The following is a 144,179-nucleotide window of genomic DNA, read 5'->3' as shown; positions in this document are numbered from 1 at the left end:
GTTTGGAGCCTGCTAAGTTTGATACCTCTGGAGTCCCAGAGTATACTTTAAAACTAGAGGAAAATTAATCACTGCATCTCACTTAAAGTTATGAATTAAAATATAAAAGACATAGCTATAATGATAACAATAAAGGTAGACTGGTTTTCCTTGATTTTCATTCTTCTCTAGGTAGCATTCTCTGTCTTTCTCTTTGTGTGTCTCTATTTGTTTCCCTCTGTGTCTGTCTGTCTTTTTCTTTTTTTAATTTACTATTGATGCACATGTTGTTTTCTTCCAATCCCTGTAAACTTCATTTACTTCATTCCAGTAGAATTTAAGCTCATCAATGGTTGGAGCTATTTTCTTATATCATAAGAACAACTCATATTTGTATAGTGTTTTCCTCATATCAACTCTGAGAGGTATGTGGTACAGATATGCTCATCCCCATTTTATAGAAATTGAGGTTCATAGCTAAGTGACTTTCCCATAATCACACAGTAAGTATCTGAGATGGTACTCTATTATGTAGTACAGTGGATAGAATACCAATCCTGAAGTCAGGAGTTCAAATTTAGCTTCAGATGCTTATTAGCTGTGTGATCATGGGAAAGTCATTTAATCATATTTGCCTCAGTTTCCACATCTGTATATGAGTTCAAGAAGAAAAGAGCAAACAATTCCAGTATTTTTGCCAAGAAAACCCCAAATGGGATAATGAAGAGTTAGACATGACTAAAAAATGATGGCACAGAAGAACAAAAGGAAAATTTGTATCTAGATCTTCAAATCTCCAGGTCTAGCACTTTATCCACTAGGCTACACTGCTTTTTACTTAAACTGGCACTTTAATCAAGTTGCAGATATAAAAGAATGCTGAATTTTCCAAAAGAGCATTTGTATCTTGCTTCTTAGAAGGAAAGGATTTGTTTCTATACTAGTGGAGATTAGTCAGAGTTGAACTGGAGTTGGCAAACCTCACACATATTCCACTCCAAGAAATTTAGCTTGGCTGCTTGCCCAGAAAATGTTTATAATTTTTGATGATCATTGGTGAGATGTATTCCTTTCAAATCCTTTAAAAAATAACTTAAGTATCTCTAGGTATACATGTTTTTTTTTTTTTACAAAGCTGGCCCAGCTTGTTCCAATGAGCCAGAATCAATTAATACAAATGAGAGCCCTGAATTTATCAAGAGAAGAGATTCATAAAGTGAATCAAACCACTTTAAGCCTTCTTTATTTTTGTATTACAGTACCTTTGAAAACAGTATTCTCTAGTCAATTTATCTCATGAGCAGGCTTTAAAGAAATCAAGGAGTTTTTAAAAGGAACAGTTTTATCTTGTGCTTTAATTTCATTGATTTTTATGATAAATACATTTTATGATAAAACATGTTTATAAGTAAATTTTGAGTTTGGTTGAAGACTGTGTTCACTTAAAGAATATATGCAATAAATGAAGGCAGCATTAATAAGTGGTCACAATGATGATAGACTCAGGGAATATTATCTATTAGATTTTTACTTTCTGCCTGTGCTGTTGAAATAGGCATTTTCTTGGTCTCACCCCAAACCTGAAATGCTCTCCTCCTTTCTGACTTCTGGCTTCTCTGACTTTCTTCAAGTTCAGTTAAAATTCTACCTTCTACAGGAAATGTTTCCCACTCCCTCTTAATTCTGGTACCTTCATTCAGTTGATTATTTTCTACTTATTCATTACATAGTCTGTTGGCAAATAGTTTTTTTGCAAATTGTCTTCCCATTAGAACCTGAACTTCTTGAGGTCAGGGACGTAATTTTCTTTCTTTGTATTTTCAAAGTACATGACACATGGTAGATGTTAAATGTTTATTGGTTGACTGAAAACCACTGTACGTCTAATTTTCCTCATCTTTTAAATAGGGATAATAATAGGCTCTACTTTCCAGAATTATTGGGAGGATAAAAAATGAGGTAATATTTGTAAAGAGCTTTTCTAATCTTAAAGCAACATATACATAAAAACTATTTTTATCTTTATGATACTAGTGGTCATTTGATTAGTCTGCTCCTTTATAATCTTCTTTGATTTTCTACTTACCATTTCAGCTAGTTTAGAGACTTCAAACTCTGGAAAATCATGTTTTCACACTTCCTCTCTCCAGGAGAATATCTTATTGATGAAGATTTTTTTCTGATGCAGTTGGGGTTAATTGACTTGCCCTGGGTCAAAAAGCTGAGACTTGGTATGAATTCAGGTCTTCCCACTTCCAGACTTAGTGGTCTATCTACTGCACTACCTAATTGCTTCCTTTTATGAGAATTATAGAATGTCCTGAGAAACTTGGAACCATGTCATATAAAATTTGAGTCCTTTTTGGTCATGAGCACCATGAATATGAACATGAAATCTTCAAAAACACTTCTGGTCTCTGGAGACAAAGTGAGAAGGGACATGAAAGATGAGTGAAGGGTAAGGAAAAGGTATGAAGAATGAATCTAGAGTTACCTTTGTTCATTTCCTCCCCTCTTAAAGCCTATATAGGAAGCTATTATTCCTTTCTAAAAGTGATACAAAGAGGAGGGTGAAAGGTCCACACATATGTTCACTCCCATCATTGTATCCTACGAAGCCTGAAACAACATAATGAAGTGACAGAACTCCAAAGTAGACAAGAGGAATCTGGATTACCTCTCTACTAAAAAATATTTCCCCTGAAATTCCCACTAATTAGGAATTGATTTATATTAATAGGTTTCTCCTTGAAAATACCCTCCAGAAAAAGTTAAATTTATTGGGTGCCATTAAGTTTATTGAGTAGGAGATACAATGAAGGTATGACTTTGATCAAAATTATCAGGAAGATTATTTTGAAAGTTGAGCAAAGGATGGTCTGGAGCAGACCAAGACTTGAATCAGGGAGAACAATTAGAGACAACTGTAATGGTCCAAGCATGAGGTGATGAAGACCTATATCAGGGTGGTAGCAGTGTCAGAGGAGGGAGGGGGAGATATATGACAGACACTGTGAGAGTAGAATTGACAGGACTTGGCAATAGATTGGATATATGGAGTGAATGAGAGTGAAGAGTTAAGGATGACACTGGTGTTATGAAATTCATGAGTGACAAGGAATTTGAGAAGATTTGTAGTTTTGAGAGCAAAGATATGAATTCATTTTTAGACATAATGGCTTTAAAAAGTATAAGGAACATCCAATTTGATATGACCAAAATGGAGGTCAAGGAAGGTTAGAACTGGATGAAAGATCTGAGATCATCTGCATTGGGCCCATGGAAAATAATGAGATTACAAAAGATCACTGATAAAATTGTATAGAGGAAAAAAGAGAAAAAGCCCAACATAGAAGCCCGAGAGACACTCAACAATTATAGATAACCTGGTTGAAGATATAGTCAAAGAGACTGAGGAGTGATTAGACAGGTAGGAAAAGATTCAAGATGCAGTAGAGACACAGAAACCTAGAAAGAAGAAAGTATTTAGGAGAAGAAGGTGATGGACAGTGTCCACCTTTTAAAAACTAGTATAATTTGCAATTAAAAGATTGTTGATGACTTTGTAAAGAACTGTTTCAGTTGTACAATGTGGTTGGAAGTCAAACTACAGAGAGTTTAAAGGAGAGTGAAAGGAGAGAAAGGAGGCACCTATTGTAGATAACTTTCTTAATTGTAAACAAACTTTTTTCTCTTTGCCTCCTCTATAACTTTTTTTTTTTGAGGAGATCTAATAAGAAAATTTAAATTAGTCTGCTACCTGTATATGAGGCGCACACTCCTATATACTTCTATAACTTTCCACATCTTCATCAAAGCCCTAACCAAGAATTCTGGCTCATACATAGGATATGAGTACTTTCGTGTATAGTTGAGTTAAAATGAAGACAGACATCATGAGAATTGAAGAGATTAAGAAGCTAGGAGGACAAGATATTCAAAAAGAGCAAAGTTGGGGAAGAACGATTGGTAGTCTATTTGGACATCTGTAGCCACTTATTGATGAGGAGGAAGAAGCCTCCAAAAGTTTTTGCATGATATGAGAATATGGATAGGATGGAGTGAACTTCAAATTCCTTGGTAGTGATGACAGAAAGAGGGAATGAACGTTGAAATAGGAAAAAATGGAATATGTTAATCTTTCCTGGCCCCATGTGTCAAAGAATGAGAGAGAGAATGCCAATAAATATGATATCTTTAGAAGTTTGATGAACACTAAATGATGGTGACAGAAGAAATCTAAGATAAAGGAGAGTTAACAACAAACTGTTGGGTTATAATGAAGGGAAGGAGGAATGAATTAATAATACTGGCATTTGGATCACAACTATGTTATTCCATGATAATTCCAGTGCTGATCTTAATCCATTTTTTTTCTTCTTTGTGTCAGAATCAGAGAGTGAGGTAATTATCCATTCCTGTCTCCTTCAATAGCTTGCTTCATTGATCATTGCCCCCTTCCTCCTCCTCCTCCTCCTCCTCCTCCTCCTCCTCCTCCTCCTCCTCCTCCTCCTCCTCCTCCTCCTCCTCCTCCTCCTCCTCCTCCTCCTCCTCCTCCTCCTCCTCCTCCTCCTCCTCCTCCTCCTCCTCCTCCTCCTCCTCCTCCTCCTCCTCCTCTTCTTCTTCTTCTTCTTCTTCTTCTTCTTCTTCTTCTTCTTCTTCTTCTTCTTCTTCTTCTTCTTCTTCTTCTTCTTCTTCTTCTTCTTCTTCTTCTTCTCTCTCTCTCTCTCTCTCTCTCTCTCTCTCTCTCTCTCTCTCTCTCTCTCTCTTCTCTCTCTGTCTCTGTCTCTGTCTCTGTCTCTCTGTCTCTCTGTCTCTCCCTCATTCCTTCCCCTCCTCCACTCTTCTTGTATGCATTTTTAATCTCTATCTACTGGGCTGGCCACTTTCCTACTACATGCTCAGCTCTCTAGCATTAAAACCTTTCCCCTTCAGCATGCCAACCTCTCAAACTATTCCACTATATTCCTCCTCCTTTTTTTTTCATTGCTCAGCTCCTAGAAAGAGAAATCTACATTTACTGCATGTACTTCTATCTATTCATATCTGAACACTGGTTTATATGTCCACCAACTATATTGAAACTGTTCTTTCAAAGATCAACAGTGATCTATTGTCAAATCTGATAATCTTTCCCCAGCTTTCATTTGCCTTCTTTTCTCTGTAGCTTTTAACACTATTAATTCATTTTTTTCTTTCTTGTTATGTTCTTCACCCTTGTCTTCCATTACACCAGTGTCCCTCTTAATTTTTCTTCCCCTTATTTAGTCACTTTTTTCTTCCAAAAATCTACATATTCTTCTCTAGTCTCAATGACTTTATATCTTGACAAGATTATCTACTTACAAAGTTTTCTTAATCATTTCTATGCAAACGAATGAATGAATAAATGAATGAACAAATGAATCTACAAACAATTGCTCTAAACCTACTTAAATGTGCCAGACAATATACTAGATGTCGGGCCTATGAAGAGAAAAATGAAACGGTTTTCTCTTCTCTAAAAGTTTACATGTACGTTCCTAAATATATCAACCCCATCTCTCTTCTAACCTCCAATTCTATATTACAATTTCTTTCGAACATCTGCATCTGCTTGTCTTGTAGGGATCTTAAGTTCAACATATCCCCAAATGAGCTCATCATTTTCTCCCTGAAACTTGCATTCTACTGATAGCCCCACTTCCTTAAATCTCCTTTCTCCCAGTTAATTCTATCTATAAAGCATCTCTAGTATGTAACCTTTCTTCTCCATTCACACTGCAACCTCCCTATTTCTCACTTGTATTATCTCTTTCCTTTACTATTGCCATTGCCTCCTAACTGGTCTCATTGTTGCTAGCTTCTTTTCTCTCAAATCCATCATCCAATTCGTCATTCTCACAGTTGCCAAATTAATCTTCATTATATACAAGTCACCACATCATTCCCTGCTCATAGACTGACAGTGACTTTTAGTTAGCAGCTAGGTGTCATAGTAGATAGAACACTAGATTTAGGGTCATAAGAGACCTGAGTTCAAGTCTTGCTGTAGGCAATTATTAGCAGTAGCATGACTTTAGGAAGGCACTTAACTCTGTCTCATCTGTGAAAGGAAGAAAATAGTACTTACATATAAGGGTTGTTATAATGATAAAATATGATGATATTTGTAAATTGCTTTTAAAAGTCTATATAAATGTTAGCTGTTATTATTCTTGCAAGAAAGTGTATATTAGGAAAAGTGTATATTAGGAAACACGGGTATAAATCAGCTACAAGGAACAAAGCAATTTGATGATCCAGAATGGAAGTACTAGAATTTGCTTAGCTTTTTTTGGGTCTCTTGAGATACCTAAAGCACTAGAAACAATTGTGAGCATTGCCTATATGATGCCTGATCATCCCAGCAGTTTCTTGTGCAGCTTTCCTTCATTCTCCAGCTATGCTTGTCTTAGATCTGTGGTAAATTGTGAGCATGACCTTATCATCTAGCTCCTTTAAAAACATTACAGTGCTACTTAGAAGTTGAATTGTGGGACCTGGCAAGAGAGCTAGAAATGAAAGCCAAACTAGCATAGCACTTAGCGGGAGACGCTTTAGATAAATCAAAGACTTAGCAGGCTTAGAACACACATTGGCCAAAAAAAAAAAAAAAAAAAAAAAAAAAAAAAAAAAAAAAAAAAAATACAGCAAAAAGAAAGAAAAAGAGAAAAATCAGAAGCATTAATATCTACAGCTGTTACGATGTTTAAATCCTATCATAAGGAAGGAATTCATTAGAGCAGTATACTTTTACTCCTTAAGGGACTCTGTTACACCAAAGCTAGCTATTATGGAAAGGAGAGAGGAAAGAAATTAGAGCAAAAAATTCAATTAGATTTTTGTTTTGTGTACATTACTCTGTCCCTCTTTTAGAAAGCTTTTTAGGAGACCAAAATTCTTTTGGAAGTAGAAATATAACTCAGAGAGTTGCATATCAGGAACTGCTATATTATAAAAACTATTCGCCTTTAAAAAGGAATTATAGGGCATCACAAGTATTTATTAAATAAATTGCTCATTCCTCTCCCTCATAACCCTTTCCTTCTACCACCTCTGGTAATGATCTAAACTAGAACTGTTTTGGAATTTCAGAGGCTAAGTATCTGTTCACTGAGAGGGAACTTCATTTATCTATGTATATTTTTATACACACATAGATATACATGCATATGTTTATATACATAAATATATGCATATGTATACAAGTATAGCCCTCCATAAGTATATGTATATATGTGAATGTATGTCTGTATAATACATGTAATATATAATATTATATTTATATTACATATCATAATAAATATAACAATAAATTTTATATAGATACATATGTAACTATACTATGCAATATATCATACACATCAGGGATGTTAGGGGTGCAGTGTCCTTACAATCTGAAAAACCTGCATAAAATGTTTTGACTCTCTCTTTGTATCAAAGAAGTCTGATTTTTTCTTTTTCTTTTTTTTTTTTTGAGGCTGGGGTTAAGTGACTTGCCCAGGGTCACACAGCTAGGAAGTGTTAAGTGTCTGAGACCAGATTTGAGCTCGGATTCTCCTGAATTCAGGCTGGTGCTCTATCCACGGTGCCACCTAGCTGCCCCTTCTTTTTCTTTTATGGGGCATATACAGTACTTTTTGTAAAATTTAAGTTACATATTTGGTCATAGGCTCTGTGTTATCTGCTGCCTTTTTTTTTTTTTTTTTCATAATTTGTTGCTTTTGCAAAATTTTCCCTAAATTTCTATCTAATTTCTTATGTTGATCTGCAACTTAACCAAGAAGGGGAAAGGCCCGATGTGGAAGGGATGATTATATAGATATAACATATTACCTCAGAAAGAACAAAATGTTTAATTTCTGCTTCTTATGTTCTCAGTCCTTCAGGTTATTCAGTTAGTATAGGAAACAACTGAATTTTCCAAGGAATTGTCACTTTGGCAGAGACTGCTGTTGCTGTATACTATTGGGCTTCAAGTCACTACATTTTAGATTTGCGGATCCTGATTTTAACATTTACTATAAGCTATGTGACTAGGGCAAGTTGTCTAAGCCCTTTCTGTGGCTCAGATAAAAGAAAGAAGTTCAAAATTTCCTTCACCCATAGATGGAGACCCCAGACTCCTCCCACTTAGACTATTGAAATCCTGCTCTCTTAACCTGAGAATAGAAGTGTCTCCATCTTGGAGTAGGTCAGGGCTTCTTAAACTTTTTCCACTTGTTATCCCTTTTTACTCAAGAAATTTTAAAGTGATCCTGTGTATGTAGATATATAAAACAAGTATAATAATCAAACCTTTACTGATAATAAATAATTCCAGAACCCCCAAATTCAGTTATGAGACCTCATATGGGATCACAAACCAGTTTAAAAAGCTAGGGTGAAGGAAATTCTCAGCACTGTTGTGAACTTCCGGCTCTTACAGAGGTTTTCCACAAAGTAATCCACTGTCACCTGTTTTCAGAGGTAAAGGTAAACTATGTGGAATTGTCATAAAGTGGCTGAAGCAGTAAATAAAATTCAATCAATAAATGGGACTGGACAATAGCAGAACTAAAATAAAGCAAATCAATTTTATAATTCTAATTTATTGTATTATACATTCTCAGATTTTAGAACAGCTGTTCTTAATTTTTATTCATGTCATGGTTCCCCTTAGCAGTTGGCTGAAACTTATAGACCCCTTATTTGAATAATGTTTTTAAAGACATAAAATAAAATAGATAGGATTACAAAGGGGAACAAAGGTTAGAGAAAATAAAGATTTCCCTTCTTCTCTCCTCCAAGCTCATAGACTGCCCCCTGAATTCTAACCATAGGCTCTGTAGGTTGAACTTTGAGAGAAAATCCACTGTCCTTCGGTTTGGATATTTCTCTGTGGAAGACAATCCTGAGATTCTAAGTGGATTACCATGGTTACTAAATGCTTCTGGACAAGTGTGATAGATTTGTACATGAAGTAAGCAATTAAGAATGTTGCTCCTGAACCAGACACACCTTTAGCAGATGCTGGTAGTAACTTTAAACTCAAAACTGACAACATGAGAAATTGTTAGCAAAAAAAAAAAATGCAGTAAATGAAGTTGACAGCATCTTCTCCCCAAAAACATACATATTCACAGTAATATTGACTATCCTGTCCAGTTAACCATGGTACTTTGTACTAGTTGAGTAATGGTTTTTCAAAGCACTTCATGTGTGTGTGGCTGCCTGCTTTGTTTAGTGGAGCCCAGTGCCATATGTGTAACTGTGGCTTGGAAGGGTTATTGTAAAGCCTATTATGGAAGGTTTCAGAGAAAAGTTTTGGTTTGAAGAGCTCCTCAAAAATAGCAATATTCTACCAACATGGGAGTCATAAGGTGATATCAGGTTTTTATTCCAATATTAATGTTTTATTCCATAGTAGATGTGTGCAAAAGACTGTATAGAAGTCTTTTGACATAGGAATGCATTCAATTAAGTGCAACAGGATAATGATGGTGTTAAAATGATGTGATTGTAGAAATGAAAATTTTAAGCTATTTTCACTTCTGCTTGCTTTGTACTTACTGTTGTTCAGCAGTTTCAGTAATGTCCAACTCTTAGGAACCCTGTTTGAAGTTTTCTTGGCAAAGCTACTGGAATGGTTTGGCATTTTCTTCTTCATCTCATTTTACAGATGAGAAAATTGAGGTAAACAGGCTTAAGTGACATGTCTAAGGTGACACAGCTAGTGTTACAACTATTGACTGGATTAAAACTCATGAAGATGATCTTCATGATTCAAAGCTTAGAGTTCTATCCACTGTGTGGTGTGGTAGAAAGAACACTGAATTTGAAATCAGGTGACCAGAGTTCCAATGAAGCTTGTCTCATCTGAGTTACCTTGTATAAGTCACTTCATTCCGTTAAGTACCAATTTCTTCATCTATAACATGAAATGGTTGGACTAGATGATCTATTAATCCCCTTTTAATAATAAATCTTGTGGTCTTAAAGTAATAGTGATTGATAACTCTTCAGGAAAAGAGGCCCTGAAAAATTTCTAAATTTAACAAAAATAAATGATGTTTAAATAAATTTTTTCATCCAGTCAATCAATAAGTATGTTTATGCCTACGTGATCTAAGCACCATGCTAATGTTGGAAGAAAACAGAAGAAAATAATCAGTCGATAATCAATAGGTACTAATTCTGTACAAGTCACTAAGCAACAATTTAGATCCTTTTTGTGATAGAACCATAGGTAGTACTTTAAAGAGCCTGATATTACAAATATGTCACATAATATTACTTTTGATTCAAGTTCTGAATTATAGAGTTGTATATTTAGAGCTAGAAAGGCCTTTAGAGCCTATCTAGTCCTACCTCATCTTTTCACAGCTAAGGAAACTTAGGCAATTAAAATTAGATGACTTTATCGAAGTCACAGGTAGTCATCAGTAAAAAGTAGAATTCAAGCCAAAATCCTCTGACTCCAAATTTATTTCTGTGTGTCATGTTGCCTTCTCATGAACAAGAACAAATTTTGAAAGAGGTCAGACACTAATCAATGAAATTACTTTTCTTTTCCTCTCTTATCTCTGTCTGTATATGTACATACATATACATATATGTATGTAAATGTATATATACACACATATAAATGTATACATACATATAAATATATATATGTAAAACTGTTGTTATGTCTAAAACAATTATTTGCTTCTTTTTCATAGGACTTATTATGAGTAACAGAGATAAGATTTTGAATTTGAACCAACTACTACTGTGTTTATTTCTACAGTTGGCTACTTCGGTCAGAAGAATTGAAATTTCGGCTCAAAAAGATAACATTTTTTCCCAAGAGAATCTTTTTTGTTGGTGGTGCAAATCTAAACCAGCTCTTTCCACAATGCTTCTCATTCCTTGCAGTAATAAATTTACTAAAACAGTATTCTCTTGTTCTAAAAGAGTTATATATCTCACAATATGCTTAAGTTACTTCGCAGTGGTGACTTAGGTACCTGGGAAAAATAGAGTTTCTAAGTGCCTGAAAAACTAGAGAAACTTCTATGAACTGTTAAGGTTTTTCTACTACCACCTTTAGGCTCCATTTGTTTTCTTTCAGAGCATCAAGGTGGTTATTAACAGTAGCAGCTAAAAGCAAGCATATGATAATGATTCATAACACAGCAGGTGTTAGTACTTAGTCCCCTGCACATCTGCAATAGCTCTAGGCCAAGAGAAATGTTCAGCCAAATCCAGAATTGGGAATCCCCAAACATTTGTAAAGAAATGATCAAGGGCAACACATTCACTAGACAACCATTCCTCAGTTTGAATAACCAGCAGTTATAAGTGGTAATGAAACAAAGAAAATCTAATCTAGATAGTCCTAAGCAGTCTGTTGACCTGGGAATATGTTATTATTACTTTTGATTCTTTTGATTGCCAACTTTGCTATTGCTAAAATAAAGATTTCTTTTTTGAGTTGAACTTCAGCTGGTAGGGTGAACTAATGACTTCACAGTGAAAGACAAATTCCATCTGCAGGAGAGTTTACTTTGTGGATAATGAATATGAAACTTGAGTAATGGTCATCTTGTATGCTTCTTCTCATATTTAGAAATAACATTGCTAACTGAAGAAAATCAAACAAAATGGATATTTATGGCATAGGGAATTTCTGTTACAGAAATGTGGCATTTAGAGAACAGGATCAACAGAAACCTAGAAACTCTATGGCTAGTGAAAAGAGTAAATGGAAGAAAATAATAGGATCATAGCATTTATAGCTACAAGACTTCTTAAAGATCATCTAGCTCAACCTCCTAATTTTACAGATGGGGAAATTGAAGTCCCAAGAAGAGTAAATTACTTTCCAATTCAATCCAATATAATTCAGTTCAATAGAAAAAGCATTCAAATCTGGCCTCAGATACTTACTGGCTGTGTGACCCTGGAAAATTACTCACCTCTGGTTGCCCCCCACCAAATGCATTATATTTGGAATCAGGAGACTTTGGTTTAGATTGACCTCTGTTAACTTACAATCTATGTGAATTCAAGTAAGTCACCTCAGCCCTGAAGGATTCAGTTTTCTCTAGACAGAACATTGGCTCTAGAATCAAAGAACAAATCTAACTTTAAGATATACTTAAAAATCAAACTCTCTAGACTCCATCTGGAAGCTACATTTTGTAGAGGAAAGAATGTTGTTAGGAATTGGAGAACTTGGGTTGGAATCCCAGTTCTAATAGTCACTTAGGCAAGTGACTTTATTTTGGGGACTTGGAGAGGGGCTCAGTTTCTTTCTCTGTAAAATGAGGAAGTTGAACTAAATCTGTGATCCTATAAAATCTATGATCCTTTGAATTCAAGTATTTTTTGTTTGATAAAATGTGGAAAGCATTCAAAGGTCATTAAAACACATACAGAGAGCCAGAGAATCACACTTGTTAGTACTAAAAGGAAACTTGGAGCTCATCTAGCTAGTTTAACTCATAGAGATCTTCTCAACAACATGGTTAACCATTCTTCACTGGGAGACCTAGAGTGAGGAACCCCACATCTTTGCAGGCTCCATTTTTTGTTTGAAGGGATCACTCTTTTTAACTGGAAAACTAAAGGTTCTTGTCCATACTGTGGGGCTGCAATGAAAAAGGAAGCTCTGAATGTGGCCTCTCGAAAACAAGAGTTAATAAAGAGTGTAAGTAAGTATTTTTCTGAATAGAAAATAATTTTAAAAACAGTCTCAACCTTAAGGAGTTCATAAGCAGAAGGAAGAAAAGATAATATATAAATTACCAGAGCAAGGTAGGATATGATCAGGATCATCTGAGTGGTACCAAGTGCCATGGAGTCAAAGGAAGGAGAGCTCACATTTGGTTGGGGGGAATTAAAATAGGATCCATGGAAGAGGCAGCCTTGAACTGGGCTTTGAATGATCCTACAATTAATGGATAAGTGAAAACTTATTAAAATGGATTTTATAGATATCAGGCTTCACTTTACATCAATGAAAAAAATAACAGTTTTCATTAAGGCAAAAAATAGGTGACAGAGAACAATAATATTTGATTTACACTTTCAAATGTTTAATCTATTGTGGAAAATTATTGCACATTTCCCTGACATAGCCCTTTTAACCATAATTCAGGCATATGATAGAAAAAAAGATGATCATACTAACATTGTTTTTTTCTTTCATAACAGTAAAATTTTGCATTAATCTGTTGATAATAGTACCCTAAGGAAAATCTATCCAAAACAGTGTCAATTTGAAAGGGCTAAAAAACAATAATAAATAAACCATCAATTCATTTTCATTTTAATGTATGTTCTTTATTAGGGTATGGAATCTAGTCACGCTTTCAAAGGATCATTTAAAAAGTATACATAAATATCTATTTTATTAATTATATGGGAAGTTGTATATGACAAAAAGACTATGAATAAATACATGCAATGATTGCTATTTCAAAATAGGATAGCATTAGTTACATTACCAATAAGAAGCCAAGTCAGACCACTTCCTCTAAAATAATTACGAAGAGCACAACTATATATTTTTATATTTACCACAAAACACAAAATACAAAAAAACACAAAGCACTCTTTAGTTGCTTAACCAATCCAAATCTCAGCTTACTAACCTGTAAAATGGGGTAATAATATTTATGCTAACAACTTTACATGCTACCTGTGCATTGCTTTTTGTAAATTGCAAAGCCCTTTAGAAAAGTAAGGCATGGACTTACAGACCTTCAATGTATGTATGTATTTATCTCTTTACTCTCACTCTTTGGAAAGTATTCATTCATTTTCTGAGCTGGTCTGACTACTTCCCAAGGAATCTGGTGATGATGGTCTCAGAAGGAAAAAAAATCTCTCCTCAAAGGAAGGAATTATTATAAGACAAGACAGAATTTGCAGGTGTCCATGATCTATACATGCATTGTCTAAAAAAGATATATTTTCACATTTTGATATTATCTGTTTCTTTGAGATCATGAATACTGAGTCTTCTTGATAAATCATTTTTAAATTTGACATTCAATTATCTTCCAAGATAAACACTCACTTTAGACCTAGTCTATGATAGAAGAGATCTAGTTTTCTTGGAGATCTGACCCTTCATTCTTACTCTTTCTTTTCTTAGGTAAAGGTTTCTCACCTCCAGGAATGACACACTTTTACTGACTTTATGATGTGATTTAAGGATCTTGACACCTCAGCAGGAGTTCAAATCATACCAGAATTCTTTTTTTCTTTAATTTGTCCCCATGGACTATTCTCTTCTTATATTATCTTTTTTTCCCCTTCATCTTGCTTTAGACAGCTCAGCAGATTTACAGCTATTTCTTTTTTTTTTCAATGGCTCATGGCATATTGTGACAAGTCAGGACCAGGATATTCTTTGGAGAATTTTTGAAAACTTCAGCTACAATTGGTGTTTGCTATTTTTCATGACATTTGCTCATAGATATACAGCTCAAAAGATTAAGCAAGATATCTTACTTGCCCAGAGGGTTTATAATGGAAGAAAAATTGACAGATGACACACCAAAACATAGGAAGAGGATGAACAATTCAAGGTGTAGAGCCACAGACAGTCAGAATAATATTCTCTTCGTATATAAAAATGTTAGTATTTTTCTAGCTCCTTTACAGTAAACCTAAAGAGTACCCAGTGTTTTTTGTTTTTTTTTTCCTAATCTGGGATTATATTTGAAAGTAAAATAACAATGACCTCCACTTTTAACACTTTATATTTTTTCAATACATTCATTTACTCAATCTTCACAATAATCCTGTGAGATAAGTATGTCAGGTTTTTTTTTTTAATCCCCATTTAAAAGATGAGAAAACTGAGATATATGTGATTATTCTATCTGTGGCTCTACAACTTGAATTGTTCATCATTTTAAAAAAAATTATTAACCAATGTTCTGATTATGAGACTTGTGTGAATGGATTGGTCTTTGGACAACAATACGTTTCTAGTTTGGTGAAATTTGCCAGAATTTTCATTCTGTTAGTATAATCTTGGAGAACCCAGGGTAGAGATATAAAAGACACTGGCTCAAATGTATGAAAATAATAACCTTTCCTTGATAGATAAATGGCAAAAAGGACATAAACTAGCAGTTCTCAAAAGGAGAAATCCAAGTTATCAAGAGCCTTTTGAAAAAAAAGTTCTAATTAACAAATAGAGAAATGCAAATTAATGCAATTTGAAGTTCTCAGGTTGGCAAAGATAACAACAAGAACAACAACAAGAACAACAACAAAAACCCCAAACCAACTATTAGAGGTGTTGAAAGAAGATAAAAATAATGTTGCATCGTTAATAAAACTGTGAAATAGTCCAAGCATTCTGGAAAAGCTTTGAAACTAAACTATACATGCCCAGCAAAATCATGACCACACATATTCATCCAAAGGGATAAAAGAAAGAGAGAAAAGATCTATATGTACCAACACATTTGATTGTTTTTTTAGCAAAGAATTAGGAACAAAGGAGTGCCTATAAATTAGGGAATGGTCAAATAAATGATGTTATATGAATATAATGGGATACTATTGTTTCATAAAAATGTAAAAAGGGCAACTTCAGAAGAACCTTGGGAAGGAAAGAAAGTAAATTACAGGGAGAAAGAGAAGATGCAGTTCCATTGTCAGAAATAAAGTGCAGAGATGGATAGCTCCAATGCCAATGTGGTTGGGTTAACAGGAGTCTCCTTATTCTAAGTGGACAAAGACAGCTGAGAATCAAGTGCAGAAATTAATCTTGAGGGTGGTTGAGTTACAGTGTGAACTGTATCAGCAACAACAAAAAGTGCACAAGGCAGAGCAATCTGTGCTGGAGGCTGGAGCCAAATTCAGAGATAACACCCTTCCCCATTTCCTATCTCCTAGGAGGATTGAGGAGAAAGGGGAGAAAGTTTTAAGACCTGGCTTAAATCCAAGAAAGTTAGCAAATAATGTATTTCCAAGGTTAAATCTGTCAGTATCTAGGAATGTGAGTAGGTGTTGAAACTGCTAAAATTTTTTCATTGGTTCATTAGTCTGTTTATACATACTATCTGTTTTTCTGTTTCTATCTCTGTTACACACACACACACACACACACACACACACACACACACACACACACAGTACAAGATAAAAAGTCACAAGTTATCCTCTGACTCTCTATAAAAATGTGACACTAAGAGTTCAAAGCAAAAAGAATTTCCCTTATAGCAGTGCTCCCAAACCAGTATGATTAGCTTTGGAATCAGAATTTCTTTTGAATTCAACATGAAATTTATGAAATCTTTTTTCAGAAACTCTTCTCCAGCATCACCTCAGACCCGACCTGCTTAAGAAGAGCAATTTCAGTATAAGCTTATTTGTCAGGAAATTTCCCTTCAGGGGGAACCAAGTCAAATCCCAGAAAGAATTCCCTTTACAACACACTGACAAGTGTTCATTCAGCCACTTATGCTTTTGTCTTCCAGTGAAGGACTTCCAGTGGGTGACTGAAAGGATAATTCCCTTGAAAGAAATATGAATTCTGTTCTTTGAATACCCTTTTTATGATTTTCAGTCCCAAGCGCAGGCAGGGTCAGAAAAACAGATATTTCAGAACAGTATCATAAAAGTCACTGCTCAAAGAAACAATACATAGTAAGATAGGAATTAGGTGCAAACTCAATGACGATTTATAAAATGCTAAGGATCAGCTTGAATTCATCCTTCTTCCCATGTTTTGGAAACTGAATATATGCCTTCTATTGTATAGAAAACTTCAAAAGAGTAAAATGGACCACTGCAGAAACCTCAGAATAATGTCTTGAGAATACTTCAAATATTTCCAAAACACATCAGCATAAAACATCTGCACTAGAAATTAATGATGCCAATTGTATTGCCAGTAAAGGCAAAGTTTAATATTCCCAGATGTTATTGTATAATACCTCTGATACATCATCTAAGAAGTGTATGCACACTTTAACATTATGGTATTTTTCAAAATGTGAATTTACTCCCTATAGATATAAAAACAACAGAACTGAATCAATAATCGGAAAAGTAAAATTCATTTCCCATTACATTTTAGCTTAATTCCTTTGTTAAAGACATTTTATTCTGTTCAGTAATTTTTTTAAACAAAATGTAATTAATGTTCTAATAATAAACTTTGGACTTGGTATTGACAATTTCTAGGTCATCCACTTGAATCTATGTTAGTTTGCACCCTAATTTAAATGCCCTTAAGCACTATATGTTTTGAAACATTCTATTTTTTAACAACATCATGAAATAATAGCATCATACTTATGTTTGTCACTGATTTAATTCCATATAATAAACATACATTTTATTCAGAATATTAAAAAAAAAGGATGAAAAAGTTATCACTAATTTCCTAACATCAGAGAAGCTATGTTTATATAATAGAAATTCTTGGAGGGTCCAGGAACTCTGCAGAGAAATTAGCTGCATTTTAAATATCTAACTGGAGAATTCTTTTGCTTCTGAAACAGTTCAAAACAAATCATGGAAGTCAGTTTCCGTCTTGATGATTTCTTTCTCTTTGATGCATTTAGAAGTAGGGTGTTTCAGAGATAATAACAAAGGGAACTTTTATACAAAGCAATTATAGCTAAATTCAAAGAATAGCAGTAATTAGTTAAGTTATTGAATCAATACTGAACTTTATCATTGTGAACATAAATGGATAAGTGTCAAGTAAGGATTTTATAGGATCCTAGATCTAGAAAGGACTTCCGAGATCAAATAAGCATCAAATAAGCTATATACAGGAAAAATGGGGAAGGGGGAGTGGGAACAGGAAAAGTAGTAGAATTAAGAGGAATTGGAATCAAGTGGAGAGACAAGGTACACACAATCCATATGTATACATACACATATATACATATATATGTTATAAAACAAGGGAGCATATACAAACTGCCAAATGAATATTGTTAAAGGAACGTGTCATTGCCATAGGAGTTTAGAAGTTCTCTCTGGAGGCTAGGATAAATGAAGAATTCTTGATAGAGAAGGCAGAAGTTATGATAGCTATTTTCTTTTAAGATGGCATGATCAAAGATGAGAAGGCAAAAATATTCAAGATATATTTGAGAGAATCAGTTTGGTTCAGAGCAAATTAATAAGAAGATACTTATTAGCATTAAACAAGATTATTGCCAAAATGTGTTTAGCAGTTATTTTTGTGTAATGGAGGTCTGTCTGGTACATATCCAGACCACCTGAGTTGGCAACTCTCCACATGGAAGATGATAAGAAGCTTCTTCTGGAAGAATCTTGAAAACCTGTGAAGGACATAGCTCAGAGAGACTGGAGCATGTATAATGACTGGTTGTGGTTGTCCAATCCACACGATAACAGGGTAGCTCTTTGGCTTTTGAGGAACTCAGAAAGGCCTTTCAGCTTTGGCGCCTTCCTTTCTCTCTTTTTTTGCCTCATTGTCTTCAGCTTCACTTTAATTTTGTATTGTTTTGAAGGAAAGAATCATGAAGATGTCCTCCCAAATTTGAGGTTACATGGCTTCCCAAGAAATGAAGGATTTCTTTTCTTTCTTTCTTTTTTTTTTTTTTTTTTTTTTCTAGGTACAGGAAGTGGAGTCTATGACCTTTAGAGCTTCAGAAGCCAGGAGAGTAAGCATCAGGAAACCAGTCTGGGTTTCCAGCAAGGGCAACATCAATCCCTTAAGGAGCAAAGAATGAACTTTGGAAATGACCTTTGGGTTTCCAACCCACCTGAAACACTTATCCAAAGAGTTATTGCTATATCTTTGAAGTAAATATTTTTTTGTAAAATTTCATCAGTGTTAAATGGTTAAGTGGAACTGGGGTGCTGGTTTCTATTTCTCCTGAAAATTATGAGAATAGAGCTTATGAGGCTCAAGTTGATGCAAATAAAAAAGATACTCAGAGACTACCTAGAACTCTGAGGGGTAATACAGTGGCTAGACCTTGAGAGAATGGGGCCAGAGCATTTATATTACATTAGTTAATATACCGTGTAGTTTTATTTCTTAGTCTATCTATGGCATATTACTCCAGTCAACTATTTACAACTTTTAAAAATTAATCTAGGCACAAGCTTAATAGCTATTATATATTTCATAATCCCACTTTGATAGTTATCAATTAATCATTGGACATTTATAGTGTCTAGCATCTGCAAGGTGCTGGGCTAGGCTCTGGAGGTGATATAAAGAAGTATAAGATATGTTTTGTACCCTCAAAGAAAGTTATTTTAATGTGATGGGAAGTATTGCACATGGAGTCAGAAGATCTGAGTTGGAATATTGACTCTGCCATTTTCTGAGTGATATTAGGTAAATCATTTAATCTCTGGGAATTTCAGTTTTCTTGTACATATAAAGTAGAGTAATCAAATGTATTAACTTATAACTTTTTAAATATAAATGTAAATTTTACAATGTAAAAAGAACATTTTATTAGCAATATGTCCTCCTTTTTCTACTCCATTTTTAACACAATTTAGCATTTAGTTTACAAGATTTTAACACATTATTTCATATTCTTCATAAAGCCATCCTTATCACCTTACAAGTATATATTTGATGAAGTTTATTTTTACAAGTATAGTCTTGATTTTGGTCCATCAGTATTCAATGGGACTTAAATCAAGTGATCTTACAAGCCATAGAAATAGGGTTTTTTTTTAATCTCTTAGATAAATTTCTTAACCTTTTATAACATGTGGCATGATGCATATTTTTGTTATAGCTGTCTACCTCCATTTGGGAATTTCTATTCTTCCCAAACAATTCTGTTTCTCAGTATATCAATACATTTATCAAAGTTCATTATTCTCTCACTGGGGTTAAGACTTCCAGGCCCACTAGAAATACAAATATTTGAAGGATGGGGTAGAATGGGGGAGATGTTTAATAGTCTGATGAAAATGCCAAGGTCTTACAGAGTTTAGATTCCTCACATCTGGACTATCATTTCTGAGACTGATTAATTCAATAGCATTCATTGTCTACTATGTGCAAGGTACTCTGCTAGGTAGTACAGATTAAAAAAGCAAAAAAAGACATAGTTCTTACTCTCAAGGGGATTACATTTTATTTTGTACTGAGAATGGATATTTAACATTTCAACAGATAAATAAATCAAGGTGATTTGAGGAGAATGTATTAATTGTGCACTAATCATATGAGAAATCAGTTATATTACCTGTATGGAAATGATTTAGAACATACATATAACACAAATGTAAGAAGAGGATGAAATTCTTTACTATGAATTAAATACCCCCATAAAATGTTACTTTTTTTGCTTATTAATAAAAACCCTCTGTATCATTAACAAAATTCTCAAATTTTGAGCTTTATTATCATGGGCACAGATGGACAATTGGGAGAAAAAGACCTACCGGTCCAGGTTTATATAATATATTTCAGCAGCTCATTAGAACAGGGGCACTAAGAAGGATATAAAAATAGTAAAAGATCTCAACCATTAGCATTTATTTTCAAAATATAGGACATTGCACATAATATAGCTCACAGACAATAAACTAAGAGAAGCTACTGGACAGGTAGTACTAGTTCACCTTTGAATTTTGTATTTTTAGATCTGTTGTACCGCATTTTAATGCAGCCTGTGCTTTCCTTGAACAATACATTCTTTTTCTCACCACAAGACCTGGCAGCAGTGCTAAGCTTAAAATGTTTTCCATTATGCCATTTTTTTCCTGAATGCTTTGTTTGATAATTAAAATCAACATAGGAGTATTAAAGAAAGTTTCAAGAATGTATTTGTAATTTATCACAGGAAAATTAAAAAGCTGTCAAATTATCTTTGAAATATCATAATATTATATAATATATTATACAACAATATCACATTATATCCTTTTAATGGATAGTATATAATATTATGAGGGGCAGTATTGTATGGTAGAAAGAGACCTCCTTTTAAATCAGGAAGACCAGAATAGGTTGAAATACCATTTCTGATACATAAGGACTGTATGATGATAGATAAGTCACTTAAACTCTCACTACACTCAGGCAACTCTCTAAGACACTAAGTTGCAGAAAAATTGCTGATTACATTGTAGAAGATGTTTTTCACATATACACGTTCCCTATAACAATTAAATCTTAGGTCTAGACTAAACAATAAATGAAGAAATCATATCTCATTTCAAGAACACAGGATTTTGTTCTAAGTTTATTTGCACTTTAAAATATTTTATTTATATTTGTACAATAACAAATTATCTGAAAATATAAAAAAGAGGGAACTTTTTGTTATTTAATTTCTGTTTCAATTGTCTCATCTATAAAATGAGAATAATGATGCTTGTCCTGTTTTTACCTCATTGGATTACTGTGATGATAAGATGCAATAATGTAAAGAAAAATACTCTAAAAGCTGTAAAGTTTCACATAATTGTAAGAATTCATGATATGTCTCTCTCCCTCCTCACAGTCCCCTCCATTCAAGCTCAGGAAATTTTATGTGCAGGAGCTGAATTCCTTTATCACTGATAAATCTATTGAGAGACTCTTTATATTAGTTTGTGCTATTTCAACTTTTGATAAGTGGAGGTAGAAAACTAGACATGATTTTTTAAAATAAAATTTTATTATTACCAATTTAACAATTTCTTTGCACATCTTAATAATTAATTGATGGTAAAGTATACCAACAGTATTAAGAATCCAACTTTAAAGAGAAGTTAACGCTCGTCTTTAAAATTTTATATTCTGAAAACAAAGCTAAATAAGAATTTCTACCCATATCTATTAGATGAATCACTAAAGTCACCTAGATTTAGTCTTTTAAAAATTATCTAAGAGGGAAAAATAGGAACATTATTCAAAAGTTTGTTTGTTTAGAAGAGAAGGATATGATCTGCTGTTGGTACCTTTTATTCCCACCATTCCTTGACTAGATTCAGGGAAGTAGAATCATCAGAGCCATATGGATTCACTTTGTTTCCCTGGCTGACAGTTCTCTTGCTTCCCACAGAGGCAAATTTAGGCTGGAAAGAATATTTAATGTGGGAGGTCTTTATTACTAAAAATTAAATAAAATAAAATGCAGATGTCCAGAGAATGCCTACAAACAAGCTGTCTCTATAATAAATAGCCAACCAGAATAAATATATTTGTGCATCTGTATGAGACTGGCTGGCAGATTTAAAACTGAAGATCTGTTTAATATCACCATAATTAAGAAAAACACAAGAAAACAAACCACTGAAATTTTTAAGAGTGAAGTTCTAAAACAGAAGTGCTGGGGAATCTATAAGGTACAAATATGATAAACAAGGACAATCACAAAATTGCATTTCAAGTAAAGTACTAATGTAATAAATATATAACAATTCATCTGGCATTAATAAGTTTATGGTTGTGGTAAGCAAATCTGTTGCCAACTAATGCTACCCATTTTCTGTGCAAAATTATTTTTACACACAAGCATTTTCATGCCTTCAGTTTAGATTCTGTATTGTTATATTCATTGACTGGCAAAACACAACTATCATGATAAATATTTAGAACCTTATTAAATAAAATATAGGATAGGATCATATGATCATAGGGTTTAAAATATTAAAAGTATTTTAGATAGCCTATATTGCAGCTGCAAGACATTTGCTGTAAGTCTGAAGATCATTTTAAAGAATTATATTTTATCTTTTAAAATGCCTATAAAAGATAATCTTTGCAGAAGATGCCAAGGGTTTGTTAATTATATTGTGGTCAATTAAGGTTATTTTGGTCAGTATAAATCATAGGTCTAGAATTATAAGGGACCTTAGAGATCATTTAGTCCAGTGGTATCAAACTCAGATATATTGACTTGAAAAACCACAAGTTAGCTTTATCTATGTTGTTGCATTTTTATTTATTTTGTTGACCATTTCCTGATTATATTTTAATCTGTTTCTGGCTGCACTCAGGAATTTTTTAGGCTATATGGGGCCTCTGAATACTCTAGCCTCTTCATTTTAGAGATGAAAATACTGGAGCTTGAGGTTAAGTAACCTTGCCCAAAATCACACCAAAGATAAGCCACAATACCCAGAAAGTAACCCTTATTCTCTGACTTTAAATCCATGATTTTTTTTTTTTTACTTCTCTACACTGCCTTCCAAAAGATATAATATCTCACTGATGTGAGCATTTCCTTCATCCATGCTGATTAAAACTGATCCCCAGCTTCTCATCCCTTTTGGCCAGCTGGTACATTTTGTGGTGCTTACTACATGCTTCGAAATTTAAAGGTTCATCTCTCCTAAATCTGTTCCTCTTCTGAACATCCCTATTTCTGTTTCACCACATCCTTCTAATCACTCAAATGAATAATGCAAGAGTCATGTTCAGGCCTTTAGTCTTCCTCACCATCTATATCCAACCAACTGGTTAGTCTTTTCTATTTTGCCTTCTATTGTTCTAGAATCTTGTGGATCTCTAACACTCACTGTACTCACATGGCCTTGAAATGGTTCACCACTTCCCACATGGACTATTATGATATTGTCCTAATTAACCTCGTTGTTTTTAGATTTTCTCCCTCTCCTATCCATGAATTCAGTATAACTCAACAAACATTTGTTATGAACCTACTATGTGCAAGGAATTGTTCTAAGTCCTGAGGATACAAAGACCACTATGAAAGTCCTTAGCCTCAAGAATCTTATATTCTATTGGGCTTTGAAGGATACAAAATAAGTATATAGAAAATAATGTCAGGTATGCTAGTGTGGTTACATAGAAGAAAGTAGGAGGGGGATTGGCTCAGCCAAATCTTTGTGTAGGAGATATACCTGAAAGAATAGATCTGAGGTATCATTGCCTTGTTCAAGAATATTTAGTGGTTTTCCATTGCATTCAGGATAAAACATAAACTCCTCCAGTAAACATTTCAAGTCCCTCACCATCTGGCTCCAACATTCCTTTTCAGATAGCTCACAGCACTCCCCTTTACAAATTCAAAGTTCCAGCCAAACAGGCTTCCCTATTGATCTCTGAAGTAGGCCTTCCCTGTGTAGTCTCTTGGGGATCTTTCATTGCAAAGCTCAGGTGCCACTTTCTCTATAGGAAGCCTTCTGTGATTTCCCCAAGTTATCAGTTCATTCTGTTTACAAGTTGAATCTCCTGAGAAAAGAAAGGAAGGAAAGGAGGAAAGAAGGAAGGAAGGAAGAAAGGAAGAAAGAAGTAAGCAAGCAAGGAAGGAAGGATAAAGAAAGGAAGGAAAGGAGGAAAGAAGGAAGGAGGAAGGAAGGAAGGAAGAAAGGAAGGAAAGAAAGAAAGAAATAAGTAAAGAAGTAAAGAAGGAAGGAAGGAATAAGGAATAAGCATTTATTATGTGTTTACTATGTGTTGGTTTTGGGGAAACAAAACAAGCAAAAAAAGGAACATAGTCTCTGCTCTCAAATAGCTTACATTTTAATGGATAAAGAGGGAAGATGAATTTACTTAGCAGCAGGGGGCATGATTTTGAAGTCCCAAAGGGAAGAAACAGAGCTAAGAAGAAAATGAAGATTGGCGAGCCCCGTCTCCTACACAAAATGGGAGGAACTCAATAATGGGAGAAAGAGAGGTGGATCTTGCAGGAGGATGCTCCATGGTGAGTTGGTCTAAGGGGCAGTAGGATGATCTATGGAGAAAAGGGCTCTAGGTGAAAAAGAAGCTAGGACATTTTGTTAGTACAGGCATGATTTGGGGATTTAGAAGGTCAAGAAGAGGCTCAGAAGGGGAAATATAACAATGTAAATCCTTGAGGTAAAGACTGTTATTTGCTTTTTTGACTCTGTAACCCTAGTACCTGGAAGGAATTTAAAAATTTCTTGACTGGATTTGAATTTTGCCCAATATTGCCTTAAAATAAAGGACTAGAAAGCTATGAATATTCTAAAGTTTGGTTCTTAGCATAGTTTAGAAAAATGTACAGAAGATTTACAAATAGTTTCTCTCTCTCTCTTTCTCTTTTTCATTTACTGTGTATCATATTACCAAATTCCTCTCTTCTCAGAGGGAGTTTCAGAGACTGGCACATTTTATTATGCATAATTAGCATTCAGTGTATCATTGCTGAATTGAATTCTTGGCTCCCAATGATTGGTGAGAGAGCCTTTTAACTACATTTGGGATACTACTAATAATAGATGTTGTTCAATCATTTTAGTTGTGTCAGACTCTTTATGTCCCTCTTTAGAGTTGTCTCGGCAAGAATACTGGAGTGGCTAGCAATTTTCTTTTCTAGCTCATTTTACAGATGAGGAAACCAAGGCACACAGGGTTAAGTCATTTGCCCAGTGTCACACAATTGATTAGTATCTGAGGTCAGTTTTGAACTCAGGTCAGGTCCAACACTCTTTTCACTGTGCCACCTAGCTCTTCCTTTGTAGATAAATATTGTATGTATGACTCCATAGAATTACTTTTCTGATGTCTCATTATGACATGGAGGTAATTCTGGATTCTGAGGTTATGCAAGTGGAATATAAACACTAACTTGTCAGACCATCCTGGAAAGACATTGCTGATAAGCCCAGTGATGACCTGTATAGCTGCTGTATAAAGATCAGCCTAGTTTGTAGGGGTTAATCACCTGGAATTTAACCAAAGAATGGTGGATTTTTCTTTTTTGGGCAACAGTTGCTTTTGAAACTTTTTTCTAAGTAAAACCTAGAAAGGGCATGATCTGAATCAGTGAAGGGAGTAACAGATGAAATAATGGATCCTTAGAGGATTGAACAAGAATGGAAACCATATTATTTACAGGAATTGTAATCTCATCTGAATATAATGTGGCCGGTTGTATTATCTCATTCCTTTAATGCTTCCCCATTTCCAGAAGTGGGCTTAACCCCAAAATGGGTGAACTTTACCTTATATATTCTTATTTTGCACTATTATCGAACTAGCAATGACAATCATGAAATATGAAATAATATATTTCTATTTAATAACTATAGATCAACCCTCTATTTGTCTATTTGTGGATTCTCCTTTCCCTTTTCTTATTAAGAAGATGGATATATTTTGTATAAATATATATATATTTTGTATAAATATATATTATACATATATTAAGTCCAAACAAATTCCAGAGTCATCTAAGTCCAATGATAAGACAAAAGTTAAGAAGACCAATTATGGCCCTAAATACACTAGCTAACCTTAGTGTCCTCTATGTCTGATTAAACTTTCCTGCTTGCCAATTCCTGCTTCTTGTATCCTCTTGGAACAAATTGCTCTGATCAGCCCATTCTGACAGGGGAAATCTCTCATTTGGGGTGGGTATCTCCCTAACTCACTGATGGCTTTGGGGCCTGGGGGTTACCCTCAATCTGGTTTAGCCAGTTTTACCCAGATGCTGAGACAGTTTTACCCAGATGTGGCTTCTGTGTGTGCTGTTTGTCTTTCTTTTTTGAAGAAAACCAGTGACATCTCAGGGTGATGTCTTGATTTTCTTGTCAATTGAATTTAAGTGATGTAGAGATTTGTAAAGTCAACAGCCTTATTCTCTCCTCTAGTGTTAAGACAAAGCTGGATATGGTATTTTGAGAGATCCATCTACTGTTCCTATTCTCAAATCAATTTCATTAAGAATAACGTTTTACCACACTTTCATTTAACTGTTAAGAATAATCAATCTTTTTTTTTTTTCAATATAATTAAATCCCTATGTTATGAAAAAAGAAAAAAAAGTGAGATTGGGTGACTGGTAGATAAAAAAAGGTGGAGGGGAGGAACTCTGTAAAAAGCTTGGGGAATCTGAAAGAGAATATATTAGCATTAGTACACCAAAGGTGCTAGTGCTCCCTGGGTGCCCTATATTTCCATTGTTAAATGAATGAATCTCTTTGAGATACTTTACTCTTCCAGCTCTGAAATGATTTTATCTAAGTAGTTCAAGAAGCACCAAGTTGTTATCTAATCAACAGGAGCAAGATAAAGAATTTGTTGTTTTGAAGTTAACACAATTGGGCTAGAAGGTTTACTAGGAAAAATCAATGGAGACCTAATCTCACCTGTGAGAAATGTGAATTTAAGATGAGTAGTTGTCCCATTCCTCAAATTTACCTAATGAGAAAAGGGAAATGGAGCTTTTCTCATATTTAATTAGAAGTACTAAAACAACCTCCTCCCCTCTTTGGGGGAGGGGAAGAGACAGTGGGGAGAAGAGGCAGTAAGTATTCCTGATTTGTAAATGGTCTATTTAGGTCAGAAACATTTCTTTTCCAAATTCAACCCAGTGTTATTGGCTCAGACTCTTCCACTTCCAATTCTATTAGCTTCACCAGGTATTTCCTACTTCTATATCCCAAAATCTTACTTTTTATTCAATACCTTGACCATGTTACCCTTCTATTAGGAGGTCCTATAGAGTTATGGTCCATCAATGCATTGATCAAAATTCTCAAGTCTTTAAAGCCACTTTTCTCAAGGGATTTAACAAGGACAATTGTTTATGTTTTTTTTTTTTTTTAACCTGAAAATGTAAACCATGTGTTTAAGACTGACATCAGTAATTGGATAGCTCAAAATAAAGGTTAAGGCAGAGCTGAGTATGATTTAATTCTAAAAAGCAAAATTGTCTAGGAAAAGGTAAAAATAGTAATTATGCTATAAGAACAGAGAAACAACTGACACAGAGGCATTAGAGTGGGGGAGATGGCCTAGTATTCTGAAAACCTACTCATATTGGAAATGAGATAGAGTACAATATATATATATATGCATATACCATGAAGGGTATAGCACCCTCCAAAATCTAAAAAGAAATAAGGGGGAAGGAATAGGATAAGATGGGATGTAGAAAGTTATGGCAGTAGGACAAGGTGTGTAGATTACTTGGAATAGGGCTAAAAAGGGAAGGAAAAGGTGGCATAGGATAAAGTGGGGCCAGAAGGGTGCTCAGATTAAGCGGAGTAGAATAAGGTCTGTAGATTAATGGAAATGGGATAAAGAGGGAGAGAAAAGATAGGGAGAGAAGATAAGGGAGGGATCCACAGGTAGGAGATAATAGCAAGGCAAAGTTAAGGAGTAGAATTAAAGTAGAAGTGTTAGCAGGTACAGGAAATAAAAAATGTATACAAACAACATAACAAGGATCAGGAGTAGGATTCATTAGGAAAAAAAAAATAGGCCTAGTAATCATTGATCTCAGATAAAGTCAAACTTAAAGATTCCAAGAGAGAAATCTGTATTATATGTCAGCCATATTATTGTTTTAGATACGTCTACACATGCATAAATATGTATATGCATATACATGTATTACATGTATGCACAATACACATATATTATATACATACACACATAAATATATCTGTGCTTAATTATAGTCTGCTTAAGGGAGATGTCAGGGGAAGGAGAAAGAATGGGGGCAGGATGAAAGGGGGGAAAAAGAATAAAGTAAAAATTACACAGCAGAGAACAAAAGAATATAAAGAAGCAAAGAAAAAATGGGCACATGAATATATCATCTCTTCTATTATTATATATGTTTTCTTGAAATGAAAATTTATTGTTAAATATTTTGAATCCTTATGTTCTCCTGGGCATGTCAATGTTTTGTTTTGATTTTCCTTTTCTGTCTTTCTTTTAGTGTTTTGCTTTTTCCTATTTTCCATTTAGTTTTAAATAGATATAAAAATATTTGGATAACAACAACAAAAATAAAGTTGCTTTTCTTTACAGTGTTATTTACCCTACTATATGCCAAGCATGTATTAGGTCCTAGGGACAAAAAACCAAAATGGAAATAGTCCCTGAATTTAAGGAACTGACATTGTATAAAGTATGTGGAGGGAAAATAAGGAATGCCTAGAATATTTAAAATATATAATACAAAGTGATTGGGGAGGGGGAAGACCAACAACTAAAGGAAACACTAACGGATTCTTGTAGGAGGCGGGACTTCAAGCTTTGAAGGGAACAAGGGATTTCAAAAGTCAAGTGTTGTTGCTGTTAGTTGTTCTTCAAGAGAACCATGATGTATGTGAGGGATTTACGTGAGGGAGGGCTGTGTAAACTCACCAGCTCCACTTTCTCCTCTAGAGTCATCATAGACAAGAGAAAGGAGATACTAAAGGAAGATCAATCAGTCCACAAGTATATATGTATACTCCTATGTGCCAGAACTGAATGTAGTCCTTTGTAATTGTCCTGTAATTGTCATTGCTGAGAAGAGCTAAGTCATTCATAGTTGATCATCACACAGTGTTGCAGTTATTTTGTATGGTGATCTCCTGGTTCTGCTTATTTCATTGTCCATCAGTTCATGCAAGTCTCTCCAGGTTTTTCTGAATCTGCCTGCTCATGATTTATTACACAATATTACTCCATTCCATTCACATATCACAGCTTGTTCAGCCATTCTCCAATCAACGGGTTTCTCCTTAGTTTCCAATTTTCCCCCAATACATAAAAAGCTATTATAAATACGTTTGTAAATGTAATCCCTTTCTCTTTTTTATGATTTCTTTGGAATACAGACCTAACAGTGACATTATTGGATCAAAGGGTACGCAGAGTTGGGTTGCCTTCTAACATAGTTCCAGGTTGCTCTCTGGACTACCCACAATGCATCAGTGCCCCACCTTTCCCAGATTCCCTCCAACATTCGTCATTATCTTTTCCTGTCACTTTAGTCCATCTGAGAGATGTGTTGGGTATCTCATGATTGCTTTAATTTACATATCTCTGATCAAGTGATTTAGAGGTTTTTTTTTTTTTTTTACTAGAAACGATTTTAATTTCTTCATCTGACAATTGTAAGTTAAGCAAATTTTTCCCACGTCCTCTCCAACATTTATCATTTTCCTTTTTTGTTAGCCATTGATAGGCATAAGACACCTCAGAGTTTTTTTTTTTTTTTTTTTTAATCTTTCAATCTTTAATCACAACAACGCTTCCGCGTGGGGACTATCACCGCCCACCGTTTTACACGTGACTTGAGACAGACTCAGGGAAAGTGGATTGCCCAGTGACACTGCTAGTAAAGGTCCCAGGTGAGGAGACTTATATTAGGGTTAGGTATGTGGTCAGTGGAAAGAAGAGGATGTACGGGAGATATGGTCTAATGAGCACCATCATTCATTGCGCGCCGACTACTTATCAGGCAGTGTCTTAAACACCGGAGATAACTAAGAAGGGCAAAGAACAAAACCAGTCTTAAGGAGTTCAAACCTAACGGGGGCGTGCCTGAAAAGGAGGACAGGAGCGGGCACTGAACGCCAAGCACAGGAATTCGCTTTTTACTACTAGGAGGGGAGAAGAGGGCCCTAGAGGTCACGTGAGCCCACGCTCTCCTTGGACAGAAGGGGAAACTGAGAAGCAGACAGGATTGGCGGCAGCTCGGAGGAGGAGGGGCCGGCGCGGCGCGCGGGGCGGGAAGTCATCCCCGGCTGCCCGGCAGCGTGGTTGTCACTGCGCAGGAAGTTCCTGTGGAGGCTCCGGCTGTAACCTTGTGCGACTTCCCCGGCCGGAGGGAAGGAGAACGTCCCGGAAGTGCCGTGCTCAGCTCCCCGTTTTTACCCCGCGAGCAGGCGCGGGCCGCGGCCCAGAAGCGCAGGCAGCACAGGCGGCGAGGCTAGGCCTACGTGGCCGCACCGTCAACATGTCCCTGGTGGCCGAAGCCTTAGTCTCCCAGGTCGCAGGTAGCTTGTGCGCTTCCGCCCCGGTGCAGCGGCTGGAGTGAGGGGGTTTCTGGCACCGTGCGGGCCCCGGGGGTGACCGCAGGAGCCGCTGCCTGCCTAGGGCGGGGGAGGGAGGAGAACTTGGAGGGTCCGGCTTCCACCATGGGCCGAGGGGCTTGAGTTTCTGAGGGATTCTGGGGATCATACCCCGGGCACGTTAGATGAGACTGGCGGATTGGGCTATGAGGGGTGGGCGTCCCGGCTACGTCACTGTGCCCGCTGCCCTTTGACCCCGATTTGGAGTGTTCGCTTCCCGAGGTGGCTGGTGGGCGGGGCAGAATTAAGTCTGCTGTGTTACTCTAGTCCTGGTTCTGGTCGAGGGACTATAGATGGGGGAGGGGAGTGTTCTTAGTACGAACTGTTCATATCGTGATATTGGCAGAAATCCTCAGTAGAAAAGCAGTAGCATGGATCCTGGAAGGAGATTTAGTCAACCGACGTCATCCGGCTCTCCTAGCTCCAAAGTGGAAACTGATGAGGAAATTGCGTTCAGGAGAGGTTGGTTATTTGTCCAGGATACGTCAGGCAGGATTTGAATTCGGGGCTCAGACCGCAAAACCTGAAGTTTTCAAATATGTCTTCTTATTAAACCCTCGGTATCCAGCGATTGTTCGCAAATTAAGTAACCCTTTGTAGATATTGATGATCAGAATCTAAAATAGGAAATTTAAACGAAGAAACTACGAAAATGTCAAATGCTTAAAAATTAAGTAGGGAGTGGGGAAAATCTAAGTGAGTTTCTTGAGGGCGGAGGAAATTTAGTATAATTTTTTAAGGCTTTTCTATTGCTAACACTCCACCCGATGCTTTTGCATTTAGTTCAAGCCATGTAAATATTTGTGGAATTGGTCTGAATAAACACTTAGAAGTAAGGAGAATTTTGGAGAGATTGTTAGTAAGTTAGCAAGAAAAAAAGTGCTGTGACTCCAGAAGTGGGTATTCTTTTTTTTTTTTTAATGTTCTTTTCTTGAGATCCAAACTGCTCGTCAGTCTAGCCCCTCTTCCACCCCTTGAAGGCAAGCAGTATGATACCAGTTAGATATATGAAGACATTCAAAATGTATTTCCATATTAGGGATGCTGCAGAAAAACAGCAAGAAAAGTGAAAGAAAAAAGTTAAATCCATTCTCTCTAACTATGGTTAGCATCTTTTATCATGAGTTTTTTGGAATTGTCAAGAATCATTGTATTGATCAGAGCAGCTAAAGATTTCACAATTGATCATTGTTAAAATATTGCTGTTGTTTTGTACAATTTTTGCCTGGTTCTGCTCAATTCATGTTGCATCAATTCATAAAAATCTTCAAAGGGATATTCATTTTATAAGCAGATTAAGTTCAAAGCCCCAATATAGGTGTAATAGTCTCCAAAGCTTTTTCAGTCCATTCTGTGCATGTGACTTTAATTTTGGCATTTAAGTTTTTTGTTTTAGATTTTGTATCAATTAAGAAACAACAGTTATGTAATTTTAAATATGCTTTCATAAGCATTTTTGTCTTTATAAAAACATCAAATTACAGTTGTTTTTTTTTAAATTCTGGAAGTCACTGATTCCTGTGTATTTAATAACACCTATGTAGAAACTACTTTTAAACATATAGCTTGTTAGACTTAATATTCACTTCTTAGTATTTTAGTTATTAATAGTTCAAATGCTACATCTGACCTTCATGATGCTTTAGTTGAAGGAAAAATTGCATTTTCAAAATTTTTGAGTCATGAGGAATGGTAGAAATAATCTAGTTTAACCCTATTTTAATAGCCCCTTCAAGTAACTTCTCCAAGTAACTTCAGGAACTTCCTTCAGAAACTTATCCAACGTTAAACAGCAAAGTGTCAGTGCCTGAATTAGAATTTGCTGTCCAGATTTCTAGTTTGGTCCTTTTTAAATGATTTTTTACTGCTTTTTACCTTGAGGCAAAGTACCAGAGATACCCATTTGACCACTAAATCACTGATTTAGTTATTCTGACCTTATCATTCCCCACTCAATAATAGTAATGCTCTCTTTGGCATTCAAAGCTTTTTATAACCTAGCTACTGCCTCTATTTCTAGTCTTATACTTTATATCCTCACTTGTACTCAGATGCATTATAGCCAGTTTTGTATATATTTACATATTGTCTCCCTGGTTAGATTGAGTTTCTTGAGGGCAGGGATTGTCTTTGACACCTGTTATATTAGTAGTAGACACATAGGAGATACTTAATAAATATTTGTTGATTGATATATAGATTTAAAACATGCACTCGAGAAGGAAATTCTTCTTTTTTAAATTTTTTTTTTTAAATTAATTTTATAATTATAACTAGGTTTTTTTTTTTTTAGAATTTTTTTCCCACAGTGAGTGCATGAGTAATTTTTTTTTAATAATATTATCCCTTGTATTCATTTTTCCAAATTATCCCCCCCTCCCTCCACACCCTCCCCCCGATGACAGGCAATCCCATACATTTTACATAGATTTTTTTGACAGTACATATGCCTTGCACTTATCCCTTGCACTCTCTTCTGTTGCAGATTTTCCCCTCCTTCCCTCCACCCCCTCCCCTAAATGGCAGGCATTCCCATACATGTTAAATATGTTATACTATATACTAGATACAATATATGTGTGTAGAACCAAATTTTTTTGTTGCACAGGAAGAACTGGATTCAGAAGGTAAAAATAACCTGGGAAGAAAAAGAAAAATGCAAACAGTTTACACTCATTTCCCAGTGTTCCTTTTTTGGGTGTAGCTGATTCTGTCCATCATTGATCAATTGGATCTGAATTAGATCTTTATGTTGAAGATACCACTTCCATCAGAATACATCCTCATACAGTATCGTTGTTGAAGTGTATAATGATCTCCTGGTTCTGCTCATTTCACTCAGCATCGTTCATGTAAGTCTCTCCAAGACTCTCTGAATTCATCCTGCTGGTCATTTCTTACAGTACAATAATATTCCATAACATTCATATACCATAATTTACCCAACCATTCGCCAATTGATGGGCATCTATTCATTTTCTAGTTTCTAGCCACTACAAAAAGGGCTGCCACAAACATTTTGGCACATACAGATCCCTTTCCCTTCTTTAGAATTTCTTTGGGATATAAGCCCAGTAGTAGCACTGCTGGGTCAAAGGGTATGCACATTTTGATAACTTTTTGGGCATAGTTCCAAATTGGTCTCCAGAATGGCCGGATACTTCCACAACTCCACCAACAATGTATTAGTGTCCCAGTTTTCCACATCCCCTCCGACATTCATCATTATTTTTTCCTGTCATCTTAGCCAATCTGACAGGTGTGTAGTGGTATCTCAGAGTTGTCTTAATTTGCATTTTTCTGATCAATAGTGATTTGGAACATTCTTTCATATGAATGGAAATAATTTCAATTTCATCATCTGAAAATTGTCTGTTCATATCCTTTGATCATTTATCAATTGGAGAATGGCTTGATTTCTTATAGAGTCAGTTCTCTATATAGTTTGGAAATGAGGCCTTTATCAGAACCTTTAACTGCAAAAATGTTTTCCCAGTTTGTTACTTCCTTTCTAATCTTGTTTACATTAGTTTTGTTTGTACAAAGCTTTTTAATTTGATGTAATCAAAATTTTCTATTTTGTGATTAATAATGATCTCTAATTCTCCTTTGGTCATAAATTCCTTCCTCCTCTACAAGTCTGAGAGGTAAACTATCCTATGTTCCTCTAATTTATTTATGATCTCGTTCTTTATGCCTAAATCATGGACCCATTTTGATCTTATCTTGGTATGTGGTGTTAAGTGTGGGTCCATGCCTAATTTCTGCCATATTAATTTCCAGTTTTCCCAGCAGTTTTTGTCAAATAATGAATTCTTATCTCAAAAGTTGGGATCTTTGGGTTTGTCAAACATTAGATTGCTATAATTGTACACTATTTTGTCCTGTGAACCTAACCTGTTCCACTGATCAACTAGTCTATTTCTTAGCCAATACCAAATGGTTTTGGTGACTGCTGCTTTATAACATAGTTTTAGATCAGGAACAGCTAGGCCACCTTCATTTGATTTTTTTTTTTTTTCCCCATTAATTCCCTTGAAATTCTCGACCTTTTGTTCTTCCATAGGAACTTTGTTGTTATTTTTTCTAAGTCATTAAAATAGTTTCTTGAGAGTCTGATTGGTATAGCACTAAATAAATAGGTTAGTTTAGGGAGTATTGTCATCTTTATAATATTCACTCGGCCTATCCAAGAGCACTTAATATCTTTCCAATTATTTAAATCTGACTTTATTTTTGTGGCAAGTGTTTTGTAATTTTGCTCATATAATTCCTGACTTTTCTTTGGTAGCTAGATTCCCAAATATTTTATACTATTGACAGTTATTTTGAATGGAATTTCTTTTTGTATCTCTTGCTGTTGGGTTTTGTTGGTAGTGAATAAACATGGTGAGGATTTATGTGGATTTATTTTATATCCTTCAACTTTGCTAAAGTTATGAATTATTTCTAATAGCTTTTTAGCAGACTCTTTGGGGTTCTCTAAGTATACCATCATATCACCTGCAAAGAGTGATAGTTTGGTTTCCTCATTACCTACAATAATTCCTTTAATCTCTTTCTAGACTCTTATTGCCAATTCTAATACAATACTGAATAGTAATGGTGATAGTGGGCAACCTTGTTTCACTCCTGATCTTACTGGGAAAGGTTCCAGTTTATCTCCATTACATATGATGTTTACTGATGGTTTTAAATATATGCTCCTGATTATTTTAAGGAATACTCCATTTATTCCTATACTCTCAAATGTTTTTAGTAGGAATGGATGTTGGATTTTGTCAAATGCTTTTTCTGCATCTATTGAGATGATCATATGGTTTTTGTTAATTTGGTTATTGATATAGTCGATTATGCTTATAGTTTTCCTAATATTGAACCAGTCCTGCATTCCTGGTATAAATCCCACTTGGTCATAGTGTATTATCTTGGGGATGATTTTCTGTAGTCTTTTTGCTAATATTTTATTTAAGATTTTAGCATCAATATTCATTAGGGAGAGAAGGGAATTCTTAACCTAGAGTCCACAGTAAGGGGGTTTATGAAATAGTGGGGTTTTTTTTTTGAGGGGAGAGATTTGGTGGTGGATATGGACTTGGTTAGGAAGAGAGTTTAACTCTCAATAAAATTGGGTTTTTTGGTAATCTTATGACTGTATGTATTATTTTTTTCCAGAGAAAGCAGATGGGGACAATCATTTATTAGATTCCTATTTGCCAGGCACTGAGTTAAGTGCTTTACAAATATCTCATTTGAGAAAAAAGCTTTATCAGATTACTTAAGGGTTTCATGACACATAGAATCTAGATCCTCTGAGAATTTATGGTGACTGGATGAACTCTTAATTTGTGGTTCCTTTAAATAATGAAGAGTCAAAATCAGTTTGGCTTTCTTGTGTCTGAAAGGGCTACTATATTTGAATTTCAATTGAAATTAGGTGGGGGGGGGAGAGGTATGGGGTTCTATATTTTCCTAATGTGTTCCCTATTTTCCTGGGCAAAGAGTTCAAGTAGCTCTGGAATTTCTTTTAGTTGGTGAGATCCTACTCTTTGTTGATAATATGTGCTGATTGCAACAAGTCCTTCTCTTTGAGATCTGTGAGGTAATAATCACATGGAATAAATCAAATAGATAAAGAATGGTAATTTTCCAGAATTATATGTTGTTGAGTGGCAGTTCTCTGAGTTGTTTCATCAGTTTGTTCATTTTAAGACTATTATGTAAATAATAAGCTGGGCCTAGGATGGCAGTAAGAGACAGAGAACATTGTGGATTGCATTTGGCTAATTGTTCAATTTATAATCTTTACTTTGTGTTTTAATTTCCTCATTTGTAAATTGACAGGGTTGGATTATCCCTTCCAGAATTTGGCTACAATTGTATTTCTAGACATATATATATTATTACTCTTCAATATGTATTATATCTTCTTACTACAAAGCCAGTCAAACTTCACTTACACTTTTGGTTCCTTGCAAACAACTCTCCATTTCTATGTGCCTTTGTATAAGCTCTTTCCCTGTGCCTGGTGTATACTTTCTTTTTAACCTTTGCCTCTTTGAATCTTTAAGTTTACTTCAAATATCAACTTAGAACTTGTCAGACATTGCAGATGCTAGGGTCAGTCAAAGCATCCCAGACCACTACCAGTCATCTTGACTGTTGTTCTGCAATTGGACTTTGATGACTCAGGAAGAGAGAGGAAGGCAGCAACTTTGTTCAGTGATGTGTCTCCCTTAAAAAGCCAATTTGTTTACAAGTCAAGATATTATTCCATAATGTCATTGGGCCTGTTTGAAATGAAGGACAAACAATAACAAATTTGTGCTGGAGGATTCATTGGAGAGCATTGACAAATTAATAATGACTGGATGAATTGCCCTCTGTACATGAGGAGGAAAGATACATTCCTAATACCACCGATCTAATGAAATAGAATTGATAGAATTTTGGAGGTGGCAAACCCTAGAGATAGATTTTAGCTCTTCAACATCTAGCCATACTTTCTTAATTTACAGATGTCTTAGGGTAGCAGAGTTCAGATTTGTAGCTTTTCATTTTAAGAAATTAATTAATTTTTTGTAATAATCTGTGACATGATATATGTCAGTAAAACTGCTTGCTAGTAAAAAAAATTTAAAATATTGTGAGAGAGGTATGGGATAGTAAAAGAATGTGGAACAGATTCTGCTGATTTTTGTCTTTATATGAAAGCTTACTTTTTGCTTGTCCAAAATAGGTTTCAAAGGAAGAAATTGAAATTTTTTTTTTATCGGTCACTTGACTAAGTGGCAAAAGTTAGTAAACATTTATTAAACACTGCTATGTGCCCAGTATTTTGCTGAGCACTAAGGAGATAAAAAAAGCAAAAGATAGCCTCTGCTCTCAAGGAGGTCATAGTTATTTCTTTTAACTTTGTTTTATTGTTTCTTGGTATCTCATGGGGTCATTAGCTTGTACTTGCTCAGTTCTAATTTTTAAGGAATTGTTTTCTTTAGTGAGTTTATGTATTTCTTTTTCCATTTAGCCATTTTTTTTTTTTTTTTTTTTTTTTTCTTTTTATGCCTAGGTAATTGGGGTTAGGTGACTTGCCCAGGATCACAGAGCTAGGAAATATTAAGTGTCTGAGGTCGGATTTGAACTCAGGTCCTCCTGATTTCAGGGTGGGTACCCAATCCACTGTGCCACCTAGCTGCCCCCCCCCCAGTTTTGTTTTTAAGGTATTATTATCTTTAGTATTTCTCTGCCTCTTTTACCAAACTATTGTTATTTCATAAATTTCTTCTCTTTTTATTTCTTTATCCAATTTTTCCTCTGTGACTCATATTTGAATTTGAAAATCATTTTTGAGCTCTTCTTGGAATTTCTGTTGGACTTGTGTCCAGTTCACATTTTTCTTTGAGACTTATAATTGTTTTGACATAATTCTCTTCTGGATTTGTGCCTTGATTTTATATAGCACTTATTATGTTTTGGGCACTGTGCTAAGTGTTTTTACAATTATTTGATTCTTATAACAGCCATAGGAAGTAGATATTATGTCCCTTTTATAGATGAGAGGAAATGGCAAACTGGGGTTAAGTGACTTCCCTAGAGCCACATAGCTGGGAAGTGTTTGAGGTTATCTTTGAACCCTCTCCAGGTATATGATTACAAGTCTGGTGCTCTATACTTCATTGCCTAGCAGCCCTTCTAGCTTGTTCCTTAAGGCTATCACCCTCTTGTCACATTTGGTGTCCTCCTGACATTTTATTACTTTAATCTGGTTTTGCCCTAGTAGTGAATTTGACAGGATTTGAAAATTGTTCTTGGTTAATTTGAATGTTTTGTTTATTCACTGTAACTGAAATTATGTGAATGAAGCTCATAATGTGGAATTCTAGGTTACTTATTTTAAGTAAAAATGTATACTTTGGTAAATTGTACACATATTGTTCTTTATGATACCAGAGAGCAAAGCATTTATTTTGCTCTCTGGAAAAGAGAATGAATGGTGTTTAGATTGTAGATGCCCTTCAGGTATTTTTCAGTGGAGATGTATATGATGAACTGGAAGCTCAGCAGGAAGAAATTTGAAGCCTTTGTTTCACCTTATCTGAATTTTTGCTTTCTGCCTACTAACGCACTGACTGCTGGGTGACAGGTTCTTCAATATTGTTCCACCTTTGCCATTGAAATCCAACTTCCTCAAGGCACCATTTCCCTTATGTCATGAGTCTCTGAGAATGAAGGACAAACAACAGTCTTTGCCACTAGTTCTTTCTTGGTCATTGGCAAGAGCCAACAACCCTCTTATCCAGAATTTATTTCCTTCCTTCCTAATTTGTTTCTTTAGTTTGTATGTAATTCCTGTCTGACATTGCCAGTCTTGAAAACTACCCTGGTAAATAGGAATATACAGAGTTTAGGTTTCCATTAAGCCTTAGGATCACTTTTTACTCATTTTGGCAAGTATTACTGGAGAATAAGTAATTTATTAAGCCTTTTGGATTCTTAGATTAGTTTGAGTTTCAGATCTTTTTATTTTAAAAAATGTCTAAATTTAATCATCAAAAGTAAAAATATACACTTCAGCAACAATACTATATGATGATCAATTCTGATGGACGAGGCCCTCTCTAACAATGAGATGAACCAAATCAGTTCCAATAAGAGCAGTAATGAATTGAACCAGCTACACCCAGTGAAAGAACTCTGGGAGATGACTATGAACCACTACATAGAATTCCCAATCCCTATATTTTTGTCTGCCTACATTTTTGATTTCCTTCACAGGCTAATTGTACACTGTTTCAAAGTCCGATTCTTTTTGTACAGAAAAATAACTCTGTGTGTGTGTGTGTGTGTGTGTGTGTGTGTGTGTGTGTGTGTATATATGATATTTAACTTATACTTTAACATATTTAACATGTATTGGTCAACCTGCCATCTGGGGGAAGGAGGGGAAAAGTTGGAACAAAAGGTTTTGCAATTGTCAATGCTGGGAAATTACCTATGCATAAAATTTTTGTAAAAATTAAAAAAAAAAGTGAAAATAATCAAATTTCACAGAACTAAGAACCATTGTACTACTTTAAATTCTAAATAGTTAAGTAGCAAAGAAAAACACTATATTTGCTTCTCTATGTCCTTAATCTCTTCAGTTTTGGGGGGGTTGGGGTGGGTGTTGTATTTTTAGATAGAGGCTGTTTGATGATACAGTGGATAGAGTCCTGGACTTAGAGGAACTTGATTTCAAAGTCTACCTTAGATACTAGCTGTGTGACCCTGGGCAAGTCACTTAACCTTTCTTAATCCACGTAGCAAATCATTCTGGGATCCTTGCCCAGAAAACCCCATGGGCAGTATGATCTGTGGGGTCACACAAAGAGTCTTGACATGACTGAACAGCAGTACATTGTACAAAGATATAGTCATTTGCATTGTTTTTAAAATTTTGTTTTATCAGTTATATTTGCTGTTTACTATGGTATAATAATTTTTTGATTATATTAGCATACATCACAAGTTCTTTAGCCATTACTTAGTCAGCTCCTATGGAGTCAGTCTATATTGTTGACTCTCAGATCTCCTTATCTAACACTGATCTCACAGCTACCCTCCAGGCTCATGTCTCCAGCTGCTTATTAGGCATTTTGAGTTGGATATCCAGTAGACATCTTAAACCTAGCATGTTCAAAACAAAACTCATTCTTTCTCTCTTAGTACTCCTCATTTCCCAAATTTTCTTCTTACTCTTGAGAGCACCACCATTTTCCCAACCCCTCTCCCTTCTTTCATCCTTAACTCCTTACTCTCTTACTCTAATCTGCTGCCAAGGCTTGTCTATTTCACCTACACACCATAGCCCCATTTTCCCCTTGAAACAACCACCACTCTTGTACAGGCACTGGTCATCTCATTCCTGGACTGTTTTTGTCTCCATTAGATTATGAGCTCCTTGAGGGCAGGGATTATATTTTGTCTCTTTTTTTGGATTCCTAATGTTTATCCCAGTATCTGGCATATAGTTGACACTTTAACAAATGCTTATTGGCTGACTGACCTTGGACTATTAAATTAGGTTATAACACTATACCATATCATCTACCATATATTGTCATGTCATAATATTAAATTCCTAGCAATGGGTCACCGGAGTCAAAAGGCACGAACAGTTACAAAACTGTTCATTTGTAACTCTTACACTATATTTCCATTTTACTTTCCAAAATTACAATGCCACTTCACTGTTGTCAGCCATATAACTGATATAATTGTTTCTTCACAGAACTGTTCCTTTATCACCATTTAATTTTATAATTTAAAAATATATTTGTAAATTTAATGGAAATAAAGTTGACATCTAGCTTGTTTTTATTTTAATTTCTTTTATTAGAGTATTTGAATAATATTCAAGTGTACATTGATAATTTGTATTTCTTTGAGAAATGTCTGCCCATAAATTTTGACTATTTATCCATGGAACCATTCTCTTTTTTTTCCTTGACACTCCTAAATTATATTTCTTGGTATTTCACAATGACTTGCTGTATTTTGATCATAATTTTTAATCTTGTTATGCCACAGATTCTTCATTTTAATAATTTGGGTAACAGTTATAGCCTTACAAAACAAAATTATGTATGTTAGAGCTTGAGAGACCTTAGAGATCATTTGGTTCAACCTTGTTTTAAGATGAAAATATAGGCCAAGAGAAATAAGTAACCTAACCCAAAGAATACAATAGGTTAATGTCAGAACCATAATTAGAACCTCCAGAACTCTTAATGCCTAGTCCAGCATTTTTTCTATTATATACACTTTTGTTTCCCTTAAGAGATTGGAAATTGACGGTATGGGAGCTTTCTCTATTCCTTTCCCCTCCCCCCATCAATATTTATTAAGTGCCTACTGTGTGACAGGTACTGTGCTATTCACTGAAGTTATTCCTTCTTGAAAGAAGCTTTTGTTTTTGATAAAACTGGGCCTTCTCTTTGTTTTCTTTTTGTGGAAACAGATTAAAAGTTATTGGATAGACCTGATGGGAAATACCATCCACAACTAGAGAGAGAACCATGGAGTCAGAATGTAGATCAAAGCATAGTATTTTCACTGTTTTCCTGTATTCTTTATGATACCTTGATTAACATTGCATTTCTGGCCTTTTGTACTAGCTTTTGTCATATGATCTCAGAAAATGGCTTTGAAGTTGTAGCTCATAGAACATGTAAACTCTTGAAAGATAATGTAATCAAAGGGAGCATGGCATTTTTTGGTAATTTTTGGATTATAGTTAGGCCCCACCTTTTGTAATTTCATTAATAATTGAAGAATTGAATGTGAAAAATAGTTTAGGATGTCTTATTAAGCTTAAAAAGATGGGAAGGTATGACCAAGATGAGAATTTGGTGAGTGTGCTATGACTTAAATTCAGGGTGCTTTTGTTTTTTTTTTTTTAATATGATTGTAAAAGATATTGGGACTATATACCTGAATACTTAAATCACAGTACTTTTGTCAACAGAATTTTGGAAAGAATACTTACAAACTTGTAATATTCAGCTTTTGAAAATAAAGGTGTTCTATACATTTTTTTCTGTTATTTTTCTGAGAGTTTCCCAGAATTAGGGAAAATCTTTTCAGAGCCAGAAGCTAGAAATCGGAAGAACTTAAAAAAAAAAAAAATTTCCCCCCTGTAGTCTTTAATTTTTCAAAACACATGTAAAGATAGTTTTCTGCATCTGTTTTTGTAAGATTTTGTATTTTAAATTTTTTATCCCTTACCTCCCCCCACTCGAAGATAGCAGGCAATCTGATAAAAAACAATTCTATATTTGTCATGTTGTACAAGAAAAATTAGACCCAAGAGGGAAAAAAACCAAGAGAAAGAAAAACAAGACAAGCAAAAAAGTGAAAATACTATGTTTCTATCCACTTTCAATCCTCCTAGTTCTCTCTTTGGATACTATTAGCATTTCCCCTCCCAGGTCCTATTGGAATTGCCTTGAATCACTGAATTGTTGAGAAGAACCGAGTCCATCACAGTTGACCACATAATTTTATTACTGTGTTCAATGTTTTCCTGGCTCTGCTCATTTCTCTCAGCATTAGTATATGTAGGTGTTTCCAGGTTTTGAAATCAGAACTTTTATGTGTATCCATATAAAGATGCTCATTGTAGTGCTTGCTTAATTAATGAGCCTTGCTTGTTGGGAGACAAAGGGTATATATGGTGGGTGGGTGGAGGTTATCATATAAAGAAAAAAGAACAAATTAAAAAAAAAATTCAATGGTATTTTAGGCTCTTTAAAGGGTTTTTGCTATACTACTTTGACAGCAGTGAAAACCAGTCTGGTTCCTTTTTAGTACTTAAAAGAACTTTTTCCACCTTTAGATTTTGAAAGAGAATGTTAATGAGTTGCTCTGGTCTTGAAATTGTTAATAGTTAAGCCAGTGTTAATGTTTGATTTTAGGACTTCAATATTTCTTACTGTAGCAATACCTTTTTTTTTTTTTTTTAAGTGTTTCTTTAGCTTAGTTAATAAGCATGTCTGTTAATTAGTATGCCGTAAATTTTATTTTTCCTTTTGTTTGAGAACTTGCTTTCCTGGCACTTAGATGTTTGCTAAAACACTTAAATTATTTATTTACACGGACATATATATATATATATATATATATATATATATATATATATATATATATATATATATATATAAATTTATAATATAAAATAGAAAATAATATATAGTACATATTATAATATACATGACATATTGCATCATATATATATTAGTACATATATATCACCATATTATATATTTAAACCATTTTTGAAACATTTGTATTTTGATAAGCAGTTGTCAGATGGACCAAACATTTTGAAGAGACATTGAAAATCCACACTCATTCATCACTAAAAGACAAGGAATTATATAATAAGCAACCAAATTTGAACAAGCATATTTATGTGTAGTGAAGTATTTGCTCTGCCAGTAAAAGAAATATATGCTTTAATTTTTTATTGCTTTTTAAATGAATCTCTACTCTAGTTTTGAACACTTTTCTTATTTCTGTATGCTCTAGGAATGAATAGTGGTTTTGAACTTTTTAACATCAGTAATAAAAATGAAATTTGATTGGTTAGTAATAAAGCGGCCTCTTTTCATAAAAACAATCATTTTGTCATGGCAATTTCCATTAACTGTAACTGCGTTAGCAAAATAGAAACCATAAAATGCCTTTCATTGGGTTTGTACACTTAGCTGTGCTTTTTTGCTGATTATATGTTTTTATTTTGAAGCATTTTTATGTAAGCCAAACTGTGTGACTCCAAACCTGTGTGGATTTTTTTATTTGCATTTTTAGAAACAGGCATCTTGTTTATATATTTATTCAGATCTGTGAATTCTCCTTAGACATTACAATTGGATTTTCCCACAGATGCCATATTTCAAGATTTGGTTCAGTTTAGAGCACTGGCTTTTAAGTATTTTACATGAGTTGTTGTATAAGTGAATTATGCTACTAATTAAACATTGAATGGACAACAGAACTTCAATGGGTTTCATCTCTTTAAAATGATATTGGCAGATGAATCTTTAAAAATTTGACCCTTAGCTGACTTTTCTCTTTTAAATATGCAGCAGAAATAGAATATTTTTTAACTCTCTAATTTTGCATGTGGTTTTCATTGTCTTGTATGTTACAAATATTATGAAATATATCACATAAATAAAACTTAATGTTAAAATAAAACTGATGTTTATTTTTCTATTAGATTCTTATAATATGATTATTATTGCTACAGGTTTTCCTATTGTAGTGCTTCAGAACTGGAATTTCTAATTTTAGTTATTAAGAGAAAACTGGGGACAAGCATTTGATATTAGCCCCATGTAAGCTGGTATTTGATCTTTAGCTATGATGAATCTATGCTATGGATTGTCCCTGAAAGATTGTTCCAAAATGGTTTCTCCCTTATCTAGGCCATATGTTTGAGCCTGCTTCTTTTATCATCAATGAATATAGGTTCAAGGAATAAAAATAATTTAAAAATTTAGCTTAAACAAAGAATATTTACAAAAGGAATTCTATAGCTAAAGAAACTTGCATTCATTAGATAAGCAGAAAAATTTCTTCTTTATTTGTGATTTTGGCTTATCTCAATTCAATTCAGGAAACATACATTTAAGCAACTACTTTGTGCTGGACACTGTACTTTGTGTTGAAGTTAAAAAGCTAAATGGTCTCTGCCTTGGATGAGTTTACCTAGTGGAGAATGGAATTAGGAAGAGAACTATTATACAATCAAATACAAAGTATATATAATTAGTGAGGGAATTGAGGGGATTGGACTACAAGTAGTTAATTATAGGTTTTGAGTAAACCACACTGACTTCATTTTGTGATAGGTCTAGTCTAAATTCTGTCTTATGAGGAAGCTTTATTCAATTGTGGAAATTGGTAATAAACCTTATTGTATTGTTTGAACCTACTCTTGTATAGCTGGGAAACTGGAAAACTTCCCTGTTGTTTAGGTTATGCTGACTAGAAATCCATTTGGACCCAAAGACTGATGCAGAAAGTTTTCTCAATAATGCGTATTTCAAGCATTTCATATTTCTTACCTGAAAATTATTACTGTTTCTGTGTTCCTTTGATTGTTGATATGAGAGAATCAAATCTCTTCATTCTCTTCCATCTAATTTGCAAAGTCCCTAATCTTTCATACAATTAGGAAGCAGATTACCTAATCTAATTAATTCAATCTGTATAGTAAATTATTTTCTTTTAATTATTTGGTTTTAGTTGATTTTCTCCCCTGAGGCAATTGAGGTTAAGTGACTTGTCCAGGGTCACACAACTAGGAAGTGTTAAGTTCCTGAGGTCAAATTTGAACTCAGGTCCTCCTGACTTAAGGGCTGGTGCTCTATCCACTGCACCACCTAGCTGCTCCAATTTGATTGTTTTTAATGTATAAAAGTCCTCTTCTATATTCGATGTCAGTGCCAGAGCTGAGGAAGGCTAGTAGTCTTGAATTATTGATTAATTGGCATGCATTGCTTAATAATCAAATGTTTGGAAGTTCGAACCTTTGTTTCCTCTGTCATTTTATCTTTTATCCACTACCATAACCTGGAGATAAGACAAAATCTAATCTGGGAGAACTCTTGTTGGAGGTGATTCTAACAGCTAGAATGCACAGTGGATAGAGCATCTACCCTGAAGTCAGGAAGACTTGAATTCAAATCCGGCCTCAGACCCTTAACACTTCCTAGCTGTGTACCCCTGGGCAACCCCAATTACCTCAGCGAAAGGAAGGAAGGAAGGAAAAAGAAAGAGAGATAAAAAAGTGAAAAGAAAAAACAAAAAAACCCCAGTAACAACAATAAAAGAGTGAAAATACTATATTTTGATTCACATTCAGTCTCCAAAGTTCAGAACAATAACATTCCTTTTATGATACAGATATAATGCCGATCCCTAAACCCGAAAAAGCAAAAACAGAGAAAGTTATAAGCCAATTTGTGCAATAAATTTTGATGCAAAAATCTTAAATAAAATATTAGGAAAGAGATTATAGCAATTTATCACCAGGATAATAATACACTATGACCAAGTGAGATTTATACCAGGAATGCAGGACTGGTTCAGTATCAGGAAAACTAACAGCATAATTGACCATATCAATAATCAAACTAACAGAAATCAATATCAATAAAGAAAAAGCATTTGACAAATACAATATGGGTATTCTTATTAAAAATACTAGAGAGCACAGGAAAAATGGAATTTTCCTTAAAATGATAAGTAGCATCTATCTAAAGTCATCAGCAAGCATTATATGTAATGGAATAAACTAGAAGCATTTCCATTAAGATCAGGGGTGAAACAAGATTGCTCTGTATTGCCATTCAATATTGTACTAGAACTGTTAGCTTTTACATTAAGAATAAAAAGAAATTTGAAGGAAATAAAGTAGCTAACAAGGAAAGAATATTCTCTCTTTGTGGATGATATGATGGCATACTTAAAGAATCCCTAGACAATCAACTAAAAACTACTAGAAACAATTAATAACTTTGCTAAAGTTACTGGATATAAAATAAACCCACATGAGCATTTCTATGCATTACCAACAAGATCCAGCAGCAAGAATAAAAAAAGAAATCCCATTTAAAATAACTGTCAATAATATAAAATATTTGCCAAGGCAAAGTCAGGAACTATATGAACACAATTACAAAACACTTAATACAAATAAAATTAGATCTAGACAACTGGAAGAATATAAAGTGCTCATGGATAGGCTGAGCTAATATAATTAAAAGACAATTCTACCTACATTAATCTACTTATTCAGTGAATAGCATTCATATCCCACAACTTATTCAGGTATTCTCCAATTGATGGGCTTCCACTCAATTTCTAGTTCCTTGTTACTAAAAAAAGGAGCTGCTACCAACATTTTTGCACATGTGGAAACTTTTCCCTTTTTTATGTTCTCCTTGGGTTACAGACCCAGTAGTGACATTGCTAGATCAAAGGGTATGCACAATTTGATAGTCTTTGGGCATAATTTTGATGAGGTTAATAGCAGTTAGAGAATTGTTAAAATCCCCTTTTGGTTGGCACGGGTTCTTCATGAAAGAATTCATGAAACCCGGAATTACTAATTGGAAAAAATGAAAGTTTATTGTTGGGCAGAAAGCCAGTTTTGCTAAGAGACTGACTTCTATAGTGGCAAACTCCTATAAGGGAAATGGAGTCTGACACTTCATATTCATAGTTTCATTAATTCCCTTGAAATTCTTGACCTTTTGTTCTTCCAGATGAATTTTGTTATTTTTTTCTAACTTTATATAGAAATTTCTTTGCAGTTTGATTGGTATGGCACTGAATAAGTAGATTAATGTAGGTAGAATTGTCTTTTAATTATATTAGCTCAGCCTATCCATGAGCACTTTATATTCTTCCAGTTGTCTAGATCTAATTTTATTTGTATTAAGTGTTTTGTAATTGTGTTCATATAGTTCCTGACTTTGCCTTGGCAAATATTTTATATTATTGACAGTTATTTTAAATGGGATTTCTTTTTTTATTCTTGCTGCTGGATCTTGTTGGTAATGCATAGAAATGCTCATGTGGGTTTATTTTATATCCAGTAACTTTAGCAAAGTTATTAATTGTTTCTAGTAGTTTTTAGTTGATTGTCTAGGGATTCTTTAAGTATGCCATCATATCATCCACAAAGAGAGAATATTCTTTCCTTGTTAGCTACTTTATTTCCTTCAAATTTCTTTTTATTCTTAATGTAAAAGCTAACAGTTCTAGTACAATATTGAATGGCAATACAGAGCAATCTTGTTTCACCCCTGATCTTAATGGAAATGCTTCTAGTTTATTCCATTACATATAATGCTTGCTGATGACTTTAGATAGATGCTACTTATCATTTTAAGGAAAATTCCATTTTTCCTGTGCTCTCTAGTATTTTTAATAAGAATACCCATATTGTATTTGTCAAATGCTTTTTCTTTATTGATATTGATTTCTGTTAGTTTGATTATTGATATGGTCAATTATGCTGTTAGTTTTCCTGATACTGAACCAGTCCTGCATTCCTGGTATAAATCTCACTTGGTCATAGTGTATTATTATCCTGGTGATAAATTGCTATAATCTCTTTCCTAATATTTTATTTAAGATTTTTGCATCAAAATTTATTGCACAAATTGGCTTATAACTTTCTCTGTTTTTGCTTTTTCGGGTTTAGGGATCGGCATTATATCTGTATCATAAAAGGAATTTGGTAGGACTCCTTTCCCTATTTTTTCAAATAGTTTATGTAGTACTAGAATCATTTGTTCTTTAAATGTTTGTTAGAATTTACTTGTAAATCCATTTGGCCCTGGAGATTTTTTCTTAAGGAGTTCATTAATGGCTTGCTCAATTTCTTTTTCTAAAATGGGACTGTTTAAGTAATTTGTTTCCTCATCTGTTAACCTGGGAAATCTTATGCTTTTGTAAAGTATTCATTCATTTCACTTAGGTTATCAGATTTTTTGGCATATAATTGAGTAAATAGCTTCTAATTATTACTTTAATTTCCTCTTCATTGGTAATAACTTTACCCTTTTCATTTTTGATTGTGGTAATTTGGTTTTCTTAACTTTTTCTAATCAAAGTAAACACAAGTTTATTGTGTTGTTTTTTTCTTAAAACAAACTTTTGTTTATTAGTAGAATAGTTTTTTAAACTTTCAGTTTTATTCATTTCTCCTTTGATTTTTCAGAACTTCTAAATGGTATTTTTAATTGTTTTTTTTTTTTCTTTTTCTAGCTTTTTTAGTTGCATGTCCAATTCTTTCTCTGTATTTTTCATGTAAGCATTAAACTTCACTAATTTTTAAAAAGGATGCATTGCTATTATCTCTTTTAGTCAATACCTAGCTATATTGAAAAATAAAATCTAGTTTCCATAGTAACCATTATCTTATACAGATTGATCTGATACAGACTTTCATCCTGTAAAGAGATCTGATTCCTTTTCTGTGGTTGCTGCTTAAAATTACTCTATTTTTTTGAGCAATTCAAGGGATTTTCAAGTATAAATTTTGAATGTATCTGATTTTTTTTTTATTTTTATTTTTTTTTATCTTAACCATTGCTTCAGAACCTCAGCCAGTGAAATGAGACTCTATTATAGTTACTTCTGTAAACAAACAGTTAATAAGTATTTATGAAATGCCCACTACTATGTGCCAGGCTCTTGACTGGAACTCTGTATACAGAGACAAAGAATATTTTTATGTGGGGGGGAGGAGAGCAGAATGAAGCACATTTGTTGAAAATTATGTTGTGTATGTACCTAGTTTTATAAAGGATAAAAATATTTTAATCAAAGTAAAGCACAAAACTGAGAAGACTTTATACTAGAAGAAAAATAAGCTGGTATTTCTGATCTTTCTTTTCTCCTCAGTGTTCTCTGTGATAGAACCATACGCCCTGAACTATTTTAAAATGATGGCTTGGGGAGTACTACCTACATATATATATATATATATATATATATATATATATATATATATATAACTTTGTTCCTTTTAATTTGACATTTATTTTGATTGTTTCATATAAATTGTGAGTGATTTTTATTTTTTTGGATGCATTCATCATTTTGCCAGTATTAAAACTGTCATTCCAGGATTTTTTTCTTTCCTTTATTTTTCCCTCCATATTCATTAATTTTCTCAGCTTGTTCCTTGGTGTTTAATTTACCAGATTGCTATTTCTGTGATAAGTAGGAGTCTACTACTTTTCTGAAATTATTGAACACTGCTTCTGAAAAGAAAAGTTGAAAATTCTTGCCTAATGATGCTGAGCAAATTATTAACTGATTTTTCCTCCCCCTTTCCCCCAGGCTCTCCATATACAAAATGGGAATAATGTGACAGGAGTGACCTATTTGATCATCCTAAAACTCATTCCACTATGTTCCTTTAAAGAATGCCTGCTCTGGGGGATCTGTGCCAATTTTGAGAGGGTATTATGGTCCTCTGGGTCATATTAAGTTGCCTTTAGTTGTAATGAAAAGTCTCCTGTAATGCTTTTATGTGCAGTTACACCTGACTACTGGGGGTATAAAAAGTGGAGATTTTAAGTTCCTTCATAATGAATAATGATATTTTCTTCATGTACCCTGCCAAAACTAACAGATTTCTCCAGTTGGGTAGGAATGACAGGTTTATTTTTATTTATATTTTTATTAAGGCTTTTTATTTCCAAAACGTGTGCATGGGTAATTTTTCAACACTGATCCTTGCAAATTTCCCTCCTTCCCCTCACCCCTGATAACAGATATTTCAATACATGTTAAAATATGTGTTAAATCCAATGTATGTGTACATATCCACATATCCATAGATATCTTGCTGCACAAGAAAAATCAGATCTAGAAAGGAAAAAAAAATCTGAGAAAGAAAATAAAAATACAAGCAAACAACAACAGAAAGTGAAAATGCTATTTTGTGGTCCACACTCAGTTCCCACAGTCCTCTCCCTGGGTGTAGATGGCTCTCTTCATTACTAAACAATTTGAACTAGTCTGAGTCAATTCAATTGTTGAGAAGAGCCATGTGCATCAGAATTGATCATCGTATAATTTTGTTGTTGCCATGTACAATGATCTCCTGGGTCTGTTCGTTTCACTTAGCATCAGTTCATGTAAGTCTCTCCAGGCCTCTCTGAAGTCATCCTGCTGGTCATTTCTTACAGAACAATTATATTCCATAACATTCATATACCATAACTTATTCAGCCATTCCCCAACTAATGAGCATCCACTCATTTTCCAGTTTCTTGCCATTACAAAAAGAGCTGCCACAAACATTTTTTGCACATGTGGGTATCCTTTTCCCTCCTTTAAGATCTCTTTAGGGTATAGGCCAATAGAAATACTGCTGGATCAAAGGGTATGCCCAGTTTGACAACTTTTTGAGAATAGCTCCAGATTGCTCTCCAGAATGGTTGGATTCTAAAGACAGGTTTTTTAAGGCATCAAGTTGTGCTTTGGAATATTTGGGGATTGAGAGAGAGGAGAGCCCTGTATCATATCCTTGATCTGAGAGGCAATTCGAGCTCATACCATGTCAGTCAATTCAATAAATATGAAATCTCAGTTATGTGCCCAGGCACAGTGCAAAGTCCAGTGGATCCAGATATGAAAAAAGACAGTTCTAAACCTCAATGAATTTATAGTCTAATGTGGGAAAATTAAAGAAAAGGTAAAGGAATACAAACCAAAGGACTGCAGTGGGTGGAGAAATGGAAGCTTTCAGAGAAGTTCCTTGATCTGCTCTATTTACCATTCCTCCAATTTGAGGGGGTGGAGGATTTTGATCTATGAATACCAAGGCTTGTAATCTTGAAGGACAGTGAATTTTCTTGAAGATGAGGTTACTGTCTTCCATCTCTTCCTTCATCTAGGATAAAGGGACATGGAGCTGTCCCAATTGCTAAGAGGATCTAGTTATGGTTGTGTTATTTTGGGTTTTTGAGTCAGTAAGATGAAAGTATTATGCTATGAGACCATTGTTAGAATCTATTTTCTGTGGAACTTAGCTAGCTAGCTAGCTTTTCTCTATCTCATGACCTGAGATTATTATATAAACCTAAATAAACTGTTTTATAAATGTCTGCTTTGGCTTTAAGGAAAACCAGTTGAGAAAATCAGTCCAAACTAGTGCAAATCTATGCCTACCACTGACAAAACACTTCAGAACATGAAAAGGCATCACAGAATAGAGGAAAGAATACCAGACTTGGAGGCAGAAACCCTGTTTGTGCATGCTGATTTTGATGCTCCCTATCTGTGTGATGATGGACAGATTAGTTACCCTTTTTGAGCCTGTTTTCTCACCTATAGGTGGAAATAGCACAAGGGGCTGTGAAAAGGAAAATGCTTTGTCATTCATAAGTTATTTTTATTCTATTTTTCACATGTGAAAAATGGCACTTTTTCCTTAAGATCTTTGATTTTGTCAGTAGGTAGACATCTACTGTCATGACATTAACCTACATACTTTAGTGGATGGGTCTTAATATGAGTTTTTCTGCTCCCACCAAAATTAATCACCTAATGGCAGGCTGATTTCTGGTGTGAACCTTTGTACATTTATTAGGTTGATTCTCTGCAATACATTTCATTCATGGTCTATTTTGGAACTTTTACTTGAAGCCTTCTCTGGTTGGCAAGATATAGCAAAACACATTGAAAATTCAATTACTTCCATGCTACAATGAATATCAGCATAGGACTTTAGTAGAAATAGAATAGTAAATACATCCTTTAAAAAACTGAAGGTCATAACAATGGTGGGGCCCAACTTGTATCTACTAATTCTGAGTAATCCTCTACTATCTTCTGTTTTTCTGAGGAAATTGATTTTAAAAAATGATAGTGTACCTAATAATGTAGTACATAAGCTAAAGACATTTTGAGGAAATGAACATCATGCCAAAGGTAAACTGAAAGCCTTTTCTTTAATTGGTACTTTTTCTAGTCTGAATCATTGAGTTGTTGACACTAAGAATTTTTTTTCTTGACCCTGGTTAACCTATAGAACCTAGTCAGTTTTATATAATTGATTTCTGAGTATCATTTAAAAATTGATCTCTGTTTTCACATAGGTGTGTTGAATTGGCTGGTGTTCAGGCCTCATAATTACCAACTTAATTATACTTTCCTTATTGATTACTTCTAATGGAAAAACTATCTTTTAACTACTTTGGTTCCAAAATAAAATGCAGTTTCAGTTCATTAATAAAGACTTATTTTTGAATAGCATAAAATTGTAACATAATATTAATCTCTAAGGAACATTTTAAAACATGCCTTTAGGCCATGTCTGCAACCATCAAGCAGGGCAAAATGGGAGCAGTCTTCCTTACAGATTAATTTGTAGCCAGCCTCTTCTCCACCTGACTTGTCCACATTCCAAATTTTTCAGAAGTAAGTAAGTGAATGAGAGACAAATGAAAAAGCTTAAATATTTCTCACTGAGAATGGCATTTATGTCTGTTTTCTGTTATCACTTGCTGGCTTTAATTTTGATGACATTCCCAGAAAATATGTTGTTCTAGCTAGCTAGTAAGTAGCCTTTTTTTTTTTTTTTTTTTTTTTTTTTTTTGGACTCTGCTGTCCACTCAAGCTATTATCTTATTTATCTCTTACCTTTTTCATTGCCAAATTCTTAACCAAAAAAAACACAAACCTGTAATTGCTACTTATACTTCCTAATCATGTACTACCCTTATAATATTTTATGATCCTCATTTTACTCTCATTACCCAGTGAACTCTTCTTTAAAAAAATAAAATACAGTTAAGTCACATTTTACCATGTTTGAAAATATGTGCCTTATTGAACACCTTTTTCTAACAAGAAACAGGTCATGTCAGTTCTTTGACAGTTCTTTGACAATCCTTTGAGATCTTGATTAATTGCTACATTTGTTAGTGTTCTGATGGCCTCTTTTGTTGATTTTCTTTATATTGGGGAAATATTCAAATTGTACTCCTGATTCTGCTTGCTTTGCTTTGTATCAGTTCACATAAGTCTTTCCATTATTCTTCATATTTTTCAGGCCAATACTATTTAATTATATTTGTATACCACAATTTCTTTTACTATTCCCAAATTAATGGGCACCCACTGTACTTCTAAGTTTGCTACTAAGAAAGGGATGTTCTAAGTGTTTTTGTATATGTGGGTCCTTTCCCTTCTTGGACTTCATTAAAGATATATGAGTTGGAAGGCACTTCAGTGGTTGTCTAGCCCAATTCATACACAAAAGGAACTCCCACTATATATCCTACAAATAATCATCAAGCCTCTGCTTTAAAATCTCCAAGAAGCAATACCATTACTAGAGGTATATGCCAAGGATAAAAAAAAAAATTAAAGAACTCATATTACAAAAACATTTATAGTAATATTTGTAAGAAGCAGTAAGGAGGCCAGAGTCACTGGACCAGAAGAGTATGTGGAAAAGATGAAGGTTTAAGAGGATTGGAATAGTCATTGTCATTTGTCCTTCCTTCTCTGAGAGTACCATGACATCAGGAAAGTGATGCCATGACATGCAAATGAATTGGATTTAAGTGAGGGAGAGCTGTGCAAAAGCCACCAGCTTAATTTTCTCTTCCAGAGTCATGATATAGATCAAGATGATTGAAGATAGCCTGGATGCAATGGGAGACCTTGGTCTTTTTAAGATAATTGAGACAATGACTATTTAGTGATTAAGACTAGTAAATTGAGTCAAAGAATACCTCTTTTACCTACTTCAAAAAAAAAAAACCTCCAATCTGGATTGGGATTCAATAATTTTGAACCACTGTTTGTCATTTCAGATCTCAATTCTTTGTTTTTCATTGATTGATTTCTTATTCCTGTTCCTCTCAACTCTCTTGTGTACTGCCCCTGCCATATCCCTTTCTTAGCTCTATCCACCCCTTCCCTGTGCTCCATAGGTAACAAACCTGGTTTCATCTTGTCTTTTCTACTTCCACTTCTTCTGTTTTCTGGAATATAGAAAGTCTCTCTCTAAGATCTGGCTCCTTCTTTGTGACAGCTTTTCTGGCCAGTCGTTGTGCCCCTGGCTGCACTTTGATTCATTTCCCCTATTCAGTGGTTAGGTTAGCAGAGTTGGAATACTCTGCTCTGCTCTCCATTCCTTTTCTTGACTTTTTGGTGAACCACTTCAATTTTACATTGTCCTTTTCTCTCAGGTCCCTTGTCCCCTTAAATTATACAGATTTTGCCCTGCCAGCCTCAGCCTTAGATTAATCCTTTTTACTTCTACTCAGGTGTTGACATGAATGAAGCTGAAGAAAACCCTCTAACCCCCTAGCTGGATTCTTGCCAAATATATGCTACATAATTTCAATCAAACCTTCCTTGTGGCAAGGTAATCTTTTTATACCTCTCTAATTGACTCACTATTTAAATCGCTTTAGTGGTTTTAACCTTCCTCAGATTTTGCATATCTTCCCATCCTCTCAGCTATGAACTTTGCCTCTTATTTCCTTGAAAAATTGAGACCATGTATGGAGAACTTCTTTTCTCCTCCTTATATCCATTTCACATGAAGTAGTGACCCTTCTAGAGGCCAGTACCTCTTAAATGCAAGTGATTCCATTCCATTCTATTTTCATCAGTAGATTGTTTCTCCTTCCCCCCCCCACTTATCTATAGCATAATATATGTACATTTTGTACAGGATTATTATTTGCATGTGTTTTGTCTCATTAGAATGTGAGCTCCTTGAGGGAAGGAATTGTTCTTTTCTTTTGAGCACTTAGCACAGTGCCTCATACATAATAGGTGCTTAATAAATATCTGTTGACTGATTATATGGCAGGTGAAAGATGAAATGATTGAGGACAAAAAGATTTAAGCTTCCAAACATAACCACTTATTAAATGGTGCATACCAATTGCACAACAAATTAGGTCCAGTAGCTTTCCTCAGCTTAGGAATGGACCCTGAATACAGGGGTGGGCATAGGGAAGAGACAAGATTTTTATACAGTAAAAAACTTATTCAAAATTGAAAGGAAATAATACAATATTAATCTGATTTCTATGAATGAAAGATTAAGGACTTTTTAAGTTGGGAGGGGGAGAGAGTGAACAGGTTATACATTTCTGAAATTAGAAAAGATGTCTCAGTCCCCAAAGTGTTTGTAAACAGTTGAATGAACATAAAAATAGTATCTGATTTGATCAGTATGACGTTTTCATATAAGATATATGAATTGCTTGAGATGTATAGTTAGTTGTGAGAAAACGTGAGAAAACATCAGTTTTGAGGTGTGACTGGGTTTCTAGTCAGCATAACCTCGGTCCTTAGATCTAAGTGTCATAGAGACCTAAAGGTCTCTAAACAGTAAGAAGAGGTAGACCAGTTTCCTAGATAACTAGGGTTAGGTTCAAACAGTTCAATAAAATTTTATCCCAATTCCCATAATCAAACCAAGTTTTGTCATAGGACAGAATTTGAACTAGATTCATAATTGAATAGAAAGGGAAGTGAGTTAGCTCGAGAATTGAATCACAACATGGAGTCAGTGTGGTTTACTCAAATCCCATAATTAACTACTTACTGTCCCAATTCCTGTACTTGCCTCAACTGACAAATAGAAGAAACTGGTCAAAGATGATCCTCTGTGCTTCAGATATTGTCTAGCATTTCTAGACATCTCTCTGGTTGAAGAGTTGCATTCATTGACAAAATAATCTTTGCTTCCAAAGATCAGCAAATTGAAGACACAGTGACTAGATAATCAACTTATCCTTTCAACTGGATAGGTCAGGTTCCCATTGCCTAGGAAGTTGAGGGGTGTGGGGAGGAGTGTGGAGTAAGATCTTTTCATTCTTTCTCCTTATCTGCTTGTCACTTTGTCAGAAATATTGGCTGAAGATGTTGGTAATCATTGAGCTATTTGCCATGTGCCTAAGAGATTGGCATTTATTGGCATCCTGGTAAGAAAAGTGTAACCTGTCACTTAATTCCTTTGTAATCTTTACTGGCCTTTCATTAGTTTTAAGAGATGCTATTAATGATTGTTTTTATTTCTAAAGTATGATTGCTAGATAATGATAATATAAGACTTTAAAAACTAATTTATTTTTTAGGGGAAAAGGGGAAAATTATACTTTTAATCAAAAATATTCATGAATTTTAGAACTTCTTTATTTAGAATTGTCATACGTAGTTTGAATCTTTAAAGCATACTAAATTTGGCATTTTTGTATTGAGTACTTAAGTCCTCAAAAATGATAACTATGATTGATTGTCTCTTTATCTAATTTCAGTTTTAAAAGTCAAGAAATTTTAGAACCCTCACTAAATGTCAGTTTCATGCCTTAACTATTTTAGAGCTGAATAAGTTGGTATGTCCACTTTTCTCTTCCTGCTTTTATTTACAACTCCCACTTAAAATCAAGCTGTTTCTTTTCTGAAATCTAGTAGTAACATGTTCTTTTAAGAAATTGCCAGATATACTTTTAATATTAAAGGCATTTTAATTTTTTTGCATTGATAATTATTTGAATTTATTGGCAAAAAATCTTGCAAATTTAGATAGAAGCCACACAGGTTTTTTTTATCCTTTTTAGCTTGAACTCTATATTTAGACTTGGTAAACTGATGGAAATGACATCTATGGGCCTTTGGAATCTAGTTGCCTACGGATAAACTGGGTTTGACTTCATTAGTGACAAATGATAGGTTTATGTAGAGTTATTATAACATTAATCAATTTGATGGATTAGAACTATGACAGAATTGAAACAGCATGTAATATTAGTGCCAATTATCTACAAATTATGTCTTCACCTACATTCATATACCAGAAGAATCATGTTATATATTAAAAATGTTGTGCTTTAGGAAAAAAAACCAACAACAGCAACAATAACAACCAAAAAAAAACTTTTCATGAAGGGCATCTTTCCATTGGCTTTTCTCTTTCCCTGTTAGATTAGATAGCCAAAATAGGATTGTTGGGATTGTGATTTTATGAGGTCGTAGACTTTCAGAGTTGTTTGTTCCAAAATTGAATGGGATAAAGCATCTAGAAATGACTTATTACTGAACTTGATTTCTGAGTGTCTTCTCTAGGCATGTTTTTGAAAAACCCTAAATGACAAATTAATATATATCTAGCAGATTGCTACTTGCCCAAATGTTTGGAGGTAGAAACAGATTATAATGAATTAGTAAAGACAATTAATTTGCTTTAAGCAACACTGATTGAAAAAAGGCGGGAAATGGGAAATAATTTCGTATTGCTTTTCAGGGCTGTGTGTGTGTGTGTGTGTGTATGTGTGTGTGTGTTGTGTGCGCACATGTTTGTCCCAACATTCATATTTTATCTGTTGATGTTCTTTTACACAAATGTATCTATCAATTCATTGTTTAAACTTGCAAAAATCACTTTTCCATTGATGCTCAGTTTGTAATCTGCAAAGTTGGGGAGGGGGATGGATTAGAAGATTCTCAAGGTCCTTTTTAGTTAAAAAATTATGGCCAAAGTCTGCAACTGGCCAATGTCAAAATTATCACAATTGCATTATGAGAATGGATGGTTAAAGACTGAAAATATTTTACTTTTCTTAACTGCAGTAGAAATCTTTTCTTAACACAGATTAAGTAGTTGACTGAGGGCATAGAGGCAACTTTGGGTATTAAAAGAGATAAATTCTGTGCTAATGGAACAGCATGTGTATATATGACTTGTATGTGAATTATCAATTATCTAGTGTTTTAAGTATTTACAGCTATGCTTCCATTATTATATATATGGTGGTGTATTTTCTTCTTTGCAAGATGTAAAGCATCTTTATAAAAATCCACTTTTCACTATCATTGTACATTTTAAATCAAAATAAATCACTTCATAAAATAGATCATCTCTTAATGTATATTTTTCACAAATCATGTTTGGTTTTTCACTTTCTTCTCCCTCTATTGCTCATTCCAACCATCTTTGTTCACAGCATTTTTTATAGTTTTGGAGAGGGATTCTTTGAAAAACATAAGAGCATTCTAAATTATCTAGATACCTTCTTGTTGTTAAATTCATAGATGTTAAATTGTATTAAACTCTTAATTTTTCAAGGCAGTCAAACTTTAATCCTTAGGATAAAATCAGCTTAATGATTAATTAATGAAGAATACTAATAAAGAACATCAAGCCATAAGAAAGCCAGTGCCAAACTTAGTAAAACTGGAAGTAAATGAAATTTCTTTTAAGGTAATTTATAATATCTTTTGCATTGCTTTTCCTTTCCTCTCCAGCCCCAACCAAGTACACTGATATTCTGACCCATGCACATTCAGTGTAGGTATGTTCTATCCTCTCTTGCCCATTTAATAAATAAGGTAAGTAGATTTCATTCTCTGACAAGAGTAGGCTATCATTAGAAAACGTGGAAATTCCAAATTTAAGAGTTGGATGACACCCCAAAGGCCATCTAGTCTTTCCAGAAAGGAATTCCTATCACAATATTCTTTATAAGTGATCATTAGCACAGTGACAGTAGGGCAAGTATTACTTTCCACATCCCCCCAAGTTCTGCCTAAATTAAGAGCCTACTATTTGTGAAATACCTTTAAATAAATTAAATTTGTAATCATATATATATATATATATATACATATATATATGTGTGTGTGTGTGTGTACACATATACCTATGTACACACATATAAAATGTATGATTATTGTAATTTAAAGACTAATTATTTGTTAAGAGGTTTTAGTGACTATAACCTTGATGTTTTCTGACACTCCTTATTTACTCTCCAAGTTTTAATTTCTTTATATCTGTAATATAGGGATTTACTTCCTTTTAAAAGTAATTTTAAAGGTCAAAGGAAGGAATCTGATTTATCTCTTAGTAATATGTAGGAAGCAAGTTCTTGTTTTAAAGATAATTTATTTCAAACTACTAAATTCTCATACATAAAATTATTTCTTTGATGTGCAGATAATATTTTGTTAATGTAATATACTTTCTTTTGAAGGCTTGTTACCAAGGTATCTTATTGGCCAGAGTTTTAAGAGAAGATTTTTGAAGTAGTTCATTTCTGACTCAATTTTGAGACAGTTTTGAATGTGATAAACTAATATATTGAGGAGATCTGGAAACCATAACTGTTTTATGATCATGGGATAAATAATACATCTGATTATTGAAAAAGATGAAAATTTGACTACCAAACTAGATTGATTTAAAGAGATGACCCAGTCTGAAATCCTCCTCCTCCCTAAAATGAAAGAGATTAAAAAACAGATTTCAGAACTATATCATTTCAGACATAATTGATTAATCTCAATCATTTATTAAGCATTTATCATTTTAATTATTTAGTGAACATTATTAAGCACCAACTAAGTTTAAAGTTATAAGTGATAGAGGAACAGAGCTGAAGAAGAGAATTTGAAAAGTCACTTAGATCAAATAGTTTTCATTTTTTATGTTTATAACTTTGCTTCTCTTATTGTATAGATAATAGTCTATTTTCATTATTAGCTGAGATGTATTGTCTAGGGAAATGTTAGTTAAGCATAACTTAGATCAACTACTTTTAAGTGGAAGCATCTATTTAATGCAGATGTTTTTACAGTTTCTGAGACAGAAAGAAGGCACTGAAATTTAGAGTTTCAAATATTATTTGTGCATTCTTTTGCCTTGTTATAAGTAAATGATCTTATGTTTAAGGTCATACGATATCAGCATTGAGAATACTTGGTTATATAAATAGAAATGCATTGGTGGAGTTTATGAGCCAGAATATTGAGTAGGGCTGTAGGAACTGGCAGTGTTTTTGCCTAAAGAAGAGAAAGCTAGGGTGAGGACTGACTATTTATAGCAGATTATAAATATTTAAAAGACTGTTTTGTGGCAGATTATTAGACTTGTTTTACTTGGTCCTACAATGTGATTTATAAAAGCTGGAGAGGGGCAAATTTAATCTTCCTTTGTGAAAAACCTTAGAGCTGAGAGCTGTTCGAAAGTGAAATGTGAATTCCCTATCACATGAGTTCTTTTGGCAGAGGCTGGATAGTTTACTTTTCCAAAAATGTCCAGTTATGGTATTGAGATAATTCTTGTTAAGGTATAGTTCCGATGAAATGGACTGACAATTTACAAGTCCGGCCCCCCCCCCCCTCCCCTCATATCCACCCAAAATAAAAAACAAAACAAAACAACACATCAAAACTTGATTTCCAGTACTAAACATTATACCTTGCACTTAGTAGGTGGTTAAGAAGTGTTTGTTGAGTTACATTAAATTTGGCATAGTTTCCTAGGCAGCACAGGAAGAAAATAAAGAGATAGGCTTGGGGTCTTCAACACTTTTTGAGGCCAAACAGAACAAATTGAATCCTTCTATTCACAAAAGCCCTGAAAATCCTTACAGAAAAATTGTGTGATGTTAGGTTCTGTTGGTACTTAACAATTCTCTAGTTCACACCTTTGGTTCTGGCCTTTAAGGGGAGTTTACCCCTTTGAACTTCTGAGGAGGAGTTTATATATGAAAAGGAGTTTACACAACCTTTAAAAGGAACAAGTTCATTGGTTGAAGTAATTTTCCCACAAGCCCTTGAGTTCTCACAGGCCCATTCTCTGGGAAGATAAAAGAAGGCAACATTGAGCAAGGAGTTAGTAGAGTCTGGGCCAGAGTTGGGACGGCGGCCTGCAGGAGGAGTCTGGATTGGGGAAAAACAAGAGCTGGAGGAGATTCAGAGCTCCCAAGAAACCTGCTCACAGAGAAAAGATTTTACAGAAAAGAGATCTTCTCCCAGAGAAGGATTACAATTGAGAGACAACAGGACCTTTACAATTTGGTGCCCACAACGTGGGGCAAGGACTTTTGCTTATCCTGACAAGGACTTATTCTAAACCCTTCAGAGGAGCTAGCCCGGACCTTGACATTTTGGGGCCCGAACAGGGACAGTCTTCTTCTCTTCATGAGACTAAACATTTCTATTTCTACCTCTTTAAACTGTTCCTTATTAATTTAAAGGCTCTTCATCTTCTTGCTTATCTTGTTTTGGATGCTTTCCAATTTATCAGTCTCCCTCTTATGATACTCAAAAGTAAATATAATATTCCACATATAGTCTAAGGACTATATCCCTTTATTCCTGAACATAGCCTACAATACTAGCTTTTTCAGTTACCGTCACCTCGTTGGTTCATATTAGTTTTTCAGTAAGTCCCCAGGTTTGTTTTTTTCATACAAACTGTTGCCTTTCAATTCCTACTTTTCTTAAGTATACGAGTTTTCATTTATCTTTGTTGAATTTCATCTTACTGGTTTCAACCCAGTTGTCTCTAGCCTGTACAGATCTTTTTTTTTTTTTCCCTTCAATTTCATTGGTTTTTGTTTTTGTTTTTTAATTTAATAGTTTTTATTTACCAGATATATGCATGGGTAATTTCATAACATTGACAATTGTCAAACCTTTTGTCCTAATTTTTCCCCTCCCCCCCAAGATAGCAGGTTGACCAATACATCAATATGTTAAAGTATAAATTAAATACAATATATATATATACATGTCCAAACAGTTGTTTTGCTGTACAAAAAGAATCGGACTTTGAAATAGTGTACAATTAGCCTTTGAAGGAAAGCAAAAATGCAGGTGGACAAAAATAGAGGGGTTGGGAATTCTATGTAGTGGTTCATAGTCATCTCCCAGAATTCTTTTGCTGGGTGTAGCTGCTTCAGTTCATTACTGCTCTATTGGAACTGATTTGGTTCATCTCATTGTTGAAAATGGCCACATCCATCAAAATTGATCATCATATAGTATTATTGCTGAAGTATACAACGATTTCCTGGTCCTGCTCATTTCACTCAGCATCAGTTCATGTAAGTCTCTCCAGGCCTTTCTGAAATCATCCTATTTGTCATTTCTTACAGAACAATAATATTCCATAATATTCATATACCACAATTTATTCAGCCATTCTCTAATTGATTTTCAGAATTTCCTTGGGTTCACTAGTTAAGGAATCCTATCAAAATAGAAAATAACATTATTAATGTGGCAGGAACTGTTCTTGAGGAAATCATGCTGGCTCTTTGTAATGATCATTTATTTTCTAGATGTTTACTGTTTTTTTAATGAGCAGTGCAGGATATCCTTATAATTTAAACTCATTGGCTTATACTTGCACCTTTTTGTTTTGTCTCTGGTTGGAAGTTTTGGTAGATTGCTATTGAAATCAGTCACTTTTAGCACCTCCTGGGACACTGCAGATAGAACTGCAAGACTCTTTTGTTCTGAGACTCTTGTCCTTGTTGTTCTCCTGCAGGCTTCATTCAGCCTGGGCTTTAGTCTAAAACTAAGTAGCCACATGACTACTTTTTGCTTCTGAATTTGTTCCTTGTTCAGTATGCAACTAGTGTCCATGATTGCTATTACTTCGTTATACCACCCCAAAGTTCAGGTTCTCTCCTCAGTCTAACCTCATCTGTCACTTGGAACTGGGTAATGGACAACAGAATTGCCAGATGGCACACTTGCCTGTACGTTGTGCTAATTCAGGGATTCTCTGGGATACTTCTTTCTCTAATGTCTAGGCTTAGCTTTCTTTGTGTGTCTACTTTGTGCAGCATGCTTCTGACCATATTTTGTCCTTGTCTGCAGACTTCTTTGTTTTCCCAAGAAAATCTGGGCCACAAAAAATGACTCACTGTGTGACTTATTCTTGAATTTCCTGATCAGAAATTTGGCATTTTGGATCTTTGTGGAAAAGATTAGTAGGGGATTTTGGCCATAATTCTTCCTGTTACTCTTTCCTCTTGACTCTGCCTCTGTTTTCCCTCCATTGTTATCATCTGACCCCCCACCCCCCCCAATCAGTGGTCCTCTCTCTTGGGTGATGCTCTCTTTTCTCCTAAAATCCATGTTGGCTATCAGCCTCAGCTCATCCTGAGATTTAGCAATCTCATATTATACCATCCCCCTTACATCCATCTGCCTAAGTGGTATCATTCCTTTTATATTCATCTATTACTTATCTTCCACTTTCTCTGTATAACTTCTGTAAAATTCAAGTTGCATGCAGAGTTCCTTGTGAATCTATGTTAGTCTTTTCAGAAAATTTCAGTTTTTCTTTTTCATTGGCATTGTTTCCCTTCATGTCTTCAGAATTTCACCCCTGGGAATTTTTTAGTCTTTGTGAATTGACTTTTTATGTTGAACTTTTATCCATGTTTGCTTTCACAAAATCTAGAATACTCATCAAACTGTGTCCAATTTTCTTCTTTTTCTCTGATATAAATTTTTGGAAGTAGTGGTTGCTTTCAGGTCTGGTCCAGTAATAAATTCTTTCCTGTAAGTAATCAGTTCTAGAATAGAATTAAGAATTAATTTTTATTATAACAATCATCAAACATCATTTTTTTAAATGTATGAAAAAATGGGATTATATACAAATCTCTGAATTGTTGAGATACTTTTAAAAAGGTTTATCAATGTAAAATTCTCGTTAGTATATTCTCTTAAACTTTTTTGTTTTCTTCTTAGTATTAAAAAATTAGTGACTTTTTTAACAATAAATTTCTCCTTTTTTTCCCATCTTTTGGAGAATTTGGAAGTACTAATGAAGTTGAAAACATTTGTTTTTGTGAATGTTTTTGAGATGCATTTTTCAAGTGAAAATTTTTCTAATGCAATATCCCTTTGTATCTTATAACCATTGTAACCACTGCTGGGCACTTCATCCTCTCTGTCTTTACTAAAGAACTCCTCTGTTCTGTACTCACACAGGTGCATCCTGGGTTCAATCCAGGGAGTTCTTGGTCTGATAAAAGTAGGAAAGCCCTTTCTTCTCTCTTGAGTGGTTTTTGTTGTGGTGGTGGTGGTTGTTGTTGTTTTTACCACCCCCTACCTACTCTAAACTTTGGGGCCTTTGGAAGAAAGTCTTGGCTTATGTCTATAATGTCTCCCTCCCAAGAAAGAAAGGTAATAGTGTACAATAGGAATCCGTTGTAAGTTAGCTTTTTGTTTTCTCTGTTCAAGAGAAATGTTAAACACAAAGAGTAATGGGCACCTATTATTGGAAACTTAAAACAGAAACAACATTTGTTCTTAGGAGATCTAAACTTCAGCATACAAACAAGTCTGTGGGCCTGCTAAATAGGCCTTTTTTATTTCAGTACCTAGAATAACCACCACCACCTCCTCAGTGCTACTGTTCAAATAACAGGCTCTAGGTCCCTGTCTTTTGCCAAGTTACACTGTAATTTGCCTTGTTCTATTTATCTGTAGCTCTGCAGAAGCTCGCCTTGCCACCTGGCAGCTTCAGTGAAGGATCTGAAACTTTGATTTCTCATACTCATAATATTGTCACAGGGGACACCTCTATTTTAGCCCTCATTTTTGGACAGCACTAGTTAGGAAAGAAATAAAACAGAAGCAAGTTTGCAGGGACCCTAAAACAGGCTCAGGCTTGCCTAAGTCTATACATGTATATTAGCTGTCATGTTGTTTGTCATTTTTCCCAACTCTGAGGGAGAAAGGCAGTAGTTTTCTCTCCTCCCATCTTGAATAATCCTGGCATAATACTCAGACAAGGACATGTTGTATCCCCCACATGACGAAAAATTCCTGGGGAATAGGGATTTTATTTATTTATTTATTTTTGGGGGCATATCTATTATGTGGCATCTGCCTTGTACATAATAGAAGATTAATGAATATTAGTTGAGTTGCATCAGGAAGTGTTTAAGCAGCACCTAGTATGTTCTAGGTAAAATGTGGAGCATGAGGGACATAAAGACATAAATGAAAGAAGTCCATGTTTTCAAAGAACATCCTATTGGGTTTTAGCAATATACATAGAATAGATGTATAGAAGAAACATAAAAAATAGGTACTAAATAACCTTGGTGAGACGGTACTAGCTGCTGAATTGGTTGGATGGGAGCACTGGGAAAAGCTTTTTGGAGTTGAGTTGAACTGAGTATTGAAGATGTCCAGGAATTCTGAGGTGTTGGAGATGATGAGAGAATATTTGAAGTACAGAGATTAGGGAAAGGCATGGAGTGGGCAGATCCACTTGTATATATACAAGCAAACATACTAGGAACCTAGCAAGTAGAGTGCAGGAGGACTCTGAAATGTGTGAGGACACTGGGAAAAGTAGTAAGAGGTAGTGGTGGGAAAGTGTTAAATGCCAAATAGGACTTTATATTTGATCCTAAATGTAATGGTAGGCTGATGAAATTTGCTGAGTAGTAGGGCTGATAGTTAGGCCATAGCATGAAAACAGCTCAAAAACAATTCAGAAGAGTTATGGCCTTCTGGTTAATTGAAGTTTTAGTGATTGAAAATTTTTATGATAACTTGCAAACATTTAGTTTTTGGAATTTTATATTTAGGGTTTTTACATAAGAATTTTTATGAGTGGATTGTGAAATGAGTATCATCTTTAGAATATTACTATATGATGTGTTTGTCTAAGTATATATGAAACAAAATAGCAGCTGTTATAAATATTTTGTGTACTATTTTGGTTAATATTTAGATAGTAAGTATAATATTTAGGCTAATAATCTATGCATGTAAGTAGGAGAAGCAGTAAGTAGTGTGGATAGAGATCTGGCCTCAGTCTGTAGGAGCACAGATGCTCCAGTCCAATATTTGATTTGAGCTCTCTGACCCCAGACAGTTACTTCCCTGCTTTTTCACTTCCCCACTCCATCACAGTTGAAGAACAAGTCCCCACCTGCATTGGGAGAAGGCATTTTTTTCATTAGAAATTTCCTATACTAGTAAAATCAACAGGTTAAGGTCCTGCTTGCTCCCCCCACTCCACATAAACACACACCTAAAACTACAATGTGAACTATATATTACACTTATCTATAGTTAGTTATTTTCAAAATTAACCCCTAATTCCCTAGCAAAGTAATGGTGTTATAATAACATCCCCCCCCTTTTTTTTTTTTTTTAATTCTGAAGCCTTATCTAGCTAAATTTGCAATTTTTCTTTTTTTTCTCTTTTCTAGAGAGGTTTACTTTTATCCTAAATCTTAAATCAGGCTTTTAAGAATGACTCTTATGTAATATTTCCTAAAAAAAAAAAAAAATCAGTATTGAATAACAATCAAAATACATGTGAAGTAGTATAGCCTAAGAAAATTCTTTTGCTAACAGTGGTTATTTTAGCTATAGTTGTTATAATCAGAAATGAAAATTTTAAGTTAATGTCTTAAAAGCAATATCAACAAATAATTTATAATATTTAATTCATCAAATTATCATGTATGTGCCCAATTTTCTGGCTTCAGTATACTTTTAATGCTGTTATAATTTGGCTACAACAAGTTATCACAAAAGAAGTTAGTCTAAGGTTGAATTCAGACTTCAATATTTTGACTAGTTGTATTTTACTTTGTGCTTACATGCATGCTTTTTCATCATCTTGCTTTGCTTGTCTTAGCTTGTTTTTGTGGGCTGGGAGGGCAGTGGAATGTTCTAGAATAGTATAAAAGGACTCTATTTTAATATAATACTGGCTAGGGACAATGAGAAAAATATGTAACATAAGATGCATTTGTACCTTTCATGTGGATTTGATTATGTTGAAAAAAACAGTTGATTATGTGGATTTTTGAGGATGGTGGCATGCATGTAGACCTTCTAAAATTTTATGTTAATTTTTAAGGACACAATAAAACTCTTCTTTTCCTCCATTCTCCTCACCATGCATCTTTATGCATCCTATCTTATCATCTGGAGTGCAATGTAATGAAAGTTTGCCATATATACAGTAACCTTGGCAACTGCCTCTGTTATGGACAAATATCCATTCATTAATTTGGTTTAAGGACTATTTTTTTTCCTGTGTATATAATTTCAACTTTTTTCCCCCCTACAGCTACAGAACCTTGGCCTGAAGATGCTACACTTTATCAGCAACTGAAAGGTGAGTGCTTTATTTCTGCAATTAGTAATGACTTCCTATTAAAATATGTTTAAAAGAAACCTTGTTCAGTATGATTAACATCAAAGAGAAACAGAACATTAAGAGAGGGACACCCTTATATTTGTCTTATGAGTAAGTTTTAGTTAAACTTGCATTTGCCAACATAAACCAAGTATTCATGGCCTATAAGGTCCTTGGTTTATTATTGACTCATTATATTGGCTGCTGTAGGCAGGGTAAAATGATGTGATAGCAGGCACTGTTGGCAGATTTACTGCACCAATAGCTGAGGCAGCAGATTTTTGAAGTCTTGTGGTAAAGTGGGCTCTCAGTAAAAAGGAACTGTTAAAATGTATAGGCTAGGATGGTTCAGGCTCCCTTTAGCAGCTCTTCATATATCATCAGATCACATTATGGACCCCATTTGGGGCTCAGCAGCCTGCTACAGTTGTCAGAAGACTGCAAAGTAATGAAGACTAATAGGCAGCGGCCCTAGTCTTCTAAGCATGGAATTTTTATTGCAGCGAACTTGTCATCTTTCTTTTGTGTGACAGACCTAGACACACTGTGCAATATTAACTGCAAGCTGGTTTTATAGGATTCTGAATGCTTTTACTTTTAACTAGAGGAGTTGTGAGCAGATACCTATTTTACTTAATTTTGATAGGGGAAAAAAAAGGAATTATCCTAAAAATTTTAAAACAAATATTTTGTGAAAGAATTTTTAATTACATATATGTTACATACATATGAATTTGATAAGATAAATGATAAAGCAATTCTAGAGGAAAGATCTTGTTTTACATTCATACATAGGTAATACAGCTGAAAACCATCATCACATAATAGTTCTGTTGTAATTACATAATGACATTGATGTGTAATTTTTTTAGGCTAAAATTAATTTTTATGAAAAATGACTATTTTAGCAGTTTAGAACCACATTTTTTGACTGGACATCCTTTCATTTTCTTCCTACAGGGGAACAAATTTTGCTTTCTGATAATGCTTCTTCTCTTGCTGTTCAGGTAAATAAAGATTTGTTTTAAATGGAGATGTTAAATTTCTCTTGGTTGGAATGAATTTTTTAAAATACTCTAGCGTATATATTAAATTTCCAATAGAATTTGTTATAGTTATCTAATACTGCGTTATTGGTGCAGTTCTATTAAACAGACTTTTAAATTTAAATTTTTTTTATTTTAAGAAATATTTGTCAACTTAAAATTTTGACCTTCATGATATTTTTAGCATGTAAATCCTGTTTTTAGACTACAATTTTTCCTTTTCTGTCTAAATTAGAGGGTGACAATAATGAAGGGCAAGTGCATAGTATTCATGTTTTCTTATAGTAATATAAAGATTAAAATAATGTGTGGATAGTAGTTTAGACATCTCTTTTTATATATTTTCATGTTTGTTCTGTCTTTAGCTTGAAACATCTCAAAGAAGCTTTATTCATTTGTAACTGTTTTGTTATGTACACATCGATCACAGATTGATGGATATCAGAATTGTATTGGAAAGATCATTGTGTAATTCTCAAACTGTACTTTTGAAATTGCTCTTATACTGACATTGTGTACTTTTACAAAAAACTTTTAGGAGAGGAATGAGTTTTTCACAATAATATTTTAGCTAATACAAATTGCAGTATTTTGTTTTTAGGTTCAGTCCCATTTAGTTGAATTAAGTAATTTAAAAAATCAAAGAAAACTGTTTTTAGAAAGTAAAGATGACTAAAAGTTAATGTAAAAATATGAGAAATATTCTTTAGAAAATAAAAAAGTCCACCTGTTTTGGGCACATATGTGTGTGAAGTGTTATATAATTCTTTAATTAAAAGATTACATTCTTTTAAGAATTCAAAGTATACCTTTAAGTTTTTATTGTTTTATGTAATGACATGCTAATTAATGTATTTATCTTGCATATGTAATTTTTTGGATGAGTTGAATTTCTTAATCAACTGTTTTTCTTATTTAAAATCAGCACTTCATATTCCATCATCCTAACTAACAAGGTTTCATTTACAATATAATCTTCATAAAGTTTACATTTACTTCTATTGAGGGTTTTATAGCTTTGTTTCCATCACATTTATACCTTGACTTATACCTGAAAACAGAAAGTTGTTGATTAGTCTAACATTATACTTTCTATTTTTCATATTTAAAAAGAATGACTATTTTAGATAAAGAGTAACATCTTGGAAAATGCTGTGATACATTTTATCAAAAAGTATTTTATGTTGAAATAAATGAGTAAGTCTCTGTTTATTTAGAAAAGTCCCAAGATGGCAGTGTCCACCCATATTATTATATGTTTTAAATAATCCTTTAAAATGGAGAGAAATGAGCATTTTTGCTGAATGGTTCATCACTTCATCTTAGTGTTTATCCAGCCATTCATTTGAACACTGGGCTTACTCCTTTAAAAAAGAAAAAAATCATTTCAGTTTTGATTTAAAGCCAAACAAGAAAAAAGGTTACTCTTTAAATGTAGAATTTTACTTAACCATTTTACTATTTTAATTTCGTTATCCTACACGTGTCACTTAGATGATAAATTAACTAGAATATATTAAAAATTCTTGTTTTTCTTCAATATTCTTTGGCTTGACAGCTGATAGTAGCCATGACTATAAATGTGACTTTTGCAGATATCTGATTTAAACTTTATGGAGTAATTTTCTTCTGTAAAGTAAAACAGGATTGATTTAGAAGAATGAGTAAAGCGACTCACTTGTGATGTGCAAAACTGATCAAAACAATGACAGGTATCTATAAAATGCCTGATTATTTTCTAAAAGATAACAAACTATCAGGTATCTAATATTTTAATAGTCTGCCTATTTAATCATCAGGAAATTTAAATTCCACTTACCACATAAACTTGGTATTTATTCTACCTGTAAAATTGAAGTGGTCAGGTCTTTAATGATTAAAGTAATTTTTATCATTTCACTTTAAAGGGAATTTGGCATCTTCTGAAGCATGTTCTTTCCACATAATACTTCCCCTCTGTTTATGAGATACTACCATGACTAAAAAATAATCTTTGTGTGTTGATTTTAATAGTTATGTATTTAGTGTCTTAGAATTTGTTGGTTCCTTTGGTCAGTGGAGGGAAATAGGAGGGAGAAAAAGAAGGGAAGGACACACACACACACTTTTTTCCCCTAACTTTGGAGAAAAATGTTTTTGATAATGAAAATGAAATAGACCCTGTTTTCTTAGTCCTGGCTTGCTACCAAAAAAACCTGACTTTTAGTCATATCTCAGGAAAAAAAAGTAATTTTTTTCTCTTTGAACTTTAGTACTGCAAAATAGTTATAGTAAAACTGATATTATCTGCTTCACAAAATTGTTATGAAGAAAACATCTTGAAAACTTTAAAGAAGTTTAAATGTATGGTGGTGTTAATATTTATGTTCTAAAATCATCTTTTATTAGCCTAAACCTGTTGATTTAGAAGAGTGGATAAATAACTTTTAAAGGGTTACTTGAATAAAACTAAATTTTTAAAGATCTTTGCTCTTTATTCAGAAGGCTTTTTTTTTTTTTTTTTTTTTTTTTTTTTTTAAAGTAGTGAGTTTCACAAATGCCAGGAGCCCTTTTGGGTGAAAAATGGACATAATTGAGTTGCTATGCTTCTTCCTTATTCTCCTATTTTCACAGAAATATTTAGTGAGACAGCTCAAATAGTCTCCTCTTTTTCTTTCTAGATTTCTTAGTCTCCTATTAATTCATTCATATATATTCATAAATGTGAAGGTGTATGCTACACTAATTTTTTCTTAAACTATAAGAAATCTTTGGATATTTTAACAGATAGCGAATGTTAATTTTTGACTTTCAAGAAAATACTGTTAACTTTTATGGTTTTTTTTTTTTTTTTTTTTTTTGTAGCACTAGAAAAGTGTTTAGTATAATGTCCTTTATTTTCCTTATCTGTCAAATAGGCATAAATACTGATTCTATCTGTCTCACAAGGATTGTTAAGAGGTTCAGATTAAATCATAAGGAGGAGTGCTCTTTGAAAATAAAATAAAAAAAAGGAAAGTAATGTTATAGTTTTTTAATAAATAGCTTTCATTGAACAGAAAAAGTTGTATATGTACCTTATAAATTATGGTGGGATGAAAATAGCATTTTAAGATATTTTCTTCTGTCATTATTAATTTTTTAAAACTGGAAATTTACTTGAACAAATCCTGAAGAGTAATATTCAAAAGGATTTGAACATAGAATGTATGAAGCTTGTTCAAAATACCTGACTATTAAAAAAAATCCAACAATATAATTAAGAAATTTAAAAATTTTGTAATGCTTATTACTGGGATACTATGTGGAGTGAAAAACTTTTCTTTGGTGAGTGTTTTAAGTTTAGAAAGGAAATAAGCTGGCATCCCACTTAGCTTCCTTTTCCTTCATACTTTCTGAAAAAATATTCTTCTAAAAGGAAAGGAAAATGTCAACAAGAACTAATTCTTTACATTATGTTAATCAGTTGAATCGTTTAAAAAAAAGTCAGCATTTTTATAGGTCCTATTAATGCAGGGCCATGAATATGAACATGTCAGACCTGCTGATAAAGAAATAGCTGAGTCTTGCTTTTTGCCTTTCAGGAAAATGTGCCTTTTTGTTGACACATTAATTGGTGATGAAATGGTTGTATTCTAATGGTTCACCATTATTGGTTGCTTTTATTTTAATCACTGATCATTTCTTAACTGGTACTGGTTAGGTTGATAGTTCTTAGGCAAGTCAAACAGATTATCAGTTCTAGAATTGTCATCCTTGCACATGTATATGAGGAGAAAAAAATTCAACATTTCAGGAAAGGAGTTTTTAGAAATCAACAATAACCTTTACAGAAATGATATACAACATGTATTTGTCAGTTATCTAAACTTGTGCTGTGATGTTCAGAAGAGCTCAGGAGACTACTGAAAAGTTCCTGGGGACATAACATTGGTCAGGTACTTTTCTACTTTAAGCAAGACTTTTCACAGGAATTACAAGGATTTGTATACATAACTAGGGCTAGAAGTGGGCCTGCCATCATTTGTTAATGTAAATTATTATATTTTATAGTAGGAGCTAATAACATTACATTAAATATTAATAAAATTTGATACAACTTTCTGAAAGTAAAAAGGAACTATTGAAATTAATTTTTTCCCCGAGTTATCCATTTCTTCCCTGACTCTTTTCTTCAGTCTTTTCCCACAAACACCCTAATTGTCCTTTAAAGAAAAGAAACTTAAGTCAAGCACATTAAATCTTTAAATTTATTCTTATGTTGGGGAGGGGAAAGGATAGAAGAACTAAAGAACTAAAGATGCTTCAAGGAAAATGTGGATTTTAGTGTTATGTGAGAGCCCCCAAATGGAGACTTTCTGTTGCTTGCATGTAATTAAAATACCTAAGCTGAAGTACTGTTTATTATATCATATCTATATACTTGGTATAACAAAACATTTTGTGAATTAGCCTTGGGCTGATTTATATGTATAAAATCTGAACTTTGTAAAAAATAATGAGTCTTTGTGTTTACGAGTGGTTATGTGTAGAATCTGATTTAACAGATATTCTCTTTTCCTTTTGATAATTACCATGTGTGACTAGAGTAACTTAAAAGTTAAATAGAACATCCCAAGATGTTCACAATACAAATAAGTGATTACTTTTGTTGTAATAGATTTTATTGGTCAAAAATTCTTAGAGACTTTTAAGTTAGCAGTACCAGCTGTATACTTTTTGTTTATGAAGTAAACAGCAAGCCAAATTTTAATTTGTTTCAGTAAACAGAACAATACAGACTCAGTAGTGAAATGAAAAAATGACAGCCCATTTTTTAAACAGAAAAAGGCTGGAATTCTTCATTATTAGATATACAGTATCAACATAATCGATCTAGCAGCATTACATTTGAGCCGAAAATACACTTAAATTCCAGGCCATACAGCTACCACATGTGAGTGAAACATCTTTCATATAGTTCTAAGATGAAATTACCCCTGAATGAATAGCATCTTCATTTATCTTCAAAACCTCCTCTGTGCTACCAGCGAATCTACTCCTTCAACATTCTACAACAAGAATTACATTATACCATTATAACAGGGTTCTTCTGCAGGGGGAAATAGATTGGCTTGGAAAATGAACCTGGCTTTGCTATAAATTACATTCACAGGTACAAAGGAATTTGTTATTTTGTTTAAAATAGCCACAAATATAATTAAGGTCTTAATTTATGTTAAACTACAAATGTGGCCATTACCATAACTGGATTAAGAACTTAATCTGTCACTTTAAGAATGATACCTAACACTTTTCATTTGTAACCTTAGACACATTATTTCAATTACAAGGTCTGCAGCTGTTTGATATAAAAAATGAATTATTTTGTAGATAGATTTGTTCATGGTTTTTAATTTTAAAACATGTCTCTTCAATAAGGTAGAGAATAATTCTTTAGTTGTCTTCGCAGATTTTCCTTTGTGTCCTGGTGAAACAGAATATGAATGAAAACACAAAACCATTTTTACTTTGTGATTCCACAGTAGTATTTTTTTTTATGCTTTAAAATACTCCATAGTGAGTTATTACACAAAATATTTCAGAGTTAATTATGAGATGAATAGGATGTCGGTCTCTGAAGAAGGAAATGTGAGGGCTGTTGTCTAAGGATAATTTTTATATGGTTACTATGAGAATTGTGGGTAATTTTTATAATTGGAAGTTTAAATTCATTTGAGAACTGTGATTACCCCCTAAAATTCAAAACTATAAATCATTACAACTATCTGACATTGAGATGAAATATGGTTAGTCTTTTAAAAATCAGAATTATTTTGCATTATATTAGTAAGTAATATTGATAGTTTTAGTTATAACCATTTTTATAACTTTTTTAGAACAAATAGTGTTTCATGGAGAATTAAAAAAAGGGAAAGACAAAGTAGGGCCACTTATTGTTAAATTATTCCATTTTAAGAGCTGCTCTTAGTTTATCAAAACTAAATATGAAAAAGATTGTATATTTTTCCTTTAAGTGACAATGGCATTTCTTTTAATAATTCCAGAATCTGGTTATTTAGTTGTTAAGTTTAACGTTAATGATACTTAGCCAGTATTGCACAGTAGTGAGTAGACTAAACTAGGTTAAGTAATTTTCACATTTACATAGTAACTCCTGAGTAACAAGACTTAACTTGGCTTAAGCATGTCTGGTGGGAGATCAGTAAAAAACAGTAGTGGCAGATGATTTCCACTCCTTTGTCTTTACATTCACACATTTTGGAATTGGTATGTTCCGTTTTAGAGACTATAATTTGGTTTTATCTATGACTTTTGTCGGAAATATATTAATTCTCTTATTCATTATCACTTTGTTGTATTTTTTACTTGAATCATACCTGCAAGTTGAATTGTAGCCACAGATAATAAAAATTGAACGTTGCTTTTCAGATGTAATTTCCAGATGAAAATTGTGTTAAGAAAGAGAATCCTGCTCTCTAATATTGTGTCTCTTTGTGGTCCCTAGGAATATGTTTTGTCTGGAGATTTTCTCTTTTAAAGGTTTCTTCTACCTTTTGGATTGCCTTTTCTGCTTATTTCTCCTCAGCAGTTGTTCTCCTTTCTCTACTTTAATCTTTATTGCTTTTAAATAATGTCTATTATTCCTATTGCATTTTTTTAACCCCTGTGATGCTTTGCTACCTCTGAATTATAGCAGTTATTCTGGTTTTTAGTATAACATCCATAAGCCAATTAACCACTAATCTTTAGGAGGGCATACCCTCTATTTCACATTTGCTTTTATCTTTAATCTTTCTTTGCAATTAATTAGTTCCTTTGTAGTATTCTATGGTTAAATTTAAAAAAAATTTTTTTTGTAAGTTAAATACAAAGCTCCAGTTGTTTCTTCTTATTCTTTAAAAGCAACAAATACTTTTCTAATCAGGTATATGGGAAGTATATTTATTCCCATTTTACCCATCTATTATTTCCTGAATAGTCTTTTACTTGTAGTGCATTATATTTTTTTTATTGGATATTGAAAATGTATTTAGAATAACTTGTAAGATATATATATATATATATATATATATATATATATATATATATAAACTTAATATATACTAATTATTAATCTATTCCTTTTAAGGAGATACCAAGGTAGTAAAATAAATATAATTAGGTTTCTTTTAAATTGTTTTTCTTTCTGGACTGAAAAAGAAGTGGCTCATTTTAAGACTAATACAGAAGGTTGAAATTCTTAGCATATGTACATATGATTCTTATTATTATGTTGAGCTATGTAAGGATACTGGACTTTGGTTGAAGAGTTATAGTTATTCATGATGATCCATGAAAAAGTGGTATGAGAGTGGCAGTTTGATCTTTGTGAAGTGATAGTATTTGCAAAGTGCTTTAAAAATCTCCCCTGTACCCCACAACAGTTCTGTGAAATTGTCTCTTTATAGCTTATAAATTGAAGCTCTGAGAAGTTGACTTACCTTTAGTGGCACAAGTTGTAAATATTGAGGTTGTATTTGAATTCAAGTTTCTTAACTCCATTAAACATTCTAGTATATAGCAAGTTTACAAATGTAGGATTCTCTAATAATGTCTAGTCATTATGTGTCAATTAAATCTAGAAGAAAACTTAAGCTACTAATAGTAATTTTGTTCTCTCTTGGCAGCTAGGTAGCTTAACCCTCTTCCTTTCAGCCAAGGTTGTGGCCTTCTACTATTTTGAGAATTTGTTTTGTTTATCATTCCTTTTGAGTTTTGATGAAGCCACAATAGTTGTTTGATATTTGAATTATTCTTCATAGGTATTTTTATTGCTGTTATGAGCCTTATTCCCTCATTTCTGTCAGAAACCTGCTTGCGTATTGATTCTTTTTTGTTAAAAGATAATAAGGCATTTTTGTTTTTTATTTCTCTAGTTTTTCTAAACTTTTATTTCTTGAATGCCATCATTTTATTTGTTTTCCCTGGAAACTGATTAGTTCTTGCTTCACCAGATTAAAGCTCTGCTAAGTATTTGTGATTTTTTTTTTTCATTTTGCTATGTTAACAGTGCCTTTTTAATGTTGTTGAAATTTATATTCTGTCCCCCATCTTCATCATACCTACCTTCCCCCTTTTCCTCCTTTTTCTCCTTTTTCTGTATTTACCAAATCTGAATGCATATTTCATTCATGATGCAAATGTCTAAATAGCTTTGATGCCAGGAAAATTGTGGCCATTGTTTTAGAGAATGGAAAGGTCCACCAGTCAACAGTGGCAACCTTTTTTTCATGAGTATCTTTTCTTTAAATATTGGGGTGTTCTCATTGATTATAACTGAGATGTCATGAGAAAAAAAATTGTGTTAATTTTTAGTTTCTCCCTAGACTCCTTTTAAAAGCCTGTTAATTCAAGAGAACCAGGAAATAAAACAACCAACAGGATATTCCTTGAGTGCTTTTTTGTTCTAAAGTTTTAATATTCTTATATTAAAGTTTCTGTTATAATCTTTAGTATCTGGCAACTCACTCAGGAAGACCTAACAAGTTGGATAACAGCTACAATAAAAAATACCGTAAATGCTTCCTTTCCTTGATTATTTCTTTTTCACTAAATAATATTGTAGTTTTGTCCATAGAGATTTAAAATTTTAAGACAGTTGAAGCCAAGGTAAAGTTTTTTGTTTTGTTTTTAAAATGAAGTTTTGGTGAAGAGAGGAAAAGGAAATGTATCAAATATTTATTTTGAATACCCATTACAGATTTAAAGTTATAATAATAATCAAATGTAAGAGTTTGGACCAAATGGCTTCTGAGGTGCTTTATAATTTTAGATGTATAATACTATGAAAAATACTATGTACAACTTCACTTACCCATAATCTTATCCTGATTTTTATCTTTAAACAGTTAGCATAGTTTACACATACTATTGAACTTTAAATAATATGGCATCCCTCAGTTGTCCTAGTTTATGAGAAATTTAAAGAGAAGAAAGCAACTTCTCAATGGCTAATTTTGTTCTTATTGCTGCAAATATTTTAGATTTAAGATTAAAAGGCAGAAATCTGAGTGAGAAGAAACTAGTACATTTAATTAGAGATACTTGGAACTTGATGCTGGAAAGCTAATATCAATTGTTAGTAAAGCATAGTACAATTTTAGATGATTTATCCAGGAATAGAGTCTAAAATTCCTCTGAGTAAATCCTGCAACAAGGTGTATGACTTCTTCAGAATCTTCCATCTTTGCCAGCAGAGAAGAAATTGGTTGATGGTTGGAAATAGTTGCCCCAAACTATGAAATAAACCAATGTGAAGGAATTAAGATACTTATCTTTATCTTTCTAATCCTCTTCCTTCTCTTCCTAGAACTTGCTTTATTGATCATTCTTTTCATCTTAAATTTTCCCTCTCTTAATGATTCCTTGCTTCCTGTAAATATGCTGCTTTCTTCCTCCTTAAAAAACATTGACTTGACTGCTATCACCTCAGGTTTCTCTCTGTTGCTGCCTCTCTCTTGTACCCCTTCTTTCCCCCTACTAATTTCTTAGTCTGTCTCACTTCTTTTTTGGGCTAAATTCTCTTACTTTGGATTTAACAATTCAATAAGCATTTATTAAATATCTACTATGTTCCTGGCACTGTGCTAGTCCCTGAAGGTAATGCAAAATGCAAATGCAAATGCAAAAATGAAACAGTCTTGCTTATAAGTGATTTATCTAATATATACCTCTATATAGACAGATATATAAGCTTCTATATAGACATATATAAGAATATAGAGAAATTAAATGTATAATGGTTTCTGGATGATGGGAGCACTGTCAAATGGGAGGCATGAGGAAAGGTCTCCTGTAGGAAGTAGAAGCAGGCCTTTGAAAGAAACTAGAAATTGTACAAGTCAGAGATGACTTGGGGAAAGCATTCCTGCATGGAGGATGACTTATCCAAGGATGTATTTAGGCTGGTTTAGCAGATATGATGTATCTGGGCATAGTTCTAGACAGATTCTATTACAAATTTAGCATCCAATTTTAATTGAATTTTCCCCATTTCCCTCAATGCCAATCTTTTTAGTTTTCTTGATCACTTCTGAGAACAGATGTTTTATTTCTTCTCTTCTCAAATCACCTATTCCAACATCTTCCATCTTAGTAAAGGACTTTGCCTATCTCCCTGAAAAAATGCATCTGAAACATCCTCATCTTCTGAGATCTACATACACTTCAGATCATGTTATTAGAATGGACCCCAGCAGGGTTTCTGTTTGTAGTTAGGAACAGGGAAGAAAAACAAGTTGTTGTTGCCCACCAAGGTAGGTGCAGGGGCCTTATGTTGAGGTAAACAAGATATAGTTAACCATATACCCAGGTGCAAGGAGCTTGGGTTCTGCTATATATTTGTTTCTTGTTTTTCCCAAAACTTTGCCAATGTTAAGTAAACACTCCCTTGAGAAGATCTAACCAATAAGCAAAGAGTAACAATCTCCCCTTCCCCCACCAACCAACCTTCTGATGCTGCTTAGTTCTATCCTATCCTCCTTTATATGACAATAACACCTTTTTGTCTGAGAAACCATTCCAGTGTTCAGGTAATTCTTACTTGTCAAACTTGCTCACCCACTGCATTAGCATTTCTTTTTCTTTCCTCCTTTGCTTTAGGTTCAAGGATGAAATTGCTTTTCTTCCTCCAAAGAATCTTTTTCAGGATTTTCTCCCTTTGATTGTTTCTTATCCCTAATTCTCAGCTTCTACTTTTGGCTTTCTTACTGGCTTCTTCCTGGGTGCTTTCGATTTCTCCCATCCTTAAACAGAATTTCCCTTCAATGTAGCATCCCTTTACCTTGTAGTTCTCTAGCTCTTTGTTTTAGCCAGATTCCTAAGAAAACCTATCTATTGATTGACTCTACTTTCTTACATACTATTAACATCTCAACATTTAGGAATCCATGCTTTTTCCCCATCACTTGACTGAAACTACTCTTTTCAAGGTTTCTAGTGATTTCTTTCTTTTTAAAAAACTTACTTAAAAGCAATGATCTTTATAGTAGACATCAGGTGATTTCGTGAGGTTATTCTCTCATGATTCTCTTTTTACATCTTAGACTGCTTGATCACAGGATCAGACTCCATGACTCACTCCTAACATTTGTGTACTCCAGGACTTTGTTTTGTGCTTTCTTCTTTTCTTTCTCTGACTTCTCTTTTGGTAAAATATCCTCTCTTTTCAGATGACTCCTAAGTCTATATCTAACTGCCTTCTGAACTTTCTTCCCTCATTAGAATGTGAATTCCTTGAGAATAGGGATTGTCTTTTTATTTGTATTTGTATTAGTTGTTGTAGTAGTTGTATTAATATTGCCCCTGTCTATCTCTCTACCATTTTCTCTCTCTATCTCTTTCTAACCCCCTCCTCCCTCTTTCCCTCTCTTTTCCTGTTTTCCCCTTTTGTTTTCTGTCTCTTTTTCCCCAACCCTTTCACTCCATCCTTTTCAGATTTTATTCACTCTTTCTGATAAACTACAAGTAAATATTTCTACTGTAGAAAGGACAGCATAGTATATTTTCATGATTGAGGATGAAGATATCTCTGTAGACATCTTATACAGGGAAAAAATAACCTGACTGTTGAAATTTGGTTCTTTACATTAAGTTCCTTAAAGAAATTTTATTTATTGTCACTTTTTGATGATTTATTGTCACTTTTCTGGTTTTTGTCCTTGGCCTCTTGTCTTTTCTGGCTCTTGGCTTTCAAGGCCTTTTCTGTCATCTTTTACTGAAAACTCTTCAGGTTTTTCAGCAACATTATCATCATTACTATTTTTGCCTGACCCTCTTTCTTTTCTATCTGTCTCAATCTGACATTGTTAAAATTGTGCCTTAAATTTATGAGCTTTTTTTTTTTTTTTTCATTTAAATCAAATCACCATCCATTTAGTTCAAATCACCATCCATTTAGTCTGAGGACTGTCATTTCCCCCGAACCTTTTCACTTCTTAGGTTAGACTTCAAATCCATCAATCATGATTATCTAATGATTTGCACAGATCTGAAAAATTTTCTTTTTTCTTTCTCCTTATGTTTCATTATATTCTCATTTTTAATTTTTATTCTCAAAGAACTGTTTGTTTTTAGAACAATTATGGATCATGCTTTGAGTCACTAACATTCTCAGTAGCAATGTCATGTTCCTCATGAATTTCCTTGGCAACTGATGGCAGCATCTAGACTGTGTTTCATCTAGCACTATAGCTTCTTCCTTCCATGATGACCTAATCCCACTACTACAAACACAACCTTGGTCCCTATCTCTGAGATTTCCTTGTTACTTTCTTGAACTCCAGGCCTACATTTCCATTTGCCTGCTGGTCATCTTTACTTGGATGTTGATTTTAAAATAAACATGTCCAAAACTGAACTTAGTATTTTTCCTTCTAAACTTACCCTTTTTGCTAACTTCCCTGTCTCTGTTGACTTCTTCCATGTATCTCATATTTATCCCTTTCTCTCTATCCAGTAAATTAACTTCTCACTTAATTGCCATGATTGAGAAGGGGTATTTTTGTTCCATGTTTCCACATAAATTAATAGCAATTCAGGCATGATTTGAAAAGTTTATAAAACATTACTGTATGTTACTTTACCAAAATAATAATATTTTGAATTATTATTTATACATCTTAACCAGCTTTTAAAAATGTTTCATGTTCAATAAACCAGTTTTTAAACATACAAAAATAATTGTCTCTCCTACAATATGAAATTTTAACATCAAATTTTCATTTTAAGAAGTCATTTTTTATCTTTTCCTAAATACAGAGGACATGAGCCAATTTGATGTTTTTGATCAGTCCAAAAAAATGCAATCATAGCAATAAAAAAATAAAATTCAGTCAAATCGCTACAGAAAGCTTTTTTGGTTGTATGATACTCAGAATCCTAGGAAGTCCTGCATTCATACTGAATCCTGGTAGTCTCTTTCAGTCTTCTATTAAGTGTTTAGCTCAAGCAGTTGCCACTTGTTCAGTAATTAACAGGTGCATCCTATTCACATTTATTAATTATGAAGAGAATGGCTTTGTTGTCAATATGGAAGATAATTTCAGTTGCCTAAAAGCTTGGAAACCCTTTATTTTGCTTCCCGGTTTTTCATCATGTTTTAGTGAGATCATCTGAATTACTTTTCATGGGGTCAAGTTTGACTCAGTAGCCCTAAGGTAACAAAGTAGTAAGCTAGAAATTAGTGATCACTTACAAAAAGAACAAACTTTGTTGTCTTTAAATATCTCTTGGTTGAGAGCAAGGAGAAAATAATATTTTAGTCAAATTTTCCAACACTATATATATATATATATATATATATATATATATATATATATATATATATATATATATATATATATATATATATATATATTTTAAAAGCAATAAGCAATGTTATCAGATTAAATTAGAAGAAAATATAGGAGAACCCTAACCCTAAGCTAAGTTGTTATCTAAAGTGTTTATAAATTTAATATATTTAAATATTGAGCCCCCTAACACTTAAATATAAGTCGCTAACGTTATCTTAATTTTTTTGGGGGGGTAAGTAATCCATATATTAATTAGACTGGCTGATTGGTCAGTGGCTTTCTCTTGGTAACCAAAGACTTGGAGATCATAGAAATCACTGATGCTTAAGTATCCTTGGAAAAGCTATTTCCCCTGCTCGAGACAGGTGAAAACCAACCCTGACTGGTGAGCAAACTAGCATTTTCAAACTAACATTATTTTTAATGGAAAAATGGTAAAATAAATGATATGTCAACAGTTGGGGGATATCTAAACTGTTGTATATTCATGTAATAGAATATGAATAATACTAAAAATAATAGCTGACATTTATATAGCACTTTAACATTTGCAAAGTACTTAAATATATTACCTCATTTGTTCTTCATTCTTAGCCCTTTGCAGTAAGTGCTATTGTCCCCATTTTAAAGTTAAGGAAATGTAAGGCTAATGAAGGTTAGTTGGATTGCTGGATCACACAGATAGCAAAAGCTTGAACTTTGTGACAGTCCAGTATCCTATGAAATATTTTGTATATTTTAAGATTAAAAAAACTGATATGAAATGATACCTGAGTGAAAAATACAGACTTCAAAAAAGAGCATACGTGTTGACTTTCACTATTTAATGAAATTTCAAAGATGAACAGTTCATAAATTGGATACTATTTGTATACCATTTTTGCATAATATACTTTAAAACATTGTTTTTGTTTTTTTTCCAATTGGCAAGTAAAAGAAAGGAATATAGGGATATGGCATTTATAGTCTCTTTATTTTATTTTGCTTAATGTGAGGTTTGGGTTTTTGTTTGCTTTGCTTTACTTTATGATTGGTCATGCTTGGTAAAAGCACTTAGATAAATTGAGTGAATGTGGAAATTCAGAAAATGATTGAGTTATATGCCTATGTTCATATAGAAACAAGAAATGGAATCATTCTCCCATAGTAAATAACAAAAGAGTTATGGACAGAATTCTCAAAAAAAAATGAAAACTATTAACAATTATATGAAAGATTGTTCTAAATTACTAGTAATGAGAGATTCAAACCTAAACATCTCTGAGGTTTTATTTCATGAGTTAATTGACCAAGGTATCACATTTCCATAGGGAAAATTTAACAAATTTAAATCAGTTGTTATAGCAAGGAAATCAGAGAAACTTAGAAATTATCTCAGTGTTTCTTGCTTGAGCTCTTTGCAATCTGGAAATGATAGCCCAAAACAGCAACAGTTTTAGAATATACACACTTATGTTTTTTAATTCTTAGATGGTGGAGGGGTATGAAAAGTTTTTTTCATAGAACATATATAATGTTACAATTTACAAATAAATAAATTTGTGGTTCACCAAAAAGTCATTGGATAGGCACATGATGGACATTAGTAGGGTACATATTAATAACAAAAATTTGTGCATGAGGAACACACAGTAAATATCAGTAAAGATGTATAAGACCTAGGAAATGAGGACTGGTCACATAATGAGGAGATAATACAAGTAATACAAGAGATTTAGAGGGCCCCCAGTGTGATGATGACTGATAGAGAACCTATTGGAAGATAAGGATAAGAATTATACAGAATGAGATGGAGATAAATTTTGAGCTATACAATTGGAGGAAGTACCCATATTGATGACAGTATATATCTATTGGAGCAATGAATTCCCTCTTTAGGTTCAACAAACACAACACTGCTATAAACATTTGATTCTAAACCTTGGTTATTTGGAATGTGTCATTAATCTATGTTTTTGTTATTTATATATTTTTAATCTAATATCAGTACTTTGGATTATGATTATTTTATAGTACAGTTTAACCTCTTTTTTCATTTATAAAGTGAATGAGTTGGAGTAACTCCCAGCTTCAAATTTATGATTCTATGATATTATATATCTATATACCATGAAGGAAGAGGGACTGGCCCCATTAGTTTGGATTGGTACTTTATAGGTAATAAACAGATAAATATGTATATATTTATATATGTATGTCTACATACATACAGATATATATATATATGTGTGTGTGTGTGTATATATGTCAAGTAGCATGTGTGTTATTTGGTAATCTTGACCCATTGTTTTTCCATATAAATTTTGATATTTTTTAATCTACTTTTAAAAATTGTTTTTGTTTTTGTATTAATGTCATTGTTTTTGTTTTGTACTAATTAAAAAATTCCATTGTACTTAATTTGTCATTATTTGTAATAAAGTTTTAAATTTTCTTTCATTTATTCTTTGACTTTAATATACTATTTTATTAGTTTGCCACAATTTGTTGCCCATGGATGAGCATTTACAATATTGATAGGATTGGGTTTTTTTTTTTTTCTAACTTTGCCTTTTTATTATTTAGAAAATCAGTCTTCATTTAAGTCATCCTCTTTTGCTCATCTTTCCTTTGTTACTATTTCATTATAAGTTATACAAAGATACTTAAAATTTCTGCCTTTATGTGTTTTAATTAATAGTTCTTTAACCTTAGAACATAATTAGTTTCCATCCATTCCCTTGCATATTTTTACATTCTCAGTTTAACAAAATTTGTTCAGTGACTTCCATATACAGGGAATTCTACTCAGTATTGGATCTCCACTAGTTCCAGGCTTTAATTCTTTTGTGTATTCTTTTATTAAATTTGTCCAATTCTGATAGAAGAGTTAAAAACTTATTAGGTTTTAATAAGATTTTAGATTTTAATAATTTTATAAGCTATATCTTTTCATTTCTTTTCTTTTCTTTTACTTAGATGATATTCCATTTGATACATATGTAGTTAATACTCCACTTTCATGGAAGTAATTCCGTTCTTGGAAAACAATGCAAAAGTAAAAAATGCAAATGTTGATACACTGAAGTTATGGGAAATAGGAAGTTAGTTTCCTATGGCCACACAAAACTATGCAGCATATAATTCCATGTAACAAAACATTAATTCTGATAAAAGGCATATTTCCTAACATAGTAATCTCAAAATGACCCACAAAATACAGTAAATAAATACAGAAAATTAAATTGGTAACATGTAAAACATTTCCTTATTAATAATTCACTTTATTATACTGAATATATATATATTATATAAAAGACTTTTGTGTCCTCATGTTAACATCTCAGTAAATAAAACAAAATAATGATTTCAGGCAGTATTAATTTTTTTTTTTTTTTTTAGTATTTGTTTTTCAAATTTATTTAAAATAAGAAAAAAGAAAAACAGAAAAGGAATACAAAAGAGAACATTGTCATGTGCCCAGCAGAACATTAGGGGGGATTCAAAGTATATAACAACAAATAAAAGTTCATGAAAAAAATATATTAATAGAAGAAATTATATTCATGATTGTTTTCTTCCTTGCAAATTGTTCTTTTGTTAACTCTGCCTCAGTCTTTCTTTTGAGCTGTCCAATTGTTGATAGCAATCTTAATCATATGCTATATATTTCCCATGTTAAAAAAAAATAAACAATTTATCCATGTTGAGTTCCTTAAAATTGATTTTTGATATTGGCTTGTATAAGTTAAATTTTCTATTAAGATTGGGTTTGATTGATAGAAAGTCCTAAAAATCTGCAAGTTTGTTGAATGTCCAATTTTTTTCTCATTCAGTATTATAGACAATTTTGCTGAATATGATATTTTTGGCCGCAGGCCTGGTTCTTTTGATTGTGGGCAGATATGATTCCAGGACCTGTGGTTTTTTATTGTAGCAAACAAACAAATAAATGAATGAATGACTGAATGAATGAATAAATAATTAAATAATCAAATAAACAAATAAACAAACAGATAAATAAATATAATTCTAATTGTAGTTCCAGCATATTGGAATTGTTTTCTTGTTTCTTGCAAAATTTTCTCTTTGATCTTGGGATTTGGAAATTTTGGGATAACGTTCCTATGTGTTTTCCACAAAGGATCTCGCTGAGGCAGTGATCCTTAGATTTTTTTTCTATTTGTTCTTTTCCCTCCTGTTCTGTTACACCAGGGCAATTTTCTTTTTCTTTCTTTTCTTTTCTTTTCTTTTTTTTTTTTTCCCCCCCAGGACAATTTTCTTAGATTATTTCTTGAATTATTGTGTGATTTGGGGGAGAGGGCAAGAGTTTTCACAACTTTCAAGTAGTCCAATTTATTCCTATATTTTCTCTTTTTGATCTGTTTTCCGGATCTGTTGTTTTTCTTATGATTCATATTCTGTTCTATTTTTTCATTTTATAGAATGTTTTGTTATTTCTTGGTTTCTCATAGATTCATTAGCTTTTTCTTGCCCAATTCTAATTTTCAAAAAGTTGTTTTTGTCTTTGAGACTATGTCCTTTTCTAGTTGGTAATTAATTTTTTCCATAGTTGTTTTGTTTGTTTTTTTTAAGATGGTTTTTATTTTTTTAAGTTTTAATCCCAAGTTCTCTCACTTGGTTTCTAAATTCTTTTTTGATTTCTTCTGTAAATTCTCTCTGGGCAGGAAGCTATTTCATGTTACTGTTTGGGGTAGAAGCTTTTTTTTTTTTTTTTTTTTTTTTTTACTTCAGTCACTGCCTCTGAAGATGAATCCCAGTTTCTATATATGGAAACTATATGTTCCCATAGTATATTTCTATGGTGGGATTCTTTCTTCTTTGCTGATTCAGGTTTTTTTGGGTTTTTTTTGCTGAGGCAATTGCGGTTAAGTGACTTGCCCAGGGTCACAAAGTCAGAAAGTGTTAAGTGACTGAGGTCAAATTTGAACTCAGGTTCTGCTGCCTTCAGGGCTAGTGCTCTATCCACTACACCAACTAGCTACCCCTAGTATTCATTTCTTAATAACATGAAATTTATAGTACCATCAATACTGTGCAGCAAATAAAATTCTTAAAGTGAAAACATTTATAACTTGAATCTTAATCTTCCATTGTTTCAGATGGTGGTGTGGGTGTGTTGTATTATGTACCAAATAAATCACTTGGTGGATAGTATTGGAGTATATGAAGAAAACACCAGCTTGAAATAATCTGTCAGCAACATCTGCTTTATGACCCTTTGAGATTCTTAAGGGTCTCAAAATATGGGAGTATAGCAGAGGTGAGTAAGGCTGTAGCAGATGATGGGACCAGCAACCTTGATGTCTCTGGCCAGCTGGTCAGTTATGTCAAGACACTCTTCAATCTTGGAAACTGAATGGCCACTCTTGGGAGCTTGCTGTCCCAAAGACCTTGTTAAATTATCACATCTTAACAAATTTGCTCATATCACCTCTTTTATTTTTCTACTGTGTATAGTTGCCAATGCAAAAGTAAAAATGAGGTTATTCATAAAATTATGTGAATGTTTGAAGACCCAAAAGTTAAATGTGTGAATGTTGAGGCTTAAGCTCTGTGTGTATAGTATATTTTATAATATGTAAGAGCATATGATTAAGATTGATATCAATAATTGGACAGCCCAAAAGAAAGACTGAGGCAGAGTTAACAAAAGAAGACTCATGTTCCTGAATTCAAATCTGGCCTTAGACACTTCTTAGCTATGTGAACTTGTTCTTAGTAATGTAAACTTGAGTAAATCACTTTAACAGTGTTTGCCTCAGTTTCTTCATCTGTAAAATGAATTGGAGGAGGAAATGCAAACCATTACAGTATCTTTGCCAAGAAAACCCAAGTTGGACATAACAAAGTGGAAGTAAAAATACAAAACATTTTAAGATTTAAATCAGGTAACTATTTTCATGCTTAAAATCACTGTTTTCTTAAGAACATCGTGATAAAAAATTCAGTTTCATATATAAACAAAGCAATGAAAGATTCCTGTTCATTTTTCTTCATTTATTTTTATATGATTATATCAGATGAGTGTTCATCTATTATGGCATGTGGTGTCAAATGCTGATCTAAGCCTACTTTTTTACCAAACTACATTTTAGTTTTTGCAAGTAGTTCTTGGCATGTATGTAATCTTTCCTCAAATAGTTGTTATGGGATTTATTGAACAAAGAGTTGGTTATTGACTTTTAATGATTCTAATTATTTCTTCTCTTCTGTGTTTCATTGATCTTTTCTATTTTAAAATTAGTACCAAATAATTTTAATAATTCCTGCATTGTAATGAAAGTTATTCCTGCCTTTTAAAATTATTTCCTTTGGGATTTTTAGTTACTTTGTCAGTGGTTCTTAAGCATTTGTGTTATGAACCCTTTTACCGGAACAATAAAACCTCAGATTCTTCAAAATAATGTTTGTTACTTACATTTTTAATTGAAGAAGAAATTATAAATTAAAGGTACTGAAAATAAAAATATAAAGTTCCCCCCCCCCATATAAATTAATAGGCTTCCTGAATTCTTGTTTATATAGATATTTTGAGATTCTGTGGATCCTAGGTTCAGAACCCTTTCTTGAAATGAATTTCATTTTTATTTTATCTTAACTCCGTAGTGCCTTCCCAGGTGTAATTGATTGGCATAACATTGATTATAAGTTAATTTATGTAATATTGTCATTAAAAAATCATTAGCTTTTGTATTGATATTCTTACTTTGTAAAAAATTTTTGTCATAGATCTTTTTGGTAGGTTTACACCTATGAATCTCTCTCTCTCTTTTTTTTAATTAAAACTTTTTATTTTAAAAATATATGTATGGATAATTTTCAACATTCACTCTTGCAAAACTTTGTGTTTCAATTTTTTCTCCCTTCCTCTCTTCCTCTACCCCTCTCCTAGATGGCAAGTAATCCAATATATGTTAAACGCGTGCAGTTCTTCTATACATATTTCCACAATTATCATGTTGTACAAAAAAATTCAGATCAGAAAGGAAAAAAAGTGAGAAAGAAAACAAAATGCAGGCAAACAACAAAAAGAGTTAAAAATATTTTTTTCTGATCCATACTCAGTTCTCACTGAAATCCTTTCTCTGGGTGCAGATGGCTGTCTTCATTACAAGACCATTGGAACTGGCCTGAATCATGTCATTATTCAAGAGCCACATTCATCAGAATTGATCATCACATAATCTTGCTGTTGCTGTGTATAATGATCTCTTAATTTTGCTCACTTCACTTAGCATCAGTTCATGTAAGTCTCTCCAGGCCTCTCTGAAATCATCCTGCTGACCATTTCCTAGAGAACAATAATATTCCATAACATTCACATACCATAACTTATTCATCCATTATCTAACTGATGAGCATCCACTCTGTTTACAGTTTCTTGCCACTACAAAAAAGGCAAACATTTTTGCATATGTGAATTCTTTCCCCCCCTTTAGAACCTCTTTTTAGACTTTTTAAATGCTTAAAAAATTAAATAGGATTGTAAAAGAAACCAGTTATATTGCAATCTTATCAATAAATATTTTTTTAAAAGGACAAATTCATGGTCCCAACCTCTTCATGATTGACCTTCATCTTATAATATATCTACCCCAAAATCTCTTCTGTGTTTTGATCTTGTTTCCCCACAGCACTAACTCTTTCGAAAGACAAAGAAATTACTCTTTTCTCTGTTTATCTTCAGACTGAATGAGATTGCATCTCTAGTTTACTTAATTCTTTTGACTATTTTCTCCCCATTCCTATTTTGTATTGGCTTCTCTTCCATAGCTGATAGTGAATCACTGATAGGAGAGAATATAATTGTTGTTTAAATAATTTTCAGCTTTCCCTTTTTCTTTTCTCATGCTTTTTTAAGGTTCCCTTAAATCTTTAGCTCTTTTAGGTTCTTTTTGTAACTTGATTGTTTATTTTACCCCTCAACCCAATTTATTTCTGTCACTTATTAAAAAAGTATTTATCTGAGATAATTGGTTTCGTTTAGTCTTTTCCTGATAATTTTTACTTATTTACCTTCTTTGTGTTTGTTTTGTTTGGAATATAATATTCTGGTCACCACTTTGTCCTTGTTATGAAAATATTTCAGTTGTATTTCTCTTGTTTTTGGCCCCTTTCCCCTCTCCCTTCCCCCCCTTTTATTTTTTTCATTGAGATTAGACTTAATTTTGAAGACTTATCATTTGAATTGCATCTTAAATTCCTTGACTTTGAATATTGTGTTACTTTTTTTCTATGATTTCTCATGACTGAAATCATGTGGAATAAACCTAAATTATTCATATTGGCATTTATTTAGAAATCAGGATCTCCTGGCAGCTTGTAAAATTTAGTTCACTTTTAAATAACAGTTGTCAATTTAGAGGAGTTTTTCATTGGCAACAGTCTGCAAACTGATCAATTAAGCACTTCAATTTTCTATGTTCAAAGATTCTGTGTAGTTTTCTTGTATTTATTGTGTTATGTTATTCAGCATTTTTTGTTTGTTTCATCACGTTCTCCTTGGATACCTATTATCCTTAAGCTAATCCTTTGTGTCCTTAAAGGTCAGAAGAGAATTTTTCTGTGTTCTAAAGTTACAGCTTTTTGCTTCTTTTCTGGGAAATTCAAAGTTAGCCAACATTTATTTTCTTTCCTATCTCCCATTTTTCCATCATTGGAAAAAAAAATAAAAAGAGAAACCAGCTCTTTAGTATAATATACATAGTTAAGCAAACCAAATTTCCACATTGACTATGTACAAAAATGTATGACTCAATCTATATCTTGAATCTACTCTCTTTGTATCAGAAGATGGGTAATATGTTTACTCACTGATCCTCATTAGATATTGTTTTCAGTCATTCCAGTGACACAATGGTCTTTTTTTGGGGGGGGGCGGGGTAAAATTCATTAAAAATACTTTGCTATCCATTCTTTTTGGTAAAATTTTCTGACATGAGGTCTTTTAAGATAAACCATAGTTAGTATCCCTTGAGGTTTTAAGTTCTTATTGTTCAGGATCTTGCCTTAGATACATTTTCATAATTCCCATAATACTTTGAATACAATAGAATTCAGGCATATTGGATGTGTATTTTAGAGCACAATTGTTTTACTTATTTCTTCTGCCTTATTTTACCTATCTTCTATAAAAAATGCAAAAATATTTTGATTTAAATAATGGTACTGTCATGTAAAAAGCATTCATCCTAGTTTTCCTTTACTCATTTCTAGTCAGTAGCACTCATTCTCTTTGAATTTATCTGTAATTTACCTTGAGATCTGTAATTGTTCAATATGATAAACAGAACCATTTAATATCTTAGTTGACATTTTTGTATTGCTGTTTCCATTTTTGTGTAAACAATTACACTGTTGGTTTATCCTACTAGTTTTTAATCCTCTTCTGATCCATTAGGATCCTCCTGAAAATGCAGGCTGTCCATTTCTTGGTCATCATATTTGCTTGTGTGATCTGCCCAACATTTCATTACATGATAAATTGCTTCTAGTTACTATTGCCATCTCTACCTTTTGTGGAGCTCATAATTTGTCAAGTGGTCATACAGGAGGATTTGCACATTGTTCTTTCTATCCATTGTCCAATGACTGCCCAAGAAATAGGTTTCTTCATGTCACTCTGGACTAACATTTCAATATATAGATTGTTATGGGCAACTTTGAGAGGTAGAACATTGCTGCCTTGATCTTCATGGACACCTGGTAAGTCAAAGTGGTATAGATGTGACTGAAATTGATTCAGGGCATTTCATATCTTTTTTTCTTTTTAAAAAAGGGGGAGAGGGTTTAAAAATGTATTTTTTCCCTTATTTTTCCCCTGTGCTCCTCCTTTTTCCTCTCCTAGAAAGCCATCCTCCATCAGCTTAGCTGATTAATTATATTTAAAAAGTTTGGAAATATATGTTTAATGTGCATCATTTATGGACCTTCCGTCTTTGTAAAGGGGTGGAATGGGAAAATCTTTTATGTCTCTTCTTTTAAGCCTAGCTTGTCCTTTATAAAATTTTTTTTTTTTTTGCAATATTCACCTTTGATTTCATGTGTGTGTTTGTTGGTTCTTTTTATTTATAATTTTGCAGTCATTAATGGGTACAGTTATCCCTTTTGCTTTGGTATGTTATGGTTTTGATATACTACAGGTTGGCATAAGAAATTAAATGAGAATTTTTGGGGAGTTTTGCCTTTTGAGAAGGCATAGATGACATACAAAGGTCAGCAGATGCCACAAAAAAAGTTGAAATTCAAGAATGTGTAAAATATATGTATACTATTGTATAACATCAACATATTTTATCTTTTAATACTATAGTAATTCAGATATCTTCTCTGGTCCGAAGGGAGGGCCAAAAAATTTATGTAGATTTTCCAGATTTGGGGGTGCAGCATGCTTAACTCCCACAATGTGGAAGAGATAACTGTATTGCTCTCTTGACTCTATTATTTCACTCTACTTTAATTCATGTAGATAGTTTATTTTCTATTCAAGCTGTTATCCTGCCCACTTGGTGGTTGAGACAGACTTACTCAGCTACTTCTTGATCCCTATATTTTTATTATGCTTTTTGTAACCATGCACAATAACAGTAGTGTAATAATTTTTTATGCTGGCAATTATTCAGTAAATGAAAGATGCCTCAAATTAGTTGCTATTTATCTCATTTTGAATTAGAAACATAGTCTTTCATATAATCATCAGATATTGATTGAGCACCCACAGGATGCCATACTACTTATTCTATTAATGCAAGTTGTTTTCATTCTATTTAGCCTAATCACTTTCAGATGTCAGCTTTTTCTTTGAGGAGGTCTGATTTTAGCAGTGATTGACATTGGTATTGAACATTATTTGGTAGGGTGTGCCAAATCCTTGATCACAATGATTTCATCTTGTCATTTAGTTTGCATTAAAGTGTCCATCCAAAGCATGGGAACAAGTTGAGTGATCTTGATTATTTATCATAATTAAAATGTATGTTGGCTCATTTTGGGTTCAGGTATATATAAAAAACAAATAACTATTGCTGTGGTCAAAGATTAAAAATCTTGATAAGGGTGCTTGTATTAGATTATACTTGTTCCTTTCTAAAAATCATAGAAGTGTTATTTAAATGGATTTTTCAATATTCAGACCTATAGAATTCACTTTTATTTGAACTTCAGTTTTACTCACTTAAAAAACCCATAGTGAAGTTTACAGTGATAAATGGGCAATTTTCTCCAAGAATTCAATGGAAATGACTCTTAGTTTTGGAATATATTTTGTTCTCATCTCACTCCTTATAACCATGACCTTTTTTACTACAATTACTACTGATAACTAACATTTATATAGTGCTTACTATGTGTCAAGCTTACAAACACTTTGCAATTATTATCTCATTTGATTCTCACAAGAGCATTGAGGTGCTCCTATCCTCATTTTACAGATGGAAAAATAGGTAAATAGAGGGTTGAATGACTTATCCAGGGTAACATTGCTACTGAGGTCAGAGATTGGAGTTTAACTCAGATTTCTTCTTGATTTTAGGCTTAGACTCTATCCATTATTCCACCTATAACTGTGCCTGTCACTTAATTCTTAGTAAAATCAATTTTCCCTTATCTTCATTAAAGCCTCAATCTCATGTCTTGCTGTGTTATGCAAACTTCTTAAATAGTATGCCATATACCCTGCCAAGGTAGAAAGATCCATCCCCAAAAGGTTGAAAACCCTGCCCCTCTCCCCCTGTCCTCCATGGAATAATCTCAATTGTAGAGGAGTTGTGACCTGTATTGGTGATGGCTCTATGAACATAATTGGAATCAAGGATTCTTGAAATAATGGTTGTATAAACATACCTTAGAGATACTGCAGGTTTGTTTTCAGACCACTTAAAGTGAATATTATAATAAACTGAATCACATGAGTTTTTGATTTTTCTGATGCATATAAAAGTTATGCTTACACTACACTATAATCTATTAAGTGTGTCATCGAGCCTTCAACCCTAGTCTTTTTTGCTGGTAGAAGGTCTTCCCTCAATGTTGATGACTATTGAATGATTAAGATAGTGGTTGCTGAAGCTTGGAGTGGCTCTGGCAATTGAACAGTGAGGTTTGCCTCTTCAGTTGACTCTTCCTTTCACTTGAACTCTTAGAGGTCATAGGGTTATTAATTGGCCTAATTTCAATAATACTGTATCACAGGAAATGGGAAGGGTCAGGGAGAAGTGGGAGGCAGACAGGGAACAGTCCATGAAGCAGTCAGGATATACACATTTATTAATTGAATTCTAAAATACTGATCACAGATACCCATAATTGATAAAATTAATAGAGAAAAAGTTTAAAATGTTATGGGAATTACCAAAATATGACACAGAGACATGTTATGAACACATGCTGTTGTTAGAAAAATGTTACCAAGAGACTTGTTCAACTCAGGGTTAGCACAAACCTTTAGTTTTCTTTCTTTCTTTCTTTTCTTTCTTTCTTTTTTTTTTTTTTAAAGTGCAATATTTGTGAAGCTTTATAGATACACCTGTACTCTGGGAAGATCACATTTGACCTCTCAGTGATTTAAAGTTCTAAGTTGCAGAATGATTGCTGATATATATTGGTAGAGGGAATTAATTTAATGAAAGTTCTAAGACTGAGTCACAGGTGTGTGAATAGTCTTCCTTAACCCATATGAGTTAACAAAAATTTTAAATAGAAAGTTATATTTGTGATTCTGCTTTTATTACCAAAATTATTCTGATAAAATTGTTTACCTTTTTAATTCTGTAAATTAGAAATGTTAGAATGATTCAAAAGATGAGGAAGACATACAGAACATAAATTTAACTCATCATATCTAAAATAATATAATTTGTGGTGTTCTATGTGGTTTCTTATTAGACAAAATTAAAAGCAGTAGTGTTTTTGAAAAAAGAAAGAAAACTAGAGATTAAGAGGCATACACTTGTTTTCTAGTCAGGTTCAACATCTGACTTGCTTGTGGAATATAGTATTTCTGATTATTTATTGGTTCATTGCCACTGTGCATAGTAGTGCCATCAAGAATATACTCTTTTTACAGTTTTACAAACTATAGAATTTATTAGCTGATGGATAACTGAAATGTCATGATGACTTTTGAAAAATGTTTTAAAAATTGTTCTAAATTTAATAACCATAAATAGTTACCTTAGTAACTCAACAATTTGTCTAAAAGAATTGTATGTAAAATTATAAATTTTTAATTTATGCTAGTTTGTTTTGTTTTGTTTTGTTTTTTTCCTGAGGCAATTGGGGTTAAGTGACTTGTCCAGGGTGACATAGGTAGAAGTGTTAAGTGTCTAAGATCATATTTGAACTCAGGTCCTCTTGACTTCAGGGCTGGTACTTTATCCACCTAGCTGTCCCTGTGCTCAGTTTTTAAAATGTCTAGTTAATTTGAACAAAATAATTTTTTAAAAACTAGTTTGATCCATGTTTCTCCTGTCTCCATAAAAATTTATTGTTATTTATTTTAATCATTGTCTGTATATATATTATTGTGATTCTGCTTTCTTCAGTTTGTCATTGTCCCTCTTTCAGAACAAAGGACAAGCAACAAATTTTTGCATATTTGAATATTAATACATAACATTTCTTATGACAGAATAGCATTATATTCATTTAGGAACAATATATGCAACTACTCAATTGTTGAATATATGGGCTGTTTCCACTTTGGGGAGTGAGGTTTTGTGTTTTGGTTTTTATGGGTTTTTAAATTTTTATCCTTTTTTATAAAGTTTGGACATTTTTGTACAGGGATGTGGTACTATGAAAAATTAGTTAGATAATAGGCTTATAGTAAATATTAAGCATCTACTATATGTCAGTCACTATCTAGGGTTACAAGAAGAAGCAAAAGGCTACTTCTCCCTTCAGGGAGTTCACAATTTAATGATAAAAGGTACAAGCAAACAAGTATTTGCAAAGACTTTTAAGAGAAATAAGAAATAATTGAGAAAGAAGGTGCTTGAATTAAGAGAAATGAGGGAAAATTTCCTTTTAGAAGATAGTATTTTGATTGGGACTGAAAGGAAAATCAAGGAAGGCAATTGGTAGTGATGAAGAAAAAGGACATTCCAAGCAGAGGGGGTAGCCAGAGAAAATACTCAGAGCCAAAAGATGGCACATTGTGTCTAGGAGGCCAGTGTCACTGGATTGAAGAGTACATAGCAAGAGAGTAAGGTGTAAGAAGACTGGAAAAGTAGATGGGGAGAGCAAAGTTATGAAGGGCTTTTTGAATACCAACCAGAAATTTTTGTATTTGATCCTAGAAATAATAGGGAATCCCTGGAATACATTAAATGGGGAAGAGGGAAATGGGGTGACCTGATCTATTAAAAAAAATCAATTTATTGGTTGAAAAGAGAACGTTGACAAGGTTGAGTCAGAAAGCACTTGGGTTTAAATCCAGTTCTGTTGCTTAATAAGCCATTTCACTTCGTGGGGCTCTGTTTTCTAAACTATAAAATGAAGGCATTGAATTAGATGATCTTGGAGGTCCCTGCCAGCTCTAAATTTGTGAGATATGCACCCCCTCACACACACACATACACACAAATATACATATACATGCATATATTGTGTGTGTGTGTGTATGTGTGTGTGTGTGTGTATATATATATATATATTTTTTTTTTTTCTTTTTTCTGGAGGTCCCTGCTAGCTCTAAATTTATGATATATATTACGAGTGTGTGTGTGTGTGTATGCTGTTTATAATTTTATTTTTCCCCCTTTCAAAAAATTTCTAGTATATAGTCAGACTTGGAATCACTGCATCAGAGAACTTTTGTAATCATGAGCATTTTCATCTGGACCATTTCACATTTCTACCAGCAGTGAAGTCATCTCTTTTTCCACAGCCTTACCAATATTGAATTTTATAGTTTTAAATTTTCTTTGCCAATGGATGAGTATACTGTGACATATCAAAATTCTAAAAATTTGGATTTCTTTGATTTTAAGATAGTTTGAAAAAATGTTTTGATGATTACTAATTATTTGTGTTCCATCTTTAAGAACAGTTTGTTCATGTCCTTTGGCCATTTATCCATCAGGGAATAGACCTTACATTTATAAATTTGGGTTAATTGCTTATTGATTTTTAATGTCAATTTTTATCAGATATATTTATGCTTCCATTAAACTATTCTTATGCTTGTCTCATTGTGGCATGGAGGTGATCCTGAATTCTTGAAGGTTACACCAACAAAGCATAAGCTCTTGTAGGTTATATACCAAATTGGAAAAGTTTTGAATAGGGCTCAATAATTGTCTGTCTTTTGTCTGAGAATCAGCCTTAAATGTGGAGAGCTTCATTAGTAGACTGTCTATGGGAGTGGAGAATTTTTCAGATGTAACATTCACAAAGATCGTCTTCTACAAAGGCATACATAGTAGGTATATCAGGACCAGTATTGGTAAAGGGCCTTAAGCTAGGATTAAAAATTTTAGTTTAATAGAGAATTCAGGGCCATTGTCAAAGTTGACTGACTTTTAATAATGAAAACATATATTTGAATTCAAGCCTGTGATAAGTAAATCATTTATACTAAGTGGTGGTAACATATTCCAAAAGTATTAGAGGAAATGATTCCCTCAATATTGCTATTTCGCCAATATTTTCTATTAGAAGTTTTCTTTCTATTTTTGAATTTGGGCAAGTCACTTAACCCCTGTCTACCTCAACTTGCTCATCTATAAAATGGGGATATAAGATCTACCTCCCAAATTGTTGTGAGGATAAAAGGAGATAGAAATCATTTTGTAAAATCTTCCATACAGAAGTGGTAGCATGCTTCATCATCAGTCCTCTAAAACTGTGGTTGGTCATTGTGTCGTTTAGCATTCTCAAGTCTTTCAAAGTTGTTTTCCATTATAATGTTAAATAAATTGTTTTCCCAACACTAATTAATTTACTCTGCATCAGTTCATGCATCAGTTCAAGTCTTCTAAGGTTTTTTTGAAATCTCCATTTGTATACTATAATTTGTTTAGCCATTTCTCCATGTATGGATACCCCCTTAGTTTCCAGTCCTTTGTTCCTACAAAAGCAGCTGCTCTAAATAATTTTGTACCTATGGGACCTTATCTCCTTTCTTTAATTTTCTTGGGATAGTTTCCATTTAGTGATTTTTTTTTTTTTTTTTTTGAGCATAGCACCAGATTGCTTTTCAGAATAGAAAATCAGTGTGTAGTTATAGGAACTGTGTATTATAGTGTGCCTCTTCTCCTTCAACTCCCAATAATTGTTATTTTTCTCTCGGGGGAGGGGGGCATTTATCCTTGCCAATTGACCCCAGAGTTACTTTAATTTGCATTTCTTTAATTTGGGGGCATTTATTGGTAATTTGGGACATTTTCCATATATTTGTTATTAGGTTGGATTTCTTTGAAAACTGCTTAAGAAACCCAAGACCCTGTGTTTCAGAACTGTTACTCATGTAAATTAGTAGAGGAAGATTCCTCATGGGAAAGTATACTATGCCAATGAAGCAATAGGTTGTAATAATAATAAAGTGGTAAGTAATAAATTAGTGTGTTGTTTACCTTAGTTTACATTTGGTTGCTAATTATATTTTTTTAGTCCAGAGGTTTTAGTTTTAAAATTATAGGTAGTGATTAAAAACATGGGAACATGGACTTCACCTAAAAAAAAAAAAGAGAGACTTCTATATTTGTTAAACAAAGAGAAGTCATGTATTGTGGCCCAGGAAAGACAAAAACAATCGTAAAGAGATCTATGTAGATTGCCCAGGACATCTCCAGATAAGAGAGGGGTGTAAAAAGCTGTGAAAGAAAGATCATGGAAGGAAGATGTTACTGACCTTTAATAATATTTTTAAGTGAACTAGCTGGTAAATAAACCAGATATTATATTTAGTTAAGAGGAATCGAAGCAGTAGAAATCTGCAGCATTTTAGGAAGATATGAAGAGTGGGGGTGGAGGAGCAAAAAGAAAATGAAAATCAATCACAAGTCAAGGGGAAAAGAAGTCAAGTAATGACTTTTCATCGTTTTTAGACTTGAGAAGTAGAACAATTAATAATTGATTTAAAAAATTAGAATTGTACTGTTTTACATTTACATTCTTAAGAATGCTTTGTCTTATATATTGGTACCTGACTAGCAATATTGATTTTTAATAGTAAACTGACATTTTGCTTGTGTTTGGAAAACAGGTGCTTCACAGCTAAATTGTGTGTTGCTGGATTTTTTCATATTGTTTTGACTATGTTCACATATATTAGAGTTCTTTTTAAAAATTGAAACATACATATTTTACTTTCTTGTCATAAAGAAATTATAAAGTGCAACTGGCTTGAACTCTGACTGTTCTACCAGAAGTTTGTTTTAGGAAACCATAATGAATGATAATTCTCATGAGTTTACTCTGCTTCTGCTGGTTTCTAGGCCTTTTTGCAAATGTGCGAGCTCCCCATCAAAGTAGTTTGTAGAGCAAATGCTGAATACATGTCTCCATCTGGTAAGTTATATGCATTTTTAGTTGTATTAAATAAACTATTTAAGTGTTAATAATATTCTTGTTACATCCAAACACAAAAAACAGAATTATCCTTTTAATGCCCTTGTATTATTATTATTTTTTTTTTGCCTATCTTACAGTTTGCTATTATTTGGAATTATAAAATCAACTCTTTTTAAACTGAAGAGTCTTAGGATGGTAAAGCCTACTTATTTAAATTGAGTTAAGACCATTTTTAGAATGCTGTGTAAATTGTTTCAAAAAAATTGGTGTTAAAGAGTGTTTATTCTAGCATTTTTATCCCTAAATTCTTCAAATTTTCTTTGTCATCTTACATTTAGCCCTTACACTGAGCTCTTTCATCTTCAGAACATTTTGTAAATATTAATCTATTCAAGACTTCTGTTCAATTTTATAGTTTTACAGATGGAAGAACATCAATAAGTAGCACAACTAAAATGAGTAGCCATAGATCTTACATGAAATTACCAATTGAAAACTCATGGCTACTAGTTTCTTATTTCTTTCTTATTTCTTTAAATGCTGAGAGCACTTTTTTAGATGGCAGGTCTTAGGATGCTATTTTATTAACATTGCGCCTTTTCTGATATTTTCATGTCTATTGTTATTTCTGAGATATAAAATGACAAATATAAAAATAATATTTACCATTTTAAATGCTATTACATAATATGGACTAAATAATTTTAGTTCATTTAATTAAAAAAAAAGAGTAGTGCTGGGTACTTTACAAAATGAATTCCAAATGTATTATTGACATAATAATTATAATGTTGGTTTGTATATGGCAATAATTAATATCTGGGTTAGAAGTAAGTTTCATGAATGTATCCGTTGGTAGTAATGCAAATATGTTACAGTGCTTTTTGGGAAAAAGAGTGTCTTATCATTGCAATGACAGCTGAATGAAGTGTAGTGTTAAATACCATTTCCATCCCAAGTATAGCAATAAAATAAATTAGAATGAGAAAATTTCCTCACTTTGTTCAACTTGAGCATTTCACTTGAATACCATCTATATTTTACTTTTGAGTACCTATTTGTAACATTCCCGTATTTAAAGTGTAGTGCCCATCTTTTTATTTCCTGAACTACTCTACTCATTAATAATTATTATGATGAAATCTCTCAGATATCTTTAAGCAAAACTTTTTATTGAGCATTTGTATAATAACAGAAATAAATACTTGTATGCTTACAATGGTTTAGGGTTTACAAAATAATTTCTTCTTGATCTTACCAAATCAGTAGGACAGTATTATTATTTCTATTTTACAAATGAGGAAACTGAATCTTTGAGATAATAAGTAGCATGGTTACACAGGCAGGATTTAAATCTGCATTTCCTGACTTAAGGGCTAGCATTCAAGGTAATAGTTTCACAAGCCTTTTTATTATTTTTTTCCATGATGAAAGTCATTGTGGTAGGAGGTGAAGAGAATTGTTTGTGTGACCATCGGTAAATGGTCCTTTGAACACAAATTTCATTTGACCTTTCCAAGATAGCTAACATTCTAAAAATGGTAACATAGGATCTCATATAAAAGACTTATTGTATTGGTAGCTAAAATTGAAATCTTAAATAGGAAAAAGTCTTGAGAAGCCATCTAATGCATCCCCCATTCCTAAAAAGGCTGTACTTTATCTTGAACATCTGCCCTTTTAAAAATTTAAAACATTCATTTTCAAAAAGTTTTGAGTTCTAAGTTTTTCTTTCTCCCTCCTTCTTTCCCCTCTCCTTAAAATGGTAAGCAATTTGTTATAGGTTATATAATTAAAAGTAGAATGAGTGTCCTTTTAAAGAGATCTGAGAGAGAAAATTCCTCAAATTTGGTATTTTGATCTTGTTAACTTTGTACAGAAATGGAGGGAACACTTTAAAAAATAGAAACCAAGGCAGGACCAGCTCTTATTTTATATCTTGTGAAAAGCATGAAACCCAGAGTTTTCTTTTGTGAAGAGAATAATTCAGACAGTGTCACATGATTGGTGCCAGACAACGACAGCTTCAGTGTACAGATGTCAGATACCTGCAAAATAATCAGCCGATAGCTTTGTTTCCAATTCTAAACAAAGCTGGTGGTGTAAGAAGTAATCTTGTATTTCATCTCCTCCTATATGTCCTTGATTATAATTATTGATCTAAATTATTTTTGTGGCAAGAATAAGAAATAAAATTTTATTTTAAAATTAAGCACACTGGGAAATTACTTTCAGTTTAGCCTTTTCATAGAACCCTTTCAATCATAAATTATTTTCATTCATGAAGGAGTCAGAAAAGGATGAAGTATTTATAGCTTAAATTGATGTGATCATTTTCAAGTAAGACATGATAAGTTTAAGAAAGAGGCAACATGGTACTGAGTAGAAGAAATGAGAAAAAATTTTCTGATAAGACTTATAAAATGAGGAGCAGGAATACCAAACCATTTCCTCACACTGACCATGGTAGAAGTATGTTCCAAATAACTCTATTGAGTTGTAGTTCAAAAAGGCCTGCATTTCTTTTGTAATGCATTTTATGCTATGGATGCAGATGAAGCTTTTGTTGGTGCTGTGCACCTCATCCATTACCCTTAGGCTGATTGTGAGCCAGAGAGGAGCAAATCTATTGAAAGGGAGCATGAAGGAGCCTGCTGTTACTGTGAACTCTGTTTGAACTAGGTTTGACAGCAGGTTTCATCCACTGGCCTTTGAGGCAGACTTTTCATTTTTGGTAAATATTTTGCTCATAAAAATTGTAATGCTATTATTACCTAGAGTTGATAAGCATTGAAATTAAGCACTAAATGTTTGATCTAGTGGTCAGTTTTTAAGATCCATAGAAACTCTTTCTTTTCCCTTCATCCTCACCCTCACATTTGCAGAATATATTATTATTCAGTTCATAGATTAATAGACTTTGACAAAAATGACTATGAGACATAATAATAGAGTATTAAAAATAAATGATACTAAATATCCATGGTATATATTTCTATGATTTAGAATCAGTAAGAATTTTAAAATAGAAGGTTTTAAAAATGTCTTCTAAATCATATTATAAAGAATACTACCAGAACATGAATGTATTCTGAGAGAATTTATTGCCAGTATGGTATATTATTTTTTTCTTCTTCTTTTGGAGATTGCTCAGTGTTTCTGAATCCATACTTTCCCCACTGATTTGAAGTAATCTCAATTTCTTAGATTATAAAATCTGCCAAATTGCATAGGAAAAGGGAATGGAGATGATGATAATAGTAATAACAACAATTAGCATTTACACATTGTTTTAAGGCTTACAAAGTACTATACATGTGTTACCTCATTTGATCCTTATCACACTGAGACAAAACTCTTTGCTATATGTGGATGTCAAACTTTAGAGGTGGGTGCAATTTTTATTTTTCTTCCAAAACTGTAGCCTTTGTCAAAACTTGATAAATCAGTATCAGTTTTTATGGAATTCAGAATGCACTATTTTAAACAAATCTGTATATTCATGTAAACTTGAATTTATTCCAAAAGAATCCTGTTGGGTTTTTTTTTTTTTTTTCCTCTCAACAGGTAAAGTACCTTTTATTCATGTGGGAAATCAAGTGGTATCAGAACTTGGTCCAATAGTCCAGTTTGTAAAAGCCAAGGTAATAAAAAAAGATATTAAATGCATTTGATCACAGTTACTGTTAAATAAGTCATTCATCATTCTTTAGCATGTCTTAACATTTACATTGATTTTAACCTAGGTTTATGAAATGTCAATATAAACTAGTGGAGAAATTTTTCTAAAGTATTAATTTTTTTCCTGCTATAAATTATTGGCAAATGGTAGTTTGGTAAATATTTTTCTAAGTTACCATAGCTTATGAGAGCTTCAGCCATAAAGAAGTACTGAAATATTACAAAATGTCATATTTGCTAACTTAGCAAGGTTAATCTATTTATTCTAGTTATTTTACCTTGAATTTACTCAATTTGGACTACAAGTGGTGTGTATGTTTGCTGTTGGTTGGTTCCCAATTCCATTAAGAATATAGCTCTAACACATCTTTGTATCATACTTTTATTTCTTGGCAACAGGTAATGGTACTTTCAGAAAAGATGCACTGTATGCTTAAGCCTTAAAATTAGAGCTAATAAAAGCTTTTGCTTCTTGCATTCTTGTCCTTGTAAAAGCATCATTTGTGCATTAAGCAGTGTGTATTTATATTTAGTGCTTTGACTTCCATTTGTAAGTACACTGAGCTGCCTTATAGGTGAAATCACCTTTTAACAGTTTGCTTTCTTTATTTCAGTTGCTAAATTCCTTTGGATGGCAAGCTAAGCGAAACCTACTTATAGTGAATTCTAGCCTATAATGAAGAGTATTATTAACAAGTTTCCCAAGTGTTAATTTAAGTATTCAATAACCATTATGATTTTGTTTTGTTGAGGAATGGAAGTTAAATGAATATGAAAAATTGCATTGTAGATAGATTTGACATTTTGGCAAAGTAAGCTACTTACAGTATTTAAGTGACAGTGTTATATTCAGCTAAAAGGTACATACATTTCTATGTTGGAAAAGTATTTGAAACGAATTTGCATAGCTGTGCATCAATGACTATAAAGTTTTATGCATGGTGTCATATTAAAGATTTTATATACTTTGGAAACTATTTTGAGAGATTAATATAGTAACTGTGTTTAAGATATAATATTATATGTACTAATAGGAAAATAACTGCAAGGTTTAGTATAGTTTGATACAATATAATGCTTTAAATTTTCTTTTTAATTCCCTTTAGGGCCATTCTCTTAGTGATGGGTTGGATGAAGTCCAAAAAGCAGAAATGAAAGCCTACATGGAATTAGTCAATAATATGTTGTTGACAGCAGAGGTATAATAAATAATAACTTTGTATGTTTTTATGTAAGAGTAACTGAAAATATTCTTATTGTCCTGTAAAATAAGTAATATGTAGTTTGTTTTATTTTAAATCAAATGGTAAAAACAGGTCAGTTTTTGAAAAATTATCTCAAAAAATCCTATTAGTTTATTATTTTTACTACTAATAGCAATAGTAATAATGGCTCACATTTATGTATCTTCATAAAATTTGCAAAGTGTTTGACTCATAAAAAATCTTTAAATTGTTCCTCTTTGTGAAGCCTTACTTGAAAAGTTGATGAATGTGTTTTTGCATGTGTTAACAAAATCCCAATTATGTTGTAACAATAATAACAATAATGGCAATTATTCAGTACTTTATAAATGTTATCTCACGTTTTCCTGGAACCAACCCATGGCAGATAGGTGCTTTTGTTATCATCACCATTTTACAGATGAGGAAACTGAGGCAAACAAAAGTTCCAGGGTCATACAGTGATTGCCTAAATCCAGATTTGAATTCAGATTTTCCTCTTGGTTCTAGTGTCATATTCTCTCAACTATTTTAGCCTGTAAACATCTAAAACCTGTATCATTCTTTAGGGTAGAGCAGGCAAGACACTTGGGTTCTTTCTAGCTCCACAAATACTTTGCCACTTGACTTTTTTGAATTTCTCTATTTTTAAAGAAATAAGGTTATTCATTTTGGCATTATAAATACACAAATGCTGTGGAAAATTTTTTGTATAGTATAACAGTACTGTGGAAAGATCACTGGATGTAGTCAGAGGAGTTAGGTTCAAATCATGACCTGTGTCACCTTGGGCATGTTACTTAACTTCTCATCAGTAAGATGATGGAGTTAGGATAGATGACCTCTGTGACCCATTTAATATTTGAGCCTTTCTGTTAATCTTAAATTTACTTATAGTTTTACAGAAGTTCTTAGAGGCTTTCTTAAGTAACATCTGTAAAGCAGTTTAAACTCTTTAGAGATGTGCTTTGTGAATAAGAAACAGTTTTTATTAAGTATAGCCACTGAATATAATGATTATTAGAAATGTGAATCAAAGGAAAAGTCCCACTACGATGTAGCTTATAAAAAGTTTGCTTATAAAAATTATAAGTAAGAAATCATTTTATTCATTTACTTTTTCTTTGGTGTTCCAAAATTTAGTGACTGTTCTTTTGTTCCTAGTTGTATCTTCAGTGGTGTGATGAAGCTACAGTAGGGGAGGTGAGTGGTTCTGCAACATTTATCTTAATTAAAATTTAATGAGAAAACACTTTTGCTCACAATTGCAAGTCCCTGCTCATAAATGAAACATTGTGGTTTATACCATTAGTGATATAGTTTTTCACTTACTTTAATTTTGCTTGCATATACATTTTAAGGAAGCTATGTGTCATTGTTTGATATAACTGGTTGTAAAGTACATAAAAGTTTATATATTTTTTAAAAGGAACGGTTTAAAATTTTAATTTTTTTTATAAGATGGTAGTATTTATTGTTTTCCTATTTCTAACAATGTTCATTTGTATATAAATGAGATCAACTTTCAAAATACACATTATTTCCAGAAATTTCTTTTTGAAAATAGCTTTTATTTCTATGAGTAAAATGTTATTTTCCTTTAAAAATGTATTTCTGACTTAGATCACTCACTCTCGATATGGATTTCCTTATCCTTGGCCTCTGAACCACATCTTGGCTTATCAAAAACAATGGGAAGTAAAACGCAAGATGAAAGCCATTGGATGGGGCAACAAGACTTTGGATCAGGTCAGTCCAATAAATAATAAAGTTGAAATCTCCAGGCATCTTGCATTTTTAAAAAATCCTCTATGAATCCTCTATGACTTCTTTTGTATTTAAAATATTAAAGCATTGTAAAACCAGGAAATAATTTCTTTACTCCTTAATACAGGATACGCCAAAAATCTTAATGTAGTTTTTATCTATTTTGGGACACCTATATGTTAAGCTTTAGTAGCATAAGTCTGCTCTAAGATTTTTTGATGCACCTTATATGTATTTTGACTAATTTACAGAAGAATTAATAGTATTTTAAAATACTTCAAGAAAATATGTTGGCATATTTGCTTTGTCCTTATCCATTTTTGCCTTTAACCCTATCCAGCAGTATCAGAAATAGCTGTTTGTTGAAAGAAGATGGAGCAAAGAAAATTTACCAAACACTAATGGAAAAACAACTCAGATCTGTTCAGCTGATGGTAGAATAGAAATATTAGATGAGAAAAGGCTTTAAGATTTTACACAAAGTAATATAAGCTTATTGGTTTTGAATAAATATTTTCCTGTTGTTTAATCTAATATGCAAATATTTTGGGGGGAAATGGCATTTATCTGAAGATAATATTTCTAAATTTTTGGATTTCAGTATTTGGCATTTTAAAAGTAGCCATCTCTCAGATGTTCTCCTAGAGTGCTCCATAGTATTAAACTATTATTTCTGTATTAGAGATGTGGATGGACTGAGTTTCAGTGCCTTAACAAAGATGTGATTTCATTAGTGTGATGTCTCTCCCTGCACTGATATGAATTATAACTTCTCTATACTTTAGTATAGTTAGTTGATTTGTCTGAAAGATTTGCATCCTGATGGCAAACCTTTTGGGTATAAAGCCTCTCTTGACTTAAGCAAAATAATCTTGGTCTGTTGCTTGAGCCATACTTTAAAATCTTTTGTATTTTGGACCATCCAAAGTTTATAATTACAAAGCTTTGAGAAACTCAAATCACCTCCATGCCACAGGAAGATATAGAATATAGTTTGGCCTAAATTTTATAAATAGACATATAATCCCCATACACACATATGTGTGTATTTATAAAATGTTTTTCTCTAATTGTAAAATATGATGTAAATGAAGTAAGTTTTCATTGTTTTGGGGCAATTAAAACATTATTTTTCTGTTTTTGTTTTTTTTAATGTTCTAGGTCTTAGAAGATGTAGACCAGTGCTGTCAGGCTCTTTCTCAAAGACTAGGAACACAACCTTATTTCTTTAATAAGCAGTAAGTAATTTTATTTCATGTGACTGTGCCCAGAGTGTAATATGTTGCATAAAATTGGCAAAATTAATAGAAATGTTATATCATTATATGCATGGCATCATACAGGATAGAATGATCTAATTTCTTTAAAAATGAGCTACAAATGCAGTATTACAGGTGGATATAGAAAATATGTTAATTGAAAGTTTATTAGAATGTAGTAGCACTTTTATTTAGTGCAGAGCTTTTAAGTACTCAGCTGAGTTTTTCTAGGAGGAATACCAGTAATGGTTAAGACAAATAAATGCTTTGGAAAGAGCCTAGAGTGAAACATTTGGGTTGATGAAAGGCTTTGAAGTCATGTCAAATGAAGATTGGTTGAAGAAATTAGAGATATTTAGCATGCAGAAGAAAACACGTGAGAAGAAAGGGGAATAGAAGATCAAATCCCATTGATGATGCTTACTGCTTGTATGACTTGGACAAGTCAACCTCCCTGGGCCTCAGTTTTTTCATCTGTAAAATAAAAGTTGTTCCTCTAAATGCTTCTGAGATGAGGTCCCTTATGCCTTAGACACTTTAGCTATGTTCTAGTCCAACCCCATCCTGAGGCCTAGAGAGATTTAAATTACTAGTCTAAGGTCATTTAGTTTGGAAGTACTAAATATAAGATTTGAACTCATGTCCCCTGACTCCAACACTTGCACTCTTTCTCTTATATACCTTTGCTCTAACCCATCCTTCATCCCCACCCTCCATCAGAACTGCCATCATCTATTTGAAAATAAATCTGTTGGGTAGAAAAGAGATTGAGCTTTCTGTGCTTGCCCTTATGGAGCACAACCAGGAACATTGCATGGAGTTTGTATAGAAAACAGATTTGACTTGATATAAAGAGAAACTTCCCAACAATTAGCATTATCCAAAAATGTAGCAGCCTCACTTATTCTCCCCCTAGAGAGATCTTCAAAGTAAGGCTAAAATAACTACTTGTTATAGAAGGAATTCTTGGTCAGTCAGGTGGGATTTGTTGTTCTCTGAGGTCCTTTCCAACAATGGGATTCTGTGGATGAGCAGAACATATAATTCTTTGCTGTCTTTTAACAGCTTTTCTATGTGGTTAAGCAATGATAATAAAAAATATTGTATCTGTGAAAATATGTCATAGAATTTAAAAAATAATTGTTAATTATAAATAAAATTATAGTGTTCTGATATAACATGATAAAGCTGAATAAAATTTATTATAAAGTTGAAATTAATAAAATGTTGGGAATTTATTGAAAACTTTTAGGAAAAAATAGCTATTTTCCCACTTTTTGGTAAAGCATAATGACATTTTTCTGTATAGTGAGGTACCCCAAGACTAGTCAGAATTTCCCATTCACTTCTTAGAAGTGAATCTCTCTCTCTCTCTCTCTCTCTCTCTCTCTCTCTCACACACACACACGTACACATGTGTACATGCATGTGTGTGTGTTTATATAAATTTGGTGACATTTATTACCATCAAAATTTAAGTTAATGAAAGTGTTTATACAGCACAAAAGTGAAAATAAAGTACCAGCAAACTTAAAAAATATAGATGTTAAGAATTTCTTGTTTTATTGTAAAAGGGATTTTTACAATATATACTTTTTTGGGTAAAGAATCATTTTCAATATACATAAAGAATATAATTTTCTCTTTTCTCCATATGAACTACAATTTTAAAATGTCATTATCTGCCACCTGGTTTTATGATCATGTTTATCTAAATTGAGTTAATATTTATAAATCCAGGGGTTTATTTTAAAACTCTAATTCACTGAAATTTTCTTTTGTTTTTTACATTGTTAATGACATTTTTGTGGGTTGAATTTTCATGTATATTCAAACATTTATTTGGGAGCTTTATTACTCTATAGTGGCTATATGGCCAGCTTTTAAATATTTAAAATATATATAACCTGAAGCACAAGCAAAACAAGATATATGTTAAAAATATTAAAATGCACTTTAGGAACTATTGATCTCCAAAGCAGAAAGGTCACAGAGTTCAAATTAAGAAAGTCTAATAAGTAAAACCTACAGTTATGCATGTGGTTCTAGGGAAGAAATCACTGTTCTTTGATTTTTGCTATGCAATTCTTTCTATTAGCTTAGTCTCCAGCACAAAAGAAATGTATCTAAATGTTGCTACTCTATGGTTCCTTTTCTTACTAATTTAGAAATTCTTAAGAGTTGAAAGACCCAGAAGGGGTGTATTTTACTGTTTGAAGTGCATCATTCTTCTTACGGCTTGTTTTTGTTATTCATGACATCCTGGTGAGAGGTATAGGGAACTATCTGAAGCAGTTTGATCCTTAGATCTCAAAAGCAAATAAGTTGATGATCAGAGATCAGTTGGCAGCTGATTTAAAGGAAATATCAAAATGTCTATTCATTATAATGGGGTACAATTATAATTAAACTCTTAATGAGAGCTTTGGGTTTAGAATTCAGAACAGGTATTTTTAAAAAAAGGAAGGCCTGCTTTTAAAGAGTTGAAGAGATTTTGATTGACATGAAAATGAATTACTTTTAGGAGCACCAGAATAATTTTATTTTAGACTAATTTTAGACAAGCTTGTCCTCTGTAACAGTGGTTAAAATCTGTAAAGAAAGTGGAACAGTATGTTTTAGTTGCTTATTAATCATGTTATGTAGACTTCATTAAAAAGTAAGTGGTGTAATCTTTTCATGTAACTAGAGTTTTTCTTAAAGCATTCATTCCTGCTATAGAAAACATTCTAGTTTAGTGGCTAGATTACCAGACCACATTTGAGTTGTCAATACATTCTGAATTATAATCATATTTCTATAATGACTTGTGGACCTTAGGCAGATGACTGTTTAATCTTATCATTTCAAGTACTAGGATAATTTAGGAGTAGGTATGGCTAAGCTCAAAGTTATAAGAGGTATAAACTCACCTTAGAGCTCTAATTCCAATTAGTCTAATATTTTTAATGTAATAAGCAAGAAAAAACCTATTTCTCAATATTTTTACTCATATATTATATTCCTTAATTATTTCCTATGATTATATTCTTTATATTGATAGATACCCAAAAAAGTATACATTATAAAAATCCTTTTACAGTAAAACAAATTCTTAACATCTGTCTTTAAGGATGTTATGATTAATCATAGGAAATACTAAAATTACTGAGCATACTCTTTATTAACAGTGAAATCAATGACAAAATAAAGACATTATTATTTGCAATATTTTAGTTGTGAAAACCTAGAGTCACCCTAAACTTCATTTATACCATTCAAACTGTAATCCCCTTAACTTTTTTCCTTCTCAAAGAAACAAAGTTGCATTGTCTTTGTAGGAAAGATTGTGAAATAGGTGTTAGACCAATAACTTTAACCAATTTAGAAAAGAAAAAATATGGCTAAAAGAGTTCTTGGTACTGTAGTAGCTAGAAAGGAGATGAGAAAGAAGCAAAACAATGGGAAAGGAATTAAAAGAGAGAATAAATATAAGCAATTCTTTTCATCACTATTTAAGGATTTTTTTTTTTTTTTTTGACTGTTAGCTAATAGACAAGACAGGTAAGTGGAGCAGTAGACAGTATTAGGCTTAGAGTCAAAGCTTTATGTCAAGACACTTAACTGCATGATCCTGGACATTTTCCTTTATTATAAAATAGGGGTAACAGCAGCACCTACCTCACAGGGTTATTATGAGGATCCAATGAAATAATATTTAAGGGCAACCGCAGTATATTGAACTGATAAAATGGTTAAAAGACAAAATTTGGGTTGAAAACGCACATTTTACAAAAGAAACATTGTATCTATAGAGCATTTTCTATAAACACTTGTAGAAATTGCTTTGATGTTTTGGGGTTAAGATGTGATCACTTAGTGACATACAAATATAAAGCCAAGAAATACAAGTAAAATTTATTTCGTTTTGTTTCAGTAAATTATTCTACCCCATTTAAATGTTCCACAAAATTGCAAAAAATCAGGTTTTTTTAATGTTTATTCATAATTCAGCACCTCTGGTATTATATAGATAAATCTTTCTAGCAAATAATATTTTGGACATTTCAAATACATTTCCATATCTCTAACTTGAAAACATTTCATATTTTTTTGTCATAGTCTTCACTGATTAGGATACCCCATATTTGAAGTTTTTGCTATCAGGACTGCAGGAAATTGGGTTCATGTTCTTTGGGGTTTGAATCTATAAAGCAAAATGTTATAATAATATTTGGGGGAAATAGGAAAGTTAGTATCTGAGATACTTCCCTCAGCCTTTCCAGTCTTTTCTCCTGTGCTTTTGTTTCTCATATTGTCTTGGTTCTTTTCAGGGGTTCATCCTGCTATAGAAAACATTCTAGTTTAGTGGCTAGATTACCAGACCACATTTGAGTTGTCAATACATTCTGAATTATATTCATATTTCTATAATGACTTGTGGACCTTAGGCAGATGACTGTTTAATCTTATCATTTCAAGTACTAGGATAATTTGTTGCACCTGCAGCTTACTATGTCATTGTAGCTTACAGAAAAAAATATCATTGCTTTAATTAGGATAGGATAAGACTTGGACCTTTGATTTCATTGTTTTAGGGAACTCCCAGATAAGGAAGCTCCCTAACTGATGTCTTCTTTGTAACTAGTGTTGCCTAAAACACTAAAATTAGATGACTTGCTCTAGATTACATAGTCAAGCTAGGTCTCTGGTTGTGAGACCAGCTCTTTATTTATCATGGTAAGCTTCCTAACCACTTGTGAGTTCCTCATGGTGTCAGTTTTCCTCTCAAACAAGCTTTACACATTTGAATTTAACACTGCTAAATGATAGTGTTACAGATAAATTATGTATGTTCATGCCTGTGTCCTACTGATTGGTTCAGTGATACATCATTCTTGTACACCTTACAGCATATTTCTTTGTTATTTAGAATTATGAGCTTTTGCATTAAGGAATAATATAACAGACATTTATTAAATACCAATTATGAAAAGAATATGGCATGCAAAGTAAATTTAGGCATGTATATTTTAATTGTATGGAAGATAACTCTAAAAGAAATGATAAATAAAGTGCTGAGGAAAGAAAGTTGGAATGAAGTTCTTAAAAGTGGTATAGTCAGAATAAATAGGGTTTTTTTGTTTTTGTTTTTCTAATGTTATTTATTGCACTTATATTTCGTGTACATGTATGTATATTGTTAATGAGCATTTAACCTAAATTTATTTTCTTACTCACTTAAGGATAATACCACTGCACAAAACAAATCAAAGAACTAGTTAATTTTTAAAAAATATACTACAAAGCAAAATACAGTATTGTTTTATTGTGGGTTAATTTAAAACCTAATCCTGTCTGTGACTATTTTTGAATTTGTGAATGGTATTATGTAAAAGTCTTTTTAAAGCTAAATAAAGAAGCTGCCATTGTAACATGGCAGGATCATGAAAAAAATTTATACTTCATTATATTGTACTTTAAAATTTGATATTTAAAGCAGCCAGTGGGAATATATTAAGATTGATCTTGCAAAGTAGGATATACTGGATTTTGTCAACATTTCCCTTCTTTTTTTTAGACCAACTGAACTTGATGCCCTAGTCTTTGGCCATCTCTTCACAATCCTTACCACTCAGTTGACCAATGATGAACTTTCTGACAAGGTGAAAAATTACAGCAACCTCCTTGCTTTCTGTAGAAGAATTGAACAGAATTATTTTGGAGAAAATGGGAAAGGACATATCCCTCTCAGGTTGGCCTAGAAAGACTTGTTGAATAAGCTACTTCAAGGAAAAGTGTAACTCTTAAATTAGGTTCAACTTCATGATTGTAATAGTATTAGAATTTTTAAAATGAACACACTTTTAGAAACCTCCAATTGTATAACAGACCCTTTATGTATTTTTTTGGTAGCCATTGTATATTAAACAGTTTTGAATTACTCTATTGTATTTCGGATTATGTATGTTTGTTTCCTTGAAACATGTATGTACATTCAAAATAAAGCTTTATCAGTGATATGTGTTTTTTCCCCCAATTGCTGTCAGTTTTATGCATGTGAATTGAAAAAGTGCTTTAAGTTCTTCCCAAAGCAAAGAAAAAAGAAAAGATACCAAAGGTGATCTTGCTAGTTAGATGATAAAATTGACTATTGGGAAAAAAAAATGGTCGTTTTAGAACTGAATATTCATTTAGAATATTTGCTTATTTACAAGATGTTTAGATCATATGCTAGTTTAACATTTTAAAAAGTAATACTTTTAGAAAGTAGTTAAAGTACATTGATAACAGCTTTATTTTGTGACACAGATTAGATTAGATAGATCTGGAATTAGATAGATAAGATCTGGAAGGGACCTTATTTTACTAAGAATTTTCCCCCTTAAACTTATTAATCACAAAGGTTGTAATGTGATTACAATTCCATTATGTATATGCAACCTACATACGCAGCCTAGAGAATAATTATGAAAGTGATTGAAAGGTTTTTGTTGGGGGGTGGGGTTTGTGATTGAAAGTTTTTATGTTTTTTTTTTTTTTTTTTTAAATATTTTTCTGTTTTAAGCTTTTGCTTCCCTGCTAAATAAATGAAATATTGGAGTGGATTAGGTGGCAATTGTTTTCTCCAATGGAAAACATTATTTTTATTGGTGAGAAATTTTATCATATAAAAATTTTAACAAAGTTCTATTTTTACTATGCATTCTAGGTATGTACTGGGGCTCCCTTTTTGGTTTATTTTTACTTCCACTTTAATTTCCCCAAAATTATATTTTTTGATATCTTAATTTAGTCTCTAATGCCATTTTGTTCAGCCTTTTTAAACCAGCTTTATTTTTTAAAAGTTTCTAATTCTCAGTAACTGTGGCTTATGTTGACTATTTCGTTCTAATTCTTTTTTTATATAACCTTATTCTTTGAGGATTTAAAAATTTTCACCATGTTATTAACTTGATAATCTTTATTATATCTTCTGTACATACTTTTATACTTTTGATATTCTTTCTGAATCATTCAGTACATGAAATCTAGGTTTTTTCTTGATGTTTTTTGGCTGGAAAGGCACCAATATTAGCACAAGATTCATTTTTATTGTTATCATTACAATTTGCTCTCTTCTTTCTCTTAAGATAAGAGCTTTAGGAGACAGTGGCTGTTTATTCTAAGCTGAGATTTCTGCACTTATTTAAGACTTACTATCTATGGATCACTTTAGGTCTTGTTGCTGTCCTCTGTCAAGGTGAATCAGCATCAAGGCAAAATGCATTAGAAAATGGAAACCTTGACATCCCATTATGGTGATTCAGTTTCCTGCCTTACCTTTTAAATTGGAGCATTTAAAGCCAAGTCATAGTAGCTAAAAATTATCACTGAAAAGTCAGCGGTGCTTGTTCCCATTCTGCTTGCTGACAAAAAAAAGTTAGATGTGTGTTTGGTTATTTTTTTTCTTCCTGCCAAATGTTTTTAGGTTATTTTGAACACTCTAAAAGTAGTATACTGCCCTATTTTGTGAATTTTAATGGGTAATTTTACAAAGTGACTCATTAGGATACTAAGTAGAACAATAAGGAAAAGAATTATTATAGTTGAGATACTATGCACACAATGTTAATGTACTTTGAGTTTCTTATATGAAAAAATGACATTGGTCAAGAACTTAGTACACAGTGCCTGGCATATAACTGATGCTTAAAGATTTCTTTCTTCCTAGTCTCTCTTCCCCTCTTCTTACGTTCCAACATTGAAACTAATAATTTCCTCACTCTTTAACTTCTTTCTTTCTTAATTTCATCCATCCCTCTTCCATTTGTCCTAATGTGAATTATTTCTGTGAAGCTTTTTTCCATTAGAATTATAATTTTGGGGCAGTTAGTTAGTGAAGTGGATAAAGCATCAGTCCTGAAGTCAGGATGACCCGAGTTCAAATGTGGTGTCAGACCCTTAACATTTCTAGTAGCTGTGTGACCTTGGGCAAGTCATTTAACCCCAATTGCCTCAGCAAAAACATTTAAAAAAAAAAAGAAGAGTAAAAAGAGAGGGGTGGTTTAAAAAAAAAAGTGGTATGATTGTTTTAAACTTTTGGAAGGGCATATCTTTTTTTCTTTCTTTAAATCATAGCTTTTGAATTGAATAAAACCTTAGAAGTCATCAATTCAGTCCCTTCATTTTGGATAGAAGGAAACAAGGCCCGATTAAGTGATTTGTATAAGATCATTTAGTAGTAATAAACAAAACCAACTTAATAGCTTATATTTATTTAGATACCCTAAATTTTGGGGAAATAGATGAGAATATTCTCTATTAAGTTCATCTATGACTTTGTTCCTGATAATTGACTGATGGTTAATGGAATATTTCTTAGCATAGTAGGCACCTACAATTTTTTGAAAAATAGCTAATAAGTGGCAGGTTATTGGTACTCTTCAAGTTTATTCATTACTAGAGGAAAGCTTATGAGTGGAATGTTAACATTTTAAAATATTTGTAGTTAAAGTACAACAAAAAAGTTATGCTTTAAAAGTAATAGGTCAGGTGCATATTTGGTTTTGCATTTTGGCTTCTCTTATTTCATATATGTGTGTATGTGTGTGTGTGTGTGCGCTTATATTATGACTTATAAATTATTATGGATTCTCAAATAAGAAATAAAATAATTAATATTTAGAATTATATAAATGATACATCCATTCTATTTAAATTCCTGAGTGTTTGGACCAGTCTTTATGTAGGCTTTGTATTAAATTGATATTTGACCCTTTATATTCTTAGTCATTTGGTCTGGAGCCCTGTTCATATAATAATACTTTCTTGTCCTACTAAAGGTGGTAACTAGAGCTGTAATGTAATTGGATGAAAATCTTTGTCTTTTAGTTCTTTTGTGTAATTTAGCTTATTTTCCTTCTGAATGTGCTTTTTACTGTCTTTTTTTTTTTAAGTTGTAATTAAGTTGCTGTAGTGCCAAACAGAATCAAAAGTTTATTCTGTTAGTATATAATCTTCCAAAGAATTGTGTAACTTGAGTTAAAATAATTTCTCTGTACCAAATGTTTATATCCATAAATTGTGGATAATATTTATGACCTAATTCTTTCCTAAGAGTTTTTTTTTTTTTTTTTTTGAATGACCTTTAGTAATTGCCATGACTTCCTTGGGGAGGATTGGTATCCTTGAAAGTCATGTTAATAGGAACAAGAGCAAAAGTCTTTTCTGATTATATTTACTGCCCAGATCTTTATCATGCTTACCAAAAAGTAGCAGTATGTGAACTTTAAAAAAAAAAATCTGTAATGAGCAAATGATATTGCTAAATTACCTGCTTTTTATTTGGATATTAACTGTTATTTTTGAGATAAAAATAAATAATTAAGAATAAATCACCTTTTAAATGGTTTCTGAGAAGGATTTTGTGCGTTGTTCATGTAATAACTTAAAACCTTTTTGCCATCTGTTAGATATAGTTACCATTCTTTGAGATTTGAGCCTCTTGTAACAAGTTAGACCACAGGAATACCTTGCTTAATGATTTCAGTTTTTACAGAAACCAGCTGCTGAGTTAGATTGTCATTGATAAAAAAGGTTGCACACATATTACATATTTTTTTTTTAACACTTTATAAAATCTGCCAGTGGCATTCCTGATTTGTTACAAGGTTTTGTAATAATCACTTTCCCCCTGTTACAGCACAACCTCAGTATGATTTTGTAAATTTTGGAATGCCCGATAATGGGCATATCACTTCTGTTGTTTTTGCTGTGGTGTATTCATATAGGTTTATTATTCTTTTAAGTATACTTACACTTCCCCTTAGTGGAAGACAGTGGCTTTACCATGAAACTATATATAGGATAAATTTTATGTTTCTCTGTCAAATTCTGTATACAGGATAACCCAGAAACTTTAAAGTATAAAGATTCTTGTGATTTGGATCCTTATAAAGGATGAACTAATTGATTAAGTTTAATATTCTGGTTAAAAAAGTTATCATATATATCTGTATCTCTAATGTTTATGTGTATATATATATATATATATATATATATATATATATATATATATATATATATACACACACACACTCATACTACACACCTAGGATACACCTGGTAGGTACCTGATGTCTATATGTGTGTGTGTGTGTGTGTGTGTGTGTGTGTGTGTGTGTGTACACATGTTAATCTATCTATATACCCAGTGTCTGACAGTGTACCATACTGTTGAGTTTGCAGCTTTTGGAATCAGGAGGACCTGCCACTTCTTGATAGTATTTGTGTAGTCATAGACAAAGTCAACTTTGTGTTCTAAGCTTTATTTTTCTCATCTATAAAATGATGGGGATTTGCCTCTAAGAACCCTTCTAGCTTTAAATCTTTCATCATGGTATCTGAAGGAATTACTGAACAAATTGTGACCTATGAATATTTTTGCACTGTAAGGAAAAAACAAATAATGGGAAAAATCGGAGAAATAAACATTTGGCTGAGTTAATGCACAGCAATCAAAACCAGAAGTACAGTATAGAGAATGGCTTGCAATAATGTAAATGAAAGTAGCACCATAAGGTAGCTGAGCTATGGTTAAATGCACTGAATCTTGATTCTAGAGGACAGATGATGAAGCATGTATTTCTCTTCTCAGTAGAAAGGTGGAGAGTGCAGAATGTGGTATGTACGCAGACACTGTAATGGGTTTAGTATCGGTTAGACTTTACTTCACGTTATTATAAGGGAGAATTTGATTGGGTGGCAGAAGAAGATATATTGACTGAAAATTACAATGTATGATAAGAATTGCTTCATGTATATTTATGTGTATGTGTATATACACACACATATATGCATATTATATATATAAATTTAACAATACGCATGCCTTAGTTTGGAACATTTGATCAATTATGGCTAACTGTGGACTCCAGTTAGCAGAAAACTTATTTACTTTCTTCCTTAACAAGATAGGTAACTTTTTTTTCCCTTTTTCTTTAGCCCTACATTATTTTATTTTTAAAAAAAATTAACAATAGCCTTTTATTTTCAAAATACATGCAAAGATAGTTTTCAACATTCACCCATATAAAACCTTGTGTTCTAAATTTTTCTCCCTCCTTCACCCTCCTTCTATAGGCAGCAAGTCAATATAGGTTAAATACAATTCTTCGAAACATTTTCACATTTATCATGCTGCACAAGAAAAATCAGATTTAAAAAAATGCAAACAAAAAATAGTAAAAATACTATGTTGTGATCCACATTCAGTTCCCTCCATTTGCCCCTCTTTTTCTACATCACAAGTCCGTTGGAATTGGCCTAAATCTATTTGATTCCTAGTGCCTAGATTTGTTTTTTTAGTGATGTTCTTTCCATTTATTTAAATTGTCAATGTGTGTGGTTTTCCTAGTATCCTATTTTGCTCTCTATCAGTTCATAGAAGTTAGCCTTACTTCATTGAATTCCTCATATTTGTTGTTTCTTATAGCATAATAGTATTCCATCACATTTATATAGCTCTATTTAGCATTCCTCCAAGCAATACTTGTTTTTGGTAGTTCTTCCCACCACTACTCTTCCTCAGTAACAATGCTTCTGACCTCTCCAAGGCCAGGGTGAACTTTTGAATAATCCTCATTTTTCCCTCTAACCCTCTGTAGCTTTTGACACTGTTGATCTCTCTTTCTTAATGCTCTTTTCTCTAGATTTTGAGGCACCATTCTTGTGGTGGTCTCTCCTCTGTCTTCTTTGCTGGATCCTCTTCTAAGATCACACCCTCTAATCAGAGGTGCCTCTCAGAGCTCTGTCCCAGGTCCTCTTCACTTCTTCCTCTACACAGCTTTACTTGGTGATCTCATCAGATTACATGGATTTAATTATCTTCTCTATGCTGATAATTATCACATCTATCTTTCTTACCCCAACCTCTGCTGATCTCCAATTTCCCATCTTCAAAAACATTTTAAGTCTACTGGAAGGATAGTATATATTTTAAATTCCATATGGCCAAAATAGATCTTAGTCTCTTTCCCTGTAAACTCCTTTTTAAACCTATCCCTTTTGCAGTCTTATATCTTATTCCCTGATACATACTCTCTGATTGAATGGTACTGGCCGCTTGGATTCCTATAAGATTCAATTAAAACCCCATCTACTGAGAGCCTTTCCCAATCCTTCATTTTAGTGTCTTTCCTCTGTAATGTCCTATTTATCTCTTATGTGGCTTGCTTCATATGTATTTGTTTTCTTGTTTTCTCCATTGTATTGTGAGTTCCTTGAGGATAGGGACTGTGTTTTGCCTCTTTTTGTATCCCCAGAATATTTTATAGTGTCTGACACATGGTAGGTGCTTAATAAATGCTTATTCATTGATTGAACTGCTTTCACACTATTTTTACTGGAATTTTTTTTTTTTAACTATTCTTTATATCCTCAGTCTTCGCATATAGAACGTAATAAATACTTGATTGTTTGATTTATCTATTGAACTCTGCTTTGATTCATACTTTTCCCACTATCCCAATGATATTGAATCCTTGACAATCAAAGATGCCTCCCATCTCTAGTTTTTTATTCCCTCTTTCTCCTTCATCCATCATTGTTCCATTTATTTGCTAGAAACTCTTTTTCTGAATATAACTTTCTGTCTTTCCACATGTCTCATTTCTCTTATATCTCTTCTTGGCCCTCATCAAGACCTCCAGTCTTTCTCCATCCCTCAGCTAGGTAGTACAGTAGATAGAATGCTAGACTTGCAGTTCAATTTGAACTCAGACACTTAATCTTAGTGTGATCCTGGGAAAGTCACTTAATCTTTGCTTCAGTTTCCTGAATTGTAAAGTGGGGGATAAGAAATAGCACCTGCCTCTCAATTTTGTTGTAAAGGTCAAAATAATTATATTTGTAAAGCATTAAGCATAGCATCTGGCACACAGTAGGCCATTAATAAGTATTTGTTTCCTCCTTCTCCCTGCTGCTTCAGTTGTCTCATTCGTTCTAACCCCTCAAGTCACCAATTCCTATTCCAGATTTGATTCTCTTTCATTGTGCCTTTTGGGATTCTTGCCTTATTATTGACACACAACCTTTCATTTTAGACTTCGTCCTATCATTCTCTTTCTAGATTTGGCATCATTGATCTGTTACTGATTTTATTGGGCTTGCTCATTGCTGTGTTTATATTCTCACTCTTATTATCACTAAGTATCTTCTTTTTTGAGGTTCACTTTATCGAAATTTATCTCTATCCAGATCTTAGTGGCCATATCTACTGACCCCAAGTAGACTTACAGTGATTTTTGAGTCTAGCCCAAAATATCCTTTTCCACCACAATACCTGACTTTAATGCCACCACCACCACCACCACCTCTTCCTCCTCCTCCTCCTCCTCTTTCTTCTTTCCTCCCCAATTACATGGTTTTTAAACTTTGTTGTTTGGCTTATAACTTGAAGTTTCATACTCTCTTAATCACCAAGTCACATTCTATTTTAAACATGGAAAGATTTCATCCTATCTAGATGCCACCATTTGGCCATTCCCTAATCAATGGCTTACAAAACGTGTTCCAGTGTTTCCCCTCCTTTTCCCATCCTCCTCCCCTAGATGTCTAGTCCACTATATATTAAATATGGTAGAAATTTATACAACAATAACATTCATATACCATAATTTATTCAGCCATTCTCCAGCTGATGGGCATCCATTCAGTTTCCAGTTTCTTGTCACTACATAAAGGGCTGCCACAAACATTTTTCTACATGGGGTCCCTTTCCCTTCTTTAATATCTTTGGGATATAAACCCACTAGTAACACTGCTGAATCAAAGGTATGCACAGTTTGATAACTTTGTCTGCCTTTTTCTTCTTGCAAGCTTTTGATATCATCTCCAATTCTCTAATACTCTTCCCCAGTTTCTAATGAAAATTAGTCCTTGCTCCCAGGACCAGCCCTTCTATATGTGAGTTAGCTTTCCCCTTTTGTCTTCCCCATCAAATTGCATTCATAATCCTCTCGGTGTCTCTCTATCTCTGTCTCCCTTTATCTCTGTCTTTATCTCTGTCTCTCTCCCTCCTGTCTTCCTCCTTTCCTTTTTCCCCCTTTCCCCCTCTCAACATCTCATCTCAGTGGCCTTTCACTAGTTAATCTTCATGGTTGGAATTCACTCTCTTTTTGACTCATAGAATTACTTTGCATTTATTCACATGATATTTATTTTGTAGATACTTATTGTTTCTCACATTAGGGTGCATACTTGTGAGTAGAGAGTATTTCATTCATCAACCTTAAGTGCCAGGTACATAGTAGGTTGATTAAAAATACTTGTTGGTTGGTTAATTTATTTCTCCTAACTCTCATACCTCTTTTAAATCTTGTCTCTTCCTTGCTGCCTTAAAACATTCCCAAGTCTCCATTGTAAGAAAAAAAGACAAAAACCCTACTAGATCCTAACATTACTCTTATCTCTCTTCTCAGGTAAGCTGAAAAATCCATCTTTAGTCAGTGTCTTCACTTCCTTTCCTCTTTTAAACTTTGTTGTTTGGCTTATAACTTGAAGTTTCATACTCTCTTAATCACCAAGTCACATTCTATTTTAAACATGGAAAGATTTCATCCTATCTAGATGCCACCATTTGGCCATTCCCTAATCAATGGGCATCTGTTTGTTTCTGATTCTTTGTTCTCACTAAACAAAACATTTTTACTGTGTGTGTGTGTGTGTGTGTGTGTGTGTGTGTGTGTTTGTGTGTGCATTTATATGCACACTTAAGTGGCTTTTTTTTTTTTTTTTTTTTTTGTCACTGGCCTCCTTGGGGCAAAACTTTTGGGTTGAATGATGGACCCTTTAGTTACTTTGTTTGCCCAAGTCTTCATTTCTTTACACAATTCACAGCTCTACTAGCAATGCATTATTAATTTGCCTATCTTTCCACAAGATAGGCAAATTTCCTCTGCAAAATTATATCTTTCATAATGTTGCCAGTATATCAATGTGAATTGAAATCTCTACATTATTTTGATTTATATTTATTATATCCTTAATTATTTGGAACATTCTTTCATACTTTGTCACTTTTTTGTTGTTGGCAATACCATTTCATTGTATTCTTTCTGACTTCAAAAATTATTACTCTAAAATGTTATTTTTCTGAAGCAGAAGGCTTGATATTTCTAACTTAGAAACATTTAAAATACTGGCAAACAATAACTATTATCGACTGACTCTAACTTGCTTATTTTACACAAAAGTGGTTTTGAATCCCTCTGCAATACTCAGATTCAAAGAAACTTCCTCCTTGGAGGCTATGGAAGTAGAAGCAATACCATAATTACTATGTACTTTGGGACCATTTAGCTTGTGGATCATTGATTTGACAGACTGTAACTGGTGTTTCATGTAAATATATACTTGGGAGCCCATGAGTATATAAGCTTTTGACATAGTTATTGGTGAAGTAGAACTTAACTCTTTTAGAATTGCTGCATATTGTCTTGTTAGTTGCCCTTTCTAAATAGTTAAATTCTCAGTTATAGCATTAGTGTATATTAAGGTTTCAAAATTGCTATTTTACATTTGTTATAAGGAATGATAATAAATGATTAATTTATTGGATAGTTGATTACCTAAAAGTAGAATTAATATTCTTCAGATGTAGATTCCTATTCAAATAGATTTAGCTTTATTTCAAGTTTTATTATCTCAATAATATGAAACACAAGGGATTGGAAAAAATGGACTTTGAATTATGCAGGTCTATTTTTATTAAAGCACAATGAGGCATTTAGTTGTCAGGGGAAATAAAAATTTTCTCAGAATTATGTATTTGTTGAATAAAGTATAAGTGGCTTAACAGGATATGAATTCTCTTACAAACATGTATAATTATATAAATTCTCTTGCAAACATGTAGTCATCTCTGTTGATTGGTCATGCTGGCATTCAGTGCCTTCCAGAATATAGCCTCCCCCCATCAAATCTTTCCTGCCTTATTTTCCATTACTCTTTTATATACAGTCTCTTTCTTTCCTCTCTCTATACTTTTGCTTCAGCTATTCCCTCTCCCTGATTTCCTGAAATTATCTGAGGCTGTCTTTGCTGCATAGAGTACACTGGACTCTGAAGTTGTGATGTCTACCTAACATGAGTTTTTCTTTTCAGAGCTCTTTTAGAACAGGGAGTTATCTAATCCCCACCCTTGGTACAGCACCTTGCCCAATGGCTATAAATGAACGAAGTGAGTCTTCTCTACAAAATGATAACCTAACAATGAAATTTTTGGTCATTCTCTTGGTTTTCTAAGGTCTGAGAGAAGAGGGAAGATGAAGCCAAAACTTGAGATTCTTCATTCTACTTTAATAATAATGACAATTAGAATTAGATCACAAGCACCAGGATTACAGAAGAGCCTGAATATAGCGATCAATGCAGATTATGCAGGGGAAAGGAAAAAACTGGACAGTACATCCCTGAAAGCTGTGAAAATTTAGTACCTGCACAAGATAGAATTTGGTGTATTCTACATCATAAGCATACTATCTTCCATGGATTGATAAGAGAACAAATCTCAATACAACAAACACAAATCTGAAAATATCTCTTTAGAACTCAACCAATAAAATGTACTGGAATTGGGGCATTAGCACAGACTAACCATTGCCTACAATTTCCTAGACATTAGATTGATGCCATCCTAAAACATTCTGAAGACCTCCAAGCTTCATAGAATGAATCAAATCAAAACCCAGAGATATATACAGGATGAAGTATAGACATCATCCTCTCTACTGCTGCAGTTCAAAGTTCCCTCTCGTAAGTTCCCTCTCGTAACCTACAACTACTGAAAGGAAATACTTTTATCCACCTATGCAATAGTCCAAAGAACATTAAAAATAAGTGGCTTGTCCTAGGGCTTTCTCCCTGAACTCCATTGAAAAAAGATGAAATTGATTTTTCTCTAATAATAGTTCATTACGTATTTTATATACAATTTCTCATTTGAGTCTTACCACAACCCTAGGATCACATAGCAGATGCTTAGTCAGTATTTGTGGATTTATTACTCTTTTTGACAGGGGTAAATCTGATGGAGGAAAACCCAGGCAGAAATGAAGAAAGGTTCATGACAAGGGAGCATAAGGTTCCAGTCTTGGTTCCTTGGGAAGGCATTACAATACTGTAAGGTAGCCCAAACAAGGCTAAACATCTCTGGGAATTGAACAACTTCCAACAGCCATTCCAGCGTCAGACCTGAAGATTTGCAATCTTTCTTGTTTGCACTGGGAAGAACACTGCTGATTTTAGCTATGTTCCTAGATGCTGTGCAGCCAGCTCATAAGTAGCATCTTCAGCCAGATTCATATTGTTTGAGTTGGTGGTGACCTTGAAGACCAGCTCTCTAACCTATTTCACAAAAGTTGTGGGTAAATAGTGGCTCCCCATGTGCAAAATGTTGCTCCATAATGTATTAGTAGCAACAAGTAGAAGGGAACTGGAATGGATAATTGCTGGTACCATTTAGTTTTGAAAAATTCCACTCTTCCTTATTTCACATACTCATTTGTCAAGTATTGACTCAATTTCTAAAATATATTTTTTGTACCATTCCCTTTTCTCCATTTACATCGCTATCATCCTAGTTCAGGCCATCTTTGCCTATCATTTGGACTATTTAGAGTTGCCTCCTAAATGATCTGCTTTTTTTTTTTTTTTTTTTTTTTTTTTGGGAGGCTGGGTTAAGTGACTTGCCCAGGGTCACACAGCTAGGAAGTGTCAAGTGTCTGAGTCAGATTTGAACTCAGGTCCTCCTGAATTCAAGGCTGGTGCTCTATCCACTGCGCCACCTAGCTGCCTCCTATAAATGATCTGCTTTAAGGCAGCCTCCACTTAGCTGACAACATATCCCCAATTATGTCAGCCTGTGTCACTCTCCTTCCCAGAAAACTCTAGTGGCGCCTTTCTTCCAGGATAAAATGTAAACTCTATTTGGTATTTGAACCTCTTTGCAGCTTAGCTCCAACTTTTGATCTTATTCATTCCTCATTTTCATTTTTTGGTGGCCAGATTTGCTTCTTGAGGTTTCTTACAAGATGGTTTTCACGTATATTGTGCACTCTTATACATTAGCATTTAGAATCTCTAGCTCATTAAAATCTCAGTTTAAATACCACTTCCTCCATGAGGTCATTCCTCAAGCTAATCATGCCTTCTCCCAAATTGCCTTGTATTAACTTTGTATTTTAACTAGGTTGAGCAATAAATAGATCTAGAATCAAGATGACCCGAATTCAAATTTGATTTACTCGCTGTATAATTCTGAGCAAGTCATTTTGTCTTCCTCAGTTTCCCCTTCTGTAAAACAGAGATAATAATACCTACTTCAACACCTACTTCACAGGGTTAGTATGAGTATCATACGAGATATTTGTAAAGCCCTTAGAATAATGTCTGGCATATAGTAAGTGCTTAATAAATGCTTATTCCCCTTATATACATACATGTTTCCTTTGTTGAGATCTCAGCTAAGCTTTTTGAAGGAAGAAACCTTTCCTTCCTTTCTTCCTTCCTTTCTTTCTTTCTTTTCTTCCTTCCCTTCCTTCCTTCCTTCCTTCCTTCCTTCCTTCCTTCCTTCCTTCCTTCCTTCCTTCCTTCCTTCCTTCCTTCCTTCCTTCCTTCCTTCCTTCCTTCCTTCCTTCCTTCCTTCCTTCCTTCCTTCCTTCCTCCCTCCCTCCCTCCCTCCCTCCCTCCCTCCCTCTCTCTCTCTCTCTCTCTCTCTCTCTCTCTCTCTCTCTCTCTCTCTCTCTTTCTCTCTTTTCTCTCTCTCTCTCTCTCTTTCTCTCTTCTCTCTCTCTCTCTCTCTCTCTCTCTCTCTCTCTCTCTCTTTTTCTCTCTTTTTCTCTTTCTTTTTTCTCAGAATCTAGCTCTGTTCCTGGTACATACTAAATTTATTAGTCGATAGGATTGTCCTATCAGTAAGCTTAATGATTAAAAACAGCAGCAACAACAACTATTCTGTCTCCTCTCATCCATCATCTTTCTATACTGAATGGACATTTTCTTTTTAGGTTGCTTTCAAATCCAGAAGTCCACTTTTCTGGTCACCTTAGTGTACTTTTTCTCCCTTTGGTTATGTCCATCTTGAAGCTCATAGACTGTTCTGGATGCAGGCTCACAATGTTTTATCTTACTTCCAATATCCTTATCATTGATCACAATTTGATATCTTTATGGTATTTTAAAGTTTTCTCATCTGAGCCTCAGAATAATCCTGTGGGGAAAATACTACAATAGTTACCATTATCCCTTTTTATAGATGAAACTGAGGGAGATGACATCCTAGCATTTAATTGGCTTCTTTAGCTATAATCAAGCTCTTCCTCAAAATGTCCTGTTAGCCCAATCTCTCAGTAGTCTACGCATGAGTTACAGTCACTTAGGAGGTACTTAATTGGTTTCTTTAAAACTTCAAATGTGACTGAAAAACCGCCTTGTATCCCAATAATCCCCTCTTCATTTTGAGATCTACCAACCTATTTCCAATTGTGATGGGCTATTCCTGTGGAATATATACCTTGATGTATCCTAAAGACTTTAGCCTCTAAGCCTCCAGATCCTTCCATCTGACCTTCAGTTGATTTCTCCTATATGTTTTGTGTTCTCCAATTAAATGATGAACTCCTTGAGAAAGATACTCTCTGTTAGTATCCCCAGTGCTTAGCACATGCTTGGTACATAGTATATATATATAGCACACTTAATAAATGCTTTTTAATTATTCATTCATTTATCCATCCATATTTTCATTCACTATAACTGGGATTTAATGGAACTACATACAACCTTTTGATTTTTTGAGACAAACAAGTAGCAGAGATCTAATCTATTAATAATAGTTATTTAGTAAATTGTAAATTTGTAAAAATGATCAATTGTAAACAAATATTGAGAGAAGTAAATATTTCCTAATTATGTTAATAAGAGTAAAAAGTATATTGTTTGTTTTTAAGACTCATTGATCAAAGTTCAATTTCAAATTTCAGTTAAAGGTTTTTTTTAATAGTTGGGTACCTTAGACTACAAGAAATATTTTGAAAGGGAGAATATATATATATATACACATATATATGTATATATATAGCACTGATATTCAAGAGCTTAATGGTCTACATAAATTAAATTTGGATTCTTAAAGTATTCAAAATTCACTAAACTTGAATTTTGATGATCTATACAGCCCACTACCATTATGATAATATAAAATAGCTATTTCTCCCTTTTTATCTCTTCCTTCACCTTTATTGCCTCCAACTTTTTTTATGTTAGTATATATACCACCTCAGTATGGGGGTCTACTTTAGTAGTATTACTCCAAAGTTCTATTTTAGAACTTGTAGAACTACTAAATTTTACTTTAATCTTCAAATCCTTAAAACCTTAAAGACCATTATTTGGGATAGAAATTTAGTTGAGACTGTTATATTTTATCTCATCTTTTGAAGACCTGAATCCTTCCTGTGATTTTTAAATACTTAAATATATGAGCTTGTAATTCTCTTCTCCTGTTTCTTTTCTTTTTCTACCACTTTATTAAGATGGGAAAATGGTGGCGCTTATTGTCAGTACATATTGAGACCAAAGATCTTGGGATTTAAAACTTTAAAGGAACCTTAGAAATCATTTAGACTGGGAGTTCTTGATCTGGGATCCATGAACTTGTTTTTAAAATATTCTGATAATTATTTCAATACAGATTGTTTCCTTCCTAGTCAATCATGTATTTTATTTTATCTACTGTAAAAAACGTTATGAGAAGGGATCCATAGACTTCCTTGTGGAACCAAAGGGCTTCCTCACACATGAAAAGATTATAAAGCTCTGTACTAGTCCAGCTTATTCATTTTATAAGTGAAAGGGGATGATTAGTCAAGATTGTTGCATTATTAGGAAGGGTGAAAGGATAAAGGATTCTTCTATTATATACTTGATTTTTCTCCACTTTTAAGTACAGATTCAGATCCCTTTTAAAATTCTTTTAAGAAAAAAAAATTCTTTTAAGGTCTGGTTATTTTATAAAGTTGCTACGTTGACTCCCTTCTTCACATTCTTAAAGACTAGTGCCCTGAGATCAGTGTTGGGTTTTATGCTAATCTCAGGTGTATTTTACCTATTAGTTATATCCTTGGCTTGTCAGTCTAGACCGTCAGTCCATTGGGCAATAATTTAATTCTGTTTTACAGAGCAGTTTGCACAGTGTTGGCCTCTTATGCTAAATAATAATAATTGAGTTGATGGCACCATATGGCTTACTTGCTAGCCACTGTTAACATACTCATTTTCTTTATGTTCACAGAGAGGGGGTAATTTTGCTGTGGGCTTCAGGACAACTCTGTTCTGTATACATTGTCAAGGAAATGATTTCCTTAATGTAGAAAATGGTACTTCCCCCCCTCCCATCTATATATCAGGCTACCATCATTACAGTGCTTTATATGTATTGATGTTTGTTGCATTGAATAGAATTAAATAATGTGATGCAGTGGGGGAAAGTACTCAACTAGGAATAAGAAGATATGGATTCCTGTCCAAGCCTTGTTACTTAGTTTTTAATCTCTCTGTACCTCAGTTTCTTTTTTTAAAATGGGCTGATAATTTCTGCCTCACTGGGTTCAGTTCATTGCAACAAGCATTTATTAAGTCTTTACTGTATATAAGACTCTTTGATAGGCTGTAGTATGAGGGCACAAAGCGAAAAATAAAGTGGTCCCTAGCCTCAAGAAGTTAAGTGAGTTATTATATTTGAAAACTGCAAAATATGTGATATTGTTGTTGCTTGGCTAATGTTCCTTTATTTTATGTTTTATTTTTATGGACAAAAAATAAGTTGGTAGTTGTGTCTTTTTGAAGATACTTAAAACTCAGTATTAGGAGGGAACAAGCCTAACACTGGAGTACCAATGGAAAATGTTGCTGAGATGGGCTTAATGAAGCCTCTTAGGATCAGCTGGACTGCTAGCAAACGCTTCATTTCCTATGTATTCCTTCCCTTAGAAACTGAACAGAGAGCTACAATGGCTCCCATAACAATTATCACCCACTTGTTCTGAAGGATTCAAGTTTTTTCTTTCTCTTTTTCTCCCCCCCCCCTTTTTTTTTTTTTTTTTTTTTCATTAGTCAGGTTGACGGATTCATGGTATTAATCATGACTGAAGTTGTTATTTATCACCTGCTGGGTGAGAAATAATAATTTTGGCACTAGTGGGGCAGCAGGCCAGAGGTACCAAATTAAGTAAAACATCTAAACACTAGCAAGGATCATTTCTCTGATTAATGAATTGTTACAAAGAAAAAGTGCTACTCATTATCTGGTCCTACTAATACAAAGAAGACTTGTATTGTGAAGAAAAAAGTACCAGCTCTCTGTCCAATATTTCTGTGCATATCATTTTTCTTTTCATTCTTTATTCTTTCTCCTCTTCTGAAGGGATACAATGCCATTCCGACTATTCATTACATTTTTTCTTCTCCTTCTGAAGGACAGAGAAGAAAGTTTTTGTATTTTGAAGCTGTTAGACAAAATGCAGTAATGCATTTTGCAAAATGCAAAATGCCTTTGCTAAAGATATTTTTTTCCTAAAAAGATTTTGTGATAAAAACAAAAAACAAACAAACAAACACCTCTAGTTCTTTTACTTTTTACTTAATGCAAATGATGGAGGGGAGACCTTAGTGTCAAAAAGATCTGGATTTGTCTCTCTTCTGACTTACATTACCTGAATGATCCTAGGAAAGTAAGTTAGCCTCTCACTTCCCTAAACAACTCTTTAAGTCCACAAATTATAAAGTTAAGAAGCTTTTCATGATTCCCCTCAACATTAGAGCTTTCCTTCTTAGAGTATCTCCCAATTTATACTGTCTATATCTCATTTGTATTTAGTTGTTTGTATGTCAACACACCCCATGTAACTGTGAGTTCCTGCGGGCAGGAACAGTCTTTTGCTTTTCTTTGTGCCCCTAGTTCTTAGCACAGCACTGGCACATAGGGAAGCACTTTAAACACTTAATAATTTGACAAGTTGCCCACCAGTGGAGGGCTTCCATATCAAGAGTTCATTGTGTTTTTAAATTGCAGGTGTAGATATCTTCTTTAAAAAAAAAAAAAACAAAAAAAAAAACCTAAAATTGCCTTTAAGATGTTGAATTAAAGTTTTCAACTAGATAGCTGATGTATAACTTACACGTTGATGTAAAGTTCAACACCAATAACCATTATGTACTTTTTCAACTTCAAAATTACTACCATTGGTAGAAACTTATTTGAAAAGGAGTTAAATTCCCTTTTCAAATAAGGGAGGGATATTTTCTTATGAATTATTTTTGTGGACTCTGCAATTTTATTATGTGAAACAATTTTTTTTAACTTCTGTACATTCTTTTGAAGAGACACTGTTCTAGGACACAGATCAAAGGTCATTAAGTCACAGATGAGAAAACTAAGGCACAGAGCATGAAGTGACTCACCCAATATGCTGGAATTTGAATCTAGGTCTCCCTGTCTAATACTCTGTCCATGGTACTCTCTGCCAAGGAGACTCTGAAGTTGAGAGAAAAAAAGAAAAAAAAAACCTCTCAAAAAGATGCAAGTCAATGGTGAATATAGAGGAGTTGGTTTGTTAGTTTGTATTTAGTTTTTGAAGAATAAGAAATGAAAACCACTTAGTGACAAAGCAAAATATCAGGTTTATCTATGCTTATTAGTCAAAGCATTCTTCTAAAGAAGGCTTTTTTTCCCCTTTAATTTAAAGATACAGTGATTTATGTACTGTAGTAATAAAAACTTTTTTTAGGATGATTTCCATAATTCTTTTCCTGCTAAAATCATAATAGTTAATTTATAATATTATATCTAATTATAGATAATAACAGTGCTCATTTACATAGTATGGTAAAGTTTTGTAAAATTCTTTTCTCAGGTAGTATAAAGACTATTATTCTCATTTTATCACTGAGATTGAGAGGTAAAATGACCTACTCTTTGCTAACCAGGTAATAAAAGCTATCCAAAACTCCATTGAAGGACTTTTTGATTCCAAGTTAATCATTCTTTCCACTATAGCACACTGAATCATGGTTACCTTATGGAAATTTTTACTGTCTACTTTTTACCAAATTAATGCATCTGGCTAACAAATAACATAATGATGAGTCAAAATTTGGTTTATAAAATGTCAGTCCAAGGAAGGCTCAATTTAACTTCATAAGTACGTAGCATTTATCTCCTTTGTCAGCTAGATTATATTTTTAAATGTAAATACTCAAATTATCAAAGTCCCTCACTCAACAAATATTTTTTGACTTCCCATCCTGGGTAGGAATAGTTGATGGTATTGTTCATTTGTTTCAGCCATATTCAACTCTTTGTGACCTCATTTGGGGTTTTCTTAACAAAGATACTAGAGTGGTTTGTCATTTCCTTTTCCAGCTCATTTTACAGATGAGGAAACTGAGAGTTAAGTGATTTGCCCAGGGTCACACAATAAGTATCTGAGACCAGATTTGAGCTTAGAAAGATAACTTCCTGATTCTAAGCATAGTCTCTTATCCACTGTCCAATATAAGACATATCTTGCCTTTAATTATCACAGAATTTCAGAGTTAGAAGAGACTTCACAGATGTCATTTTTCAGACCAATCCATACTTAACTAGGAACCTCTACAGATGACTTCTGCTTGAAGAATACCTTCCAAGGCAGTCTAAAATTGCCTGTCTCCAACTTTTTGTTCCTAGTTCTGCTCTCTGGGGCTAAGCAAAACAAATGAAATCCATAGTCTATGTGGTGACTTCAAATATTTGAAGATATATCATGTTTTTCCTAAGTTTTCTCTTTTCTTTGTGAAATTCCTCCAGTTCATTTTCCTGATCCTCACATGGCATGGTACACAGGAGTATTGCCATCCAAGTCACCTTCTTTATCATGTCCCGCAGTTTGTCAATTGTCCTTAAAAGCTTTCACAAGTATATATCGTATACTCTGACCAGTGTACAGTACGGTGGAGCTCTCACTTCTCTCTTTCTGGATTCTGTTCTAATAAAAAATGATGATACTGAGAGATTACAGAATATTACAGAATCATAAATTTAAACCTTCAAAGGAGACCTAATATTATATTAGGACTTTTTATGGAGGGCATGGGGGAAGGGCAGTGTTGGCCATGCCTCATTATGGCTTTCTGTTGAGCATAAAAGTGTTTTTTTCCATGACCTGTGGTTTATTCTTGTCTCCCACTTGCTGCACTATGCAGTTGATATTTTAAAACCAATAATTGTAGAGAACACGAAATTGTACAACCAGAAAGTCTTCATAGTTAAGAGGCATTAAGTAAACTTCCCAGACAAGTATGGTAGGGTTCAGAATGGGCCTGAATATGGGTAGATTTTGGATAAGTGAAAACAAAAGCACAAAATTTGTTATTTACTTTGTAGGCAATGGGTACTCATTGAAGGTTTTTGAATGGGGGGAAGTGAAGTGAGTAGTATTTTTATCATTGGTGCTTGGATAAATTGGAGGAGTTTGACTAGTGTTAAGGAGAACTTACAAGAACAGATGAAAGTTGGTTCAGAGTGATGGATATGGTAAAGAAATGATAGAGGCAGAGGAAAGTAAAGAAGATGGATAAGTTAAAGATGATTTTGAAGTTTTGTTTCTTGATGACAGAAATAGACAAGTAATGAGAGGGAACTATTGGGAAGGGCTGAAGAGTTTCATTTTAAACATACTGATCTCGAGGTAACATCATCCATTTAAAACATGCAATTCAAATTGGCAGGAAAATCCTTCATATGTCTGGTGACCACATCTCAAAGCCCCCCAAACATCAATTCACAAACTCCTTGATACTTGCTTCCTATAACTTTATAATTGTTAACGTGTATGCTTCCATTTTCAACTTTTTTATCATCCTACTGTGTTAATTGAAAGACACACAGGTAATCAGAAATGGCAAATAAGGATGCAATTCCTCTTGCTGCCAGTTATTCTCATACCTTGAAGGACTTTCAATTTTTGAAATTGAATTATATTGGGTCACTACTATATGTCTTGTTAATTTAGGTTCATTATTCCTTCGTGCAAAACTATAAGTCAGCTTAAGTTTAAACACAACTAGAAAATTTCTTCAGGTTGATCTAAAGTCTTTGCTTTATAAACTGACATTATTCTTTATAAAATTGCATTTTAAAAGTTGAATTTTCTATGTAATATTTTGCAAATGACCAAAGATGGTTAATGGCAGAAGACAAGAATGAAATAAACTCATGTCTCCTCTTTTGTCTCCCCTGCTTCTGTCATTAAAAGAGAAGTGGGGCTGGGAGGAGCTATGTGAGGCCATGTGTATTTTATGGGACAATAAATTCATATGTTTCTGATTTGTTTATGCTTAACTCATCAAAATGTGGTTTTCTAAAAGCTATTTGATGTCCCAATATACCCTCTTGAGACTTATCTATAAGGTTTTTTTCATTTATCCCGCCCTCCCTCCTTTGACTTTTATAATCTTCATAAAAATAGTCATATTTTGACAGAAATAGAAGTCAGAATCAGATACTGGAGTTTTCTTTACTTCTGACCTGGAGATTCTAGAGATTTTTTATTGAGTGAAAAAAAAATTGTTCTCCTATAATTCGGTTAAACCCATAAATTTTTAAGTCACATTTTCTCCCATTTTAAAGGATGCTTTATTAGAATTAGAATATGTCTTAAGCTTCATAAAACTCTGAAGACAAAGAACTTTTAAATGTTGTTATTGTTGTTTGGTTTTGTGCAGGGAGAAGAAGGGGAAAGTGTGGAGTGACCTTCCTAAATTCAGTCCACAAACCATAAACACCTAATATTGCATCTAGGTACTAAGGATAAAAATTCTCCAAAAAAATATAGTTCTTTCCTTCAAAGTTATTTTCTACTAGATAATAAAACATGTACATAGGTAACTAATTACAAGTGTGTGTCTCCCTATGTGTATATGCACACTTTTAATTATATAGAGGTATGCACACTTTGTAATTATTGATATTGTTGAGTTGTATCTGACTCTCTTGGCAGAGATGATGGAATGGATTGCCATTTGTTTCTGCATACCATTTTATAAATGAAGAAACTTAGGCAAACAGAGCCAGTTAAATGACTTGCCCAGTGTCACCCAACTATTGTCTTGCTGATTCCAGAGTTCTATCTGCTGTGCGACCTAGCTGCTCTACTTTATGATGTATTTTACAGATAATATATAACTATATACTAGAATATGATCATGGAACTAATTATATAACAAATGTCATATAATGCATCATATATACATTATAAGAAATATATAATTAGATACATACATATGTAAATATACATATGAAATTATACATGCATAAATGTAATATGAAATTATATTGTGAATATAATCATATTTGTATTTCTTATAATGTATATGAACTTAGGATACATGTATATAAAATTAGAAATAAATGTATAAAATTAAATAAAAATATATTTGCATATATACATATTTTATATATTATATATAATTACTATTATATAATTATAATATATTTTATAATTTTATTATATAATCTAAAAGTATGTTTGATGTAAAATTAGAATATATATATAATATATATAAAATAGATATATATACACATAAACAATTCAAGAGGATAAGAATCCTCATAACTTCAGATATCAGGAAAGACCTCACAGAAGAACTAAAATCTAAGCTGGGCTTTGAAGGAAGGAATTCTGCTGGATAAAGGTTAGGATCTAGTACATTCCAGAAAAGTGAGATCATTTGTGAAATAAGTGTGTAGGCAAGAGATGAAATCCCTCTCACAGGGAACAAATAGATACATTTGAGTAGAATGGAGAGTGCAGGAGGGGTAGTAATATAGTGAGAACTAGATTGTGAGGGACTTTAAAGGCTAGACTGAGGATTAAAACACACGCGCGCGCGCGCACACACACACACACACACACACACACACACACACACAACACAAAACCCCCTAGATCTTGGGTGGAATTTCCCATAGGAATAAACGGTAGCCAAAGTCCTTTGCACAGTTGCGGGTGTCAGAACTCATGTTTAGGGGGAGGGATAACGAGGGAGACACAGTTTTCCATCGCCTTGCCAGAGAATAGCGGCAAAAAGCTCTTTTCATCTAAGGCTTCTGGTATAGTCAACCCAGAGACAGCAAGGATGCCCTTTGCTTTCTCTGTCCTCAAAATATATTCATTCTCATTTTCAAATGGTTGTTTTGGAGTGCTAAATCTCTACCCACACTAATTTCTAGAGGTCAGAATCTGACCCTGATTGGAACAAAATCCGGAGTCAAATATTCACACCAGAATGCTTTTACCTTGCGGTGTGTCAGAAGCCATCTCGCTGCAAATGCTTCACCCACCTTGGAGTGCAGCTTGTGGAACTGATGAGGTGAAGAGCACCGCAAGCAGCTTCTGTGCTGGTAATCACAGGATTGAAGAAACACATACATCATCTGCCACATCGGTTGGCATTTCAAGTAAAAAACCTTCACATTGTGTAAGACGTTGGACAAATGACGGCCATATGCATGTTTGTCTGGGTGCAGATGGCCCCACGCTCTCGTTGAGGAGAACGCTGAGCTAGGCTCTTTTTTGCCGACAGTTTAATATTGGTGACACAGTTTATGTCCTCTGCAAAAACAATAATGGAGGATAAGGTGACATAAATTATTTGCAATTCGTTTGACATATGCAGGGCATTGTCCTTGCAATAATCACCATCAGTCTGTCAGTTTAAGATATGAACCGTGCCACGGCCATTTTATATCACTGGGTTAAGCTTTCACATGCTGTAATTTTACAGATTTGTTCTTTGGCAAACCAGTGCAACACAAATCAAATCGGATTATGTTTAGTCATGTACTGTATCATGCACATTGCTTAGATAAAAAAGGCAAAACACTCTGCGAGCCACTGGAATTGTGAGGCAGCCTACTGTTTGATATCATGGGGATCTGGTCGTTGAATAGCAAGAGTTCGTCTACACCATTACTCAACTTTTCTCGTTCATTTTTCAAGTCAGCACGGTTATTTGCAAGACCGTTGGGCTTTTCTTACTTATTCTACAGGAAAATTGTGCTTGCGACAAATTAATCTGATGCACTGCAAACATTTCTTCTAAGATTTTTTTTTTTTTAATCACTATATATACAAATAAAGGAACATGAATCTCTTGGGAAAGTGTCTTTTTAGAAGTGGTAGCTTATATTTAATTATATATGTAGATTTGTGTATACACACATTTATACATGCACACATCCATCCATCTATTCATATATGTGTATACATACATATGTTTACATAAGTTTTATATTTAGCTAATATCATTAATTTCTATATATCAACATAAGAAAATTCCGGTAAATGGTGATTAAATATCAAACAATGTTACTCTTGTTTTTACTGTGTAAACTAAATGCCATATGGCATGTTTTCATTGATGGGCTCCGATGCCAACTGATGTTGAAAATCTGTGTTTTACAGTTTAACCATACAGAGCAAGTATTTTAAATGCTTTTGAATCATTGTGGTGTGGCAAGCATTTAAGCTACCTGATAAATGCGTTTCGATGACATTGCCTCAATTTTCTGGAGTTTCCAAGAGAACTATAAATTCCCCAATAGGACATTCTAAAATCGAGTACAAAGAAATTTGTATGGAACAGCATGATTTGTTTTCCTTTAGAAAAGTTAGTTCCATTGAGTTATATCAGCAGAACTGAATCTTCTCTTTCTATCTTTACAGAGCCTTTAAACCAGAAAGATTTATTGCATTTACATCCTTGAAATAACATATATTTTTTTTTTCTTTGAAGGCAGCCATTATCACGAAGCTATTTTATATCTAGCCGGATAAGTGTAGTGAAGGGAAGCATTTACAAATAACTTGCTTTAATCTGCCTTCTATTCATATAATGCAACAGGGAATTTGATGTCAGTTAAGAAGATTCCCCAATCTTTGCCTTTGTATGTAAGTGGAGCTCAAGTTGCTATTTCTTTTAATGGCTTCAGTGTAGACTGAAAATAAGTTAAAAGTGACTAAGAAATCCCAATAATGTGTTTATTTGGTAGAGTATCAAAACAATTCAAATAGATTTTTCTGTTCTCTCCAAGCTACCTCAGTTAAACCTAAACCTTCTCCACAATAACTATATTTTAATACAGTGAGGCTTCTTTGAGAAGTCCCTATCGGAATGCCCAACAGCTTGACATGGTGCTAGAGGCTATTAGTGATCTTCTTTAGAATGGTGATGTTAATGGTTGCTATTTGAATAGCATTGCCAGGGTTCTGAATCTCAGCTGAGAGTGGTCATGAACATATCATAAATTAATGGACTTCTATAAATATTAGAATTATCTACCTCCATTTGGGTGCTCTGTGCTTAACTGCCCCCTACAGATTTAGATTCCCTTTTTGCTGCTTTTTCTCTAGTTTGAGAAGCAAGTTTCATTTGCTTCATAGCTGCTTCATACTTTCCTTTCTCTTCTCTTTCTGCTTCTATTTTGTTCCCATTTTTTCATTATCAACCTATTTATTGCATGTCCTCATATTCATGATGCTGTGCTAGATGCTCTCTCCAATAGCAATGCTAAATATTTACTAGATACCTCCTGGTTCCATGGTTCCATGTTGTGTTTTTATGTCATTTCAGACATATCCAGCTCTTCATGACCTTATTTGGGGTTTTCTTGGCAAAGACATTGGAGTGATTTGCTATTTCCTTCTCCAGCTCATTTTACAAATGAGGAATCTGAGGAAACAAGGCTAACTGATTTACCTAGGGTCATATAGCTAGTAAGTGTCTGAGGCTGAATTTAAACCCAGGTCTTTCTGACTACATGACTCCATACTGTTTATTATAGGGCTTCACAATCCAGAGAAGAAAAATGCTATTATATAAACAGAAGAACAATAAAGGTGGGTGTATAGCCTGCACCAAATGTCTCAGTACAGTTTTAAGCTACTAAAGTAATTAAGGTACTTTAAACTTTATCCTTAATCCTAACAAATACAATCAACTAACAAAATAGCTTTAATTTTAATCACAGCAAATAAACTAACAAAATAAACTGGTTTAAGAAGTTCACCTTCTAGACATTCTGAAGAGCACTTTAAATAATGTTATCTTATTTGATCTCACAAGAGCTCTTATTAAGTAGGTACAAGAGATATTATTATCTCCATTTTTTTAATGTGTGTGTGTGTGTGGGGGAAACATGCTCAGAGTGATTCAGTAACTTGCCTAAAGGCATACATTTAGTAAATGCCAGAGGCAAGATTCAAACTTCTGTCTTTCCTGATATCAACTCAGTTGCTTTAATCTGCTATTCTACCTTCCCTTTCTCACTTCCTGATCCACACACAAAAACATAAATTGGACTCTATTAAATCCTGCTTATTATAGTGTGAGGAGGTATTGCTTTTGATGGGGTTAATGAGAGGTGGGTATAGGGCAATTATCAGTGTGGTTTTGAAGATTTGTGAGAAAGCTATTTCAAGAACACTAAAGATTTTGGCTTGAAATAGATATTACATACAAAAATAGCTGCAAATAATAATATCTCACAATTATACAACATTTTAAGATTTGGAAAACATTTGATCAATATCATTTTCTCATAACAACATTAGGAGGTAGATACTATTGTTATCCTTATTTACAGAAGAGGAAACTGAAGTAGACAGTTTAAATGATTTACTCAGAGTTGCACATCTTAATGTACATTTAATTTGAGGTGAAATTCAAATGCAGGTTTTCCTGGCTCCAGATTCCAAATAAGATCCATTAGGCAAAGCAGGACATTATCTAGGATCTCCATGAATATATTAATTAAAAAGCCAGAAAATAGAAACTTAAGTAAAATAATGAGACAAAGAACTACCTGGAACATATCATGAAAACTAGGATGACTTTATAGACTTCCATCCCTGATTTTGCCTTACTACCTTCTCTACTTCCTAAATAAGGCTCACTTAAACCTCACTTAGACTTTATAATGTTTTCTCACAAGAGAAATCAAAGGAGGTGTGTCTGGTTTGGATTTTTCCCCCCCTATATAAACATGATACAACAGATTCCTTTGGAAAAGGTTATGTACTGTGAGTTATTTTTCCAGTAATGATGGAGGTTTTCCTCTGAGCTACATATGTCCTTGTGTCTGATCCTCTTGTGAATGATAGCATGTATTAGGTTAGATGTGATTAAATCTCGTCTGTTATCATAGAACAGAATTTTCCTCCATGTATAGGTAATTGACATATGCAAAGATTCAATCTGTATATTTTAGCCTTATTATAATTGTGTGTATAGAGTTGTCTCAAAAATCTTAGTGTAGTTTTAAGCTGACATTAAAACTACTAAAACTTAAAACTGCACCAAAACTTTTGACACAAGCCTGTATAATTAATTTAATACATATATATTAGGATTGAGATCATTCAAAGGAGGAAAAAAAAGAAAAAAGAGTCTACCTGTTTAAAAGAACAGAAGGAGCTTATACAGTGATAAGAATACCCTTTTATTTTGAATGGGAGAAAACAGGCTTCTTGGCACAAAAATTACCCCAGTTAGGATCCTGGAAATCAGTTACTGTTGTCAATCAATCATCGAGCATTTAAGAACTCGTTATTCACCAGGTGCTGGAGATATAAAGAAAATGAAACAGCTCCAATCCTCAAAGAGCTTACATTCTGTAGAAGGAGATATGTTCTCATAAAAATATGCAAAATATAAGGCATTTTTTTCTTTTTTCTTTTTTTTAGTGGGTCAGCAAGGGGTATTAGCAGCCTAGGAGAATCAGGAAAACTTAGGTAGGAGGTAGTATTTGAGATACTTAAGTAAAATTAGAGATTGTCAGAGGCAGAGGTGGGGAAAGAGTGTATTCCAGGTAGGAAGGGTAGAGGAAAGAAATAGCCTAAGCAAAGAGGAGGCAGAGAAGAGTACAAACATATACAAAGGCATGGAGACAAGGTCTCATTAAAAGCTTATTGTTAAATTTTCAGTGTGAGCTTTTACACCTCAGAAATTGGCAATCTATAAATCAGAGTTTCATTTATTATTTTGTTCATTGTCTAGACTTAAGAAAGTGATGAAAAGAATATTAATAATGCATATTAAACTTGAAAGTGTGTCTTGCTTACATCTCTTCCCCCCAGAGCTGGTTGTTAAATAATTACCAATACACCACTACATGGATAGAAGAGATGTATGAAGAATGGCAAGGAATCCAGTGTGGCTAGTTTATAGAATGTATGAAAGGGAGTAATGTATATAATAGAGCTGGAAAGGTAGATTATTACCACTTTGTGAAGGGATTTCAATGCCAAAAAGAATAGTTTATATTTGATTGCAGAGACAAGAGAAAAACTACTGGAGTTTTTTCAGCAGGGGAGTGATACAATCCAATCTTTGTTTCAGTAATATCACGTTGTCATCCTGTGTGCAAGATGGATTAGTGAGCAGAGAGATTTGAAGCAGGAAGACCAATTAGGAAGCTATTGCAAGAGTCCGATGAGAGGAGATGAATATCTAAGCTAGAAACAGGACCCTGTGAGTAGAAAAAGTAGGATGAATGGGAGAGATGATAAGGGAGAACTTTTAAGACTTCACAACTGTTTGGAAATGTGAGGCAAGGGAAAATGAGGGTACTAGAATTAATTCTAGCTTTATTATCCAGAAGTTCAGAAGACAGGTGAAGTTTTGGGGAAAAGGATAATGTGGTTTTTTTGTTTGTTTGTTTGTTTGTTTTTGATATATTGGGTTTGAATTGCCTGTGAAACAAGTTTGAAATGTCAAATGGGCAGATGGTGATTCAAGACTGGAACTCAGGAAGAAGACATTAGGATCCCTTTGGGGAAATGAGGGAGGTAGAAAAAGAATTTTATAGCAACAGAAAGCTAGCATCTAAATGCAAGCTAGAGATGGCCTTGATATTCTTAGAATCTAAGGAAGAGATTTAGTTTAGCCCTAAATTTTCTGAACCCAAGATTAAGAGGCAGTTGCGTTATCAAAACTGATATTCTAAATCTATTCTGTTCTCTATCTATTGTAACTCTCATGCACATAATGTAATAATGGCCTTCTTTACCATTCTGATCTTCCAATGTGCTTTGTAAAATAGCTCAGATTCAACTAAGGAACATTAGTAGTAAGAAGACTCAGGAATAATAGAAGAGTCTTAGGACTAAGAGAGGAATGATTCCTAGGTCTTCTTTTAAAGGAGTTCTTTAATTGCATTGCATAACTTTGTGCATACATCCTTCACAAGAAGTAAGAATCAGTCTCTTTACTGGTATACATTTATATGAAGAGAGGTGGATTTCCTGGGAAGATTTTTCAGTTTTATTTATTTTTCTCTCATGGCAGAAGCAGGAAAAAAGTAATTTGTTCAGACGAGTGAAACTTTTGGTATCTTTCCAAGATATAGTCTATGTTGTTTAAAAAAATAAAACACAACCTGCCAAAAGAAAACTCAACCCTATCCATGAGGGCAGTATTGACAATTTCTTTACTTCCTTGTAATAAATATCACTGAGGTCTGTGGTTAAACCCTGCTAGTTGTTGTCTTGTTAGTAATACATACTTAACTTTTGTAGCCACAAAATCTTGTCTGTTTTACAAGTGTTGCTAACACAATGATCATGATTCTGCACTTTATTAACCCAGAGGGGCAAAATCTTGAAAAAATATTTATCATGCTGTTTCAGTACTTACTGTGTCCTGTACTTCATCGGGACCAAACCAAGGATCCGATATTTTGGCTTCAGTATATTCAATATATATTAAGTATAGTGGTTTCAGTCCATAGGTCACATCTGACCCATATATAGTATATAAAGTAATTTAACATTCTTCAAACCAGAATAACCACATATTCAGCCTCTAGATTCTCTTTCTTGAAGCAAGTTGTGTGGTCTGCAAAAAGGGAGAGTTCTTGAAACAGCAAAAATTTTAGGATGACATCTAAAGACTGCATTTTATTTTGCTTTTGACTGGTAATTGATTTGTAAATTCTTTCCAGGGACCTAATATCTTGCTAAAAGCCTTCCTTCCTTCCTTCCTTCCTTCCTTCCTTCCTTCCTTCCTTCCTTCCTTCCTTCCTTCCTTCCTTCCTTCCTTCCTTCCTTCCTTCCTTCCTTCCTTCCTTCCTTCCTTCCTTCCTTCCTTCCTTCCTTCCTTCCTTCCTTCCTTCCTTCCTTCCTTCCTTCTCTCTCTCTCTCTCTCTCTCTCTCTCTCTCTCTCTCTCTCTCTCTCTCTCTCTCTCTCTCTCTCTCTCTCTCTCTCTCTCTCTCATGTGTGACTTCATAACCCCATTTGGGGTTTTGTTGGCAAAGATACTAGAATGGTTTGTCATTTCCTGCTTACCATTCAGGAAACTGAGGCAAATGAGGTAGAGTTACTTGCCCAGGGTCATAATAGCTAATTAGTATCTGAGGCTGTATTTGAACTCAGAATCTACCTGATTCTAAACTCTATCCACTATGTCACCAAGTAGATTCCCTAAAAATTTTATTATGGGGCTTATTTAGAATGTATTAATGATATCAATGTGAGCAATATTAGAGGAACCAAATAACATTTGAAGGTGAAATGAAGCTGAAAAAAGATAAAATGTCACATGACAGAATTGGACCCAAAAATCTTAGCATGCTAGAACAGTGGTATTAGATTAGTAATCTAATTAGTAATTAGATTAGTAATCTAATCTAATTAAATGAAATGCACTAAAGATATATGTAAATTCCCAAATTTGGGTTTTAAAAAAAAACCAACATCCTATAAATAAGAAGGTTGGGGGAAAAAAAGCATAGTAAAGAAATGGTTCAATTGAAATTTCAAAAAGCCTTGGAGTTTTTAGTGGACCACAGATTTAATATGAATCCACAGGTCAAAAAGGTTAATGTGCTCTTGGGTTACATTAATGGAAGCAATCTGTCCAAAACAAGTGAGATAACAGTACTGTTCTTGTTATTCTGCAACCCCATTTGGTGATTTCTTGGCAAAGAGACGAGTGATTTGCCTTTTCCTTCTCTAGCTCATTTGTCCAGGGCTACAAGCTAGTAAGTGTCTGAGGCTGGATTTGAATTCAGATCCTCCTAACCCCAAGCCCTGCATTGTGCCTACTGTGCCACTTAACTGCCCTAGTCCCACTGTACCCTGCCATAATCAGACTACATCTGCAGTGGTGTGTTTGGTGTAACTTATTTAATCATTCCCCAATTGATGGGCATCCACTCCCAAACAAGAACATTCCAGAGCAGTGTAATCAGGTTGATGAAAGAACCTAAAAGCATGCCATGTATAGATCTGTTGAAGAAGATGATATTGCTTGTCCTGAAGAAGAGATTTAGAAAGGACATGACAGTCATTTTCAAACATATGAAAAGTCATCACATAGAATAGAGAATTTTACTTAATTTTTTTTCTGGTCCTTAAATTCTCCAGAATTAGGAGAAATGGGTGGAAATGTGAAGAAGTAAATCGAGGGCAAGACTCATATATTCTTTTATTAAAAGGCTTTTTATTTTCAAAACATATGTATAGTTTTCAATATTTGCCCTTGCAAATCC

At 33.3% G+C, this 144,179-nt stretch overlaps 1 protein-coding gene across 3 annotated transcripts; it reads left to right on the top strand.

The window, feature by feature from the left end:
- The first annotated feature begins 29,970 nt into the window (after positions 1-29,970).
- On the top strand, positions 29,971-113,568 carry MTX2 (metaxin 2). Of its 3 annotated transcripts, none has more exons than XM_074303029.1 (10): positions 29,971-30,654; positions 67,691-67,738; positions 68,720-68,766; positions 99,563-99,635; positions 103,206-103,282; positions 104,426-104,518; positions 105,707-105,745; positions 106,166-106,291; positions 107,471-107,547; positions 113,129-113,568. In XM_074303029.1, exons 1-10 carry the CDS (start codon positions 30,615-30,617, stop codon positions 113,310-113,312), a joined length of 804 nt encoding a protein of 267 aa, XP_074159130.1. In that variant the 5' UTR covers positions 29,971-30,614; the 3' UTR covers positions 113,313-113,568. The 3 variants fall into 3 exon arrangements, with proteins under 3 accessions (XP_074159130.1, XP_074159131.1, XP_074159129.1); XM_074303028.1 differs by lacking the exon at positions 29,971-30,654 and adding an exon at positions 30,961-31,191; XM_074303030.1 differs by lacking the exon at positions 68,720-68,766 and having other exon boundaries at positions 30,481-30,654; positions 67,691-67,762; positions 99,537-99,635.
- Positions 113,569-144,179: the final 30,611 nt, after the last annotated feature.

Source organism: Sminthopsis crassicaudata, chromosome 3 (genome assembly GCF_048593235.1).
Source record: "Sminthopsis crassicaudata isolate SCR6 chromosome 3, ASM4859323v1, whole genome shotgun sequence".
Classification (NCBI taxonomy): Eukaryota; Metazoa; Chordata; class Mammalia; order Dasyuromorphia; family Dasyuridae; genus Sminthopsis; species Sminthopsis crassicaudata.
The sequence above is the reverse complement of the archived record's forward strand: the minus strand, read 5'-3'. Positions and strand labels throughout refer to the sequence as shown.

What these genes read in the sequence shown, in the direction of transcription:
- MTX2 (XM_074303028.1), top strand. Translation starts at nt 31,101, where the DNA reads ATGGATCCTGGAAGGAGATTTAGTCAACCGACGTCATCCGGCTCTCCT. An exon ending in ACTTTATCAGCAACTGAAAG is followed by an intron (nt 67,739 to 68,719) that starts GTGAGTGCTTTA and finishes TTCTTCCTACAG; the next exon opens with GGGAACAAATTTTGCTTTCT. An exon ending in GCAACAAGACTTTGGATCAG is followed by an intron (nt 106,292 to 107,470) that starts GTCAGTCCAATA and finishes TTAATGTTCTAG; the next exon opens with GTCTTAGAAGATGTAGACCA.